Genomic DNA, 125,308 nt, shown 5'->3' with positions numbered 1-125,308 from the left:
ATGTTGTTCCAGGAACATGTCCAGTGTTGTGTAAGTTATTTCCAAACTGTAATACATTACAGATTACTTGTTACTGTTATTTAAAAGTAATTCCTTACCTTACAATTTTACTGTCTCAGAATTGTAATGCGTTACATGACTCCTGTATTACTTTTTGAGTTACTTTCACCTAAATATCTACAGAAGTAGAACTTAAGGTTCTAAAATGACAAAATGTACTAGAGCCCTGCCCTAATGGCAAAGTGTTTATATTTCGTTCTGGCTTTTTATTAAGTTCATTTAGAAAAAAAACGTTTGGAGCATTTTTTGTTAATTAAATAAGTTTTTTTCTTTCGTAAAGTAACGACCGAGCGGCCAGCGGCAGACCGGCAGGCTGATCATAGCTTATGTTTGATCAATTTAGCCTTCTCAAATCATCATGACTTGCCTAAAATAAAATCTATAGCTATACTAAAACAGTTCAAGCATATAACAATGTTTAAATGTTAAATCTAGATAAATGTGCGCTGCATCCAGTAGTTTGTGCGGAGAGTGGAAGCTAAAGCGCAGGACATGGAGGCACCAGCACAATCAATTGCATTTTTTTTTTTTCAATGGAAACAACTTACGCTGTAATTTTTTATCATAAATGTAAGAGTAATACATCATTCTTAACTGTAAAGGGTCTACTTTTATTTGTGTGCACTCACAATGTCTACAAAACGTTGTGCTTTTATCTTGAACAGGAGCGCTTCACAAAAATGAACCGAAAGTCAGCCAATACATGCCACACAGACATGATAAATATATCTATAGAAAGCTTTAAATTACTACTTAACAAAATAAATAAAAATGAAAACAAAAACTCTCTAATATAATCATTATCCGTGAAGATGCACTTCTCTCTAAAGGCACGTCTAATGAGGAGATAGCGAATCCTTACTATTTCCCCCGGACACATTCATGGTAATTACTTTTGCTGGGGCTTTTGTTTTATTGCCTGTATTTGAACGCAGAACTCTTCAGCTGTGCTGATGGCTCGCTGCTGCTGCGGGACACTAAACACCGTCGAGCCGCTCTTGACAGTCAGGCACGGACTAGTGTTGTTTCCACCAGCGCGGCAATTTTTTTATCAATAATTGATGGATGTCTAAAATATAAAGATAAGGAGAAGCCTAAAACAGGCCCGAGGACTGGCCCGCATATTGGCCCGATGCTAAATTATTGATTAGTAATGCCTTACAACTACTGCGTTACAAAAGTAATATGTTACTGTAATGCATTACTTTTGTAACGCGTTACTCCCAACACTGAACATGTCACACTTGGTAAAATCAGGTTCTGCATTTCTGCCACAATAGGTGCATCCCAAATTGCGTACTGATGCACTATTCGATGACGTTTTGTAGTATAAATAATGGGAGTAGTGCATTCACCCTGAAAATTCCAAAAAGAAAAAGTGCCCTTTAAAAAAAACTAAAAAATGAAGTCAAGTCACCTTTATTTATATAGCGCTTTTAACAATACAGATTGTGTCAAAGCACTTAACAGGATCAAATTGGAGGATAGAGTTTCAGTAATGTATAAAAATAAGATTAAACACTCAATTTTCAGTTAAGGCATTTCATTATTGAGTTCAGAGATGTTATTGTCTAGATCAGTTTAGTTTAAATAGTATCTGTGAAATCAAACTGACGATAATCATTAGAAATTAAGTGTCCCCAACTGAGCAAGCCAGAGGTGACAGCGGCAAGGAACCAAAACTCCCTCTGTGACAGAATGGAGAAAAAAAAAAACTTGGCTCTGTTGGGGGGCCAGTTCTGGCCAGGAGATAATTGTTTATTTATTGTTTATTGATCCACCATCTGATCCGGACACGAACTGAGAAACAGAATAAAAAAGAAACAGACAAATATTAGCGTAGATGCCATTCTTCTTAAGGTGTAACGAGTACATCGTGTGTTATAGGGAGTGTTCTCGGTTCCGGTTGATCTAATTAATGCAGCCTAACATGGATTTGAATAATAGAAGTGTATTAGTGGGTTGTGTAAGCCAGGTTAAAGAAATGTGTCTTTAATCTAGATTTAAACTGACAGAGTGTGTCTGCCTCCCGAACAGCGTTAGGTAGATTGTTCCAGAGTTTGGTCGCTAAATAGGAAAAGGATCTGCCGCCCACAGTCGATTTTGATATTCTAGGTATTATCAAACGGCCAGAGTTTTGAGAACGCAGCAGACGTGGAGGACTATGACGTGAAAAGAGCTCGCTCAGGTACTGAGGAGCTAAGCCATTCAGGGCTTTATAAGTAGTTAACAAGATTTTAAAATCTATACAATGTTTGATAGGGAGACAGTGCAGTGTTGACAGAACCGGGCTAATATGGTCATACTTCTTGGTTCTAGTAAGAGCTCTAGCTGCTGCATTTTGGACCAGCTGTAGTTTGTTGATCAAGCGTGCAGAACAACCACCCAATAAAGCATTACAATAGTCTAACCTTGAGGTCATAAACGCATGAATTAGCATTTCTGCATTTGACGTTGAGAGCATAGGTCGCAATTTAGATATGTTTTTGAGATGGAAAAACGCAGTTTTACAGATGCTAGAAACATGGCTTTCAAATGAAAGATTGCTATCAAACAGCACACCTAGGTTCATAACTGATGACGAAGAATCGACAGAGCAGCCGTCTATTGTTAGATAGTGTTCTAGGTTATTACATGTGGGGTTTTTAGGTCCGATAATTAACACTTCTGTTTTTCTCAGAATTTAGCAGTAAGAAATTACTCGTCATCCAGTTTTTTATATCGACTATGCATTCCGTTAGTTTCTCAATTTGGTGTGTTTCACCGGGCCACAAAGAAATATAGAGCTGAGTATCATCAGCATAACAGTGAAAGCTAACACCATGTCTCCTGATAATATCTCCCAAGGGTAACATTTACAGCGTGAACAGTAACGGCCCTAGTACTGAGCCTTGAGGTACTCCGTACTGCACTTGTGATCGATATGATATCTGTTCATTCACTGCTACGAATGGATGGCGGTCAGATAAGTACGATTTGAACCATGCTAAGGCACTTCCACTAATGCCAACAAAGTGTTCTAATCTATTCAAAAACATTTTGTGGTCGATAGTGTCGAACGCAGTGCTAAGATCCAGTAGCACTAATAAAGAGATACAACCACGATCAGATGATAAGAGCAGGTCATTTGTAACTCTAATGAGAGCAGTCTCAGTACTATGATATGGTCTAAATCCTGACTGGAATTCCTCACAGATAGCATTTTTCTCTAAGAAGGAATATAATTGTGAGGATACTACCTTTTCTAGTATCCTTGACAGAAAATGGAGATTTGAGATCGGTCTGTAATTAACTAGATGTTTGGGGTCAAGTTGTGGTTTTTTAATGAGAGGCTTAATTACAGCCAATTTGACATATCCTAATGACAATGACGAATTAATAATAGCCAAAAGAGAATCTATGACTTCTGGAAGCAGCTCTTTTAATAGTTTAGATGGAATAGGGTCTAACATACATGTTGTTGGTTTAGATGATTTAACAAGTTTATACAATTCTTCCTCTCCTATAGTAGAGAATGAGTGGAATTGTTCCTCAGGGGATCTATAGTGCACTATCTGATGCGATACTGTAGCTGACGGCTCCATGATTACAATTTTATCTCTGATAGAATCGATCTTGGAAGTAAAGTAGTTCATAAAGTCATTACTGCTGTGCTCTTGGGGAATGCCAACACCTGTTGATGCTTTATTTTGCATTAATTTAGTCCCTATATTGAATAAATACCGGGGGTTATGTTTGTTTTCTTCTAGAAGAGACGAAAAGTAATCAGATCTAGCAGTTTTTAATACTTTTCTGTAGGATAGGATATTTTACCGCCAAGCTATACGAAATACCTCTAGTTTTGTTTTCCTCCAGCTGCGCTCCATTTTCCGGGCTGCTCTCTTTAGGGTGCGAGTGTGCTCATTATACCACGGAGTCAGACTGTTTTCTTTGATCGTCTTAAGCGTAAAGGAGCAACTGTATCTAAAGTGCTAGAAAAGAGAGAGTCCATAGTTTCTGTTACATCATCAAGTTGTTCTGAGCTATTGGATATGCTATATGTCTTTTGTGGTAGAAGTGATGGTTGTACCATACTTGTAACGAGGAGTAGAATTTACAGTTTTAGCTATATGGAGTTTACACAAGACTAGATAATGATCTGAGATATCATCGCTTTGCTGCAGAATTTCAACACCACTAACATCAATTCCATGTGACAGTATTAAATCTAGAGTATGATTTCGACAATGAGTAGGTCCTGAAACATGTTGTCTAACCCCAATAGAGTTCAGAATGTCCATGAATGCTGATCCTAATGCATATTTTTCATTATTGACATGGATATTAAAATCGCCAACAAATAAGACTTTATCTACAGCCAGTACTAACTCAGATAGAAAATCAGCAAATTATTTAATAAAATCTGTATGGTGCCCTTGTGGCCTGTATACAGTAGCCAGTACAAACATCATAGGGGATTTATCACTAACACGTGTTTCTTTAGATAATGTTATATGCAGCACCATAACTTCAAACGAGTTATACTTAAAGGCTGCCCTCTGAGAAATACTGAGAATATTGCTATAAATTGTAGCAACACCTCCCCCTTTACCTTTTGGACGTTGCTCATTTTTATAGCAGTAATCTTGGGGGCTAGACTCATTTAAAGTAATGTATTCATCTGGTTTTAGCCAGGTTTCTGTCAAACACAGCAAATCTAGGTTATTATCATTGATCAAATCATTTACAAAAAGTGCTTTTGTGGAAAGGGACCTGATATTCAGTAAGCCAAGTTTTATAAATTGTTTCTCTTTATTGTAAACATTTTTTATTTGTTGAACATCAATTAGATTGATAGTCTTAATTTGGATATTTTTTGTATTTTCTAGTTCGGGGAACAGACACAGTCTCTATAGTGTGATATCTAGGTGAAGGAGTCTCTATGTGCTGAGAATGAACTGATTTCTGTGACATAAGGCGGCTAGCAGACGGTCGGTTTAGCCAGTCTGTCTGACAGAAATGCCCAGAAACTCTTATAATTTGAACTTGTTTTTTTTTTTCAAATTACTGTATTAACACTAATAACTTGTGTGTAGATGTTGAAATGTGCCGTTAAAGTTTGTATTTGAATTATATGCCTTAATAAAATTAATAATAAATAATAATAATTAATAAATAAACAAATAAATAAACTTCTTGCTGTCAGGATCCTGGACTGTTTTGTTGCTCCTCATGTGTTCACTGTGACCCAGTTTCTCCCCAGTCTGATTGTGTTAATTTGCTCCAGGTGTGTCTCATCGTTTTCCAATTACCCTGTGTTTATAGTTAGTGTTTGTCGGTTCTTGGACGTCTTTCCTGATGTTTCCTGTGTCTCCTACATGTGTGGACTATTAAAGACCGTACTCCTCGCTCCCTCGTTCCTTGCTCCCTGGTAAAGTGTAACAGAAGACATGACCACACATCTACAATGCACCGCGACTGAGGGTGAGCTGAAGATAGATCTGGGACTGCTGGACAGAGAGGGGGCGTCCGATCCTCCAGTGCCTGCTCCTCGAATGTGCCCCCCAGTGCCCGCTCCTCAAAAGTATTCTCCAGTACCCGCTCCTCGAAAATGCCCTCCTGTGCCCGCTCTACGAAAATGCCCGCCCTCCCACCCTCTCCTGACTCCTCCACCGCTGTCGTCTGGCAGCCACCCCGCTCGCCCTCAGCCCCCTATCTGTACGGTGCAAGCCCCGTGGGTCTGCCATCCTCCAGCGTCGCCGGGACTGGATTTATCCCTCATCTCCGCCTCCAGCCTCCGAGGCCCGGACTCTGCCTCGGCCCGTAGACCCAGTGGCTCCACCTCGGCTCCTAGCTCCCTCACCTCCACCGTCACCCCTCGATCCACCAGCTCCACCGGGCTCCCTCGTCCCTCCGGCTCCACCTTGGTTGGGCGTCGACCCGCCATCGCCTCAGGACTCCTCTCCTCTGGCTGCGCCTCGTCTCCACCCTGGCACCCCGGATCCTCAGTATCCCCCTGGCTCGTTTGCTCTCCGTCTCCACCTCGGGCTCCTCCACCACCTGCTCCGCTGCAGTTGGTCGGCTCCCTGGAGTCGGTGGCCATCCCTCCTCCATGGCTTCTCCCTCCGTCGGCTCCACAGTGGGCCATCTTCACGGCTGTGGCCTGGGTCCAGCTGTGCGCCTCCTGCTCTGGGTCCCTCCTATCTCTTCCCTGGCTCCTCCCTCCTTCGTCGCCTCCTTGGTCTCTGTCTGTCGGCCCCCTCCCGGGTGTCCGTGTGTCTCGATGTCTTCCCCAATTACCCTGTGTTTATAAGCCCCAGTCCTTTCACTTAGTGTTTGTCGGTTCTTGAACGTCTTTCCTGGTGTTTCCTGTGTCTCCTATGTGTGTGGACTATTAAAGACCGTGTTTTAAAGTACTCCTCGCTCCCTCGTTCCTTGCTCCCTGGTATAGTGTGACACATACACTCAACTGTCGCAGGTTTAATTACGTTGTGAAGGGGGAGGGGCTATCAGACTCCGATTATTAAAGGCAATATAACTTTATAAAATTCATACAACTACATGGTTGAGTACATAGTGTGTAAGTACATACGTGCACAGTGTATAGTGCATCATTTTGGACGTAGTTAATGTCTTAGAGTTAAACCAAATTTAATTCTATCCTATTTAATTTCTGTGTGTAAATGATATGATGCTAGTTTTACTCAAATGCAACAGTAAAATGCTCCTGAAGTGACTCTCAGAGCAGTTCTGGAGATGTTGTTCATGTATGTATGTCCTACTGAGACTGTAGTTGCTAAAATCACCGCGAGCTTCACGCATAAAGTTAATAACAAAACCATGCATCTGCACCATTCATTTAGACAGAGACACGCAGAACATACTGGATTCATATTTAAATAATCTTTTTGCAGCTTAATATTTACCAATACTAGTTTATATCACAATTTTGATTTAAGTGTAATGACCTGTTTAAGTGTTAAACTGTAAATTCTGTTTTTATAACTGGATTCCGTGATTCCGTCCATGTTTTCCGCATTGCATAAATCATAGGGGCCTACTACTCTGGGTCCTAAAGATGGTGCTTTTATGTAATTTATTCTCAAACTATCATCAAACTACACTGCAACATCTCTATAATGTCAGCGCCTTCTGGAAATTGACAGTGCATGTATATCATACCTCGCCGATGACAACTGAGGAGCAACAAGGACTTTGTTTATTGCAGAAGCCATACCCTGAGACCTCAGCCTTGGTCACTAATGCTACCTGCTCAAGGAGACACCACAAAAGGTGTGAGGGGTACATAAACGTTGAGGCATACAAGCTAGGCTAAAGGCAAACCCCACAAGACCATATGGTTTGCCGATGCGGTTTGTGTTGCTATATCAACATGGTGAAACAATGCTGTCATAGTCTCCAAACACTGTTTGTCACTGGTAGAGTTCATGTTTGTAAAGTGTCGACACTCCTATCTGCTGTGGGAGTTCTCAGCCATTGTTATTGTCATCGTGTATATACCCCATGTGCTAACACTTCACATACTGTATAGCTCTATCAGCAAGCAACAAACCAACAACCATCATGGCTTTTTCATTGTAACTGGTGACGTCAACCAAGTAAAGACGTTAACTCATTGGACCTGGTGTACACAACCAAAAAATAAAGGCAAAATACTGCATACAAAGCTCTCCCCCGCCCCCACCTAAGGTACTCGGATCACATCTTTGTCATGCTAATTCCAGCATACAGACCTCTTCTAAAACTCGCCAAACCAGTTCAAAAGCATATCAGTATGGCCAGATGATGCTGCTTCAGCATTACAGGACTGCTTCCAGGACACAAACTGGAACGTTTAAAGACACAACCTACAACCATCACACAAACCTGCAAAAGTACACTGAATCAGTGACTGCTTACATCAAAAAGTGTATTGATGATGTGACAGTCACCAAGACCATCACCATATGTGCCAACCAGAAGCCATGGATGACAGCAGATGCTCATTGGCTGCTGAAGACCTGGGATGATGCATTCACATCAGGATATAAAGCTGCCCTCAAAACAGCAAGAACCAATCTGAGACACATGGAGCCTTTGGCAGGCAATTCAGACCATCACCTACTATGACGATGACACATCCCTCCCATATGCACTCAACCAGTTCTATTCACGGTTTTAAGTTCATTGACAAACTAAACTTGTGGGCCTCGTCACGTCCCTCTGTAATTAGATCCTAGAAGACCCCAGCCAAAAAGGATTCAAGATTCAACGCTCCCCTTCAACGCATGCTAGCCATATTATTATGGCTAGTGGCATTTTACATAGTATTTGCAAAGCTCGCAATGTTCCGCTCCTTGGTGATGATGGTGATCATGATTACTTTTTATGAGAATGATGAAGATGCATCCGACCACAGATTATTGAGTGTTTCTGGGAAAGCATCAATATGGGACTGCTTTGCTAGCTTACATTTTTTAAACTTGTTGACAATATGTAACAATACATCAAATTTGTTATCATATTTTATTTACTCAAAAGTACAATCATTGCGTGTTTAATCTCATCAGTTTTAAAATGTAATATCAATATTCATATTGAATTTCCAGAAACTTTATTTGCAATTTGAGACTTATAAGAGATGTTTGCCTACTAAACAACAACTGGCTCTGCACCTCTTTACCTAAGTTCACTTCAGACTTATGTGCCTTCCAGAAGCTTGTGCTCTGCAATGAACAGCACATTATTGTGCCATCCCAAAGAAGCACAAAATCACTTTAACAGACTTTTACCTTAACTGTTCCCTGCTGATGGAATTACCATGGAAGCAATCAAAATCAACAAAAGAGCAATAATATGCAAGTGCTATGACAAGTCTTAGTTTGCCTGATGCAGTACACATAGCAGGTTTTTTTTTATTATATAATAAATAAAAATAAAACAGATAGAACAGAAAAAAGAGCAAGCTAGTGTTAGATGCCTTTTTTGCTTTTTGTTAATTGCATAATAAATAAAAATAAATCAAATAGTTAGAATACAAAAATAATACAGAAGCTAGTGTTTTTTTAAGAAAACAAGCAGTTTGTAAATGAATAGAGTAAAAGTCTTTACGAAGTTTTATTTTTATTTATTATAAAAACTTGACCCTCTAACACTAATACTCTTTATTCTATTTCTATTGTATATACTCGTTTTCATTTATTAAAAAAAAAAAAAACTTGACTTTTTATTTTTATTAACCTTGCTACATATATTATAAACCTCGATACATACTGATTTAGACTAACGAGGACTTGTCACAGCATTTACATATTGTTTCTCTTTTGTTGGCTTGATTACTTATATTGTCCTCATATGTGTTATTTTGGATAAAAGCATCTGCTAAATGATTAAATGTACGTGTAATACAAATGTAGAATACACCTGTTATCCACATCAATAATTTGATGTAATCAAATTATTCAGTAACCGTGCTGATTAACAAATGGTGGGAAAACAGAGAAACAAAAGTGACCAACTAATTGTTACAGCGCTCTGTGCAACCCCTGTATCTTGTGAGGCAGAAGGCACATTTGGAAGACACAGGGAGACATCTAGTGATGATACAGGAGATGCATCAGATGGACTGCCTCCATCATCATCCACCACATTCACATGCAGACAACATTAAACAGTGAAAACAAGTTTATTCAATCCCAGTGTGTCATGATTTTTTTTTTCCTTGTTTTTATTCTTCTTAGTATTATATATATACCGTCAAACCAAAAATTATTCAGACACCGGATATAATTTTCAATACTTTTTTTAGAGGGTGCAGGACACTATAGTTAATTTATGTAAGTGAGGATAGCAAAATAAAGTGAACTGTGTCATAATATACCCAAAAATTATTCATGCAGTGGAGTACCAGTAAAATTGAAAAGAAAAAATATATATTCAAACTTTGACCTGACCATGTTTTGCTTAAGTGTTTTTTCTTATGCTAATGCAACCTTTTTACACCACAGACTGAACAAAACTAAGCATTGCTCGGTAATTGTTTGACCTAAATTGGTATTATCTAATTACGTACTTAAATTTAACAGCTGAATAATTTTTGGTGGATTGTAATCCATTACATACCTTTCTTTGAGTTCTTGTCATATTTTATTACCAATTTCTAGCGAATAAACGTGAGAAATGTTGAAGGTGTCTGAATAAATTTAGGTTTGACCATGTATACACACACATACACGTATATAAATATGACAGAATATTTCTGTGCAATTACAATGACATATTGAATATGCTAATTAGCACATACATTAATTAGTGAAGTATAGTGACTTGTTTTTAGTAGGCTTTTGCTACTTTACACTATGCCCTAAAAGCATGTACACTGTTTGTATGTAAAGAATAGATACTTTTGAGTAGATTAGACCTAGGCAAGCTATTAGCTATGTCATGAAATTGCGTTGTCACATAGATACTTGTATTCTGTCACTGTAAATTTCTCTTACCTTAATGCAGACAAAACAAGTAGCATGTTGATTTGCCAGTTGTGGGTTTTTCTTCCAGAACTTTTCTTGCCTTCAATTAAAAAAATGCTGTTAAATAATAATAATGAGAACTGTCCCTTGCTGTAACCCGTTTTATCACAAGCTTTTTTCCCCTCTCTATTATTCAACACCAAATTGAGTTTTTTCTTGCCACAGTTGCCCTTTGGCCTGTATAATAGGGAACTCAAGATATTTTGTATTATGCATCTTGTACAAGTATTATGGAATGACAATTAAACTGCTTAGATGTAGGTGATACCAGTTTTAAACTCCATAGTTTGGATGCCTCATATAACTGTAGAAGTGATACACAATTGTTCATCACACCAAATTGTTATAAATTTCTAAAAACCTTACAGATTTCCATATCACCGCACACTGAATTAACTCCAACTTGCAAATGGAAATATATCCAGCTTCATCTGAATACAATCAGTATACTCACATAAAGCAATATACTGTATACGATATAACAAATAGTCACTGCTTAACTGTTTAGATCCTCACCATATGTAAACATTCCTATCACCCATTTCTCAACTGCCAAATGTGGACATTTAGTCATAAAAGGTATAACATTAACATTATGAATTTCTGTAAAACTGCTTTGATACAATGTGTATTGTGAAAAGCGCTATACAAATAAAACAGATATGACAACACCCACACATTGAAAATGTGTTCTATTTTTAATACATTAAATTGTAATAGCCTGCCATTAACAGTATCATACATACAAAAACAGCATTAGTCGTTACACAACTACATAATTGCTGAAATTATGCAAGTACACATTTAATCTCTCTCCCCACAGGACTGAAATACATTTTCATAAATCCAGAAGGATAGATTCGTAGTGCGTCTCCTCTGCAAGAAATTTCAGTTTTGAGTCCAAACACACGTTTTAACTGCTACTGTGCAGTTAGTAGGGCTTCCTTCCAAGGGCTGTGAAGATCTGCTCTCGCTCCTCAGCGGTTGGCATATCAGGCTTTACTCCATCACGCCTACGCTGCAGCATCACACCATGCTGAGAATGTGAAATACAGGGGGTGGGGGGTATGTTCTTTAGCACTTTTCACAAGACAGCATTTTAGAGCAGCATTACAGAAAATGTTTATATAAACGAGCCCCCAGTGAAGCCAAAGTGACTGTGGTAAGGGGAAAAATGGAGATGAGCCAAACTCAGCTAAGGGAGCCCATACTCCTCAAAATAACAAAAGAGTTTGGTAGATATCAGTTTAAACTGTGGTCTTTCACTTTTGGTTAAGTGGATCAAAATATGATATCATGTCCTGCGATTTTATTATATTATTTTTTAATTCACGCTGGTAGTGGCCATAACAACAACAACATAAGGCAGAAAAAGAACATGGTCACCATTGACAAGGGGTTGATTGTAAGGATTAAAAGCTGGATTGATTTCAATACCTTTAAATGTACGTAAAGTGTGCACCTAACACTAGGAAAATACAAGTATTGGATTGGGACCAGGGGGCTGTTCCATAAACCAAGATTAGAGTATAAGCCAGGCTTATTTCGGTTAGTCAGGTTTATTTTTGGTAGATTCGGTTTCATAAATCAAACTTAAAAAAGTTCAAACTCAGTTACCCCGGCAATTTATGCTGGCAAACTAACCTGGTCCGGAGCAGGCTAACTGTCAGGCTAAGCTGAGCTCCTCTAACTTATTTTTACTTATTTTCATTTTTATCTTACTTACCGTATTGTGCCCAAAATGTAGGTGAATGACATTTTAACAGTTAAATCAGAAGTTGATCAGAAGTTTCTAGCCATGCAGCCTTTCTCTCTGAATTTATGACAGCTGTATGGTTATTAGAACATTACAATCTAAAATGGCTCTTTAAAGCATTAAAGCATAAAAACACAATCAAAAGTTAAAATCACTGAATTAAAAATGTAAATTTATAATAGAAATCAGAGTACATTTTAACTGATAAGAGTAGACACATTTAACTCATTTGAGCTAGTGATTAACAGTTGCTGCTATCATAAAAATACACTTATATGTAGTAAAATTCTATGTGTCACATTTAATGTCCAACAACAAATATTTTAGCAGAATGTATATTTTATTCAGAATTCTTGCGCTAGTATTCTATTCTGCTCTGTCTGTGTAGCGCGCATGCGCACCGCAGCGCTCGTTCTCTCGCATAAGCCCCGCCCACTCCTGACAGCTAAATGGATATATTTGCCTGGCTTTCTGACATTTACAGATGTAAAAAATATACCTGTGACGTATCAGTTATGCACTGAGGAAAACACAATGTTTCAAATGCGTTAAACAGCACAAATATTCGCTGTTTGCTATGGTGGATCGATTTGATCCATGATCGACATTAAGGGCTGCTTCAGAATAAGCGTGTTCGTCACATTATCCTGACTCACTGAACCTGGATAGCATTAGTCAGATTGCGTGAACTTGAATTGTCGTTTATGGAACCGCTTTAGTCCCGATTGATTTGTTAGGTTATTTCAAGTCAGGTTTTGGACTTTAATCCCCGCTTTTCTTAGCGTCTTTTATGGAACAGCCCCCAGGTCTCAGCAGGATGGATCAGATGGGGATCGGGGTAGTCTTGAACAGTATGACCAAAATCATTATCTTGATACATTTTTCATATCGCTCAATATGAAAATTCGGATCTTGTTGTTGACTCTGTTGCGGTGTCCAAAATTGCTCAATTGTTCACCAGTTCTGTTATCCTTAATATAAGTGCATGGCAGTTGATTGCACTATATAAGTACATTAACTGTTTTGTATTGCAAGCAATAAAATTTCATTTTCATTATTTTGTTATTTTTATTATTATTATTGTTACTTTTGCCTTCTGTGAGACTTAACTACAAACTGAGCCTAAAATAATAATAATTGGAAGAACAACCACGATTGTCTCTTCCATGTCATTTTAAAGAACTTTAACCTCTGCTCAGGTGAGTAATTCAACATTTAGGCAAGATTTGTCCATCCTTAAATTAGTGACACCCCCCCCCCCCCCAGAGTCTCTGTATACTTACCCAGTACTTCCTGCAGTTTTTATACTTCATGAAGTATGCAGAACACATGCTCTTATCATAGTTGTATGCATCCAAACATTTTTGAGAACCATCACTTTCCTATGCCAATGCAAACACAGAGGAAATAAAGTTTTAAAATACAAACCTCATTTTACAACATGTCATGATATAACTGGCAATGTAGATAATTAAAATAAAACTTATTACAATACTACAATTGCTACCTCTTAACTTACGGGGCACAGAGCGCAAAATTTCACATCAATTTTAAATATATTTAGACAAAAAAAAAAAAAAAAACATATACATACATACACATATATATATATATATATATATATATATATAAAACATTAAATTTAACATGTTATTTAGCCACACACTCCATTGACTGACCTCAATGCATGGGTTGATATCCACATTCCGAACTTTGCATGCACTTGATTTGCCAGCCATTCTCCAACTGCATCTGTGTCACAGCTGGAATGTAAGAGTGCTCCAGTTACATAAGAAATCAGGGATGAGCATTTCTTGTTTTTCTTTTTGAGGACATGACAGATCTGTAAAACCTTTACTTAACTATCAGGATGTGCAAGTCACAATGATAATGAAACCATTTGAATTAAAACATACTTTTGACAATTGTGGAGAGAAAAGTATCACTACTAGATTATTAAAAATGCTTTTTTTATATAAAAAATAAATACACATAAAAATTAATTTTAAATAAATCATGATTGTCCAATCCTGCTCCGGGAGGGCCAGCGTCCTGCCAAGTATAACTCCAACCAACTCCAACACACTAGCCTGGAAGTTCCTAGTCGCCCCTATACCCTTATTCACTATTTCCTTCATTAGTCCACTAATATAGTCCAGTTGAAAGAGTGAATGAAAACACAAGTGAGCGAATTCAGACACAGAGTTTGCCAGAAGGGCTGCTGCTTTTGCAGTTTGTTCTTGCGGTTTAATAATAATTTTAATCTTAGCAAACTGGTAGCTCCACTAGTAATGAAAATAGTTATCTTGAACTCTAGGATGTATTAACCTTAATTAAACTGTAAAATCAATTAAAAAGAAATGTATACCTGTATGACATTATGCTGTACCCACATTGGACAAGCAGGTTGGAAAATGGATGGAAGGATGATTCAGCTGCAGGCGCCATCTCCTGGCGAGACGTGGGAACTCATTCAGCACGACCCTCACAATGCATTATGGGTGCTATGGTTAACATTGGTTGTACACTCATCATCATGGTCCATTTGTGGGATTGAATGAGTGCACTTGATAATGTCCACTATGGTTTTAGACACCACTACACATTGCTTTCTCCTCAAATAGTGCCCTATTTAAGAGTATAGGGGGTGATTTCGGACACAGCCTGGAAATCCTGAACACCTTGATGATCTGGTTCAGGTATGTTTAATTAGGGTTGGAGCTAACCTCAGCAGGACAGTGGCCCTTCAGGAACAGTTTTGGACTCCCCTGAAATAAATCAATCATAATCAATGTTGTGCAATACCATTTGACACTGCATGAGTTGAAGTTAGTGAATGAACCCTGAAGTGAATGTAAACTGAAGTGCTTTACTAGCCTAGCAGGTTAATAAACTCAAACCTATTTGGGAGAAATCACATAGATAAAACTCCTTTAACCATCACCATGTTTCACCCCACGAGTGACAGCTCTGTGTCAAGAAAACATCTTGAATTCTCAAAACTACTTTTCAGAAAAAAATAAAATAAATTAGACATTATAGACAATGTGACATTAATATAAGGTTACCATATTCACGTGCCATGGTATTTACATGGTACATTTGCACTGTCTGTGGTACAATCCAAAAAAACAAGGTATAGAAATGATTAGAACAGTATTTTCACCAGCTAAAACATGGTTTTCAGTCAGTTATTTCTCTCTTTTGTTGTAGTGTGTAGATAGGAAATATCAGTTTACACTTCCCGACGCTAATTTTGCCATTAATTGTAATAATCCAGTGAAGTTTGCAAATAGTCTGACAACAGCCAGTGCTCCACACAGAGATCTGATCTCATCACCATCAGTCTGTCTGGAATGAGAAGAAACAGAACAAACTGAGACAGACTAAATCCAGAAGAACTGTGTGACCATTTCTGGAAAAGCATTCTTGGACTGCTGAAATTAAGATCAACCTGTACCAGAATGAGAGAAAGAAAAAAAGTATGATCCAAAGCATACAACATCATCTGTGAAACACGGTGTAACCCTGCATAGCTTCCAGCTGGATGAATTCTGAAGTGTATAGGGATACACCGTCAGCCCAGATTCAGCCAAATGCAGCAAAGCTGATTGGACGGCACTTCATAAACAAAACTAAAAAGGCAGAAAGACCCACAAACAGACAATAACTGAAGTCAGCTGAAGTAAAGGCCTGGCAAAGCATCAAAAAAGAGGAAACCCAATCTTTGGTGTCAATGAGTTTGAGACGTAAAAGCAGACATGGGGGGGGGGGGGGGGGGGGGGGGGGGGAGAGATATCTGAGGGTAATTTTAAGACTTTAAGACCAAGTGTAAATACATAAAATAATAAACTAAAGGGAACCCATATGCCAACATGTTTTCTCTAGATGTAATATATTAGGAGCACTTAAAAGTCAGTAAATACAACTTTCAACAGATCTCCATTATTATTGTATTGTGGAATAATTTTGTCAGGCCATTTATCAATGCACTGCGAGCAAGAACTTTTGCTAAAGTTTTGCTAAATATTTTTGCAGATTCATTGAATAAATCCAAAATACGGAACATATGATTGCTGACATGTTGATTGAGTGTTGATTAAAACAAACAACAACAACAACAGTGTAGTTGAAAATGTGATGGGGACAGCATGATTTTTTGTATGTGATGGTTTCGTTGGTTTCTGCTTAGGTGCATGCTTATAGGTTTTGTATGCAAATCTAAATTGTGCCTGCATATAAATTTATTTAAAAAAATAAAAATATTTGTATTATTCATTAAATAGGAGGTGTTATAGCTGATAGTGAAACAAAAATAGGCAAAGCATTCAACAGTACAGTATTAGGGGTCAATAAGGCTTAAACCCAGAATTTGATAGGATAGATTTGATTTTACAACCATACAACAAAAGTAATAAAAATTCAGTTCAATTAAAATACACAAATAAATACTAATTCGAAATATTTATACAAACTCTAATAGTAGCCTCTCTTATTGATGCTAAAATAACAAGGTCAAATGTATGTCATTCAGGAATTCTTGCATTTCTTGATATACATTTATTTATTTATGTTTTGCGCTATAATAAAACTCACTAAACAAAATATGAGATGACTTATAACTCTCTCAGTATTAATTTAAATGGCACTGATACTTCTAGTCATCCCTTACGAAAATTAACCATGGTTTTACTACAAATTAAACCAAAACAAAAAACATGGTTACTAGTTAAACCACAATAACAACAAATTAACCATGGTTTTGCTACACCAACCATAATTTAACCATGGCATTTGTAGTAAAACTGTGGTTATACAAATGGTAGGCTAATCAATACGCCACAAAACCATAGTTTCTACACTTTTACTACAATAAAACCATGGTTAATTTACGTAAGGGTATCTTAGCTAGTAGTATTGTCGCGTAATGCAAACGAAGTTAACGTTAGACCTTCGTCACACAACTGGTTCAGTTCATCAGAGGCTACTGCAAACTAAACGCCTCAAATACGACTTAACTCACTTTAAAACAAAGCACAATAGCATGGAAAACGACCAGAAATCTGTCGAGAGGACAGAAGACCGGTGACTGTAACCGAGCCGAGTGCACTGCGACGTACACTTCTACAAATTATATTGCCAAATTACAATAAAAAGGAACACGTTCGTTAGCAAAACACAAAAAAACTGTGCCCGCCACTGAACAATAAGTCTATTGTAGCAAGTACTTACAATTTACGTGTGAACACTCAACCTTCCCTCGTCAAGTCAAAACAGAGCGTGCTACAACGCAACACAACTTAACTTATTTGTAGGTGATTGACAGGCTTGAAGAGCCAATCAAACAGCAAGTTGAAAACCGTCACCAGTAACGGGTGCATGAATTGCCACTTCTTTCAGCCAATGATAACTGTTTTACCCTCCTATTGACTAAACGAAGTCGTTCCGATTGACAGAATTACCGACGAGTCCTAAATGTCAGGTTTTCTTAGAGGGAAGTCAGTGGCAGTAAAATCGGAAAATGACAGTTTATTACACAAATCACAGGAGCGAGGAAGGAGGGTTTGGTGGTGGGCGTGTCCAAATCTTGGTTCGGTTGCATCGCAGCGCATACACAATGGCTGCTGGAAAGAGGGGAAAGCAAACAATTTTTAGGCCCGCCGCGTCCAGCAAAAAATATGAGAAAAAAATTATTAAAAATCCGGAAAATAGTTGAAAGTCAAGAAAAATACCATAGAAAGGATGTTAACGCTCCCATGGTGAGTTTTATGCATATTTAGAAAATTGTTACGACGTTCTTTAATTAAAATATCGGGGTTATTCAAATTATGAGAGAGGGGTGAGCTAGAGAAAAAGTTTTGGGTTAATCAGCGCCTAGTTTGGGACCTGACAGAATAGCAACGAAAGACTGAATTATATAGAAAATCTAACATAATTCTGTTATTAGTTTCTGTCAAGTCAGGTTGCGCTCGAGCGAATGTCAATAAACAGAGAAACGCGTGAAGTTGTAAAAAGTTGAAAAAAGTTTTTGAAAAAAATGTTTTGAGATTTTCTCCAAATATACAGAGACAACATGGCTACAGTGATAGCCGTAGCAAACTCAGGAGTATTTAAATATTAAAAAAGCACGCTGCATACATGGTGCTATTTTTTTGACACAAACATGCACGCGAATCAAACGCAAACACGAGTTTGTGATAGAAGCACCTTTCCATGTTTGTAATCACATTTAAACGCAAAATGTAATAAATAAGCGGCATAATTCTGCTCAGTTTTGGCACAATTTACAAAGTTAGTTGTTTGGGAGTCACCGTCTGTGACTAGGCTGTATTAGGGGTGTCAATGAGTTATACAAAGTTGCACTATGGGTCATTATAGCAAGAGAAAGCTGCTTGTCAATATCAAAAACAACCAAAATGGTGGGAGAAGTAAGGGGGGACTAATTAGGAGATGCTGAGCAGAGCTCTTCAGTGTTCATCTGTCTAGATTCTACTCCGAGAGAAAGTCCCAAGGATGATTGATCTTAAATCTTAAATGGCAGAATCCTTTAGTAATAGTTAGATTTTTCTCTCGACACCGAGAAGTCAATAAGAACATCAGAGTTGTTGTTGCTACGACACGGGTGTGGGACGTTTCTGTAGAATGTCAGCTATATAGTTTCCAATCAGATTTCATATGAAACGTGCATGTGATGGCGCTGCGTGTGGTAACGCAAGAGCATCAGCGGCTGTTAAAATGTGCAGGGTACGCGCGCGCGTGTGTGTGTGTTTAATTAGAAATAGAAGGTTTAGCCTATAAACGTCGCCTACACGGCACAAGGTCAGATGCGGTGGAAGGTTGGAGGTTAAGATTCTCCATCTGGGCTATGAAGCACCTCTATACTTACTGCTCCTGGATGTTCTTAAAAAAAGTCTTTCAGCTGAATGGGGTCATCGGGTTTACCGCGCAGTTGTTGTGAATGTGAAGTTCGGAGTCCTTCAAAAACTCAAAACACATCAAACCCTCCAGTGCAGCCCACTGTACTGCAAACTGCATGGATCAGTTTCGCAGAAAAAAGCCAAAGATTTATAATTAAGGAAATGTCGTATTTGTAGCTATAGGCTATTAGATCATTTATTTCGGTAGTCAAAAAGCTGAAATAATTGTTGGACCGCGTAATGAAGTTGTAAGATTAGGTGCATGCAGCAAGCATTGTGAAATACGATTTGAAATATGAATAACTGAATAATTTAAACATTTTTCTGCTAAACTGGTCCATGCTGTTCGCCCTCCTAATAACCTATAAGAGGCTTCACGGGAAGTCTTTATGTTTTTGTAGACTTCCTGCAGCTCAAACAGAGCTAGCAACACAAAGGCCTTGGGTTTGATTCCTAGGGAAAGCTAGAGCCTTTACCTCCATAAAATGTGTGCCCTGAATGTAATATAAGTTGCTTTGGGTAAGCGTTTGCCAAATTAAATGCATTATGTAGCCTATTAAATTATCTGTGAATGAATTAATAAAGCTTATTTCATCAGAGTAGAATATTTTATGCCTTATTTTTGTTTGTTTAGGCTACATGTTTTATTTGTTTTCATAGTCTTGACTGTATTAAAACTGTCACAATTTAACCAATAATGAATTCTTAGATATAGATGGTGCTTTATGCTCTCTTGCATTAAAATATGTCTTACTGAACTACAATAAATATGTAATAAAGTATATATGTAGCCTAACTAATGAAACTGCAGACATTAGTAATTTGTCTTGCCAAGGAGACTACAATTACAATATTTATAATAATTTCCTTGTAAGATTTTGTTTAATATTAAACAATATTTGTTTAATGCCCTTCTCCTTCCTCTTCTTGTTATTTAAAAAAAACTGAACTTACTTGTGAGAACATAGCCTAGCATTTCAGTTTTGTGCGGGTAAAATTCTAAAAAGTTGATGTTTTGTATTTTGCCATTTAATTAGTAATTACTACAATGCTAGAAAAATCTTGATGACAAAAATGTTCATGCAATTCTAGTAACAAACCAGTTTGTTCTAAATAATAGCCTAATTGTAATATACATATTTTAATAAATCATAGAAGATGAGGCATAGAAGAATGTTAACTGGTTTAACTTTTTTTTTTGTTTGTTTTTTTTTTGTTAAGGAATATATTTGTTGTTGTTGTTTTAATGTTTAAAGAGTTGTTGGATTGTAGTCTTTAATTAATCCAGTATGGAAAGGACAATGTGAGAGAGAACATTTATAATTTTAACTTAATTGAAAAAAAAAAAAAAAAAAAAAAAAAAAAAACTTTTAGCTTTAATTTTTCACACCTCCTCTTCTTTGTCTTTCATTGCAAATATTCCACTGAAACAGTTTAGCAAAACACACATGGAATGCCATGAGGGGATTAAAGCACTGAAAAAAAACGTATATATAGTTGGTCAAACTTTTGGGAGATTGTGAAATAAATTAAAGAAAAATAAGTCAAAGAGAGGCAAGTGAAGAAGTGATGTTGGCAGGGTTACTACCTAGTCTTTGAAAATAGAAAGGCAAGTGGATACCAGTGCAAAACACAAAGTAGAGAAGAGCAGCTGAAGTTATTAAAGAGTTTTACTAAAGTTTAGAAAGTCTGGACTTCTGTGTTTGAAATATGTTTGGTGAACCTTGCCCTTTCACGCAATTCTTTATACAATCTGCATTTCCTTTAATTTTTGTATGCCAATAAGTATAGTTTGCTACTTTGTATTTATTGCATGTTTTCTATATTTCTATATGTATGCAGTGTGCCTTGTTTACACAGTTTTTACTGTTTCAACAGTATTTACACTTTACAATTAGCCTAAATCAATCTACAAGTGTGTTCTATGTGACACTGCATATGATGGCATGGACGTAGATGAAAGTATTTTATTAAAGGAGAGCAAGTATTTTGTTACTTAGTAAGGTTTTAGTAAGTTTTTCATTAAGTGTTCATCATTTTGCCTGGATACAGATTATTGTATCCTGCTATCATTGTCTAGTCTAGTGTTCTCAAAGTGTGGTATGAACACCATCAGTGTCCCCTGGTGATATTTAAAAAAATTGTGAAATTTTGAAAACAGTAATTTATTATTATTTATTTATTTATTTATTTGTTTGTTCGTACATTTTTTGAGCTTCAGAAATATTTCAACAGCTGTATTTTTTTACTGACACAGTACTACATAAAAAGTAGTCAGTTCATTAAACTAGTCAATTCCCTGTTTGCTGTATTTTTCTTAGGGCCTTGCGTCTCTGCTGTGTTGAAGATTTGGGCTGTCACACTCTCTCTGTGCTGGGACATATCACTCGTGTCCACCACATGGCTTGCTGTCGCTAAGTTGCCATGGCAACGGTATCTCCAAACGACTGTCCCACCGCGGCAGAACACTGTCGAGTGCGGAAGAGGAGAGTAGAGGGTAAAGTGAGGAAGAACTTCTCCTGTCAGTTGTGTGAGAAGGCGTTCAACAGCTTGGAGAAGCTGAAGGTACACTCGTACTCCCACACAGGGGAAAGGCCGTATCACTGCACACACACTGACTGCACCAAGGCCTTTGTCTCCAAGTATAAACTCTTACGGTAGGTACTTATACTTTCACAAACCATTCTATGGCCATCATATGTCTTTGATGCAAACCCACTGTTTTTGTCTCAGTCAAAATTTGCAAATAGGTGAGTGGTCTGAAATCAAATGGTAATTGTTATTTTGCTAAATAAGGTGTTCTTCAGTGGTCTTGGAACAACATTCTTACCTACATCTTAATCTTGACCATTAACCCCACAATAGTGACTGTAAAAAAGTTTTTCATTTATAAAGTTCTAAAAACCTTACTGATTGATGTTTTAGTGCACTTCCTGCAAATATGGAAAAAATAAAGGGTCTCAATTAAATATGTGCCATTTCACATGGTGCAAATTGTCACATGACCAGACCAGTTTTATTTCCAGTTTGCACCTTGAGAAGAGGATGGCTGCATCAAAGCTCCAAAATGAAAGGCTAGTAATGTATGTTAACATAAAGACATGACAAATATTTTTGGTACACATTATCTTTAAGGTGTCTAGTATTAATATATGAATTCACATATATTCAGTTTTGTTGAGTGTGGTCATAGAATGAGCAAGGCACCGAACCCCCAATTGCTCCCCGGGCGCCGCAGCATAAATGGCTGCCCACTGCTCCGGGTGTGTGTTAACGGTGTGTGTGTGTTCACTGCTGTGTGTGTGCACGTTGGATGGGTTAAATGCAGAGCACGAATTCTGAGTATGGGTCACCCTACTTGGCCGTATGTCACTTCACTTTAATTTGCTGCTTATTAATAGTTATTCAGGTAGTTGTTAAATTTAGGTATTGGATTAGGGATGTAGAATAAGGCATTAATATGTGCTTAATTACTACTAATAAATGGCCAATATTCTAGTTATATGCATGCAAATAAGCAACTAGTTAAGAGACCCTAAAATAAAGTGTTACCAAAAGTTCAAATGTTACAAATAAGTTACAATATTGATTATGTAATATTGGTAGCACTAACAAAAAAATGTAGTTGCATTTTACAAAAATATTTCAATTTTGAAATATGTTGATGGTTGTATTTTTTTTTTTTTTTTTTTGTCTTTTATCTCAATATTCCTATCAATGTTGTATAAGGTTTTATTATGCATAATAGTAACCCTAGAATGTGATCAAACAGTTTAAAATAGCTGGGCTAAGATATATATATATATATATATATATATATATACAATTTGACTGCCTAAATATGTTAATTCAGTGCTCACCTTATCCCACAATTGTAACCGACCATAAAACTAAATTTTTCACACACTTTTCCAAAACATTTTCAAAAATAATTATTGATTATTTCTAAGGGTTACTAAAGACACATCATTTGCATATTGTCATGTCTGGAAAAAATTTGGGATTAAACTGGTTAAAAAGATAGATCACTTAAAATTAAACAATCTCTCATCTACTCTCCTTCTTGTTGTTTCAAGTGGTATTTCTGAAACTAAATGGGGTCGAAACCACATCACCAAACTTGTGGATAAACTTTTTATCCTTTTATCCTTTTAACTACCACAAGATTCAGAGGCAAATAAGTTTATTATATTGTTGAAGCCCTAATTCCAATTTACACCTAATATCAGAAGGTAATAATTGATTAAAAGGAATGTTAAATCCCCAAACTGCGATCCTAACTCCACCTCCTAATCTAAAACCAAAAATCTGATTGACAGATTGATAAGAATGTTGGACCCGCAACTTGAAAGTCTTATTAAACAAGACCAGATATACTCAGGTTTGTTTAATGCCATTTGAACATTAATAGTTTCTAGTCTGGTCAATGTACCAACTGTCATCAATCATCCAACTGGATGCTGCACACTGGTGGTGGTTGAGGAGAGACCCCCCACATGATTGTAAAGCGCTTTGGGTGTACAGCAATACACAATAAGGCGCTATATAAATGCTTCATTCATTCATTCAATGTACGCTAATGCGTTTGTGTCCATAGGCACATGGCCACACACTCTCCAGAAAAGACACACAAGTGCAGCTACTGCGAGAAGATGTTCCACCGTAAAGATCACCTGAAGAACCACCTCCACACACATGACCCCAACAAGGAGGCTTTCAGCTGCACAGAATGCGGCAAGAGCTACAATACCAAATTAGGCTTTCGAAGGCACCAAGCCCTTCACGCCGCACACCGTGGAGACCTCACCTGCCAGGTGTGTCTGCAGTCATACCCAAGCACTCCCCTACTGCTGGAGCATCTACGTGGGCATGCAGGGAAAAGTGCTACTGCGACTAAGGAAAAGCGACATCAGTGTGAGCACTGTGAAAGGCGTTTCTACACCCGTAAGGACGTACGACGCCACTTGGTTGTGCATACAGGACGCAAGGACTTCCTTTGCCAGTACTGTGCACAACGATTTGGCCGTAAGGACCACCTTACCCGGCATGTTAAGAAAAGCCACGCTCATGAGCTGCTGAGGGTTAAGGCAGAGCCCGTAGATTTGATGGAGTCACAATCCTCGCCAACATCTGGGCCTCTCTCTCTAAGGTATCCAATAGGTCATGCTTCTTACTCGCCACCGCCGCCAATGAGGGCGGAGCTTGAAAGTTATCTCTTAGAGCTTCAGGCTGAAGATACACCCAAGCTGAGTGCTTCTGCAACGTTGACTGGAGAAACAACATCGTCCCTGGACTTTCTGTCTCCATTGTTTAATTTTCTGCCTTACAACCAAGGGGCAGGGCCTACTTTGGGAGTGACCTATAGCCAGGAGGAGGGGCTACTGACCACCCCCATGCAAGACACCCCAGAGCCTCTTAGCCTACTTCACACAATCACACATTCACACACACTGTCACAAACCAATTCACTCACTCCGAGTTATACACATCCACCATCTCTGAATACAACCACCACCCTGCCTCGCTTCCACCAAGCCTTCCAGTAACACAAATACATTCACACACTTACAATTTTTGTAGCACTTATTAAAACACTCTTATGTTTATTATCAACTTAGCCCTTATTCAGATTCATACAAGCATAGAGTCTCTGAAATCCCACCAAGGCAACAATCTGCTTCCTCAAGCCAGTACCACATTTTTAAGGAAAGTCTTGAGGACAGTATCGCATTTTTGGTCATTCAAGAAGTTGAAAATCCAATACACCTTTTATTTTCCGTCTAGAGGTGTTTGGGCAATAATTTTAACAATGGAGGATACCAATCACCTGACAAATATAACTGAACATTAAAAACATGGTTATGTGATTTGTAAGAGCAGAGTTCAGTTTGCAGTGACATTTCACTCTCAAAATGCTGAAAGATAAAGAGAAAGAGAGAGAGAGATTAAAACTTTTAACTTTTTAACACTTTAAACTTTAGCGGTGTTGAAGTTCCATCAAAGCTAAAAGATATTTTGTCCAATGTTGTTTCCATCTTGTTTTTTAATATATAGCTCATAAACTGTTGGGTACTGAACTACCACCATTTTAGTGACTATGTCACAACTATTTACAGCAAAAGGCAACCAAAACCTTCATATCTAAAAAATACATAAAAGGAAGGTTCATCTCTTTATTTTATTTTATTTTATTTTTTTGATGGCTATTTGCCATCATGCTGCTGCTTGTTGTAAGGGCCTCAAAGGATACCAGTGCAGGAATGCTTCACAATTCACATCAACAAAGGGAAAGAAAGACAAAGACTCTCTCTCACCCACAAACACGCTCAGATCCTTTTACTCTCTTACTTCATTCAACCTCATCCACCAGAATGCTGGCTATTGCACTGATCAAAGCTGTCAATGAAAGAAACATTCATATCAAGTTTTTGCTGTCTCGGTTTAAGATCACAGCTTATATAACTCCAAAAGACAAAATACAGTCTGTGACTGAGTGTGTCATTATTTTGACTTATCTACAGTTTACCTGAATATAAGCTGAGGATGTAGTTGATCTCTGTATCAAATCCATTGAAGTTTGCATTGAACATAAAGGTTATTCACATTGACAGTGATTTGCAAAGCAACCATTTGCCATTTATTTTTAATTAGAGTTGGCAATTTGAGGCAACACAAGTGACAGAGACCTCAACTTCATGCAAATGGCCAGTGAAGTAATGTGTTGGTTACTAAAGTAAGTCTGCACACATATGATGAGATCACTCATATGATCTGTCACCGAATAAAGAAGTTGAGTAGGAATACCTGCTAGTAACCCACAGTACAGCAAGTGGTTGATCTCCAGCAATGTAACGGCTGTCAGTGTGAATGCATCTTCCTCTATAAAGATGATCTGTGTGTGTGTTTATAGGTATTTGGACAGAGTGTTGGTTAAATGTCTGTTTGATGGGTTTTCATTTACTTAGAAGCTGAAGGTTGTTAAAAGCTTAAACATTCAGAGAACCTCCACTTGGGGCATATATTTAATCATAGCACTTTCAGAAAAAAATATTATGCCTTTTTTTGTGAAAGTAAATAGTATAGATGTCCTAAGTAGCTTTTAGAAGATTTTAAGCATAGATACACAATGTTATATGTGTGAGATTTTTACAGGTACACTTAATACAGTGTTTTTGTTATTGTTGTTTTGCTTTATTGCACAAAATATCTAATTGTCAGTGTCTCTCGATTGAGGCTTCAGCCAAACAAAGAAAAAAGGTCAATTCCAGCAAGACTCCGTTAGCAAGTACTTACGACATTTAAGGTTTCTGGTAGCTTCAGTATTGACAAAATTGTGTGGATCTAGGTGGCCCGCTACCATGAGGTCATCTGAATGAGTGATGTCATTCATTTATATTGCTGCTGAACCATGGACTTATATTGTTAATCTATAGGATTACTCAAAAAGAAAACTTTATCATTGGGAGCCACAGACTCTCCTGTTCATTGTCATTGGTACAATCACAACACAGAGTGTGTGAGCGACACTCCTGCAATAAATCTGAGGGATAATGCTGCTAATGGACAGTGTATAGCCCCTGGTGGTGCAAACGACTTTCTCTCCTTTCTTTTTACCCCCCAACATTTCAAACTGTGTTTTAAAATGTGTGTGTGTGTGTGTGTGTGTGTGTCATGGGTTGGGGGTTACGTGAGCCATATTGTTAATGTGTTTGTAATATGGTGCATATGACACAAACCATTTAGAGGATGGATGACACCACAGCATGGGGAAGGCCGTGGAGGTACTGACCTATGATCCAAGATAGATGATAGGGATAGATGAAAAGGACAGACTGCATTCCAGCCATAATTATGTGTGTCATTGTGTTCTTTTTGTTTTAATGCCATTCTGTGTTAATGGCCTGCTATTGCTAATCATGTATATTTTACTTTAATGTATTTTACAAACTACTGTTGTACATGTATAGCCTAAGACAGACAGAATCCTATATATCTATGTGTATGAATGTGCGTTATGCATTTGTCTCCGTCATGAAAGCCTGCTGCCACAGCTGACAATTAAGTTGTCTCCTAACTGATAACATCATCCAAAGAGAAAGTTATTTATTCACTGACTACCTGAGTCAGGTGTGTGTTAAGGAAGGCAGGCTGTTGGCAGTTGTGCATGTTTCTGATGAAAAGTGTGTGTTTCTGTGTATGTTCAGACGACCTTTGCTGCTATGTGAGGAGAGGAGAGATTTGGTCCAGTGTTAATGCTGTCCACAGTAATGAGTGATCAATAAACACAAGAAAGACTCACTCTACCAGGTGTTTGTGTAAATGCACATGTACACACACACTGGTTTCTATTTTTATTGTGACATTCCATAAACGCAATGATTTTTATACTTTACAATCTGTATTTTCTACTCCTTTACCCCATCCCTAAACCTATCCCTCACATGAACCATTTTTATATTAAAAAAAAAAAACAATAATAAAAAAAACACAGTCTGTATGATAAATAAGCTTCGTCATGAGGACCAAACAAATGTCTCCATAAAGTCAAAATTTACTGGTGTTACTGTAATTGTGGGGATATTTGGTGCTGTAATGTAGGGAACCAGGACATACACTCACTTTTTTTTTTTCAAACCCTTTACTTTACAGGACATACTGCTCACATTTTACGTTACTTAAAACAAAACAAAACAAAACAAAAAATGTACACACTGTGCCCCATAATGAAAAAAAAACAACAACAAAAAAACAGTTGTATGATATTTATAAATAATCTTTACTTGACCCTCTAACTCTAGCACTCTCTATTCTAATTTTATTTTATCTATATGTCTTTTTATTAAAAAAATTAATAAATAATAATAATAATAATAATCTGTACTGCCTTAGGCTAACCAAGACTGGTAATAGCACTTGCACGCTGTTGCGCTTTTGTTGGTTTTGATTGCTTCTTATGTCCTCATTTGTAAGTGGCTTTGGATAAAAGCGTCTGCTAAATGACTAAATAAATAAATAATTGTGATAACTTTGCAAATATAAGCACATAAATAAATAAATACAAATTTACATAAGAAAGTAATTATCAAAGATTTTCACACCATACCCAAAAAGTCCCAACGAAGTAATGAGTTAAGGGTCTGAATATTTTTTGTCAAAGAGTGTTTTTTTTCTTATTTTTTTTAAAACATAAAAATATATATATATGGAAATCTTGTATTATTTAGGCATTGTTCGTTGTTCAAATGTAAAACATTATTGTAGTTTTTTTTTTAATGAATGTTTATTTTTTATTTTTTTATTCATTTTCATTTTATTTGCAACATTTATTATATATATATATATTATTATATATATATATATATATATATCCATGTTTATTTATTTTTTTCGCTGTATTAGCCATTATCCCCAGTGATCGGCAAAAATTCTGCAAAATGCTTTTTGTTCCGGCGGAAATGTTGACACGGTTGTGGTTGTCACACAGTACCCGGATGAATCATATAAATGAGCGAGCAGGCCTTCAGACCTTCCTTTCCTGAAGGACCGGAGCGAGGTCGTGTTGTGCGCTTCCTGACTCACCGCTGTTCGCGTTTCAACCATTTCCACGAATAAGTCGGTCAGGAATTAGTAACCATGGTAATTTGAAGTTCTACTAATGTTGTATTAACACAGAGAAGTTGTCTTTATTGTCTTCTGTGTCTGTATTTAGGTGATGGCTGCTAAGCATCTCGTGTAAACATGTGCTGATCTATGTTTTGCAGGCTTTGAGTTTGAGCAGTTTGCGATCAGTGAAAATCATGTTATGCCAAGAGAATGCTTATGATCTTCTGTTAATAACTTGACACTGTTTGTGTTTTATATTGTAAATTGGTGTAACGTTATAGGTTTGTAAGCATAGATCTATACACCTGTAGTTATAAGAGTACACTTTTTTTTTTTTTTTTTTTTTTTTTTTTTTTAAATCTTCCATCTTTTTGAATGAGCAGTTGTGAATATTAAAGCGGAAAATAAATGTTGTATTCACTAGAACTCCCCCCATTGCTGTGTTCAAGGTTGTAAAAGTGAGGCGTTTGTATAGTTGGTCACATTAATAACAGCATTGCCGGAGTATTTTTTTTTTTTTTTTTAGCGGAAGCATAGACGTTTCATAGCAAGAGTTGCGTATTTCTGGCTTGTTTAATAATTACATGTTTTATGTGAATAATGTTTTACCGACCTCCTCACTTGGAGGAAAGACTAACAACATTTGGCATTCAGTGTAAAGATTTAGCAAGTTTAGGGATTGCCCTGTATTTTGTATTAATTGATATATTTGTACATAAAAGTCCAATTTCAGTGCATGCATGTATTGTGCACGGAGTATTTGAGACTTGCAGTTAAATGTGTGCCCCAGACTGCTTAAGTAAAATAATTTGATACAGGATTTGTTTTGAAATTTTGTTTGGGTTTGTTCTGAAATTTCACTTTATTTGTGCAGGTCTTAAATGAGATTTTTGTAGAAACTCTGCTGAGACCCTGACTTGCCTAGTTTGACCTGTTTAAGTTTAGTGGGTATGTCAGCCCTCTGGGTTATAACATAAGTGATTTAGGGAAAAAAAGAGCAAGTATTTAGTGAGTATCAGAATTGCAGTGTTTGCTCTTTAAAAGTTTATTAACGGCACATGTATGTTTTGCAGGCATTCAAAGACACTGGTAAGGCTCCTGTTGAGGCCGAGGTGGCAATTCACCGTATCCGCATCACTCTGACCAGCCGCAATGTCAAATCTCTGGAAAAAGGTGTGTTTGTGCCCCAGTGCTCAGGTGGTACTAAGCTGATGGCAGTGAGGATAATAATATATGAATGACATAAACATGAGCTATATTATACGCTATTCTGAGCCTTTTTTCTCAAAACTGATTTTTGTATCTGAATAGGTCAGGCATGTTGTAATTTAAACACTTGTTTTCACTTTAGTGTGTGCCGATTTGATCCGAGGTGCCAAGGAGAAGAGTCTGAAGGTGAAGGGACCTGTGCGTATGCCCACTAAGGTGAGTACCAGTTTTGACTTTTTAGACTTTGAGCATGCGAAATTCCTTGGGATGCTGCAACAGTCATGATATGACGTCATGCTCTGCAGCGTCTTTTTAAAAACTTAAATTCAACACATAACCAACAGTAATAACCACCAAGCTTGAACTTTGCTACGCAGTGAAATGCAAAGACTTTTTGCACAGGCTTGCGTTTTTGGTCTGACGCATTCGCATGCATATGAATGGAAGTCAATTGGACAAGAAGTGCAGTGTGACTATCCCTTTAGTCATAGACATTTGCCAAGAGAATGTCCCAGTTTTCAAGATGCTTGGTATCAGGCTGTCATTCTAAATTTGGTTCTATTTTCTTTTTCTCTCTCCCTGTCAATAAGACTCTTCGTATCACTACTCGCAAGACTCCATGTGGTGAAGGTTCTAAGACCTGGGACAGATTCCAGATGCGGATTCACAAGCGCCTCATTGATCTACACAGTCCATCTGAGATCGTCAAGCAGATTACCAGCATCAGCATTGAGCCTGGTGTTGAGGTGGAGGTCACCATTGCAGATGCATAATTGCTGTCTTCCCACTTAATCAGCTGCGTGTTTGCTGTCAGCTCAATAAAAGATTGAGATTTTTGGATTTCTGTGTGTTTTTATTTATTTTCCCCCACTGACCTCAGACTGGTTAGGTATCCCATAAAATTCATTTGTCTACTCATTCATGTTGCTAGACGCCTGTATGCATTTAATTGTTTGGAGCTTAGTGATGTTTAAAAAGGACAGTCAGTGCATTCCAATATTGTTTGGAATCCAGTGTTCTTAAATATTTGTGTTCTGCAGAAAAAAAAAAAAGCATACAGGCTTGCAACTACATGAGGGTGTGTCAGAAGAATGAGTACTCTGGGACGTTAAGATATGTGACGTTAAATTACTACAGATCTTTTGCAGTGCCATTGCTAAACTACCAACAAAAAAGAAATACTGAAGCAGTCTTTGTCATTAATAGGCAAGTATTTTTTACTGAAATGTGTACAGCTTTTTCTCATGAACTTGAAAAGTTAAATGTTTATTGAAATAAGTATGGAGCCCCTCACAGCAACTGAAATGTGAAATTATACAGAAATTACATTTTATGTTTTGGCACAACTTTGGTCTTTTTTTAATTAATATGTATATATAAAGCTTGTTTTGGTCAGGACTAATTAAAACCAAGAACAAGATTTCAGCCCAAATTGCACCTGCAATTTTTGATTGCACCACAGTGAGTATACATCCTGAAAAGAATTTACAGGTGTGCTGAATGTCTTTTGGACCTGATCGTTTACGTGCTGATTGGTGAGCAGGTGTGACAAATGCATTTTGGGTAAGATCTTTTCTTGCCCGTGCTATCAAAACAATTCTATGTTATTGTTTAAAGTAGTTTCAGTTGTTGCAAGTTATATCAGTTTGCTTTTGCTGTTTTGTCTAACTCTCACCCATACTAACGTCAAGTTGAAGACTTTAAAATTTAACTCCCATTGTTTTAAGTACTGAACTTTTTTATTACCGTATAATCATGGCAACAGCTATTGACAAATGAGGACGCCGTGTTAGTGGCTATGGAGTCAACTGCTTGTGAACCTCATCATGCAGCTCTACCTGAACTTTCTGGAGTTTATTCCAAAGACTGCAACTACTAATGTTATCATGAACTCCTTTAATAACGTAGTGTATTCTTGTTTTATGTATGTAGTATAGCACTTTGTATGGTATCTTTGCTATGTGCAGAGTGAGACTGCTGAAATCTCTGAAAAACAGCAATTTCGAGTTTACTTGAAGGTGCGCCCTTTCAGTGAAGAGGAGCTCAAAAGCAATGAAGATCAGGTATCACAAAATTTAGTGTAAGGCTGATGACGGGGCAACTTTTTTTTTGAGCAATGTTGCTTGAGTATTTTCCATCTGAGAATGGGTAACAAATTTCTATCTGGATACTTCAGATTGACTTTGGGCCCACCTGGTTTGTCTCACCTGTTGACGGCAGCATTAACCAAAGTTGCTCAGCAAAATTGCTCATAAAGTTGCCCTGTGTATCATCAGCCAAATGTTAATCAAGTTTTGTGTTTGCTTTAGGAAATGTTGGACCTATATGAACATTCTTTTTCTTCCAGGGTTGTGTTGTATTGGAAGACTCTGAGACCATTGCCCTTCATGCTCCTAAAGGTTGGCCACCATGAAAAGCAGCGAGAAAGGAATTGGTCAACAGGTTTATAGCTTTACCCAGGTAAAATACTATTTAAAAACACGTAATTTGGATGAATCTTAGCTCTACAGGTATTGATTTCTTTTTTTTTTATCAAAATGCAGATCTTTGGGCCAACATGCACTCAGGCAGAGTTTTTTGAAGGCACAATCAGTTCACAAGTGCATAACTTTGTTCATGGCAAAAATGCATTGGTGTTCAGTTATGGTGTGACCAATGCTGGAAAAACATACACCATACAAGGTGAATTTAACAGATATTCACACGGGATGCATCCTATGATATATCTTCTGTTGTTGGGTGTCTGTAATCGTTACATGTGAAATTGTCTATTTTAAGGTTCTCTGGAAGAACCTGGCATTTTGCCACGTGCTTTAGAGGTTGTGTTTAAGCACATTGCTGGCCGCCAGTATGAACATATGGACCTAAAGCCGTATTTGAGGTCAGATGTGCAAAAACTGGACTCCGAGCAGCTAAAAGTAGAGAAGAATGCCAAGGCAGCACTCTTCAGTTTGCTAAAAGAGGTAAGACTGGTCTGCACATTCTTTGATATAGCTGCCTGTAGTTTGCTGAAAACAGATTCCAGTGCCTTTATTCTCTCTCTCTCTCCGTGTGTACTGCTTATGAAAGTCATTGTCAAATCTTGTAAATCTCTCTTTTCAGGAGCCTGAACCCACAAAATCCAGTAGAAATGGCTCAACATCCTCAGTCAGTAGTTTGTCATTTTCCAGCGTTTCATATGACCACACCGGTAAAGCATTATGATCACTAAAATGTGTGATGTGTAAGGACCTGTTTTCAGATTTATGCCCATGTCTTTCAGCCTACCGTGTTGATTGGATGGTTGAAGGGCAATGTCTGTACTCCGTTTGGGTGGCGTTTTATGAAATCTACAATGAGCATGTGTATGACCTGCTTCAGTTAGCCCACACCAGCAAATCCAAAAGACGTCTTGCACTGCGGGTTTGTGAGGACAGCACAGGGAGCTCTTACATTAGAGGTATAGTTTCTTCTTTAAAAGAGAAGCAAATGAGATGTTTATTAGCTTTTTTTTTTGTAAAGGTAGTTGGTGTCTTTTGTAGATTTAAGATGGGTTGATGTGCAGAATGCAGAGGAGGCTAGTAAGATCCTACATGTGGGCAATAAGAACCGCAGTGCAGCAGCAACCAAGATGAACCAGTCATTCAGCAGAAGGTCATTTATCATGTTTACCCATTTAAAAAAAAAAAAGCTGCTTGTGTATTCCAAGTAAATGCTATATAAAGGTGCTTAATACAGTATATGCGTTGCAATTTAGTGCAGCCTGTACATTTAAAGCAAATGAAGCTGCCAAAAAAAGCACTTTGGTCTGTTTGCCGTCATAGCATCTTCACCATCAAACTGATACGCATGGAGGGAGGACATGTTCAGGGACTGTCGGAATAAGTGAAATGCATATTTGAAACGCATGTTGTTTTGAAAGTTTAACACCTTCTTTTCTTGCATAAGTCTCTCACTTTGTGACTTATCCGGCTCTGAAAGGTGTAACAAAACCAAAACATTTGGAGAGTGTCTGAAAGAAGCTGGTAATATAAACAATTCATTGCTGATTCTAGGCAAGTGTATTGCAGCACTCCGGAATAACCAAGGTTGGCGGTACATGCAAATACTAACTAGACTGTTAAGAGTGTCTGGTTTATGTGCTGTTTTCAAAACTGTGTTCCTGTTTGCTTCTCTAGGATGAAGATGAGTTGCATCCCATTTTGAGAAAGCAAACTGACGAGGCTCTTTCAGGGAATGTTTTGTGGGCGTGGCAGGGCTTCCATGATTGTGAATATTAATCAGTGTGCCTCAACTTATGATGAGACCCTCCATGTGATGAAGTTTTCTGCCGTTGCCAGACAGGTTTGTGAGGACTCTTTGTGTGGTCTTATTTTAATTTTTGTGTAACATGAGCTTTGCAATGGGCTGAATCAAACAAGATATTCTATAGTTATGGTTTTGATGGTTGCATAATGCATATGACCACACGGCTCACTCAAGTGTGCCATCTGAGGTCTGCTTCTATATTAGGTATTACAGGTTATACCTCAAAGATCTCTTGAGTCTCTGGCACCACGTCTTGTTTGTCTGGATGGTAAGCCATTGCTGAAAAATGGAGTTATTGATGAACAGGCTGTGGAGGACTACTTGTCAGAGGAAGAGCTGCTGGATGGAGATGAGGCAGATATGTCAATATTGCCTCAAGAGGTGACATTGCTTTTATTAAATACTTGCATCAGCTGTGACACTGCTTCTCTACTGTAATCAATAAGATGCTTGGTGCTCAAATAAGATTAACATTTTTACAGAAACTTTTGCAATGTGTTTACTGACTTGGCTATTTTTGTAATTATTTTGTAGGGGTTGGAAAGCTTGCGTGTAAAGCTGTTGGCTGAGCGCAGAAAAAAATCTGCTGCAGGAGATTCCGATACGAAAGGAGATGGGAGATGCAATGTTGTAACAAATCATGAAGGCAGAGGAACTGCACAGGTGTGTTCTTGTGAATGCAGAAGCAACAAAGGCAAGTGACCATAACATGGACTTGAAAAGCAGCGAGAAAGGAATTGGTCAACAGGTTTATAGCTTTACCCAGGTAAAATACTATTTAAAAACACGTAATTTGGATGAATCTTAGCTCTACAGGTATTGATTTCTTTTTTTTTTATCAAAATGCAGATCTTTGGGCCAACATGCACTCAGGCAGAGTTTTTTGAAGGCACAATCAGTTCACAAGTGCATAACTTTGTTCATGGCAAAAATGCATTGGTGTTCAGTTATGGTGTGACCAATGCTGGAAAAACATACACCATACAAGGTGAATTTAACAGATATTCACACGGGATGCATCCTATGATATATCTTCTGTTGTTGGGTGTCTGTAATCGTTACATGTGAAATTGTCTATTTTAAGGTTCTCTGGAAGAACCTGGCATTTTGCCACGTGCTTTAGAGGTTGTGTTTAAGCACATTGCTGGCCGCCAGTATGAACATATGGACCTAAAGCCGTATTTGAGGTCAGATGTGCAAAAACTGGACTCCGAGCAGCTAAAAGTAGAGAAGAATGCCAAGGCAGCACTCTTCAGTTTGCTAAAAGAGGTAAGACTGGTCTGCACATTCTTTGATATAGCTGCCTGTAGTTTGCTGAAAACAGATTCCAGTGCCTTTATTCTCTCTCTCTCTCCGTGTGTACTGCTTATGAAAGTCATTGTCAAATCTTGTAAATCTCTCTTTTCAGGAGCCTGAACCCACAAAATCCAGTAGAAATGGCTCAACATCCTCAGTCAGTAGTTTGTCATTTTCCAGCGTTTCATATGACCACACCGGTAAAGCATTATGATCACTAAAATGTGTGATGTGTAAGGACCTGTTTTCAGATTTATGCCCATGTCTTTCAGCCTACCGTGTTGATTGGATGGTTGAAGGGCAATGTCTGTACTCCGTTTGGGTGGCGTTTTATGAAATCTACAATGAGCATGTGTATGACCTGCTTCAGTTAGCCCACACCAGCAAATCCAAAAGACGTCTTGCACTGCGGGTTTGTGAGGACAGCACAGGGAGCTCTTACATTAGAGGTATAGTTTCTTCTTTAAAAGAGAAGCAAATGAGATGTTTATTAGCTTTTTTTTTTGTAAAGGTAGTTGGTGTCTTTTGTAGATTTAAGATGGGTTGATGTGCAGAATGCAGAGGAGGCTAGTAAGATCCTACATGTGGGCAATAAGAACCGCAGTGCAGCAGCAACCAAGATGAACCAGTCATTCAGCAGAAGGTCATTTATCATGTTTACCCATTTAAAAAAAAAAAAGCTGCTTGTGTATTCCAAGTAAATGCTATATAAAGGTGCTTAATACAGTATATGCGTTGCAATTTAGTGCAGCCTGTACATTTAAAGCAAATGAAGCTGCCAAAAAAAGCACTTTGGTCTGTTTGCCGTCATAGCATCTTCACCATCAAACTGATACGCATGGAGGGAGGACATGTTCAGGGACTGTCGGAATAAGTGAAATGCATATTTGAAACGCATGTTGTTTTGAAAGTTTAACACCTTCTTTTCTTGCATAAGTCTCTCACTTTGTGACTTATCCGGCTCTGAAAGGTGTAACAAAACCAAAACATTTGGAGAGTGTCTGAAAGAAGCTGGTAATATAAACAATTCATTGCTGATTCTAGGCAAGTGTATTGCAGCACTCCGGAATAACCAAGGTTGGCGGTACATGCAAATACTAACTAGACTGTTAAGAGTGTCTGGTTTATGTGCTGTTTTCAAAACTGTGTTCCTGTTTGCTTCTCTAGGATGAAGATGAGTTGCATCCCATTTTGAGAAAGCAAACTGACGAGGCTCTTTCAGGGAATGTTTTGTGGGCGTGGCAGGGCTTCCATGATTGTGAATATTAATCAGTGTGCCTCAACTTATGATGAGACCCTCCATGTGATGAAGTTTTCTGCCGTTGCCAGACAGGTTTGTGAGGACTCTTTGTGTGGTCTTATTTTAATTTTTGTGTAACATGAGCTTTGCAATGGGCTGAATCAAACAAGATATTCTATAGTTATGGTTTTGATGGTTGCATAATGCATATGACCACACGGCTCACTCAAGTGTGCCATCTGAGGTCTGCTTCTATATTAGGTATTACAGGTTATACCTCAAAGATCTCTTGAGTCTCTGGCACCACGTCTTGTTTGTCTGGATGGTAAGCCATTGCTGAAAAATGGAGTTATTGATGAACAGGCTGTGGAGGACTACTTGTCAGAGGAAGAGCTGCTGGATGGAGATGAGGCAGATATGTCAATATTGCCTCAAGAGGTGACATTGCTTTTATTAAATACTTGCATCAGCTGTGACACTGCTTCTCTACTGTAATCAATAAGATGCTTGGTGCTCAAATAAGATTAACATTTTTACAGAAACTTTTGCAATGTGTTTACTGACTTGGCTATTTTTGTAATTATTTTGTAGGGGTTGGAAAGCTTGCGTGTAAAGCTGTTGGCTGAGCGCAGAAAAAAATCTGCTGCAGGAGATTCCGATACGAAAGGAGATGGGAGATGCAATGTTGTAACAAATCATGAAGGCAGAGGAACTGCACAGGTGTGTTCTTGTGAATGCAGAAGCAACAAAGGCAAGTGACCATAACATGGACTTGTGAAAGCTTTTCCCTTTTGTTTTTTCCCCTTTTTTTTTTTTTCTCTTTAAAAGTCGTCAGATGGTGGACCTAAAGGACAGTTATGAAGAGAAGATGGACAGCACATTTGAGATGTATAAAGAGGCGTTGAAAGAGCATGCATATCAATGCGCTCTGGAGAGACTAGAAGAGGATTACATCACTATAGAGGAATACAATGCAAGTATTGACAAAGAGCAAGAGCGAGTTCACAATTGTTCAAGTGTAATTTACCCCCCAACTATTTATATATATATATATATTATTAGCGCCATATCTAGGTATGAGAATATACTAGGCATGAGAATATACTAGGCCAGCAGTCTAGCGTTGTAACTGCATTTTAACTGGCGTTTTGTGTAGTATGTTAGTCTAACATCTTTAATATAGGAGCTAGAGAAGCTTGTTCGACAGTTGGAACCGAAATGCCAGCGTTGCGGTCCTCCACTCATGCAGGACAACTCCATGCCAACAAATCCAGTTCCTGCCACAGAGTCAGGTATCATCCATTTAATGTGTGACTGGACATGTCTCTCTGTGAGCTGTGGTGGTGCTCACTCTTGTTTTTTGGACTGGAAAATATAAAAATACAGCAAGGTGTGTGTGGTGGGGATTAGTTTTTGTTAGGTTTGTACAATTGTGTGTACTCATCCATCGACTGAATTCTATCCATTGCAGAAAGGTTCAAAATGCTGTACAAGGAAAATTGTGCAGTGGAGAAACTGTGTTGAAGCAAGAGGTAAATGGACGGATTTTTTTTTGTCTCTCAAGCAGCGGATCAGTGAGTTGAATGAGACAGCAGGAAGCTGGGGAGAGCTACATGGAAAAACTTGCAGAGATCCAAAATCTACAAAACGGGCTCTCAAATCCGGTAAGAACACACACAGATGAAACCTACTTGAAAAGGAGTAAGAGGATGCTTAGGTAGCTAGCTTGAAGCCAATGGGGCTGTCAGTAAAAACAGGTCCAGTCACTCTGATGTTGAGGTCTTTATTTTCTTTCCAAATCAGGTATTGGATAGGTGTGTGTATGTAGGGGTGTATGTGTGCGCGTGTGGTTTCTACAAAGAACAGAAATACAATGTTTTAGTTTACAATAATCATAACATTGAATTCACAGGAAATAAACACATTTAAGACAAACTTAAGAAATACAGAATAATAGTCAAGTGTCAAACAAAAGCACTTACATGGTCAAATACGCACACGCAGGAAAAAAACAAAGGAAAAAGAACTCAGTCCTCTGCACAGTGCATCAATGTGCACCAGAATGAAGGTGCTGTGGGCACAGGTGCAATTTATAAAGCCTGATAGTGTCCTAATTGGCTTGAGATCAGGTGGGTGGAGCTAGAAGTTAATAGGAAAATTAACAAGCTAAGAAGGGTGTGGCACATGCTTAGCACCTTGAAGCTTAGGGACACACAACTTCTCAACAGCCGCCCCCAAATTTGTATAGCAAATTTGATCAATCAGGGGAGATCAGGCAGGGCCGGAAGAGGAATGAGGCGGGCAACGGGCCTTGTATACGTCCTGTCCTTGACTTGGACATCAGCAACCCTACAACGGCCATTTTTGCTGGGATGAAGGGAGATGACCTTACCCACTGACCATTGGGATCTGGGAAGTTGAGGATCTAGTATTAGAACAACAGTGTTAGGTTGTAGGTTAGGATGGTCTGTGCACCACTTCTGTCTGGACTGGAGAGAGGGACGATAATTTCTAAGGAAATGGGCCCAAAAATGATCAGAAAGGATCTGGCTGTGACGCCATTGACGGCGACTGTGCAGCTCAGAGTCTGGATATGTAACCAGAGGAAGGGAAGCATCATGCCGCCCCATCAGCAGCAAGTTAGGGGTCACCGGGTCAGGAATACTGGATGAATAGCATCAGGGGGTAGATCACTACTTCGCCGTAACCTTCCGCCAACTCGAATGAGTCCTGATGCTGGGTCTAACTCTGGGGCAAGGGAGAGTAAACGGCTCGAAGGTAGAAGGGGCTTTTGGGTTTGAAGGCAGGCTAAATCATCCCTGAAGGAATCCACCTGGGCTTGTCTTAGGATGGCTGTCTCTGAATCACGGTAGTTTTCTGCTGATGGAGGCTTTGCCGCTCCATGAAGGGATGCAGCCATGCAGTCAAGGAGATCTTGGAAGGTGACAAATTGACTGGGGTCAGGGATGAAGGGGTATGGACTGAGAGATACAGCACCACAGAAGCTAGGCTTACGGCACTCTTCAGCGTCATCCGATTGATCTATAACAGGGCTAGTGGGCCACAGTTCGGGGGATTGAAACATGAAGGCAGGTCCTTGATTCCACCTGCAGGGCCTACTAAGTTCAGTTAGTAGCTTTCCTCTAGTTAGGTCGTCCGCTGGGTTGTTTTCAGAATCCACATAACACCACTCCTGGCCTTTAGTGAGCTCCTGAATCTCAGCTACCCTGGTTCCAACGAAAACCTTGTAACGGCAAGAGTCAGAGGTAAGCCAATGGAGTACAGTGGTAGAGTCAGTCCACAGAATAGTCTTTCTGATATGGAGGGTGAGCTCTGTTTGGAGGAAACTGAATAATTGAGCTCCTATGAGGGCAGCACATAATTCAAGTCGTGGAATGGATAGTTGTTTTTTGGGAGCAACGCGGGACTTCGCCATGAGGAAGGACACATCCCCTTGCTGCTGACCATCTTCTGTGCGCATGTAGGCAACCGCACCATAGGACTTCTCTGATGCATCACAGAAGATGTGGAGGTCTTGAGTGGCTAAGGAGGTGTCTACTGAATGAGGTGTGAGGCAGCGAGGCAAAGTGATGGTGGAGAGGTTAGGGAGTTCATTTTCCCATGAAAGCCAAGCTTTTAAGAGATCATGAGTGAGATTAGGGTCATCCCACTCTCGTGCCTTTCCCCATAATTGCTGGACGATGATTTTGGCCCTTGTGATGTAAGGGAGGATATAACCAAGAGGATCATACTGGCTAGCAAGAACTCTGTAAATATGACGCATAGTTGGAGTGGTAGATTCAATGGCTCTGTGCCTGTATCTGAGGGTATCTGTATGACAGTTCCAGAGGAGGCCTAGAGTAGACTCTAAGGGATCGAGAGAAGGATGGTATGATAACCAGAGCTCTGTTTGTTCTGACCTGGCTTCAGGAGGTAGGTGACAGATGACCTGAGGATCATTACTGGCCCATTGTCTGATTTCGAAGCCACCAGAGGAGAGGATAGTGCACAGGCTATGAAGGAGATCTCTGGCTTCCTCTGGGGTAGGGAAACTCTGTAAACAGTTATCCACGTAAAAGTTACTGTGTATGGAATGGTGAATGCACTCATCTGCCTGAGCATCTTTGATGATCCTCTGGAGGATGTAAATGGCACAGCAAGGGCTTGAGTTTGTGCCAAAGGGAAGGACTTGCCATTCATACACAGTTGGAGGAGCTTTACAGTCCAGGTCACGCCAGAGGAGTCGCAGGAGAGGTTTATCCTGGGGCAATAGGCGCACCTGGTGAAACATTGATTTAATGTCTCCACTGATTGCAATCTTGTGCTGCCTAAAACGGAGCAAAACTCCAAGGAGGGAAGGCCCGAGGATTGGTCCAGGAAGTAACTGTGAGTTCAGACACTGATTTCGGTAGGAGAAGGCACAATCAAACACAATGCGATCTTTACCATTGTGATGCACATTGTGGTGGGGTATGAACCAGGACTCAGGAGTATCTTCTATTTCAGAGGATGACAACTTCTTGACATACCCAGCATCAACTAATTTCTGGATCTCACCAGTATAGGTCTCTGCCTGTTGTGGATTTTGAAGGAGTCGCCTTTCACAGCTGCGGAGACGGGACATTACTGCCTCCTTGGGGGCCTTCAGAGGGGGCCAGGGGTCTTACACGGAGGAGGGGTGCTGCATATCGTAGGACTCCGTCAACAGGTGTTCTGATAGTTTGGGTCTCAAGTTGTTGCATTGCCTCTCGATCCTGTTTGGACCGAACCACTGCATTCATGCTTCTCTGAGGTAACGCATCAATCTGCCATAGTTTCTGAACATTATGGTGGATGTCATCAGGTGGGCATTTAAAGGAGATATAATGAGAACAAGTAGAAGGTAAACTAGAAAGATCTCTTGCAGGACCCTGCAGTGTCCAGCCGAGCCGGGTCTTGATTGCTACAGGGGTTCCGGGCGGGCCCAATTTGACAGGTTGTGTTGGGATGATAAGGTGTGTATGATCAGCCCCTAGAAGGAGAAGTGGTCTTACTTTATTAAGCTGTTTGAGAGGGAACTGACGGAGGTGAGCGTAGCGCCTCTGGAGGAATTTGACCGGGTGAGAATGTTCTGACAAGGATAGCTGTTCAGCAGTGAAGGCTTGACTGATGACATAGGACTTATTAGGATGCACTTTAGGAATAAGGGTGAAGGATACAGAAGCTCCATTAAGAGTCTGAACATCCTGTCTCACAGTTCTCAGCTGTAGACTCTCAGATTTACCTTTTAGCTGAAGTGTTTGGGCAGCAGGGTGAAGGAGGATTGTTCTTTCGGACCCATCATCCAGTATGGCATAAGTGTCTAAGGATCTGTCTCCATTGCGCAGGGTCACTTCAACTACCTTCAGTAGTACTTTATTGCAGTCACTAGGGTGGTCAAGATATAGATTTTGCATTTGCCTCTGGTTAACGTTGCATAGGATGTGTAGGTGTTTCCCATTACACTGGCTGCAGCGTCCCTTGAGGTCACATTGGGTTGTAAAGTGATCTCGTAAACATCTCCAACAACGTCTCTGTTCCTTGATCCAGTTAGTTATCTGGTCTTTGGTGAACTGGAGGAAATCACCACACTTACTGACATGATGTTCGGTAGAATTGCAGTAAGCGCACACTGGATAGGATTCAGCCAAGTTGTTAGGGGGCTGAATAACTTTCGGTGAGGGAACTTGTGCTTTGGAGGAGGTCATGTGAGAAGAGGTTTTAATACCATGGAGTATGGTTGTACCTCTTAATGGATGAAGAGGTGGAGGCCTCTGCCGGATAGGCTGCAATGTCCTTTCTCTCCTAGGCTGGCAGCGAGCTTCTTGTTGTAGCCAGTTGGAAAAATCTAGGAGGTTATAGGAAAGGGAACCTGGTCTACTCCAACATATCCATCTCTTAAACTGGCAAAACTGCTCATGGGGAAGCTTCTCCAGAAGTCGCTCAACATGTGAGCCACAGGTAAGCTCAGAGAGACCTTCAGGGCCCATGGACTGAAGGAGGCCCACTAATGCCTGCACTCGAAGCGAAAATTGGTCTAAGCCTCTACCATCACCTGTACGAATAACAGGCATCTCCATGATGGTCCGGAGCTCCTTCAAAGCAAGCTGTCTAGGTTGACCATAACGCTCATCTAGGGCTCGTATAGCTTGAGTGTAAGGATCTGGGGCATAAACATAAGCCAAAGCAAGTCTCCTCGCCTGGTCTACCTTTAGATGATCCAACAGGATGTGATATTTATATTGCTCTGATTCTCTTGGATCTAACAAGTTGGATAGGGCCATCTTTAACATCATGTACTGGGATTCATCCTCCCTCGTGAGATCAGGGAAAGAAGGACCTTCTACCCTCCTATGGTTTAACTGCAGGGGGCCAATAGGAGGAACTAGCTGGTTTAGAGGGGCAGCCGATGTCAGGTGGTGGGGCTGCACATTGAGAGGCTGGTATGCCGGCTGGACAGAATAGGACAAAACACCAGGCAAAGGTTGATTTGGCAGTGTATAGGCTGGGTGTATGAGGTTATATGAGGCTGGTGCTTGATATGTGGCAGGAAACTGACCACAACCAGGAGGATGCGTGCTCTGCAATGACTGTGGCATAGGTTGGGTAAGAGGGGCACGACTTACAGGAGGCGGAGGAGATGGAAACTGTGGCTGAAGTAGCAGAGGAGGGGTCCTATGGTCCTCTGTATGGGCTTGTGGAGATGCTGCTGACTGAAGATTAAGATTATCAGAGCAAGGGGATGGCAAGCGAGACCGTGAGGAGTGAGTGCTGCTCCTAAGCATGCACTGCTGGATTAGTCTACCCTGATTTCTTAATTCTTCTACCAATTGCTGTAGGAGTGCAGTCTGAGTATCAGGAATGGGAGCTGTTAGAGAGGTATGTGGGTGTTCAACATCAGAGGTTTGCACTCTCTCTCAGATAGGACAGGTGAATAAGGGTGTGGAATGTCCTCCTGAATGTCTCCCTCCGTGGGCAATTCCAACTCCTCTGGCTCTTCCTCAGACTCATCCTGTTTCCAGGGTTGATAATGAGGACCAGTACCAGGAATATCTGCAGGATGGAGCAATTGTTCTTCTGGTGCTTCTGCTGTAGGTTGCGACCGCTGATGATGTTGCAGGATGAAATCATCATAACGTGCGGGGAGCTGAGCTTGACGACGTGGGCGCTCATGCGGAGACAATGAGGGCAGGGAGTGACTAGACATAACCACTGATCATCAATGAGTTCCGGCTCGAAGGACCATGAAAAGGAGTAAGAGGATGCTTAGGTAGCTAGCTTGAAGCCAATGGGGCTGTCAGTAAAAACAGGTCCAGTCTAGTCACTCTGATGTTGAGGTCTTTATTTTCTTTCCAAATCAGGTATTGGATAGGTGTGTGTATGTAGGGGTGTATGTGTGCGCGTGTGGTTTCTACAAAGAACAGAAATACAATGTTTTAGTTTACAATAATCATAACATTGAATTCACAGGAAATAAACATTTAAGACAAACTTAAGAAATACAGAATAATAGTCAAGTGTCAAACAAAAGCACTTACATGGTCAAATACGCACACGCAGGAAAAAACAAAGGAAAAAAAAAAGAACTCAGTCCTCTGCACAGTGCATCAATGTGCACCAGAATGAAGGTGCTGTGGGCACAGGTGCAATTTATAAAGCCTGATAGTGTCCTAATTGGCTTGAGATCAGGTGGTTGGAGCTAGAAGTTAATAGGAAAATTAACAAGCTAAGAAGGGTGTGGCACATGCTTAGCACCTTGAAGCTTAGGGACACACAACTTCCCAACACTACTGTATGGCCATGTGCACATTATGAAAGCTTTTTATTTGTTAACGGGAGCAAAAAATGGAGTGTCTACAAAGTGATGTTGTGGCCAAAGAGGAGGAGATAAACTGTTTGCGGCAGGAAATTGCAAAACTGGCTAATGATTCTGTAGGACAGCCTCATCAACATTAAAGAATCAATGACACCACAATCTACAGGAAGTCTGTCGCACCATTAAAAAGTCTGTAAGGGCAACAACTTCTCTAAGGAAAAAGCCGAGCTGATTACACGCTTTGAAGCGCTCTTGTAGCACTATTTCTTGAATGTTTCTTTGTAATAAAAGTCTATTTTAAACTCTGGAGTCTTTTGGAGTTCTATCAATGAATGTGATTAACATGCTTTGACCCTGATATAATGTTCACTGCCCAGATGGTTCCGAAAGTTGTAAAGTGTCTGTTTATTTCAAAAACCAGTTAATTGTCTTATAAATGGGTCATGGCATAATCAAATTTGCCTTGATGGGAGGTGTTTGTGCCATTTAAAATATCCTGCATGTTTCATATTAAAATCTTTTATAAATGAAGCATTATTTAACCAAGCTCCAGGCACTACATAATTGGACATTGTGGAATTGCTGACATGGGCAAATACATTTGCATATGAAGATCCTTATCAAATTGTCCCTTTTTGTAGACAAATGAGGGACCAAGCTAATAACATTTTTAAACCATTTTATACTTCTCTCATAATTTAAAATAAGTTTAGGTTGATTTAATTAAATTTTTATATCAAATTTGCAACCAAAATGGTTCAATCTATAATAGCATGCAGTTCCTGTTGCTCTAAAAGAGTTAGCAATTGTGGCTGATGCAGTGGCATGTTAAAATCTCTTTTTTCTTAATTTTGTCACTCAGTGGATCTTTGTAACCAAATGCTTCCCAGGTGAAAAAAAGTGCATTAAAATACACAATTTTACTACACTTTAATGCTGTACTTAATATACTAAACCTAGTTCTTTACTACATCTTAAAATAATCTTAACATCTAAGTATACTCAACCGTGCTGTTTTGGTACACCATGAATATGAACTAAAATGTGCTTTTAAAATACTTTCATACACTTAAATATAATCATGCATAGAAAATACACATTAAATATAAGATTAATATTAAATGACTATATACAAAATGTATTTATAGATATTTTTTGGATATTTTTATAGATTAAAAAATTTCAAATGTAATGTTGACATTCCCTTCATACGATATACTTTACATGTTTATGATGTATTTAAATAGTAGCCTACAATCAAGTACACTATTAAGGTGTCGTTAGTTGCACTTTTTTTCTCATTAAAAATATAGCACTTCAAGTAATTTATGGTAAAAGTATACTTACTGTTAAATAGTGAATTTTGATACACATCTAAACACATGAATGATTAACCCAATCATGTGCTAGTGCATTTATAGTACAAAATATGAGAAAGAGAAGTGCTTTTTCCCTCCTTTAACAACTAATAAACATGTTCTTTAACTCTAACACTAGACAATATATCCAGTAATGAAATGCCTTTAACTGAAAATCTTTTTTTTTATCTTTTCATTTTACATTATTGACACACTATTTTCCTTTTTTGATATTGTGCAGTTGCTTTGACACAATTTACATTGTTAAAAGCGCTATATAAATAAACGTGACTTGACTTGACTTGACTTGACATCAGGGGTAGGCAACGTCGGTAATGGAGTGCCGATGTCCTGCAGAGTTTAGCTCCAACCCTGAAAAAAAATTTATCAGTTCTGTGAAACTATTGTCATTGTACATGTCATTACATGTAAAGTAAGACATTTCAAAAGTTTTTTGTTTTAATTTTGATGATGTATCTCAAAATATTAGACTATTTCTTAAGATCAATAAAAAAAAAGGATTTGCAAAGCAGAAAAGTTCAAGTTCTTTAAAATATGTTCATTTATGTACTCAATGGCCATGGCACTTCTCGTAAAGAGTAGGGGTGTAACCCCGGTGTCCTGGCCAAATTCCCTCTACTGGCCCTTCATGGCCTTCTAATAATCCCCATACACTTGATTGGCTCAATGACTCTCTCTCCTCTCCACCTGTAGCTGGTGTGTGGTGAGCGCACTGGCGCCGTTGTATTGTGGCTGCCATTGCATCATCCAAGTGGATGCTGCACACTGGTGGTGGTTGAGGAGAGACATGATTACTTACTTACTTACTTTTTACTTTTGCCATTTAGCAGACGCTTTTGTCCAAAGCGACTTACAAATAAGAAAAAGTAACTAAAACTAAAAGTTACAACTCTATAAATACTATATACCCACATATGTAAGGAAATAAAGAAATTAAATAAAATTGGCACATGCATATAACAACATTTCAATAATAAACATATAAATTAAAAAACGATACTTCTATCCCTTGCCGGTGTCCCTGCCCGGTGGAGTAGCACGGTAGAGTTGATGGTCTTTACACTCTTCGGTCTTCACACTAAGAGGGCTTCACACGACGACTGCCGCAACCGCTGCCGCGGTATAATAACCTTTTTTATACCAATCCAACAAATCACCATTTCAATTCAGCTGGACCCACTTTCCTGTTTATCAACTAAAAATGGCCAAGCAAGTGCACACACTGACAAGATACGCGATACAGTACGAGACCAAACGCGATTTCATCACCTCTCAACACAGCAAACAAAAAGATTTTTACTTGATTGTACGCTGATTGTAAAGCGCTTTGGGTGTACAGCAATACACAATAAAGCGCTATATAAATGCATCATTCATTCATTCAGTCATTCATTCATTCAATACTTTGCCAGGCCTCCTTTAGCACAAACTCCAGCATTAGTGAGGAATGGTATGGAAGCGATCAGCCTGTGGCTCTGCTGAGGCACTATTGAGCCTGCAAAAATTGTCTGTATTGTTGGATCGTCTCTTTCTCTTGATAATATACCATAGATTCCATATGGGGTTCAGGTCAGGCATGTTGGTTGGCCAATCAAGCACAGTAATATAATGGTCAGCAAACCACTTGGAAGTGGTTTTGGCACTGTGGGCAGGTGCTAAAGTCCTGCTGGAAAAGCAAATCAGCCTCTCCATAAAGCTTGTCAGCAGATGGAAGCATAAAGTGCTCCAAAATCTCCTGGTAACAACTGCATTGACTCTGGACTTGATAAAACACAATGGACCAACACCAGCAGACGTCACGGCACCCCAAATCATCACTGACTGTGGAAACTTCAAACTGGACTTCAAGCAGCTTGGGTTGTGTGCCTCTCCAGTCTTCCTCCAGACTCCAGACATTGATTTCCAAATTAAATGCAAAATTTAAATTTATCTGAAAAGAGGACTTTGGACCACTGAGCAACAGTACAGTTATTTTTCTCCGTAGCCAAGGTAAGATGCTTCTGACGTTGTCTCTGTTTCAGAAGTGGCTTGGTAGCCCTTTTCCTGAAGACGTCTGAGCTTGGTGTCTCTTGATGCACTGACTCCAGCTTCAATCCACTCCTTGTGAAACTCTCCCAAGTGTTTGAATCAGCTTTGCTTGGCAGTATTCTCAACCTTGCAGTCATCCCTGTTGCTTGTGCACCTTTTCCTACCCAATTTCTTCCTTCCAGTCAACTTTGCATTTAATATGCTTTGATACAGCACTCTGTGAACAGCCACTCCTTTAAATAATGACCTTCTGTGACTTACCCTCTTTGTGTAGGGTGTCAATGATTGTCTTCTGGACCATTGCCAAGTCAGCAGTCTTCCCCATTATTGTGTTTTCAAAGAACAAGAGATACCCTGAATTTATACTGTAGAGATGGTTGTTTAATGAAACTCAGATATAAATATTCTAATATATTGAGATACTGGATTTTGACTTTCATGAGCTGTAAGCTCTAAAAAACTTTTGAAATGTCTTACTTTACATGTTATGAATGTAAAATATATATGAAAGTTTCACTTTTTGAAATAAGTTACAAAAAAGTAGTTTTTCATGATATTCAAATTTTTTGAGATGCACCTGTAGAGTTAAGAAACCCTTGTTATTAGCGACAGTGGTGACCGTTAAGTGAGTTGCGGCCAGCAACTTATTGCTCATGTTTTTGCACACACTCCATAATAATGCAAGCGAGCGATGACCAATGTGATTCACCATGTCAACAGAGGAGGTTCTTTAAAATAACACTGTTATGATAGTTTCCCTTGGATTTTTCCTTGGATTAATACTTTATTTCATAAAGACCTTTAAAATTTTCATTTTGTCCATAGAAAAAGTAGCTAATTTTAGCTAGCAAGCTAACGTCACTCAGCTAGCCAGCAAATTTCTAGATCAGTACGGCATTTTTCTGTCCTGTAATAACATTCAGCGAGCAATATCTGAAGATTCATATTTTAGTACATAATTTGCACTGAGCACCAAAACATCTTAAAAATTGTTTAGTTTTTTTTCCCAGTTGGAACCATGGACAAATTAAAGGGTTAGTTGTTCACCCTCATGTTGTTTCATACCTGTAAGACTTAACATTTTTCGTTCTACTTTAAAAGTTCTAGTCATTCATGCATATGTGTATATTTATTTTGTTTATGCTTGTTTGTTTAGTTTTAATGTATAATTTGTTTATATTTTATTTTGAATTCGTCTTCATACATACATTATCTATTCACCTTCATTATTTTCAAGCTCACTTGCACCACATTTTTTTAATTATTCATATTTTACATATGTACAGTCATGTGAAAAAGTTAGGACACCCTATTGAATTCCATGGTTTTCTGTATCGGGAAATAATAAAAAATGATCTGGTCCTTGGCAGGTCTTAAAATTTGGAAAACAAAACCTCAGATGAACAACATCACATGACATATCACACTGTGTCATTATTTATTTAGCAAAACTAAATCCAAGGTGGAAAAGCCATGTGTGACAAAGTTGGGACACCCTATGATTCAATTGCCTGTAGATCCACTTTTAGCAGCAATAATTTTAACTTTTTATTTTCTGTATGACATTATCAGTCTCTCACATTGTTCTGGAGGAATTTTGACCCACTCTTCTTTACAACATTGCTCCAGTTTATTGAGGTTCGTGGGCATATACAGTATATATTTAAAAAAATGCACAGCTCTCACCACATGATTTGATTTAGGATGATCTCAGGACTTTGACTGGACTGTTGCAACCCCTTGATTATTTTCAGTCCTTCTGTTGTAGATTTGCTTGTGTGCTTTGGGAGCATTGTCCTGTTGCATGACCCAATTTTAGTCCAACTATAGCTGTCGGATGGATGACCTCACATTAGACTCTAGAATACTTTGTATACAGAGTAGTTCATGGTTGATTCAATGACTGTGAGATGCCCAGGTCCTGTGCCCAAAATCATCACCCCTCCACCAGCATGTGTTACTTTTGGTATGAGGTGTTTGTGCTGATGTGCTCTTTAGGTTTTCACCAAACATGCCACTGTACATTATGGCCAAACATATCCACTTTGGTCTAATCAGTTCAAAGGACATTGTTCTAGAAGTCTTATGATTTGTTCAGATGCAACTTTGCAAACCTAAAACGTGCTGCCATTTTCTTTATAGAGAGAAGAGGCTTTCTTCTGACAACTCATCCATACATGCCATCCTTGTCCCATATTTTTCTAATTGTACTGTCATGTACTGCCATTTAACATATCTGAGGCCTGTAGAGTCTGTGGTGAAATTCTTGGGTTGTCTGCCATTTCTCTAAGCATTACACAGTCTGATCTTGGGGTGAATTTGCTGCGATGTCCACTCTGGGTCTGGGAGGATTGGTGTCTGTCTTGAATGTCTTCCACTTGTGAATACATTTCCTCACTGTAGAATGATTGACTTCAAATTATTTGGAAATGGCTATATTACCCCACCCAGATTGATGGCAGCAACAATTGCTTCTCTAAAATTATTGCTGATGTCTTACCTCTTTGTCATTGTATTAACACACACCTGAAGGCTCCAGACCAGCAAACTGCCAAAACTTCTGCTTTTATAGAGATGCTCAGACTTCAGTTAATCAAAGCTGTTTGATTAGCAGTGCCTAACTGCTACTTACCCTCTTAATTCCTATATTAACAATGAGGGTGTCCTAACTTTGTCACCCATGGCTTTTCCATTTTGGCTTTATTTTTGTTAAACAAATAATGACACGGTGCAATGTGTCGTGTTGTCTCTTCTGAGGTTTTATTTTCCAAATTTTAAGACCTGGCAAGTACCAGTTAATGTTTTATTATGTCCTGAAATGGAAAATCATGGAATTCAATAGGGTGTCCTAACTTTTTTTCACGACTGTATGTTGACTGTGTTAGACTTAATACAAATTTATACACTTCAAAAAATGAAATGGTTATTCTATGCACAATAGAAATTATACTCTCTTTAGTACTTATTTTGAATAAGTAATTACTTTGCGCCACCTATTGATGAAGTGTGGAGCATCAGTGTGGAGTAAATAAAAAAGGGGATAGATTCATTGCCTTTAAACAATCTAGTAAAACCTTAGAAACTTATAGGGAATTTCTTAGTAAATTCTTAAGTGACAAACCATTTATATTTATTTCTTATATTGACCTCACATTTTTATATCTGATACACTATCGTAAAACATGTTCCACTGTCTCTGGGTGTCTACATGTGCTACAGAATGTTTTCCAATGATACGTAATGACTGATTGACTGCTGTTTGTCCTATAGGGAGACAAGAAATAACCAAATCTTCCCTTCTATTATCACAAACAGCTCTTATATATCTTCCCATTAATAACATAATATTAATATTCCTATCATTTCTCCATTTTGTTTTTGTTTTTTAACGGGTTGCTTATTATATGACCTCCAGTCCAATAAGGTCAAATAAACCTCAGTTGCAATCTTTTTAACTCAAGTTGTATTTCCCCGATTTCTACTTGTAAAGATGCTACTGTATATAGACTAGATGCACCTATACAGTATCTCACAGAAGTGAGTACACCCCTCACATTTTTGTAAATATTTTATTATATCTTTTCATGTGACAACACTGAAGAAATGACACTTTGCTACAATGTAAAGTAGTGATTGTACAGCTTGTATAACAGTGTAAATTTGCTGTCCTCTCACACAGCCATTAATGTCTAAACCGCTGGTCACAAAAGTGAGTACACCCCTAAGTGAATGTGTCCAAATTGGGCACAAAGTGTCAATATTTTGTGTGGCCAACATTATTTCCAGCACTGCCTCAACCCTCTTGGGCATGGAGTTCACCAGAGCTTCACAGGTTTCCACTGGAGTTCTCTTCCACTCCTCCATGACGACATCACGGAGCTGGTGGATGTTAGAGACCTTGCGCTCCACCACCTTCCTTTTGAGGATGCCCCCACAGATGCTCAATAGGGTTTAGGTCTGGAGACATGCTTGGCCAGTCCATCACCTTTACCCTCAGCGTCTTTAGAAAGGCAGTGGTCGTCTTGGAGGTGTGTTTGGGGTCGTTATCATGTTGGAATACTGCCCTGCGGCCTAGTCTCTGCTTCAGGATGTCACAGTGTCACATTCATGGTTCCCTCAATGAACTGTAGCTCCCCAGTGCCGTCAGCACTCATTCAGCCCCAGACCATGACACTCCCACCACAATGCTTGACTGTAGGCAAGACATACTTGTCTTTGTTGTACTCACCTGGTTGCCACCGCACACGCTTGACACCATGTGAACCAAATAAGTTTATCTTGGTCTCATCAGACCACAGGACATGGTTCCAGTAATCCATGTCTTTAGTCTGCTTGTTTGCAAACTGTTTGCGGGCTTTCTTGTGCATCATCTTTAGAAGAGGCTTGCTTCTGGGATGATAGCCATGCAGACCAATTTGATGCAGTGTGTGGCGTATGGTCTGAGCACTGACAGGCTGACCCCCCACCCCTTCAAACTCTGCAGCAATGCTGGCAGCACTCATACGTCTATTTCCCAAACACAATCTCTGGATATGATGCTGTAACGTAATAAAAAAACTTAATATTAATATTTAAAGCAAATAGTTTAATTTAGCTCAAAGGGAATCATTTATGATTTTATAGGGAATTTGAACAGAATCGCTGTTTTACAGCTGATCACTGAGGCGGCAGCGATTCATTGACCAAGCCATATAACATCAACTCTGCACTGGATATTAAAATCCAAAATATAGTGAAAACACTATTTAATAGCACAGTAACAAGATCGGCAGATTAAGATATTAACTTGTAAGCACAAAACACAATATACTTCTCTTTTCAATATAAATAAGGCTTTATTTGATAAATCTAATACATGTAAACTAATCTAACACATGAACACAAGCATTCCCACATTCACATGTTGCAAAAAGAGAGAAAGTGAGGAAAGGATGAGTTTAAGAGAATGAAAATGTGATATCCCAAGTTTACAGCAATATGTGCTATTGCATAGACCTGAACAACCATCAGTCACTTATTTAACCCTCGCATTGAGTTTCTCAGTGAGGCTAAAATTTGTATTAAACTGCACTGACTCAGCAAAAGTCTGGAGGTTACTTGCTTGCTTTGCTAAGGGAATCCCTTTTGTCATTGCACGAAAGGGGGTTCCCCGAAGTGGCTGATTGGTCGAGAGTTCAGTAGTCATTGAAGTGAGGTCTTGGGAAGCCAATGGAGTTGTGGCTGGTAGAAGTTTTGAGGCGGTCACAGACTCGAGTTGAACTCGGAGACGAGGCGTGGTGGCAAAACTTAACTGAGTACACGAAACTCACAACGGAAAAGAAAATAAATTAAAGTGAAAGAATAAAAGGATGAAAAGAGACTAGGTGGTTTTTCTTCTCATTGTGGTGGCAGCTGGCACGTAGGCCAGAGCACGCTTAAAGAGCAGTGTCAAAACGCGGTGGCAAAAGAGAAGAAGAGGAGAAGGGTGACTAAGAGGACCAAGAGAGAGTTTGATGGTGTCCTGAGTTTTTGATCTAGGCTTCTGGACACATCCCTTCTGGTGTCTTGACCAATTAGATAGGCTTTTATCTTAGCTAGGGGTGTTCCTTCCATCATAAATCAGCATGTTATCAGTCACATGGTCCGAATTTTACACACTCTTGCAAAGTATAATTTTGGATGTGATTTCTATAAGCAGAATATGATACATTTGACAGAATCAATTGGAAGAAACATTTCAAACTCATACATACCAAACATGAATATGAATCCTTCAGCTATTAAATAATGATTAAAAAGACATGCATTATATTTGATTAAAACATGATAACCTTACAAATATAATATAGGTTATTTCTATGCAGAGAAATAATTCATAAGTCCTTTTAAGATGATTTTTAGATTTTCTCTAGTGTGTAGTTCTATGGAGAATAAGAGGCATGTTCTGTGATGACCAGAGAGAGGTTAAAAGTTATCCTAAGGAATTCCAGTCTAAGTCTTTGTCTTGTATGGGGGAAGACCTGCCCAAGAGAGTCTGTAGCTCGTGATTTTCTATTACAGGTTTACATGTGACCATCAATCTTGATTACTTGCCCCACATTTGACAGTCCTTCCTGAATTGGTATTATCAATAAGTGTTCTTTTGTCTCAAAGTTGTAAGTTGTTCTGTGAAAGAGGCTTGCTGGTTAGTTTGCTTGCTTCAGACTAGTTGGCGCTAGGATTTGGACAGATTTATGACTTTGTGGAATCTCAGCTTCTCATGTTTCGATGTTCTGATCGAATCTTAAATTTGTCTGATTCAGTCTCTGATATATATATATATATATATATATATATATATATAAATAAATAATAACTGATGTTTGAATAGTACAACATTTTCTTTACTCAGCAGGCTCGTCCAGGGCGGGCCAAGCCCTCCCATTGCCTGCCCATGGCGCCGGGACTGGCCTATGCCATCTTTATGTAGAGCAACAATTCTTTTTTTTCAGATCCTCAGAGAGTTCTTTGCCATGAGGTGCCATGTTGAACTTCCAGTGACCAGTATGAGAGAGTGAGAGCGATAACACCAAATTTAACACACCTGCTCCCCGTTCACACCTAAGACCTTGTAACATTAACGAGTCACATGACACCGGGGAGAGAAAATGGCTAATTGGGCCCAGTTTGGACATTTCCACTTAGGGGTGTAATCACTTTTGTGGCCAGCGGTTTAGACATTAATGGCTGTGTGTTGAGTTATTTTGAGGGGACAGCAAATTTACACTGTTATACAAGCTGTACACTCACTAATTTACATTGTAGAAAAGTGTAATTTCTTCAGTGTTGTCACATGAAAAGATAAAATATTTACAAAAATGTGAGGGGTGTACTCACTTCTGTGAGATACTGTATAAATAATTACAGTTAAGTACAATTATTTATATCAGCTGCCAGAATTGTGACAGAATAGCGAATGAGAATGGTGACACAAAGTCTCTCTCACAGAGAGCGAATCTGGGTGATAATATAATGATGTGTGTGGATCAGACCATTTTTAAAGCACCCTTAAGAGAAAAAAAAGAATGACAAGTTTTCAGAATTAAAACAAGCCAGAAAAGCAGAAAACAACTGATGTCGATGATATTGGCAATGACAGTGATTTCTCTGCTTCTAGTGCTACTACTTGTTCCCAGAATGAATAGACATTCATTTTTTTTATCAGATACGGTCAGAGGTCTCCTCTGTTCTCTGCTCCTTTATATTGTGTTCCCTTCCCCCCATATTGTCAGTTTGTCTCACTATAATTATAATATATATATCTATATACTATAATAAGATATCTTCTATGGTTTTCACTGTCTATTTTGTCTGTAGAGTTTAGTGTCTAGTAGTTGCTTGTAGTTCTTCCTTTTTATTCTATTCTTGTTGTGTCTTGTCTTGTGGTATCTCTATGGTTTTTATTCCGTTTTGTAGGCTGAGCTTGTTGTTCCCAGTTGTTCTCTGTGCCTGTCAAGTTGCAAGACCTGTGCAGTGCCTGAGAGGCCTGGGGAGTTTAAGCTTGTGCTCGGTGTTAGAGAGGCAAAGTCCGAGTCATTTCCGTAAACCGGTTCTTTTCGGATAGATCGGCTCATTGAACCGATTCAAAAAGCTGATTCATCGGTTCCTGACGTTATCAAGCAATAACGTCTCAACGCATTTATTTTCTAACAACTCAGTGCCATGTTGTATCAACAAAAAAATTTAATAAGTAATTTGTCAACATATTGAAAAATAAAAAAAATAAAGTTATTTGTGTGAAAGCATATAGCTGATTATTGCCATATAATTAACTTAAGTTAATGGTGTTTGTGGTCACAGTTTCATTCGCAAATCAATGTCAAATACGACTGACTGACCACTATTGACTAGCCTTCAACTTGGATAAGATTCCTAAAAGTTTCACACCTACAGCACACTTTACAGACATTGAAGCACAAACGCGGATATGTTCTATATTTCTACGGTATAAATAATGAATAAACTTATTTTAAAGTCTTATAAAAAATGTTTTGCTTAAGCAAGTTTAAATATAATATGCATGCACAAACTATTGTAAAACTAATTTACATCACTCGACAGCAAGGTTTTTGCAGATTTTAATAAAATGTAAATTAATAACAGTCAAAATAAGCATATTTCCAGTACGCACCTCAGGCTTGCACAGTATCGTCAACTCATTCATCAGAATCTTTGGTAATGATCGGCAAACTTCGCCACGGCTAATTCGGTTCTTGTTGAGTCCTCTGTAATCCTCTGCAAACTTTGACAGTTGGTTGAACCGGCTCATTAGGTTCTTTTTGAGTTGGAAGTGCCACTTCGGCTGTGCGTCCAGCGTCATCAACTCGGAACTAAAGATAGATTTAGTTCGGTTTGTTAACCGGCTCAAAAGAACGATTCGTTCAAGAACCGAAAATCACTACTCCGTGTTCCAGTCAGGCCATTGCTGTCCTCCACCAGTCTCGCTTTGCACTGCCTTTACTGCTCACTAGTCTACATTTATCCTGGGCTGACTCAACGGCCATTTCCTCTGCCTGCCTGTCTTCAAGTCTCATCCCTGCCCATCGTTTGGACTGTGTTCACTCCCCTCCTCACCTTCTCTTGTCCTGTCAGCTGTTTTGTTAATAAACCCGGGATCACTCATTCTGCGTTTGAGTCCTCTCTTATAGAATCCTTGACAGACCTTGACTTCATAGAGAAAAATGATACATGTGAGGATTTCCAGTTAGGTTTTAGACCACATCATAGTACTGAGACTGCTCTCATTATAGTTACAAACGATCTGCTTTTATCATCTGATCGTGGTTGTATTTCTCTATTAGTGCTAATGAATCTTAGTTTGACACTATCGACCACAACATTCTTTTAAATAGACTAGAAAATTTAGTTGGCATTAGAGGAAGTGCACTGGCATGGTTCAAATCGTACTTATCTGACCACCATCAATTCGTGGCAGTAAATGAAGAGCTATCATACCAATCACAAGTGCAGTATGGAGTGCCTCAAGGCTCAGTACTTGGCCCCTTACCCTTGGGAGATATCATTAGGAAACATGGTGCTAGCTTTCACTGTTATGCTGCTGATACTCAGCTCTGTATTTCTTTGCGACCCGATGAAACTTACCAATTTGCAAAACTAACGGAATGTATGGTTGATATCAAACACTAGATAACTAGCAATTTCTTACTGCTAAATTCTGAAAAAAACAGAGGTGTTAATTATTGGACCAAAACCTTTTGCATGTAATAATCTAGATCACTGTCTAATACTTGATGGCTGCTCTGTAAATTATTCGTCATCAGATAGGAACCTAGGCATACTTTTTGATAGCAATCTTTCCTTCGAAAAAACATGTTTCTAGCATTTGTAAAACTGCATTTTTCCATCTTAAAAATATATCTAAATTACGACCTATGCTCTCAATGTCAAATGCAGAAACATAAATTCATGTTCTAAAAACAACTTCATGACCTCAAGGCTAGATTATTGTAATGCTTTATTGGGTGGTTGCTCTGCATGTTTAATAAACAAACTCCAGCTGGTTCAAAATGCAGCAGCTAGAGTTCTTACTAGAACCAGGAAGTATGACCACATTAGCCCGGTTCGGTCAACACTACACTGGCTCCCTATTAAACATTGTATACATTTTAAGGTCTTGCTAATTACCTATAAAGCCCTGAATGGTTTGGCACCTCAGTATTTGAGTGAGCTCTTATCACACTATAGTCCTTCACGTCCGCTGCGATCTCAAAACTCTGGCCATTTGATAATACCAAGAATATCAAAATGATCAGCGGGCAGGAGATCATTTTCCTATCTAGCGCCCAAACTCTGGAACAATCTACCTAAAACTGTTCGGAAAGCAGACACACTCTGTCAGTTTCTAAATCAGTTTTTTAAATCTAGATTAAAGACCCATCTCTTTAACCCATCTTACACATAATACACTATCACATTTCTATAATTCAAATCCATTAAATGATTGTTAGGCTGCATTAATTAGGTTAACCGGAACCGGGAACACTTCCCAAAACACCCTATGTACTTGTTACATTGTTAGAAGAATGGCATCTACACTAATATTAGTCTGTTTCTTTCTTATTCTGAGGTCACCGTAGCCACCCAGATCCAGACTGTATCCAGATAAGATGGTCAATGCAGCCACCCGGATCCAGTCCGTATCCAGATCAGATGGTGGATCAGCACCTAGAGATGACCTCTACGCCCTGAATATCAGCGGAGACCAGGACAACTAGATGAGCCACAGAGACTGATCCCCAGTGAAGACCCTGTCTCCTAGACGACCATCGGGACAAGACCACAGGAAACAGATGAGTCCTTTGCACAATCTGACTCTGCTTTAGCCTAGATTTAAACTGCTGATTTTGTCTGGCCAGAGGAGAATGACACTAATCTAATCTTTTTTTTTTTGAAGAAGAAGAAATACAATGCAATATGGCACCTCTTATGGTTCTACATAGGACCATTTGACAAAGGTGCTGCATAGCACCTTTAAAGATTTGGTGCCATATAGCACCAAAAGTGGTTCCCCTATGATTACGAGCCAAGAACCACTTTTAGTGCTATATAGCACCTTTTTTTTTTTTTCGTGTATGATAGTGGTCAGTCTGACCTCTATTGGTAAAAACATGTTGAGAAATAAATAGTTCATTAAAAATAGGAAACAAACAATATGTTTAACTCCAATTATTACATTTTATTTCAGAAACATTAATAACACATCAGCTGCCATTGATAAAAGATATGCATTTTGACAAAACAGTAAATTTTTTGTGGTGTTCCACCCTCTTTTCTTTTCTTTTCTTTTCTTTTCTTTTCTTTTCGTTGCTAGGTCAAAAAAAAAAAAAGTTTGCTAGATTTGTTTTTCTGTTTTATTATATATTTTATTTGGCACCACTCTTACTTTATTTTGAATATTTTATGTATAACTGTTCTACTTCATATGTACCATCAGCTATTAGTTTACATTTAGCCATCGTAATTAAAACTCTGTCACACTGTAAACTATGCACAGTTATTAAAGGTATAGTTCACCCAAGAATGAAAATTCTGTCATTAATTACTCACCCGTACCCATGTCGTTCCAAACCTTTAAGACCTTTGTTCATTTTTGGAACACAAATTAAGATATTTTTGATGCATTCCGAGAGCTCTCTGACTCTCCCATAGATAGCAAGGATCCTTAAGGATCTTAATTTGTGTTCTGAACATGAACGAAGGTCTTACAAGTTTGGAACGACATGAGGGTGAATAATTAATTTTCATTTTTTTGGGGTGAACAATCCCTTTAAGTAAATAAGTCAGACAAAAATTCTCAAACGTTTTATAACCTGATGACTGCAAGTCCCACCTACCAGAAGAAACACTACAGTGTACAGTGTACAGTGATCTAACTACAGTACTACCACGGGTACTACATGGCTACATAGCTGTTGCCTTACGTTCTATTGCTTCTTTTAAATAGTTTTTCTATATATACATGTCCTATACAGATGCAATTGTGCCACAAATCACTGCTGCTCACTACACAGCAGGAATACAGTTCTTTAGATACATTTTAATAACACTGCACAGTGTTTTTAAAATGGTGTGCCGAGTTGTTCAATATTTAAAAATACATCTTGAGTCTTTTTCAAAAATAATTAATGGCATACACATGATTATTGACATACATGGTTGAGCAATTACTTTTCAGAATATTTATTAAAATGCTAAGCAAGTTTAAAGAATGGGGCAATGCTGTCCACAAAACATGTATAGAATCTCCAGTGCATCAGGTTCTACAGAGTGTCTTGCGACTTCTGCACTTTGTCCTTTGGTTGGCTGAGTAATTACAGGAGGTGTAGTTTCTTTAATTGGATGCACCTTATTAGCTGCTTTTTTTATGTCCATTGGTGTGAAGACAGTTACAATGCTGTGTTTCTCAGCCCAACATTTTGGAGGCTCTGTTAAAGGAGTCACTTTGTTTTCTGTTTTCCTTTTTGGAGTGTCAGTTTTTTGGTCACCTGGCTGTATCTCAGAATCATTGGCATTTGGAAGGTGAAAGTAGGTGATTGTCCTCCCTGGGCACTCTTCTTGTTCTGTGAAAGAAGTATCCTTGTCAGGCATCATAGATGAATGGCCAAATAAGGAATATGGAATATCCTCTTTTCCAGAATCCTGCTCTGACTCAGCCAACACATCCTTGTCTTCTATATTCTTGGATGTGTCTTCATTCTCCAAACAAGATTTCAGACTCATTTGATTTTCCCTAAGTAACCAGCAACCCTTATCAATTAAGACTGCATTCTTGGATCCCACCCTGGCATTCAGAGTGACTAAGTTCATTGTCTCATTTAAATCTACTGAGCTTGTAGCATTAAAGTATGACAAATCTGGAATGGCATTTGTGTGAACTTCATGGAGGGAGGGCAGACTTGAGGTATTTGTACATCTAAGACCTTCTCTCTTCTCAACTTTTTCAGTTGAAGGAGATCTCTTCTCATCGGAGCTACATCCTTTAGAGCCTTTTCCATAAAGCTGATCTATAGTTCTTTTTACATAACCCTTTGCAATGGACATCCTGTATGTGTTTTTGTCTTCTCTTGACATCTCTGAGGATGTTAATAATTGGTATTCTTTTCTGTGAGAATATTCAAGTTGGTAATTTGACAGTTCAGACCTTGGGCTGCTCAGCTGTGTCTGTCCATGCTGCATATCTGTATTGCTCTTGGCAAGAAACATGTCTCTGATGGATTTCACTCTGTTGGTCTGAATGTGTGCCTCTGAATCTTTTGCCAAATCACTGTTTTTGGAATCATAACTGAATGCTAATGATGATGAGACAGAATCCATTAATCCACTTTCTGTGGTTTTGATCATCTTTGATGCCTCTTGATTAGTTACACTGTGGTTCGTGAGCCTTTTGCCAGTTGTCTGTTCTGTATTATAAGGTCTCTTACCCACTGATTTTTCCTGGTCTTGTAGACTACCAATAGGCTTTGCAACAGTAATTGCTATTGCCTCCTTATTCTCATTTTCTTCATACTCAATGATTTCTTCAGGAATCTCCACACAGTTCTCCTGATAGATGGCGTAGCATTCTGGTGCTTCTAGGATTACATGCTCCTCCTCAGAATAAGTCCTACTTCCCATACAGAAGTCTTGGTGTGTTGTTGAATGTTGTATTTCATCCACTTCTATATTTGATTCAAGATGAGTATGAGGGATACCTTGCACCTCAGGTAATACAATATCCCTCTCTGTTCTTTTTGTTTTATTGTGTAACTGATCTTGAGTTTGAATGGCCTGAAACTCATTTTGCCAATGTCCTGACATTGTCTCCTTTGAACATATCTGTTCTGTTCCATCATTTGGGTCAGGACTTTTCACATTAATATTATTTTCTTTACTGAAATATTTATCTTTAGGAAATGTCTCATAACTATATCTTCCATTCTCCTCCTGTTGGTTGACCTCATCTTTTGCAGATACATTTAGTTTTCTTCCTATACAGGAAACAAGTGATTCTGATAATTTAGACCCTTCCTCTTCAACTGCGTCTCCGTCTTTTTCTATCTCATTTACCACTTTTCTTATCAACTCTTCTTTGGTTAATACTGTCTTAAGAGATTCAGAATTCTCCCATTTAGAACTGTTTTCTTTGCATGTGCCTCTTCCCTCAGTAATTTCCTTTTGCTTTTCTACTCTACACATATCTTCTACTTTTTCCTGATGTTTCTTGAAAGTTTCTCCTACTTTCTCCAACTCTCTGTACATTTCAGCCTCAAAGCTATATTCACCAGGTGGCACATCCTTGCAGATATCAGAAACAGGTATGGCATCCCCTGTAATTTTTTTCTTTTTGCAAACGTTGTCATTTCTCAAATCCTGTTGGTATCTATCTTCAATCACAAGATCCTTTTCAGGTCTTTCCAGTGAGCCTACCACGAAAACCTGTGAACTGTCACTATCTTTAAGGTGTGCAGTTATAGCTCTATCAATAACTGAATTAACATACATGTTCACATCTTCCAGCACAAAATCTGATAAACTTTCCATTTTCTCTTTAGAGTGGAGGTCTGAAAGTCCATTCATTTTCATCGCTGGGAATGAATCACATACTTTGTCAGTGTCTTCTATCTGATTGCATATGCTCTCATCTAAATGGTTAAGGGCTGCCAACTCCTCTCTGACTCTCTCTGGAACACCTAAATGTTCCATCAGCACTTGGATAGAATGTTCTTCCTCCTCTGAACTTGAACTTTGATTGGACTCACTCACAGTGATCTCTGGTTTGTCACTGCTACACATTGCTTTATTGATCAGTGCTTGGAAGCCCTTCCAGCTCTGTAACAGCTGGACAGATGCTGAGTTGTGAAGGTGGGATAGACTTATCCTAAGATGCTCTGCATCTTCTATTGCTGCCAATTCTTTTAGAGATTGCATCATGTGCATAGCCTCAGAACAGTTTAGGTTGGCATCAGGCTGACCATATGCATTTAAATGGCTTAAGCCATCCTTTAAAGTCATAACACAAAGAAAGGCAAGAAGTAACCTAGAGGAAGAACTAAATGTATATTCCACACATTTAGACATTTTTGAGCATGGCCATTTGTGTTGTTTGATCTCACGAAGGGACTCAATATAATAACAAAGCTGATCAAGTACTGGCTTCATATCTGGCCTTACAGACATTTTTACTGTGTAGAATGTTTGTGCTTGCAAATCTATCAGTTCTATTGGCGGCTTTGTTTGGATACCATGTGCTTTCCTCAACAAAGTATTTTCTGTGTCATATGAGTTGATCTCACTTATTAGCTTAAGTGTCTGTTGATTTTCCCTTGTTTTTAAGTGATCACTGTTTATTTGTTCAGGCTTTTTTGTCCTTGGTGAATATACACAAATCTCTTTTTCTTCAAAAGCTTCATTTGTTGATGGTTGTATTTTATTACAAGATTGATAATTGAACAGAGATGCTTTTACCATTGTGTTATTTTGGGGTATAGTTTCTAAAGAGGGCTGGTTAAGCAGTGGCGGTTTTACCTTTTTACTTCTCTGTAGCCAGAGTTCAACATATTCTGATGTTTTCTGTCTCAACGTGCCTTTGATGAGTGATGCTTTTTGCATTTTTGTCTCTGGCAACGTGTCAGCTTGCACTTGGATGTTGTTTTGATCTTTTTCAACTAAAAAAGAGCTTATGTCATCGGTTTTCAGTTGAACACACTCTAACTGCTCTGTTTGGGGTTTTAGAGGCACATTTCCATTATTATTTCTCCTTTTCAGTAGTTTTTGAGCAGCTTTTGTTGTGGAATTCTTGTTTAGTTTCATAGATCCTTTATGGCTTGAAATATCGATTTTCTTTTTCTTTATTTCTTTCAGAATGCCAGCTTTATTAGCCCTTTGTTTTCTTTTTGGAATAGCATACTTAAACAAGTGATTCTTCTTTACCACTACTCTAACTGTCTTCCTCTTTGTGGTTGTACCAAGAGTAAGAATTCTTTTAGATACTGAGGCTTTTGAAGGTGTCACTGTCACCTTCAAGTTCTCTTGACAAGTCTGCTTTTCATAAATGTGTAAAGGTGTCTCATACATCTTTTTCTGATTGTCCTGAAACTGGAGATTCTCTGAACATCTGTAGTTGCTCAATTGTAGCCGTGTTTCAGAGGCCAGGGTACATCGAGGCTTGGGTACAGGGTAGTTACAATGCTTTACCATACAGTATTCCTGCTTCACATCTCCACTGTCCAGCTCTTCCATGTCAGAGTAAGAAAGGTTCTTATGAAATTCTATATCACTTACTGTCTTGATGCAGTCAATGGATTCTTGTTTGTGTTGTACCTTGTGCAACCTTGGAAAGTGGGAAAGCGGTGAGGGTAGTTGCTCTAACTCCATGCTTGCAGCACCTCCAATTATCTGAGTCTCTTCATATACCTTACAGCCATCCTCAGGGCAGAAATGGTTGCTGTTATTAGGGTCACGCTCGCTTACCTCTACAGTAAGAGTATCACTTTGAGGAGGTAAGTTGTCAGGTAAATTAGCATCCAGGTCAGGACAGGAAATAGTGGCTGCTTTAAATTGATTGTACACACTGGCACGACTGACTGTGGTTGTCCAATGAATTGTTTCCTCTTCTTTAATAGTGAGGCGTACCTTCATTTCTACAGTCATACTTCCATCTTGATTGACTCTGAAAGCTTTCTCAATGTCATCATCAGAAGGCATGTGTGTGTCATCCTCTTTCTCACCATCCCGACTGGTAATTACTTCTGTTTCAGCAATTGACTCAAGATGTTGTCCAGGCTCTACTTCCACAGAGCCATTTGGGTTGCTTGGAAAATCATACATACTTCCTGACATACTGTTTTGAATTTGATTCACAAAGTAGTGTTCTGAGGATGGAGAGAAGGGACGGGATTTGGTGCTGCTGGACTTCTTTTTTCCTTTAGAATATTGGTGATATGTAGATAGGATTTCACAGTGTGGTGATAGATTTAGATGTTCATTAAGACCAGAAGTTGTGTGATTATAAGTCAGGACAGCAGAAAAGCATTGCAAGTGAGAAAAATAAAGAGCATAAAGAAACAGATTAGAGAGAGCATGCATGCTATAATCCATATTGAAGGAGGTAGGTCACTGTAGGTATTGCAGTAGATATGAATGTCTAAGCACTTGCTTAAAGCTAGTCTCTTATCTTGACATGTAGTGTAATATATAAAGCATTTTTAAATAGGAATCTATCAAGAATTTTTAACAAATGACTTACATTTGCAAACAATTATTGAATTTATATTATTTTGTCCTCATTATTATAGTAGTTGAGCTCAGTATTATAATAAAAGTAGAATTAATAAACTTACGGGCTATTGGATGTCGCCGTCCCAGTCTTTTAACTGGCAGCCACTTTGACGGAGATGACTTCTGAACATCATAGTTTCTTTTTTTGAAAGGTTCTCGGCCAGCAGCCACCAATACCCCAGGGCACAATATCAATGCAGGAAGCCCATCCACCTATGATAATGTGAAAACATCTTTATAGTGTAGCAACAAACTATCTATTCAACAAAGCAGGGATAAATTATTAGTATAGTCAGTAGTCATCCTAGATTACATTGCAATTCATTTCAATTAATCATTTGTCTATGATAATGCATTTATGTCAATGCTATGTCTAAAATGCCTGTTAAAGGTAATTTTAAATCTTCTTGTTAGTCTCAAGCTAGGCTACTTTGTTTACAAATTCCAGCAGAGTATTTTAATGTCAGTGGAGTCCAATATTGTTTTAGACCCAACTGACTTTCATTGTATGAAGAAAAACAGTTGAAACATTCTTCAAAATACTTATTTTATCTTGTCTTCTTCCATCTTTTGCACTCAGTGTTCACTCAATGTTATTAATCATTTTTGTCTTGGTCACTTATTAACATATTTCTGTTCTCTATTTTGAATATGTATAAATTGTATTTTGGTCTTTATTTGCTATAAGCTTGTGCAAGGTGGCATCTGCAGACTTTTGACATGTAAGTAGTTGCTGTAACAGACATTTTTGTGAGCGTAACAAGAGCATGCAAGGTTGGCAAACAGTGTAACACTGCGGTACACTGATGGGCAGACAAGAGGCTGGTTTTGTTGAATTGAGGTCAAGAGGCATCAGTATGAATAAACTGCTTTTGTGTAAACACTAATCTTATTCATCTTTGCCATTAAACATACATTTTAGATTTCTCTATTTTTGGATTTTACACTGCTCATGGCTTCTGGTTTTGGTGTCTTTTGGTGTTCTTGTAGCAAGATGCAGACACAGCATCTCGTTCTGTTCTCAGGGAACCATGATCGCAAAAATAACAGATAAACTGTCTGTAAGGATATAGATAATTTATATATGCAGTTCTATATAGAAAATTAAGTGAATTTGAGGTCACTAGATTGAATGTGCACTCTATACACAACCATAAATTACATCAATTACAAATATAGCAATATATGCACTAGTGGCAATAATTGTAGTTTTTTTTTCTCCTACCAAAAGATATATGAATAGATGATGTTTGGTGTATGTGGTCTAAAACATTAAAATTTACATGGAATTTGTGACATACAAGGTCTTGTCCATATGTACAAAGTTTTGAGAATTTTTAACTTATGCACACAACATATAGACATGTTAGTCATAATGAGCCATACAAGAAAAAAAATGCTAACACACTATAATTGATTCAGTTTGACCAATTTTCTAAATCATTCATACATTTCTCAAAACATAGTTTTGAAAAGAAATTATAGTTTCTTTTAAAACTATAAACACATTCCACCTGTTTTCGCACACATTACAATATACTCATTTTGCAGGACTTTCACTTTGTTTCTAGCCTTAGGGCTCCAGAGTTATGATCCAAAACACAAATATTCTTGTTAGAGCACCGACTAGTGTTGGACAGATACAGGTGCGTCTCAAAAATGTAAAATATTGTGAAAAAGTACATTTTTTGGTAACTAATTTGAAAAAGTGAAACTTTCATATATTCTAGATTCATTACATGTAAAGTAAAATATAAAGTTTTTCTTAGTTTTAATTTTGATGATTAGAGCTTACAGCTTATGAAAGTCAAAAATCCAGTATCTCAAAATATTAGAATATTTACATTTGAGATTCATTAAATGACCATCGCTACAGTATAAATTCCAGGAATCTCTTGTTCTTTGAAACCACAATAATGGAGAAGACTGCTGACTTGGCAATGATCCAGAAGACAATCATTGACACTCTCCACAAAGAGGGTAATTCAGAGAAGGCCATTACTGAAAGGGGTGGCTGTTCACAGAGTGCTGTATCAAAGCATATTAAATGCATAGTTGACTGCAAGGAAGAAATTGATTAGGAAAAGGTGCACAAGCAACAGGGATGACCGCAAGCTTGAGAATACTGTCAAGCAAAGCCAATTCAAACACTTGGGAGAGCTTCACAAGGAGTGGACTGAAGCTGGAGTCATCAAGAGTCACCACGCTCAGACGTCTTAAGGAAAAGGGCTACCAAGCAACTTCTGAAACAGAAACAATGTTAGAAGCATCGCACCTGGGCTAAGGAGAAAAAAGAACTGGACTGTTGCTCAGTGGTCCAAAATCCTGTTTTCAGATAAAAGTAAAATTTGCATTTAATTTGGAAATCAAGGTCTGAAGCCTGGAGAGGCACGGAATCCAAGCTGCTTGAAGTCCAGTGTGAAGTTTACAAAGTCAGTCATGATTTGGGCTGCCGTGATGTCTGCTGATGTTGGTCCATTGTGTTTTATCAAGTCCAAAGTCAATGCAGCCGTCTATTTTGGATTTTGGAGCACTTTATGCTTCCCTCTGCTGACAAGCTTTATGGAGATGCTGATTTATTTTTCCAGCAGGACTTTAGCACCTGCCCACAGTGCCACAAGTGGTTTGCTGACCATGATTTTACTGTGCTTGATTGGCCAGCCAACATGCCTGACCTGAACCCCATATAGAATTTATGGGATATTTTCAAGAGAAAGATGAGAAACAGTGTCTCTAACAATACAGACGAGCTGACAGCTCAATAGTGCCTCAGCAGTGCCACAGGCTGATCGCTTCCATGCCACACATCACTGATGCTGTCATTTGTGCTATAAAGGAGCCCCGACCAGTTATTGAGTGCATAAATGAACATACTTTAAATAACTTGAACTTTTCTTTATTGCAAATCCTTTTTTGATTGATCTTAGGAAATATTATAATATTTTGAGATACTGGATTTTTGACTTTCATGAGCTGTAAGCTCCTATCAAAATTAAAACAAAAAAAAAACTTTTGAAATATTTTACTTTACATGTAATGAATCTTGAATTTATGAAAGTTTGACTTTTTATAATGTTACCAAAAAAAAGAACTTTTCCATGATATTCAATTTTTTTTAGATGCACCTGTATGTGTCTGGAATCATCTTGCCAGATTTGAGGTCTAGGTGATTTACGGTCTCTGATACATCATGAAATTAACTTTGACAACGAGTTTATATAAAAACTGTTTGATGTATATCAATATATTGATGTATATACACTTGTATATCAACACAAAATCCATAACTTCTTTATGACATTGTCTGAAGATGATCTCAATCAGATTTGGTGAAAAACAGGCCAATAGTCTAGGAAGAGTTCAAATAATTGGTATCATTGTTCTCAGTCTGACTCAAGGAATCTATCAAGACCAGTTTCACTACAATAGGAAAACATTTATGAAAAGATATTAGTAATTTTTTATATTTCATTATAATTTGTGCCCCAAAACATTTTTAGTACCTTTAAAGGATGTTGGAAGGCATTGTGTTGTAAGGCATTGTGTTGAAGACATGTACCAAGTGTCAAAATGATAAGCCAGTGTGATTGTATTTATCATTTTACAACAAAATTTAAAATGACTCTTGCTTAAAATGCCCAACACAGGAAAACTGTTCACCCTGGAATGCTGCATTGAATATAAAGAGTCCAGTCTTGTGAGTTTTGGCCAAAATGTTCAGAAGTTAAAATTGCATATTTTCTGATCACTGAAAAGTAGGTTTTCCAAAAATGGTGCAATCGAATAGTCTTCTTGAGCCAAGGAATCAGACACGGAATCAAAGTTACTAGCATAAACATAACTGTAGACTTGACAGTTGATGTTGAAAGAAAGGTTGATTTAGAGACTCCAACTGTAATTAATGTTCCGACTGTTCTCTATCTGTGTGCCAAATTTAAAATTTGGCACACAGATAGAGAGATACCCCCCTCCAAGAGATACAGCCTCAGAGTTTTTTTGGCATCATGTCAGTAAATTGGTTGATAATGATGATACTCTAATCTAATTATTTATAAGAATAAATTAATAAAAATGGTTGTGTCTATCAACATGAAATTTATGGCTTTTTGCTGGCATGGTCTGAAGATTATCTGAGTCGAATTTGGTGAAAATAAGACTAAAGGTCTAGAACGAGTAAGTTTTCAAAGTAGGCTTTCAAAGAAAATCAAAATGAGGATTCCATAATTTATATTGATGTCATCAGCATTAAGCAATCAAGACCATTTTCATTACAATAGAGAAAATTAATCAAAAGCTTTTTTTTTTTCGTAAATTTCATTATAATTTTTGACCACAAGATGGCACTGTCCCAGAAAGTTCAGTGCCTTCAGGGGATGATGCCTAAAACATTACACAGATAACCCAATGTGTTCGTAAAATGCAGATATAGACATATATATGGAGATAATAGCATCACATCTACTTTGGCGTGCTAGTCACCAAAATTGGTTTGCATAAACTTAATTCAACTAGAACCTTTGGTGCTTGGCCCCTAATTATGCTTAACAGAACAGTTAATGTTAGCATTATTAATAAAGCTTGTTTGGTGGTCTAAATAACATGTCCCTGATTCCCATCTCTATGTCCTATCCCAGATTGCAGTGCAGTATAATAGGATGAAATAGTAAAGAGGCTTAGTGCCACTGGGCAGTATGTCTTCCTCAATCTGTAAATGCGATTTATGCTCACTCAAACACTGGGTCAGTTTGCTTACACCAGAGACACAACTGACATGGTCACAACTCTAATCTCTAAAAATAATACTCTGAAAATATTGTAATGGGTCATTTCCTTTTGGTTCTTGCTTGAAGTGAAGCTGGCATGTCAAAACAAGTGAGCATGTGTCTTTGAAGTTTGTTTCATCCTGTTGTATACCTGTAAATTGTGGTAAAGCGGAAAACGGAGTGTCTATTTACACTAAGTGCAAATAGCCAGCCTTGTTGGCAAACATTTACACTATTTACACTAACTCCGCCCACCAATGTGTGATTGGGATAGTCAACACTGAAAAAATACATTTGTTTTTCATCAGTTTCAGTGGTGTGGATGGTAAGGTGTGTGTACATTTTGACGCGATCGACCTTTTTTATTGAATCTTTACCTTACTTTCACTCTCTGTTGTTTAAAGTGATAATATATAACTTAATTCCCACCATATTTCTGGTATTATCTATCAAACTAATCTAACTAATTTGATCGTTTGCTTTTTAAAACTGCGAGTGCAGCGCATCAGCTGGTTAGCTTGTTACTCGCGTTCCATTCGCGTTTCTATTCGCGCCTATTATTGTTTTCTTTTTTCTCGCTCCGTTTTCATTTCTCTCTCGCTCGGTTTTTCACGAGTTCTAACTGGGGCCCAGGTCAGGAAGCAGACAGACTGACTAAACCAACCGTCTGCTAGCCACCTTACGTCACAGAAGTCAGTTAATTCTCAGCACATAGAGACTCCTTCACCCAGATATCACACTATAGAGACTGTGTCTGTTCCCTGAACTAGAAAATACAGAAAACGTCCAAACCAAATTAAGAGTAACAATTTAATGGAAGTTCAACAAATGAAAAATGCTTACAATAGAGAGAAACAATTAATAAAGCTTGGCTTACTGAATATCTGTCAGAGCCCACTCTGGAGCAGGGAAACGCGGATGCGAGGAACTTCACAAACTTCCGAACTTTATTGATAACACTGGGATCACAGGAGACATGGAGATGACGAGTCGAGATGACGATAATACCGGACACAGGGGCAGGGAAACACAGGGCTTAAGAACACAAGGAAATCACAGAGGAAGAAAATAAACAGGTGCGGAGAAATTAAACAGGGCTAGGGACTAATTAACTACTGATCACAGGAACGAGGAAGGTCAAATAGTCTGTGTCCAAATTCAGGGTCTGCATCCTTCGGAGTACTCATTTGAAGGATGTTACGTCACAGCGCCGCGACGAAGGCTGTCCAAATTCGTAGGATCCTTCAAATGCGGCCCACAAATACATCCTCCTTTTCCCCGAATTGGAAGGATGGGTGTGGTGGATCCTTTCCCGTCCTACCTATCCCATAATTCTTTTCGGCAGAGCGTAATGGCGGACGAAGCGAGCGGTAGCGGAGTGGGAGAGGAGTTTCTCTGACAAAACAAGCTAAAGTTTATGCTTCGGCTCAATGAATTTGTAGGAGAAATTAGTAGAATACTTAAAAACAAATAAAAATAGGCTATAATGGCTTACCTGGATGTGACTGTCTTGTAGTCTGAAATAAAAAACTCTCCGACAACGAGCAAAGAAAGTATTTAATTTATTTAATTGCTTTATTTCTTCCAAAATAATTAAAATGAGGAGAATAACTCTTTGTTTGTCCATTTTTCCGCTTCTTGCTTGGCGCTGTCACGGTTGCTAGGCGACAGAATATGAGCAAAGGGTAAGGGAGGGAACTGAAAGAAGGGTAGGCTGTCCAAATTCACAAACACCGACTTCCGGGTTTTGCGGACGTCGGAGGATCCCTCCTCCTTCAACCGGGTAGGAAGGATCCTAAGGAGGATGCAGACCCTGAATTTGGACACAGCCATAGAGACACGAGAGGAGGGGAAAACAAGACACAGGACTGACAATATCAGGTCTCTTTCTACAAAAGCACTTTTTGTAAATTATTTGATCAATGATAATAATCTAGATTTGCTCTGTTTGACAGAAACATGGCTAAAACCAGATGAATACATTACTTTAAATGAGTCCATGCCCCAAGATTACTACTATAAAAATGAGCCACGTCCGAAAGGTAAAGGGGGAGGTGTTGCTACAATTTATAACAATATTCTCAGTATTTCTCAGAGGGCAGGCTTTAAGTATAACTCGTTTGAAGTTATGGTGCTGCGTATAACATTATCTAGAGAAACACGTGTTAGTGATAAATCCCCTGTGATGTTTGTACTGGCTACTGTATACAGGCCACCAGGGCACCACACAGACTTTATTAAAGAATTTGCTGATTTTCTAGTTAGTACTGGCTGCAGATAAAATCTTAATTGTTGGCGATTTTAATATTCATGTTGGTAATGAAAAAGATGCATTAGGATCAGCATTCATAGACATTCTGAACTTTATTGGGGTTAGACAACACGTTTCTGGACCTACTCATTGTCGAAATCATACTCTAGATTGAATACTGTCACATGGAATTGATGTTAGTGGTGTTGAAATTCTGCAGCAAAGCGATGATATCTCAGATCATTATCTAGTCTTGTGGAAACTACATATAGCTAAAACTGTAAATTCTACTCCTTGTTACAAGTATGGTAGAACCATCACCTCTACCACAAAAGACTGCTTTGTAAGTAATCTTCCTGATTTATCTCAATTCCTCAGCATATCCAACAGCGCAGAAAAACTTGATGATGTAACAGAAACTATGGACTCTCTCTTTTCTAGCACTTTATATACAGTTGCTCCTTTACGCTTAAGGAAGATCAAAGAAAACAGTCCGACTCCGTGGTATAATGAGTACCCTCGCACCTTAAAGAGAGCAGCCTGGAAAATGGAGCGCAGCTTGAGGAAAACAAAACTAGAGGTATTTCGTATAGCCTGGTGGGAAAATACCCTATCCTACAGAAAAGCATTAAAAACTTTCTACCTCGCATTCCATCCTGATGATCTGACGATAGCTGCTCGCATCTCAGCATGTCTAACAGACATTTCTTGCTGGATGAAGGACTATCACCTTCAACTCAACCAAGCTAAGACAGAACTGCTTGTAGTTTCTGCAAACCCATCACTTCATCACAATTTCACCTTTCAGTTAGGCTCATCAACCAAATCTCCTTCAAAAACAGCCAGAAACCTTGGAGTTGTGATTTGATGATAAGCTGAATTTCTCAGACCACATTGTTAAAACTGCAACGGTCCTGCAGATTTGCTTTATACAATATTAGGAAGATCAGGCCCTTTCTTTCGGAACATGCAACACAACTCCTTGTTCAAGCTCTTGTTCTGTCCAGACTTGACTATTGCAATGCTCTCTTGGCAGGTCTTCCAACCAATTCCATCAAACCTCTACAATTAATCCAAAATGCAGCTGCAAGATTAATCTTTAATGAGCAGAAAAGAACGCACGTCACACCTCTGTTCATCAATTTACACTGGCTACCAATAGCTGCTCGCATAAAATTCAAGGTATTAATGTTTGCCTACAGAACCACCTCTGGCTCTGCACACCTTTACCTAAATTCAGTACTTCAGACCTATGTGCCCTCTAGAAGCTTGCGTTCTGCAATTGAACGCCGCATTATTGTGCCATCCCAAAGAGGCACAAAATCACTTTCACTGACTTTTTCCATTAACTGTTCCCACCTGGTGGAATGACCTGCCCAACTCAGTCCGAGCAGCTGAATCCTTAGCCATCTTCAAGAAACGGCTAAAAACACATCTCTTCCATCTTTGTTTGACCCTCTAACTCTAGCACTCTCTATTCTAATTCTGTTTTTATCTATCTATCTGTCTTCTTTTTATTTAAAAAAAACACACACACACATGACCCTCTATCAATTGCATATTTATTCTCTAACTGCTAGCTTTTCTTGAAAAACTAACACTTGCTTTCTTTTTTTCTATTCTATCTACTTGTTTTCTTTAAAAAAAAAAAAAAAAGGTTTCTTTTTGGGGGGGTTTGATTGCTTCTATTGTCCTCATTTGTAAGTCGCGTTTGCATACAAATGTCTGCTAAATGACTAAATGTAATGTAAATGTAAATATAAATAAAGCTGTCTAGACTTGACTAAAGCACAGGGAGAAAATGTGTGTGAGTATGGGCATGCAATGAAGTAATAGACTAAATTAAAATGAAATGTAATTAAGAGGCTTAAGCAGAATAATTAAATTAAAAATAAAATATTGTAACTGAAAATGAATGTGATTTGGGGACAAAATTCTTACCCTTCTTCCATCAGGTGTATGTAACCTGAGCACCGGGAAGTGCATAACCTCTGACATGCGATCTAACAGTGCTTCAAATGAGTATGTTGTTCTTCTCTGCAGCATCAGGGTGTGCTTCACTTCTGGCTCTCCATTACGAAACAGTACTAGCCGCTTTGATGTGTGCAACAAGATGGCATGCTCATTCCGTCTTGCACTGCAGGTTCCATGTTGAACAGAGTTATGTGTATACCAAGCCAAACACCGGGCGCTTACAGGACGAGCGTGATACCAGGGAGGTAGTTTCCGGCGTGCTCGTTCCAAGTCAATAGGCTTGACAGTTCGATGATCAGAGCAAATGTAGGAGTGACCATGATGTAACTGATCAAGAGACTGAACCGCCGTATGACCACGAGGAGTTGTAATAGTGCGCACACCAAATGGCAGTGGCACACGCTTGCTTAGGCTATCCAGGAGGGCCTCAAATGTTTTAAAGGTGCGGCTGTTGATAACCACAGGCAGACCGCTGAACTGAGAATCACCACTTTTATAAAAGCACACATGTTTGGAGGCAGTTGGCTCAGTGATGTGTAGTGGCCGTGATGTCATCTGAGTGTGACCACTAGCGGTAGACTGGGCCTTTGGAATAGACTTCGTCACTACTGGAGCTTCACTCATGATTACAATGTACCTGTATCGTACATGAAAGGCAGGCATGATGAGGGAGAAGGAAATAAATCAAACAATTCAATTTAACAAATAGATATGTCACTGATTATGGCCAACACAAAATATTAACAAACCATATCAATCTGCATATCCCTGAGGCTTCTAAATCATGCTTTTGACCAAAAACACACTCAAGTGAACCCATTCCATTTTTAATATGATCAATATTTCTGAAAACTCCAGCTTAAACATCATGAATGTCTTTTAGAAATGCTTATTATAAACACATACTGATTGACCACTAGTCTGAATATTGGAGAGGCAGTAGGTTACAGACACTACATCATTGTTAATGGCAGATGTTGTTTACTGTTTAACAGGCCTGGATTTAACAATCACTAGAACTGCTCCGAATCATCATTCAGCCACTTAATTTAGTTTAATACCACTATATTAATCTTTTTCAGACAACAAGCTTTAAAAATGGTAAAGAATGTCTCAATGTTTATTAAAATGTAATAATCTTTATTTAAGTCTTTTCAATAATCATTATAAATGGTTATACAATGATTGAACACAATTAACACACTTAATTTGATCTTTTTGACAGTCGGAAGGGCTAGTATGAGCAGCATTATATTCCATCATAAGGTTACAATAAAGAAATGTTGTTGTTTTTTTAATTATGAAAAGCATTACATTCCATCATAAGGTTACCATAAAGAAATTAATTTTTTTTCATACAAAAGAAAATAATTATTTTCATTTATTTTCATCCCTTTGTGCTCTAAGAATAGCTTCCTACAAAGAAGATTTGTTCGATGACAACTACAGACAATTTAAGCAAACACGTTACAAGGCTCAAAAACAACTTTAAATAAACTCAATGTACAGTCATAAAGTTTGAAAAATACTCACTGTGTTCCTCATTTTGAGCAGGATTTAAGTTAATGTAAACATTTTATCGCACCGAAGCACTGTCATATGCTGCACGGAGCAGCCCTACGATGGAGACTAGACGTTATTTTGGGCAACTGCCTCAGACTTCATTTGCTTAATCTTCACTCACTTGTAATCTCACCAATCAGGGACAGCATTACACATGCAGCCCAGCTTTAAGAGTATGTAAGCTGCGCTCGCCATTATCTACCCTGTTGATCTACAGCCTTCAGGTTTCTCTATTTTAGCACCATCACACAAGCCCACTAACTCAATGCCTTATGTAAGAATACATACTTTTAAGAAAATACGATCAGTGACAATGGAAAATAGATAAATAAATAAATGCTATTCATATAATTAAAATAAATAATTAATAGCCTATTAGTGTTATTCAGTTTCAGCACATTCAATCGCCATTTATGGATTCCATAGGAATGAATGAGAAGTTGCGTAAACTGAATCCCACCTGATGCAAAAAGTCAGTGACTTCTCTTATAAAACGGCATTTTTTTTGTGGTAAACTCTAAAAATAGTTCAATCCAAAAGTATTGTTGAGTGTAAAACATGTTGAAGATTAGCAGATAGGCTGTCAATTCATTAAATGATAAGCTGTTTCCTCTAAAAAAGCTGTTTATTCAGCGTAGTGGAGCCTCTCCTCCATTGACATCCATTAAAAAAAAAAAAAAAAACAGCCTCTGGTCTCCTTTCCCACGTACTGCCAGGTCGGAAGCGTTAGCTTTAGCCATTACGCATTTTTCGGCTAATGGTTGCAGGCCGGAATTGATCGGTTCTGCACAGATTTTGCTCATTTCAAACAAGCCTATTTTCTTTATGTACAAACTGATTAAAATAACCTTAAGCTTTTGGGTTTATTTTGCATCAAACAAGACAACTTTAAGCAAATAGTGTATAAATAGTGTCTACATTAATTCTAATTAAATTTTTATACAATAAAAATAAAACGTACTTCAATTAAAAAGCCTTGGACAAACCATGCAAAAAAAAAAAAAAAAATTGTAGCATTGTTTTCCGTCAAAGTGTCAAAAAGCACCTGATGGAGTTTGAAATTGACATTAAACTGCTTCTGTTTCACACAATTTGAGCTGCACGCAAAGTTACAAAAAATGCCGTGCACACAGCCACGTGAAATGACATCACGCGCACTCAAAGTGAACTTCTGCCAACACCACGATGACGGCATACTTGCCGTGCACACCCAAGTGAACACGTGGAGTATAAATCACCCCTTAGGCTACATAAAGTGAAACAAGACTACACTTTAAAATCTAAAAATGAATAACATTTCTGTCCCAAATAGCACAGGTATTTTATTTATTTATTTATTTAGTCATTTAGCAGACGCTTTTATCCAAAGCGACTTACAAATGAGGACATAAGAAGCAATCAAAACCAACAAGAGAGCAACAACGCGCAAGTGCTATTACAAGTCTTGGTTAGCCTAACGCAGTACAGATAATTATTATTATTATTGTTATTTTTTAATAAAAAGACAGATAAAATACAATTAGAATAGATAGTGCTAGAGTTAGAGGGTCAAGTAAAGATGGAACAGATGAGTTTTTAGCCGTTTCTTGAAGATGGGTAAGGATTCGGCTGCTCGGATCGAGTTGGGCAGGTCATTCCACCAGATGGGAACAGTTAATGAAAAAGTCCTTGAAAGTGTTTTTCTGTGTTTTTGGGATGGTACAATAATTCGTTGTTCACTTGAAGAACGCAAGCTTCTAGAGGGCACATAAGTCTGAAGTAAAGAATTTAGGTAAAGGGGAGCAGAGCCAGTGGTGGTTCTGTAGGCAAACATTAATGCCTTGAATTCAATGCGAGCAGCTATTGGTAGCCAGTGCAAATTGATGAACAGAGTCGTGACGTGCGTTCTTTTCGGCTCATTAAAGATTAATCTTGCAGCGGCATTTTGGATTAATAGTAGAGGTTTAACCTGTTAACGTTTACCAGAGCGACGTCGCACTGAACGCTCTTTGTTTGCATGTGTCATTGTTTTCTAATAGAATAAATGAAACGGGACAAAGTTAATCTTGACAAACTATATATCATTTTGAAGGTCTAAGCCTCAAGCATCGACGACAGATCGCTGTTTTTCGATGGAAAGCTTATAAGGAATGTATTTGCTACATTTGTGTAAGCAGTACACATCCAAACACGCAGAGTAAAAAAGCAGTACGTACCTTTATCATTGTAATAACGAGCCACAAACGCGTTCACTGCTGAAATCCCAGTTTAGTTAGCCTGTTAACCTTCACCCCCATTTGAGGCCTCGCAGGTGAAAATAACCTACCTCAATTAAAATGGTAACAGTTTGTGACAAAGTGTGCTTACACAAACAAATTAGGTATCTTTGGAAAGAAGAGACTATGGGCTTTACTATCTATCATCCAGAGTTGATAATGCTCAAAAATATAAAAAGTTATAGGCACTGACGTGCCTTGAAAAATATGTTTCCACACTGAATGTTTTTTTATTTCATATACAAATACATGAAATAAGTCCTGGAGCAATCCAGAAAAGTAATGGATCGAAAGCCATGTGTCTCATGAGTTCATATTTCAAATTTGAAGAAGATACCATGAAAAATGAGATTCCTGCAATATTTTTTCTGAAACTATTTATAGTCCCCCCACCCCCCTGTTTGAGGAAAAATAACCACCACATGGATTTCAGAATTATACAAACTATTTTAGTCATTATACATATTCCTGCATAGTTTTTCAATTATAAAATAATAGACAGATTTATTTGAGCACTAAAAAATACAAAAATAATTATTTGAGTAATAAAAAAGGAAAAAAAAATAGAAAAAAAATAGAAAAAAAATGCTTTGTATATAGTATGTATACTGAAGTATTCTGATTGCCAGACATGAAGTGATATTGGCAGACATGGTCATAGAGTCAGTAATCACACGCTGATGTGCTTCCATTCAGATGATAATCATACAGATGGGCCATATAATCAATAATAGCTGATCAATGAATCACAATGATAGCCGTCATAGAGTCGCTAATAAACACGCTGATGTCCGTCCATACAGATTATAATCATGCAGACACGGCCACATTCCCCACACAATACACACAAACACATATAAAAAATGTAGAAGAAAAAAAAAACAGTTTTTTATGGATAAAGCAGATCGCTAAGTTACGCCCCGCTCAGAAGACAGCGTCATAGCCCGCGTCATGGCTGACTGGAGGGAGCGCCAAATTCAAATAAACTATATTCCGCTTTTCTGAGACTTTTTTTTCCGTGGACGGTCTCAATCTGTTTGTAAAACTGTATGCTGCAACACAGTGTTGTTTTTTTACCACCAAGACGCTTAATTTATTCCATAACGGACGCGAACAATAACTCTCTGAAGAAATTAAACGTAAACAAAGGAATATTCATCCTTATTACAACGTTATTGTTTCGCTGGACTAAAAGTGCTCGCTGGATGTTGTTCTGTGGACCCTTACCTCTCTAATAGAATTGGCTGGAAGACCTGCCAAGAGAGCACTGCAATAATCAAGTCTGGACAGAACAAGAGCCTGAACAAGGAGTTGTGTTGCATGTTCCGAGAGAAAGGGCTTGATCTTCTTAATATTATATAATGCAAATCTGCAGGACCGGGCAGTTTTAACAATGTGGTCTGAGAAATTCAGCTTATCATCAATCACAACTCCAAGGTTTCTGGCTGTTTTTGAAGGAGTTATGGTAGATGAGCCTAACTGGAAGCTGAGATTGTGATGAAGCGATGGGTTAGCTGAAATTACAAGCAGTTCTGTCTTAGCTAGGTTAAGTTGAAGGTGATGGTCCATCATCCAGCAATAAATGTCTGTTAGACACGCAGAGATGCGAGTAGCTATCGTTGGATCATCAGGATGGAATGAGAGGTAGAGTTGAGTGTCATCAGCATAGCAGTGATATGAAAAGCCATGTTTCTGAATGACAGAACCTAGTGATGCCATGTAGACAGAAAAGAGAAGTGGCCCAAGAACTGAGCCCTGAGGCACCCCAGTAGCTAGATGTTGCGACTTGGATACCTCACCTCTCCAAGATACTTTGAAGGACCTATCAGAGAGGTAAGACTCAAACCACTGGAGTGCGGTTCCTGAGAAGTCCTTTCTCAATAGGGTTGACAAGAGGATCTGATGGTTGACTGTATCAAAAGCAGCAGACAAATCTAGCAAGATGAGTAATAAAGATTTGTCAGCCGCTCTTGCAAGTCTTAGGGCTTCAACAACAGAAAGCAAGGCAGTTTCGGTCGAATGTCCACTTCTGAAGCCAGATTGGTTACTGTCCAGGAGGTTGTTCTGTGTGAGAAAGACAGAGACTTGGTTGAACACAACTCGTTCAAGTGTTTTTGCAATGAAAGGAAGAAGGGAAACCGGTCTATAGTTCCCAAAAAGAGTTGGGTTAAGAGTGGGTTTTTTAAGAAGTGGAGTTATACGAGCCTGTTTAAATGCTGAGGGAAAAATTCCAGTGTGAAGGGATGTATTAACGATGTGAGTGAGTGCAGGTACAACTGCTGGAGAAATGGCTTGAAGGAGATGAGATGGAATAGGATCAAGCGACCGGTAGTAGGATGACTGGAAAGGATGAGTTTAGAGACTTCTGCCTCAGAGAGTGGAGAGAAGGATGTGAACGAGTGTATGTTTGCTGGTAAGATATGCTTGATAGATTGTGGTGTGGAAAATTGTGCAGTGAGGTTTGTAATTTTATTAATGAAGAATGTGGCAAAGTCATCAGCTGTTAGAGATGATGAAGGAGGGGGAGGAGGACAAAGGAGGGAGGAAAATGTTTTAAATAGCATGCGAGAGTTAGGTGAGTTGTTAATTTTGTCATGATAGTATGTCCTTTTAGCAGTGGAAACATTTGCAGAGAAGTCAGGGAGGAGTGATCCATATAAATTAAGGTCAGTAGGATTTTGTGATTTGCGCCATACCCTTTCTGCAGCCCTAAGTTTTGAACAATGTTTTTGGAGAACATCAGATAGTCAAGGGGCAGAAGGGGTACTACGGGCCGGCTTGGATGAAAAGGGGCAGAAAGTATCTAAACAAGACGTCAGAGTGGAACAGAAAGTATCAGTAGCACTGTTAGCATCAAGAGAGGATAACTGTTTAGGGGGAGTATGCGAAGATGAAAGCATAGCAGATAGCCGGGAGGGTGAGAGTGAACGCAAGTTACATCGAAAATTGACATGTGGAGGGATATTTAACAGTATTGCGGTGAAAGCTGACAATAATGAATAAAACTGAACAACATTCCAACTACCATACATTAAACAGCACACAGCAAAACCCAAAGCTGCCCCGTGTATGTGTCCAAACTGATCAAAGACAAGCAGAAATAGACAGATTTTGGCTCTCTCATTTAGCTCATAAACTGAATTTTAAAAAAAAGTTATGCGACCATTAAAGGAGGATTGTTATAACTGCTAGACTGATGCAGGTACAAGGGACTTAATCCTGTAATGAGCAATCAGCATATCCTGCTTAAAAATTAAAGATTAAGAATTTCAGTGGGCCCCTACATCTTGCCCAATTTTGTCCTCTAAACAACGTGAAAACTGGAGTCAAAGAAAACAAATATAGTGAATGTATTTATGTAGGCTGTGCTACACATTCGCAAAAAATGGGTTAAAATATAAACATCAGATTCTAAAACAAAAAACTCTTTGTCTGCCATTTGAAAAATCAACGAATAAAAGTCTGGCATGAAACCCATTACCCTCCAAGTGTTTAGCAAGCAAATTCAACAATGTAACTGTAGCATTTCTTCCCTTACCAGTTTTTCAAGGGTTTATTAAAATTGATGTAAGAGCAACTGGTCTAAAAACATTAAGGGATGTTGGGACTACTTGGGACTACTTGCAGCATTATAGTAATATCTTAATGAAGACATTAATGGGATCATTCAAATAAATAAATAAATGCACACATAATACATAAATAAATAAATAAAAAATAGCATCCTGTGTCTCTGATTTGTCAGTTTCATCATAACATGCTAATTAATCAATAATCACTGATGAAACTGAAAACATTTCAATTTGTTCAGACATATCTCACTCATATTCATGCTTCTTTTTCTCTCTTCTGCTTGTGTCTACAGCAGCTACATACACCACAAAGGCTCTTTTCAGAGCCATATCTCGAGAGCGTCTTTGGCTTTGTGAGTATATTTTGACTGACTCTCAGATACCTCTCAGTATTTGGGTTTAGGTCAATTAAAGCAACATCATCCAGCATGTTAGTGATGTCTAATGAATACATAAAAGGGTTCATTTAAAAAATAAATAAATACATAAATAAAAACTAGCATTCTGCATCTCTGATTTGCCAGATTCATCATAACATACTAATTGAATTATTGATATCATGAATTCACTTTTTTTTTAAGAGTATCAAAGTAATTATTGATATCAACAAAGGCAGTTGATATCAGAAATTGCCCATGCAACTAGTGAAAATAGAATTACTGATATCTTAAATAATATTTTAACTAAGAATAGCTATGGAAATGAGTTAATGAATATTAATGACATCTGCTTTTCCCATAATCTTCTTTTTAGCGTCAGTGTAGGTGAAAGATGGAGGAATAATATCCATGCACAGAAATGGCTCATCCTTTATTTATTTGTTTAGTCAATGAAACATAAAAATGATATGGCTAGATTTTTTTGTTGTTATTTTTATTTTTTTTAAGTTTCATCCTGTTTCTATTTACTGGTCACCAAGTCCACTTAAACCATCATATCTTGGTAGCAGAAACAAAAATCCCTGAAACTTATAAAATAATAATAATTAGTAGTAGTAATAATAATAATAATCCTTAGGAATAGAACTGGGCATACATAGGCCCTAAAAAGACTAAACAATTTTGTATAGATAACTGTAAAAGATTATTTTGTATTATTCTGGGTCCATCTTAAAAAAATATCCTTCAAAATTTGTTCTGATGACACTCACTGTCCCATGACATTAAATTTTGGGCAGATCATAAATATATTTTTACATTAAATATTGACATTTTGGCCATTCTTTCGAGTTTAGTCCCAATCATCAACTGATTAGAATTAGAGATAAATTCTTCAGGTATCGAACCCTTCAAAAAAAAAAAAAGGTTGACAGCTTCACCCTTAAATTTTAGTCACAACAAAGTAACTAGCTAAATTAAATGGATAAATGTTATCTAAAATAAGTGACCACACACATATTATTAAGCTTTTGTATGCTATTTCTAGGCACACATTTAGGTCCAATACTTTAAACAAAATGACAAAACTGACATTACCTGTTATATTGCTTCCCCAATTACAGAGAGTTCTTTACAGTCAACCACACTCAACGACGATATCCACAGTTCACACTCTGTCAAAAACAAGGTATGTGTATTTATTGTGATAGAATCATTAGACATTAAGCCAGTGATTCTGAATTCCAATCTTAGGGACCATAACACTACACATTCTGGATGTCTCTCTCATCTAACATGCTCTATTCAGTTTAAGGTGCTTCTATTATATGATGAGTTGAATCACATGTAAAAGACATCTAAAATGTGCAATGCAAGGGTCTTCCAATACTGGAGTTGAGAACCACTGCATTTGGCTTGGCAGGTTAGTGCAATGCATTTTGTGTGTGTGTGTGTGTGTGTTAATATCTTAGTACCATGGATAGCAAAGAACAATCTTACTGGACACTGCGGAGAAAAGCCAAGGCTAAGGTGGTCAAACAACTTCAGTGAATGGAAGCATTATCACCATCATCATGGAGGGAGGAGTATGGTGGCATGCACAGTGACACTAGCAGCACCGTTGATGACCATCTTTATGGACGGTTTGTCCCATATAGATGAGCCTGAATGTGTCACCATGGCAAGTGCTTCACATAGCAGTGAATCTGACACAGACTCAGACACAGATTCTGAACTGCATCCTTTACATCATTCTTTTCTTTTTCAGCTTCACCCAGTTCTATTGCTATTTTAACAGTTTGGACAGAAATACTATCATTACATTCATAACTTGAGGATTTACATACTAAGCATGATTTAATAATAAACATTTGATTGCTAATTAGAGGCAATAGCACTCTCAAGCTTTAGTAAGGCATTGTGTAGTATAACATCTTGTTTTGTGAGGCAAACATAACATATCTACATACCAATTCTTTCAACAGCATTTGTTAACTAGATAAAAAAGTTTGTCAAGACAAACTTTAGGTTGGCTTGAGAAAGCCTAGCCTTAAAGTTTAAAAGTTTAAAAGCAGTTGTAAAAGCTTGAAGTTTGAAAATGTAGATGGATGGATTACATAGATATTGTTGCTGGCATGTTTTTAGCATGATTAGCAAGTCACTAGCAAGATACTAGCATGTCACTAGCATGAGTAGCATGTTGCTAGCATGATAAACAAGTGACTAACATGTTGTTAGCATGACTAGCAAGTGACTAGCATGTTGCTAGCATGTTTCTAGCATGATTAACAAGTGACTAGCAGGTTGCTAGCATGATTAGCATGTTGCTAGCATGATTTGCAAGCATCTAGCATATTGTTAGTATGTTTCTAGCATGATTAGCATGTCGCTAGGATAGATAGATAGATAGATAGATAGATAGATAGATAGATAGATAGATAGATAGATAGATAGATAGATAGCTTAATTAGAAATAAGCATGTTATATGCATATGCAGGTTGGTAGCATGATTAGCAAGTGACTAGCATGTTGCTAGCATGTTTCGAGCATGATTAACAAGTGACTAGCATGTTGTTAGCATGACTAGCAAGTGACTAGCATGTCGCTGGCATGTTTCTAGCATGATTAGCAAGTCACTAGCATGTTTCTAGCATGATTAGCAAGTCACTAGCATGTTGCTAGCATGTTTCTAGCATGATTAGCAAGTTACTAGCATGTCGCTAGCATGTTTCTAGCATGATTCGCAAGTTACTAGCATGTTGCTAGCATGTTTCTAGCATGATTAGCAAGTGACTAGCAGGTTGCTAGCATGATTAGCATGTTGCTAGCATGATTTGCAAGCTTCTAGCATATTGTTAGTATGTTTCTAGCATGATTAGCATGTCGCTAGGATAGATAGATAGATAGATAGATAGATGATAGATAGATAGATAGATAGATAGATAGATAGATAGATAGATAGATAGAAATAAGCATGTTATATGCATATGCAGGTTGGTAGCATGATTAGCAAGTGACTAGCATGTTGCTAGCATGTTTCTAGCATGATTAACAAGTGACTAGCATGTTGTTAGCATGACTAGCAAGTGACTAGCATGTCACTGGCATGTTTCTAGCATGATTAGCAAGTCACTAGCATGTTTCTAGCATGATTAGCAAGTCACTAGCATGTCACTAGCATGTTTCTAGCATGATTAGCAAGTTACTAGCATGTCGCTAGCATGTTTCTAGCATGATTAGCAAGTTACTAGCATGTTGCTAGCATGTTTCTAGCATGATTAGCAAGTGACTAGCAGGTTGCTAGCATGATTAGCATGTTGCTAGCATGATTTGCAAGCTTCTAGCATATTGTTAGTATGTTTCTAGCATGATTAGCATGTCGCTAGGATAGATAGATAGATAGATAGATAGATAGATAGATAGATAGATAGATAGATAGATAGATAGATAGAAATAAGCATGTTATATGCATATGCAGGTTGGTAGCATGATTAGCAAGTGACTAGCATGTTGCTAGCATGTTTCGAGCATGATTAATAAGTGACTAGCATGTTGTTAGCATGACTAGCATGTGACTAGCATGTCGCTGGCATGTTTCTAGCATGATTAGCAAGTCACTAGCATGTTTCTAGCATGATTAGCAAGTCACTAGCATGTTGCTAGCATGTTTCTAGCATGATTAGCAAGTTACTAGCATGTCGCTAGCATGTTTCTAGCATGATTCGCAAGTTACTAGCATGTTGCTAGCATGTTTCTAGCATGATTAGCAAGTGACTAGCAGGTTGCTAGCATGATTAGCATGTTGCTAGCATGATTTGCAAGCTTCTAGCATATTGTTAGTATGTTTCTAGCATGATTAGCATGTCGCTAGGATAGATAGATAGATAGATAGATAGATAGATAGATAGATAGATAGATAGATAGATAGATAGATAGATAGAAATAAGCATGTTATATGCATATGCAGGTTGGTAGCATGATTAGCAAGTGACTAGCATGTTGCTAGCATGTTTCTAGCATGATTAACAAGTGACTAGCATGTTGTTAGCATGACTAGCAAGTGACTAGCATGTCACTGGCATGTTTCTAGCATGATTAGCAAGTCACTAGCAGGTTGCTAGCATGATTAGCAAGTCACTAGCATGTCACTAGCATGTTTCTAGCATGATTAGCAAGTGACTAGCAGGTTGCTAGCATGATTAGCATGTTGCTAGCATGATTTGCAAGCTTCTAGCATATTGTTAGTATGTTTCTAGCATGATTAGCATGTCGCTAGGATAGATAGATTAATTAGAAATATTAGATGAGTTTGAATGAGTTTGAATGGATTAGAAATAGTACATAGAAGGGAAGTCTGATTGAGTCTAATGGGCTTCAGTTTGTTTACGTTTGAATTTTGACAGTTGGAGTTTGAATATGAATGAGTTTGAATGGATTAGAAATAGTACATAGAAGGGAAGTCTGATTGAGTCTAATGGTCTTCAGTTTGAATTTTGACAGTTGGAGTTTGAATAGTCTTGGCTCATCTGAACATTCCATGAATGTAAGTCTATGGGATTTTTATGATTTTTAATATTCATTTTTATGAAAACTATAAGTCGGATCAGTTAGAAAAGATATAGCACACTAAGTGAGACCAGTCTGAAGAGCTGGGCTGAGTTTGGTGGTTCTAGCTTGAAAGCTCTAGGAGGAGATGCGTTCAGAAATTTGGCTAAGAAGAATAATAATAAGCTTAAGTAGAAGATCAGTAGGTTGGCTTTCTCAAGCCAACCTAATCACCACCAAAGGGCCATGGAAAAGCCACAGCAGGCCTCTCGTACCACTGTTTGAAGAATTTGTCTCCATAATCTGGCAGTAAGTTTCGGGAGTTCATTTTAAGTGGGAAAAAAATATGCACACTGTTATTCCCTTTATTCAATTTGTTTTTAAATAACATCGTTTCGGTCCAAAGACCTTCGTAGTTCATTTCAAGTCCATCTCTTACCCTGAAAGGTCCGTCTTCTTGCTCATTAGTTAGTAGCAGTAGTCATCTGACTTGAACTATCTATATCCAATCCATAAAACCGATCCATAAAACTTTTTAATAAAAACAGTCTTCATCTGTTTCATGACACTTCAGCTTGTGGTTATGTGATATGGTTTGTAATTGGTAAAATGTACTTGGAAATTTTTTTTATTAGATATATGGATGCGTAATGACTATGCACACACTGTAGATGTTTAGTCATGTGCTTATTCTGCCTAATGTCAGATGTTGCGAGACTCTTTAATGAATGAAAACCAGCCATTAAAAATGAAAATGTCATGTAAAAATACTTGATAAAAATACTAAATTTGCCAGTACCAACATTCTCAGCTCCAGATGTTCCCATGAGCTTCTCCCAGGCAGACGAGCCACAAGATGCTTGGGGTGAACACTCACCTAACATTCAAGGTAAAACAAGCATTAATTAGTATTTGGTAAAAGAAATCAAAAGGACAATTACTGCACACACAAGCCTCACATTAGGTATTTTCTGTGCTGAGACCTTCAAGTGCCAACCAAGACAGAACACCACGTAAGTTGTATGTCTCATAGGGCTGTGCAATTAATCGCATGCGATTATCATGCACATCTCGTCAGTAAAGCCAGTTCTGTGATTGGCACCAAATCACCATCACCTATTTTCAAATGGAGTGGCAGTTATTACACAGAGCCTTAATTCACTGACAAGCTAGGCAATATCGTGTTCATAATCAAATGCAATTCATCTTGCGATTAATTGCACAGCCCTAATATCTCACTTTTGGTAAATACTGTAGCATTTCATCTAAGGTTACTACAGAAAATGTGTTTGTAAGAATAGCAAGAATGTAAAACTAAAGCTAAAATACAAAGCAAGAGAGCACAATTCAGTTGCAGCAGTAGAATGATTACCTTTTGTAATGTCAATTAAGCTCATTTAAGAGAGAGCTTCTTTCTTGCAGACCACCAGCTGGAAACTTGGGAAGAACACACATCTACCACTAAAGGTAAAACGCATTAATTAGTATATGGAGGAAATCAAAAACACATTCAATGCAAATGAGTCACAGCCGAACACAAGCTAATACAACATTTTTTTCTGTATAATTAGAGAATTTTCTTAATTGATATTCTAATTTTCTGAGATACTGAATTTGGGACTTTCATTTGTTGTCAGTTATAATCATCAAAATTAAAGGAAATAAACATTTGAAATATATCAGTCTGTGTGTAATGAATGAATCTAATATACAAGTTTCACTTTTTGAATGGTATTACTGAAATAAATAAACTTTTTCATAATATTCAAATTTTATGACCAGCACCTATATATATATATATATATATATATATATATAAATTGTGATTTAAATCATTATTAGCTTTTCATTAAACTCATAAGCCTCCTGCAGTTCCTTCACAAACAACAGTTTGGGAAATCTTGATGTAATATAACGTTTAATGCACTTCATGCTGTTAATAACAACAGCTAAAATATATTTACTTAATCTTTGTATTTTTATGTCCATATGGTACTTAGATTATCCTATTTAAATCAATGTGATAGACAAGTTAGGTCAAAAATAATTTTAAAGAATTCTAAAAGTAGTTACATTACATGATTACATTATTTAAAATGTGTAATGTAATGGATTTCATTGCTAACTACCCAGCTCTGTCCCTGTCTGTGAAACAGGGCCATAATGTTTGTGCTTGTCTGTAATGTTTTGAAATTACCTTTTATTTTTTAGGTGAACAGGTTATCCATCAGCGGAGGACACACACTGAAGAAAACCATATGGAGAATATGTTCCAAGGTTTTTGGTCCTGTAGCCAAACAATTGAACTGGTGTGGAAGGGGAGAAAAGAGAGGGATCAGGAAAACAAACATAGGAGCACTCTTAATAGGTACGTCCAAAATGTGTTCCAATGTACAGTGTACGGGAAACACTTTACATTAAGGTTAATTAGTTAACATTATTTAACTACAACATTAACAATACTTCATTTATTGATCTTTGTTAATGTTAATTTCAGCATTTATTAATGCATTAAAATCACAAGTTGTTCGTCAACATTGGATAATGCACTGTGAATTAACACGACCAAACTATTTTTATTAACAAACAATAACTAAGATTAATAAATAGTGTAGCAAATGTGTCTTTCATTGTTCACTAATGCTAGTTAATGCATTAACTATAATGTTAACAAATGACACCATATTGTAAAGTGTTACCTGTGCATGCAAAAATTTTATGCAATTACTGTTGATACAGCTCTATAAAGCGTGATTACCCCTCGTGAGCTTTTCATACAGTCTTAAGCCTACAAAATATATTTTTATATTATGATGCATGTGCCTACCAGCAGATATATGCCGTTTAAACAGTGTAAAATGTTGTTTCATACACACAAAAGCATTTTAGAAATGGAAACTTTTGTTTTAACATTAACACAATTAGGTTAAGTGACCGAGAACTGTTGATGAACCACAAAATCTGCTGTTACCGCAACTTGATTAAACCACAGAAACACCTATTTGTCAAAATTAAGGTAATGCTTTATCTGTTCAATTTACTTTATATAAAATCAAATATATATTTGACTGACCACCACACAAATTAATGACAATGAATCAGGCTACATACCTCAGTTTTCCTGCGGCGATGTCTTCCACGTGCTATGTGATGATTTTGGAAGCACGTGCACAGTAGCGATGAGGAGTCGACTCCAAAAGAGTCGATTCCTTGAATCTGACCATCCCAGTTTTCGAAGTAGACTTAATATACAATTATTAATATTAATTAAATAATTAAATTATTAAATTAATATTCGACTCAGGCTGTTTCCCCACTAATGTTTTAGTGTTGAGAGTCACACTAACAGAACCTGAAACCGATTACATGAGAGACAATAGCATAGCGAAGTTTAAAGTTTTTATGACTGAAGCAGTATTTCAGCACCACTGGAAATGAACAGCGACCAGTCAATTTGAAACCACTTACATGAAGTTTGTTATATTAGATCCTAAAACGCTGACTGACATTAAAAACAGTTAAAAAACAAGCATTAGCTGCACATCAATTCTCTATATTAATTAGATTTTATTAGCATAGGCTGATCACTATCAGGTAGTAACTTGGCCCTTGGGATCATATGAACAATTAAATAGACGTATGAAACGAAATAAGTGTCTTATTTTACGTTATTTTGCGCAGTTAATGCATGGATTTGTTTGGGTCGGCGTGCACTTTATGTATACAAGCACGAAAAATATGACTAATTCGATATCCTTTCATTGATACTGGCACAGAGACATTATGGCTGTTTATGGCTATTGTGTTAATTTGTTAAACTTATTTTAGTTTTACCTTTTTAACATACAGGAGCAGCTCTGAAGAATCCCGTGCTTCCCTCGCCAACTGAAGCAGAGGCTGAAAAACATGTTAAGGCTTATCTCCGCTTGGCCCCAGGAAGAACGCCGTCTTAAATCAATTTGGTTTTTGTTGTTTGTTTGTTTCAGGATTAAAATAATAATTATTATATAACAAATGACTGCTTATTTTCATTCACTGTTAATAAGAATGATACAAATCATTCAACAGCTGTTGTGCTCTTTCATTCTGAGTGGAAAATACTCGGGTTTAGTTATCATACTTATCATATATGTGTAGACGCATGTATAATCAGTGTAAGCTGTTATCAATAGCAGTAAATATGAAGGAACGTCTAATTATGAACGACATCTATACTATGTAAATCAGATGTCTCATAGACGTAACATTCTAATATTTAACGTCTATAATACGTCCACCAGATGTCCTTAGAATGTCGGGAAAGGACGTCTATGCGACGTACTCCAGATGAGCAAACGCCCTTAAAAATACGTCTCCCAGATGCAAACGCACACATCGCACAGACGTCCCCACGACGTACCTGTGCTATCTGGGTGTAATCGTTGAACAATCATGTAATTTTTGCCATGGGACACAAAAGGCATTTTCTGTCATATGCTGTGACTGACAATAGAACCATATACACCAAAACACAACATAAAATCACAAAAGAAATCCAATCCAAATCTTCAGAATCAATACGAATGTGAGGAAAAGACCCCAATTAAAGCCTTTTTTCAGTTACCTTAATCTCCTTCCTCATGCAGCAGCCATCGTAAGCATCAAAACCTGCGCTGACATTCTGACGAATTCAAAACTTCTTCTTATGAGATTTGCGCTAGACTAGAAGCATCAAAGGAGTATTGCTAGTGCATCATTAGTGGAATCTGAACATATGGCTAGGTTCATACTGTCAGTTTTTGGGATTGACAACGGCATTTTCTTTACAGGTGTGAGTCTCGAAATGTCTCGTTCAAACAGCAACTTACAGTTGTGTTTAGATTACCGTCTGTGTGAACGTGCAACAGGAGTCAAGCCCGAATTCCATGGTAACCATAGCGATAGTGACCAAAGTAAAATCAAAGACGGTGACGTGCACAAAACTGTAAGTTTTATCACTTTCTGACACGACATGAGTCCAATCGAGCCGCAAGATCTTTTGTCAAATCTTCATTAACCAACAGCAGCTTTTATATTTGGGTGGATAGCAGAACATTTGAGTAGCGTGCAGAACACAAAACTGACGGGAGCGGCTCCGGTGGAAAACTGACTGGATCTAAAACTTTCAGATGACACGCAGCTCATTTCTCCATCACTGTAAGTTACCGAAAACACACACCACACGCTAGTCGCGCGTTTGTGCGGCAGAGTGTCTCTCTCACACTGTATGATGTGACAGACAACTTTGACCAGTCCTGTTTCGTTCACAGAGCACGTGTGTCCCGAGCAGTGCCGATCCTAGACTTCTGGGGGCCCTATGCAAAACTTTGTCGAGTATGTTTGGGATGAAAGAATGGAAAGAGTTTGTCCGTGTTTCACTCGGCCTCGAATCATGCTCGCGGAAAGCTCTCGAGAAAGAGTATCTCTTCTGCGGCTCGGTATGCATTCAACTCGTTTTTTAGTCTTGAGCAAGAGACTGTGCAACATTCACGTTACATGATTTGGCTGATTTTTACATAGAGAGGGTGACAGCGCACCACATTAAAAGAAATGACCATTAATGTTTTTATAACCGCTGGCCAAATTCAAAAATGAAACTAAAATTAAAACATCTTTGAGAACAAGGGGGCCCCCTGGTGTTTCAGGGGCCATATAGGGAGGATCGGCTCTGGTCCCGAGAATGTGGTTGTGAGTCCTGAAAATTTACAGGTGTGAGTTCAGTTACAGAATGCGGTTGTCACGCCCGTAAATAACCAAACTGTGTATGAACGTAACCATATTAAGGACTCAAATACAGGATTGACAACCTTATTTTGCTGCTGTGTGAACGTGGCCTATAACATTTCTCCCAGGTCTTTTTCCCTCCACACACGCACTCAAGGGAAGAAGAATTGCTACCAGCTCCGTAGTGAAGACTGACATGCTATCTGGTATTTGTAATCTCCAATGTAGTCTCCATTATTTCAATGAAAGTCCCCCTGTAGTGAAAATCAAGTTTGTTATGCTGTTTATTTGTCTATGTGGTGTTTTTAATTTGCTTTTAGACAAACCAAGTGCCAATCCATTAATCAACACCATTGCTGAGTATTTTCTCCTTAAAAGTAGTTTCCCAAAGGCTGTCACAGAAATGCGGTTTGAAACAGCCCTTTTTATGCTACGTCACAAAATTCAATAACGAATCACGTCAAGGGATAGATTCTAGTGAGAAGCCAGCAGGTTTATCAAGTATAAATTATAGAGATCACATGCAAAATGTACCAATAGGATTTCCAGCGATCCAAAAATAAAATATTATGTTTTATTAACAAAGTTCGGGAGGTGCACGTTCAGATAATTAACCTAATTAACACGAGAGGACCACAATCAGTAATCAACCCAGTTAACAAGATAAGAGGCATGTGTATATATACACAGCAGACTTACCTCTGTTCATTGACAGTTTTCCAGAATTTGGTTTGCACCTTTTGCCATTATATCACAAACTCAAATTTCCTATACTGGGGATTTTTTCAGATCTTCCGGCCAATCTGCCGGCCCCAGGATTGCTCCTTCTCTGCCAGACACTCTCCCAGACACGGCTTAATCGTGCCTCCACCAGAGTCACTTCCAAACTTCTTCCCCGGCATCCTCTTATCATTCGGCCGAGTCAACAATTCCTCCAATATTTCAACCAAAGCTCGTAAGGCCCAGAACTCACCTCGCTCGACACCACCATTAGACCCGGCTCTCCTTAAGCGCTGGGTCGCGGTGGCAGGCCTTCAACGAGCCTGGGCAACGCACCAGATCTCACTCAAAGATCTCTCTCAAAGCCTCACTCGCTTCACGCTTCGGCTCAACCTTTTCACCGCGGCTCTTCCGGCCACATTGTCGTGCCTCCAGCTCTTGTAGCAGCAGACGTTAGCACGAGGCTGCCTCCGCTAGTGGCGCAGGCAGCTTTGCAAATTAATTTTTAGATAAAATCGCAAAAAGGCGGGGTCGTTTGTTGCTAAAAGTTTTAAACGATGTCGTGACATTAAAGGATGTAAAATACATAACGAAATTACTCAGATTTTCTGACTTAATTGTCTCTAGCATTTTTGCCTGTACTTTTAAAATTAAATATTTAACTCAGATAAATGGATGAAAAAGATTGTTTTTGAGAAAATAAGTTCAACTATTTACCTATGATTGACAGGCACAAACTAACAAGTAAGGTGTATCATAAAGAAACAATTATTATTGAACAAGTGCAACTAGCAACCTAAGGCCACATTCACACAGCAGCAGAACACGGTTGTCAGTCCAGTATTTGAGTCCTTAATGCGGTTATGTTCACACACATTATTTACGGGTGTGACAACAGCATTCTGTTACCGAACTCACACCTGTAAATTTTCAGGACTCACAACCGCATTCTCGGAACACACAAAATCTGTGAATGGAACAGGACTGGACCACTAGCGTCTGTCACGTCATACACTGAGAGAGAGAGCCACTCTGCTGCACAAACACGTGTGTTGCATGTTTTCACGTATGGTTTCAGTCACTTACAGTGACGGAGAAATGAACTGTGTGTCATGTGAAAGTTTTAGATCCAGTCAGTTTTCCACCAGAGCCGCTCCCATCAGTTTTGTGTTCTGCGCGCGACTCAAATATGCTGCACTCTCTACCCAAATATATAAAGCTGCTATTGGTTAACCCTTTAGGCGCCAGGGATTTTTGGAAAAAATGCTGGATTTTGACATCAAGATTTTAATAGCTTGTGGCTTGAAAGGGCTCAAAGTTAGAGATCTACTGTAAGTTAGAAAAATGGGCATGACCGAAAGTTTATGTGGGGTGTAAATATACTCATCTAATTTTCATATTATGACATCATCACCCTCTTGAATTTCATATTATTCAGGAAATAGTAGATATTGAATTGATGTTTGAACTTATTTGCATGTTTTTTTTTTGTCTTTTTATCCTCATTCCAAAAGATCAGGGTTAGAGGAAATCAACAGTAAAATAGGAGAAAGTAGTAAATTAATTCTATATTACTGTGCCATAGTAAAATACAGTACGCGTGCCTATTTTTTTATAAGTTGACCAGCTATCTGCCCAATCAGGTATCTAGGTGACACAGTTTATAGTTGTTGAGAGTATGGTACCTATCATTGCATGGCACAGTGCGCAGACCTAGACCACACTGACTGCACCTGTACTTTGTCTGCTGACGGCCCTTAGAGCGCGCGTGATCTGAACAAAAGACGCAATCTGGCCGATCATCAGCAACGCGGAGCCGGTGGTGCTCAGAGAGCAACAGCTCTCCTATGGACACTACGACCACATCCACCCCTGCCACCCCCATCCCCGTTGGGCAAAGGGTCGACATGATTACTTGTTTCTGCTTCGTGAACACTCTCACCTTGCACGGCGGCACCATTGTGCTGCAGAGATGTACCGGGAGAAGCGCGATCATTAGACGACCAATCGTCATTTCCAAAAGGCAAATATTCCCCTTCAGAGTCAGAATCGGCGAATAACATTTGCAACACATTAGACACTATGAACTGAACTGCTTCGGCATCAATGACACGATAGCTCACTTGCTATGCTGTTTTCTCGAACAATTTTGGTCTAGAATCGAAGTACTACATGTCTGCCATTTAGTGGTAGGGAATACAAATGAGATATTACACCATATTAGGAACTACAGTCTAATTCATGAAGTATGACGTCTTGTCGCAATTTTGGCGCTTAGAGGGTTAATTAAGATTTGACGGAAGAACTTGCGGCTCGATTGGACTCTTATCATGTCAGAAGTAATAAAACTTTCAGTATTATGCACGTCGCCATCTTTGATTTTACGTTGGTCACTGTCACTATGGTCACTGGTAAGGAATACGGGCTTGACTCCTGTTGCATGTTCATACAGACAGTATTCCAAACACAACTGTAAGCTGCTGTGTGAACGGGACATTTCGAGACGTGGCTATGATGTGCGTATTGCAAAGGCACCTCTCTCCAAGTCTTTAGCTGATGCTGCTCAGCTAGCTTTTCAACACTTTCTTCTTTGTGTGGTTAAGAGGAAAATGTATGTCTTTTTAGCATTTTCTCACTCTTTAAAAACATGCTAAAAGTTGCTAAATACATTTTTAAAAGGCTAAATTAGTTGCAATGTGCTTTGGGGAACAAGTTGCTAAGTTTTGCAACACTGCAGGCTACTCAATCTAAAATGTAAAGACATACCATATATTCCACTTTCCAGTTTTAAATGTGTTCTTTTAATTCAGATAGGAGGTCATGATGTGACGTATCGATCTGCCGTTGGTCACACGGTATCATGCCATGTGAATTCGCAGGCCAGAGTTCACCAAGCTTTAACATTGGAATGCAGTGAAAAGTGAAACTTTTTGCGCAAGCTTGTGCTTCTTGTCTGACTTATTTGCATGCATATGAATGGATGTCAATGGAACGAAGCAGCTTAAGCAGCTGAAGCAAGAGTAAGGCTGCCTCCGCATGCAACACAAGCCCTTACATCTCAGTCTTTCCCACTGATACTTCAATTTTTTTTCTTTTTCAGTGGCCTCCAGCTCCCATAGCAGACGCTAGCGCGAGGTCGCCTCCACTAGCAGTGCATGCTACACAGGTTCTTCAGGACGTCACAAACCCCCACCCCCTTCCCATGGCCTACAGCAGTAGGCCACGACTTCCCCACAACTGTGCAAACTCTGTAGGGTCCAGCTGTCGCCTCATGCTACCAGTAGTGACACTGACCCTAGCCAAATACAAAACTAGTGAAAAATAGTCCGAAAAGATAAGTAGGAAAAAAAAATGTCAGTGTCCTCCACCTGTGACCTGACCACAGCCATATCACCCTGCAGCCCATGACTGGTTGCCCACTGAAGCCAAGCAGGGTTGAGCCTGGTCAGTACCTGGATGGGAGACTAGATTCCAAAACTAGGTTGCCATTGGAAGAGGTGTTAGTGAGGCCAGGGGGTGCTCACCCTGTGGTCTGTGCGGGTCCTAACACTCCAGTATAGTGACGGGGACACTATACTGTAAAAAGCACCATCTTTCGGATGAGACGTTAAACCGAGGTCCTGACTCTCTGTGGTCACTAAAAATCCCATGGCACTTCTCGTAAAGAGTAGGGATGTAACCCCGGTGTCCTGGCAAAATTCCCTCCACTGGCCCTTATTAGTCATGGCCTCCTAGTAATCCCCATCCACTTGATTGGCTCTTTCACTCTATCCTCTTCACCAGTAGCTGATGTGTGGTGAGTGTACTGGCACCGTTGTACTGTGGCTGCCGTCGCATCATCCAAGTGGATGCTGCACACTGGTGGAGGTTGAGGAGAGACCCCCACATGATTGTAAAGCTCTTTGAGTGTACAGCAATACAAAATAAAAGCACTATATAAACGCATCATTCATTCATTCTGTAAAACCATTCCTGTTTTGTGGGTAATTTCATTAACACCAAAGCAGCTGAAAATGATTAACAACCCCCACTGCTTCTTAATTGACCAGATCAATATCCCAGGAGTTTAATTGACTTGATGTCGAACTCGTAACCCAAAAGTTGAGTTCGAGTCTTAGGTCCGGCAGCAATTGAAGGTGGGGGGAGTGAATGTACAGCGCTCTCTTCCACCTTCAATACCACAACTGAGGTGCCCTTGAGCAAGGCTCCGAACCCCCAACTGCTCCCCGGTCGTCGCAGCATAAATGGCTGCCCACTGCTCCGGGTGTGTGTTCATGGTGTGTGTGTGTGCACTTAGGATGGGCTAAATGTATAGCTGTATGGCTCCGTTTGCGACACAGGCCCACACATCTCTTCCACTCCCCCCCCACCCATGCTACTAACAATCATTTTTGTTTTCAGTGGCCTCCAGCTCCTGTAGCAAACGCTAGCGTGAGGCTGCCTCCGCTAGCAGTGCTGGCTGTCAGGGATCTGGAAGGAGGACCCAGTTGCAGAGTGAGTGACAAAGGTTTATTGACAAAACAGGCTGATGCAGGAGGGTAGTGAGGTGCACATGTGATACAACATCAGGAACACCATAAAGCAAGAGACAGCTAGGGAAGGCCACTGGAACAGTCTCGGACAGCAACTGGCAGATTACAATAGAAGCAAAAGGAGCGGCAAGACCTGGCAGATAGAGAGGACCAAACAAGGCAACATAGAGCTAAGCTCAGATACTTGTTGGCTGCCAACTCTGAAGCAGACCAAGTGCCAGGCAGGGAGAACCAGTGGCAGGACTCACAGGAACAGGTCAGGACAGGAACTCTAACACAAAAATGCAAAACATGGAGCAAGGCAAGAAGAGGGAACTACAAAGGACAAGACAAGGACACAAGACCAACAAGGGAGATAGAAACACATACTCAGCCACATCCACAGGCAGAGACAAAGACAATGACAGAAGGGGTGAGAATGGCAACGAACTGGCAAAGACAACAGGGCAAGGGGCAAATAGGGAGGAAAGCACACAAGGAACAGGTGAAAGAAATTACACTAACTAGGACTCAAGCAAGGGCTAACAAGAGGGTGTGGTAAAGATGAAACAAGAGGAGGGGCTAGAGAAGCACATGGCTGATGGAAACAAAGCCATGGGCTAACACAAGACAACATAAACACAAGAACAAAACACAGACAAACAGAGTGTCAGGGCCGAACCCTGACAGCAGGCTACACAGGTTCTTCAGGACTCCATCCCGTGGCCTACAGCTACAGCAGGCGAAGCAACGGCTCCGCTTATAACACAGGGCCTTCTATTTCTTTTCCTCCATTTTTCCCTTATGCTTCTCTGTTTCCCATCTCAAGCCCTAGAGCCCAATATTAAGCGTGAGGCTGCCTCTGCTGACAATTATGGCCCCTGCTCCTCTCCTTCACAGCTCTCTACTTCATTTAAAATCACAATATTCTCTTTTCATTGCAACATCACTGCCCGTCCCACTAAATGCTGTTGCCTCGGAGCCACATCCAGTGGCTCACAACATCCGAACACAGATCCTGGCAGGTGCGGACATAGACCCCTTATCTAAGGTCGTCACTAATGATTAATTTGGTATCAGAGTTATCGGTTGATTGTTCTGATAATTAATCAGATAAACATAATTTATTTTTATGGTAGTAAAATTAGGCCTAATCAAACAATAGTCTTTAAAATGACCTAAAATACATATATAATAGCAATGAGGCCATAATAATTGTTTCAAATAAAGTACCAAAAGCAAGTAACAATATGGTTCTGTTGAACAAAACTTAATGTATTATAAACAATATAATGTACATTCAAGTCAAGTCACTATTATTTGTATAGCGCTTTTAACAATGCAAATTGTGTCAAAGCAGATTTACATCGGCTTGATATAAAGCTGGGTGGCTTTATATAAGCTTTACAGTATTTAGACGGGGAAATAGTTTGTCGAAATAGTGTCATTCTCCTCTGGCCAGACAAAATCAGCAGTTTAAATCTAGAATAAAGCAGAGTCAGATTGAGCAAAGGACTCATCTGGTTCCTGTGGTCTTGTCCCGATGCCGTCTAGGAGACAGGGTCTTCACTGGGGATCAGTCTCTGGAGCTCATCTAGTTGTCCTGGTCTCCGCTGACATTCAGGGCTGTAGAGGTGATCTCTAGGTGCTGATCCACCATCTGATCTGGATACGAACTGGATCCGGGTGGCATTATGCATTATATCAAAAGCCGACAGAGGTCGTTTTTACGTCACTGTGCGATTTAATCCTCGTTTGGGTAAACCACATTCAATTCACATATCTATTTAATCTTTAATATTTGGCCATTTCTTTACGAAAGACCACCAATTGTAAATCCTTAAATGTGGACATCAAAAGTTGCCATTTTTCTGAGTTTTTCATTACGTTCAGTCGTTTGACAGAAATAATCAGTTCAGCTTTTCCCCCAGCGTAAATTAAACGAGGGTTCATGATCAGCCCTTTCGATGCGCACCTTCTCAGTTTCGCATTAGCTCATTGGAGTGGCTACCAGAATTCTTAGGTAAGAAGTGTCTTCTAATTGATCTGTCAGCCCCGCATAACTCCCTGTTTTCAAGCATAAACTCCTCGATTCCTCTTGAAGAATTCTCTCTCAATAGTAGGACATTGATCATACAATCAATATAAAATCATGGGTCTTAGCACTTGGCTGGCAAAAGTCGACATCACCTCATCTTTCAAGCTATGCTTATCCATTCAGATTCATGGTACTTATTTTGGGTACGGTGGCACTGGAAATTCTATTTATTCGTACATTTAACTTTCGGATGCAAAGCAGCACCAAGATTTTCTGACGTATTATCAGAAGCAGCTCATTGGATTTGTCAAACAATTACGCAAGTAATCCTCATAGCATCTACCCCTTTTAGACAACTCAAATTGTTCTGAATATTGAACTCCCTGTCAGATGCTGCAAGAGTGCTCCCGTTGGAGCAAATATGTTTCTCTTTCGACTACCGATGCCGTGAGTATTGAACTCCTGTCAGAGACAGGGTTATTATAGTTTTGCATTTTTCATTAGTTTTTATTTTTATTTTGTTTTGACTTTTTGTTTTCAAATTCAGTTTAGTTTTAATTAGTTTTTAAAGTGAGTTTGCTAGTTTAGTTTAGTTTTTATTTTTTGAAAATGCTTAGTTTTAGTTTAGTTTTTATTAGTTTTAGTGTTAGTTTTAGTCTTTTTTTGTAATTTGGGTTATTTGTCAGGGGCAAGATTCAAAAAGGTCAGAAAAAGTATTGTGTAATAATAACTCAACAAAACCATCATACAATTTTAGAAAATATTTATTCAACAATAACACCAGTACATAAAATGTACATATGGGCACAAATATGTATGTAAACCGTCTCCGCAGTAAGTGCAAAATGTGTAAGTGACGTACGTGTGCCAAGAAAAAAACAAAATAGCCAACAGACTAAAGAAGACATACATGAACCACATGTATTCAACCCATTTTTGAGCCACACAAGACATTTCTGTCAAGATTGTCAGGGAGCTCAATCTGAGAAAAGAACATAACTAATAAAAATAAAAAATAAACTTGTGTCCCGACAAGTTCCAACATGGTAAACAAAATAATGTAAGTCCCTTGCATTATTAATGAAACAGCTGTTTAAAATACAGCTTTTCAATTTTTTTAGTGTGGGTGTGTGCCGTGGGTGTGTGCGTGAGTGAGTGTGCATGGGTGAGAAAGAGAGAGATGGCTTTACTTCAGTCAAGCAATAATTTCTTATTGATCTTGAGAAAAACTAGTTGCTCCAGAGATGTAGTTGTTCTGTTTCTCAGGCCAGATGACAGCAGTCCACACAAAGAGAAGATGCGCTCCACAAAGGCTTGTGAGGCAGGGGCACTAACGAGATCCAATGCCACAGGGGCAAGTTTTGGATACACAGCTTCTCTAGATCTCCAGAACTGCAATGGTGTCTCATTAAACACTCCCTGTTTGACTTCACAGAAATACTTCTCCATTTCGATCAACAGACTATCGGTCATATTAGGCTGATTTGTGGAGGACACATTGACCTCTATACGGGATGCAAGGAAGCGGTATTTCTGAAGAACAGCAAGAGGGGCTCCTGTTGGAGTTTGAGTGGCCCTTGCAGTAGCACCATCATACTGAGAAGCAACTGGTTGATACCTAGCTGCCAGGTTCTGCACAAAGGACTGTGCTGCCCTCTTCAGTGGCACTGTGTCTGGTGATTGAAGAACCAGCGAAACACTTGGATCCATTAGGCAGGCTCCTGCTGGTGTTGCATCAAACTGTATGGAATCCTGGCTAAGAATGCCAGCAAAACGTTCTCGCAAGGACTTCAGCAGTACTTGAGCTAATTGCTTTCCAACAGCAGTCGGAATTTCTGGTTTGGGGGGTGGCTGATCAAAATAATTCCTTTGTTAATAATTCGTTACACATAACTTTATTATATTAAATATGATTCACACCTTCACAAAATGCACATTTAACACCCTATACAAAATTCACACCGCTTTGAAATTCCTTCACTGGGTCTGTTGTTCAAATTCAAATTGGGAACAAATTCTTCCCAAACTAAGTTTTTGCCAAATCTTACTAAAGATGCGCGACTGTTTGAGAGTGTGTGTGGGTGCGATCGCGAGTGAGCGTGTGTGTGTGTGTGTGTGTGTGTGTGTGTGTGTGTGTGTGTGTGTGTGTGTGTGTGTGTGTGTGTGTGTGTGTGTGTGTGTGTGTGTGTGTGTGTGTGTGTGTGTGTGTGTGTGTGTGTGTGTGTGTGTGTGTGTATGTGTGTGTGTGTGCACGAGTGAGTGAGCATGTGTGAGTGTTTGCGCGTGGGATCGCGAGTGAGCAAGTGTGTGTGTGTGTGTGTGTGTGTGTGTGTGTGTGTGTGTGCGAGAGTGTGTGAGCATGTGTAAGAATACCTCTTACAAAATCCACACGCCCTACCAAAAATCTACACATGTTCTAGAATTCACACCCTACAAATACCACAGCTGTACAATTTTCACACCCTATACTAAATTTACCCTATAGCCTACAGTCATAGCCTACTCATCTGGATTGAAGCAGCAAACATTCAGTGTAAAAGTAAAAAAATTACATAACATTATTTTATATTTGAATCACAGCTTATATAGTGTTTTGACATCGACAACCACAACCAAAAAGTGCATTTTACCTCAAACTTGCGACTAGTTAACTTTCTAAAGAAGGCATAATCGCTTCTCGGGTCAACATTAACACACTGACAAAATTATATTCAGAATTTAAAATATTTTTGTATCACTTTTTAATGTTTGATTGAAGGTGTTCAAGAGATGGAGATACCAACCTTTCGCGAACTTTCAACGTCGAACCAAGTCGTTCTCATGGAGACGCGGTGTGCACGGAGGGGAGGGGCTGTGTGTGTGTGTGTGTGTGTGTGTGTGTGTGTGTGTGTGTGTGCGCGCGCGCGCATGTGAGAGACACATGAGTGACAGAGAGGCGGAGGGAGAGCAGGGAAAGGAAATGCAGCTGAAAGAAAAATTCAAAACCTTGACAAAGACGAAAACTAAGGACATTTACTCTATAATTTTATTTTATTTTAGTTAGTTTTGCCAAACACACATTACAGTTTTAGTTAGTTATCGTTTTTTGTAATGCCTCGTTTTTATTTTTATTTCAGTTAACGACAATGTTTTTTCCCACCTAGTTTTCGTTTTTTCGTTCGTTTTCGTTAACGATTATAACCTTGGTCAGAGACTGCAATAGACTTCCCGTTTTAGTGAATGTTTTCTTTCAGAATCAGAATGAGCTTTATGAGCTTTATTGGTCAAGTATGTTTACACATACAAGGAATTTGTTGTAGTGACAGAAGCTCCACAGTGCAACAGAAAGACAGCAACCGGACAGGACACAGATAATAAAAGAATAATAAACAAATGACCAACATTCAGTGTAAAAGTAAAAAAATTACATAACATTATTTTATATTTGAATCACAGCTTATATAGTGTTTTGACATCGACAACCACAACCAAAAAGTGCATTTTACCTCAAACTTGCGACTAGTTAACTTTCTAAAGAAGGCATAATCGCTTCTCGGGTCAACATTAACACACTGACAAAATTATATTCAGAATTTAAAATATTTTTGTATCACTTTTTAATGTTTGATTGAAGGTGTTCAAGAGATGGAGATACCAACCTTTCGCGAACTTTCAACAATGTACAAAGCAGCAAAAACACAATATATAATATAGACAACTATGTATGTACAGGTCAAGTATGTGCAAATTAGAAATGAGAAAATAAAAATAAAATAAGTGAGTGTGGTGAATGGATAATGTATTATAGTTGTGTGTTCCACATTTATTGTTCAGTGTTCATGAGATGGGTTGCCTGAGGGAAGAAACTGTTCCTATGTCTGGTCATTCTGGTGCTCAGAGCTCTGTAACGTCTGGAGTGTGCTGAGTGTGAGGGGTCCAGAGTGATTTTACCAGCCCTTTTGCTCACTCTGGATGAGTACAGTTCTTGGAGAGTGGGGAGGGTTGTACCAATGATTCCAGGGAGGTGCGGTCAGGGTAGGCAGGGTAGGCAGTGCCTCACCAATGTTGACATTACATTTATTAATTCCAAGAGCTTTATTAATTAACCTCAAACCACATTATTAATTGCATTTATTTTATTCCAAATATTATTTTTTGTAACAAAGTTTTTCAGGAATACACATAATATACTCATTTAGCCATTGTTTGCTCCTAAAAACCATTGTTTCATGCAGGAAATTCAAGGCCATGGCCATTGAGGCAGAGGTTAGCAGTGCCTCTTTTGGTCCATAGAACGTAGTTTACGTAGATTTGCGCATGCGCAATCAGTTCTCATGCTGTCTTGAATTATCAACATTGAGGCAGAGACCGAGCTTGCTTCATGTCACATGATCCACTCGCTCTCACTCAATCCGCGTTTCCCGATACTAGCATCTAGCGGCGCCTAGCGTTGGCTGTCAACTCATGAAATTGAGTAATACACCCAACAAAGAGGACATTTACAACAAAGTAATTGACAGCTTTGTCAAGAGGGATAGACGTATGGACTTTGTCTACAAATAAAAGTAAGCACCCCCTTTAAAATGTAAACTATTAATTTATTTATTATTTTTTTTTAAACCCGTATATTGGCTTTGTGTGTGTTGTCTGATGGTGGGCTATAGGCCTGCTGTGCGCTGACACCAAAATGTTCTCTCTTCCATCACCGCTGCCACATTTGTACTGTATGTCTATCTGTGCGATTATGGTGCATTTCGTAAGGGTTAAAATGCTGTTTTCTAGTTCTCTTTTTTTAATCCTGGTGCGCTGTCGCCAGATGCTCATTGCGTGTCGGTGTGTGCGCCTAGCGCAGTTTGTAGGAGCGAATAAGCTGTTTTTGTACTTTAAAGCTGTACTGCTGACACAATGTTTTCTGACTGTAGCCTATTCAAATCCTGGTGCGCCGTCACCAGACCAATAGCGTGTGTGTGGCTGTCTGTGCGAGTTTGCGCATTTTGAAGGAGTGACTAGGCTGCTAGTCGGTTCGCTGACACCGCGCCGCTTCCCTCTCTTACTGTGTCCCGCACAAAACATTTGTTTGTTGTATAAGTCATCATAAGATAGATGTGTCCATTAATTTGATTATTAGATTTGATTGTGCATTAGCCTCACATATGACTGACTTTGCTGTATGCAGGCAGCGATGTGATGATGCCTGATATGAACTTGGGTTGCTACATTAACTGAATGAATATATGAACATATATGCCACATTGATAGGTCACAGCCTACCCATGACAAGATTTCACCGCACGTTACTGAATGATTCGCTCAGCAGTCCGGACTACCCTCCGTAGTCTTCTGAGGTCAGATTTGGTAGCTGAGTTGAACCAGACAGTTACTGAGGTGCAGAGGATGGATTCAATGATGGCGGAGTAGAACTGTTTCAGTAAGTCCTGTGGCAGGTTGAACTTCCTCAGCTGGCGATGAAAGTACAACCTCTGCTGGGCCTTTCTGACAATGGAGTCTATGTGAATATCCCACTTCAGGTCCTGGGAGATGGTGGTGCCCAGGAATCTGAATGACTCCACTGCAGTCACAGTGCTGTTCATGATGGTGAGTGAGGGGAGAGCAGGGGGGTTTCTCCTGAAGTCAACAATCAGCTCCACAGTTTTGAGCGTGTTAAGCTCCAGGTTGTTAAGACTGCACCATACAGCCAGCTCCTTAACCTCCTGTCTGTAAGCAGACTCGTCACCGTCCTGGATGAGGCCGATCAGTGTTGTGTCGCCTGCAAACTTCATGAGCTTGTGAGCTTGAGAGAGGGGTCTTTAGATGTGCAGTCGTTGGTGTACAGGGAGAAGAGCAGTGGGGAGAGTACGCAGTCCTGAGGAGCTCCAGTGCTGATGGTTCGAGTGCTGGATGTGAATTTACCAAGCTTTACTAACTGCTGTCTGTCTGTCAGGAAGCTGTTGATCCACTGACATGAGGATGGGGATGGAGAGCTGGGTTAGTTTATTCTGAAGGGTGTCTGGGATGATGGTGTTAAAAGCGGAGCTGAAGTCCACAAACAGGATCCTCACATAAGTCCCTGGTCTGTCCAGATGCTGCAGGATGAAGTGCAGTCCCATGTTGACTGCATCATCCACAGACCTGTTTGCTCTGTAGGCAAACTGCAGGGGGTCCAGTGAGGGTCCAGTGATGTCCTTCAGATAAGCCAAAACCAGTCTTTCAAATGATTTCATGGCTACAGACGTTAGAGCCACAGGTCTGTAGTCATTAAGTCCAGTAATTTTGGGTTTCTTTGGGACGGGGATGATGGTGGAGCGTTTGAGTTAGAATTACCAAATGACCACTGGAACCAGTTGAGACCTTACAATCTGACTTTGCTGCAGTTGGAATTGAACTGCTGGTTCGTTTGGCCAGAGGAGAACTGGCCCCCGACTGAGCCTGGTTTCTCCCAAGGTTTTTTTCTCCATTCTGTCTCTGATGGAGTTTTGATTCCTTGCCGCTGTCGCCTCTGGCTTGCTTAGTTGGGGACAATTCATTTCCAGCGATATCGTCGACCTGATTGCAATTATTTTTTTTTTTTTTCATTTTACACTATTGACACACTATTTCCTTTTTTTTTTTTTTTTTTGGATATTGTGCAGTTGCTTTGACACATATTACATTGTTAAAAGCGCTATATAAATAAAGGTGACTTGACTTTGAAGCATGAGGGGACTTCACATAGCTCAAGTGATCTGTTGAAGATCTGTGTGAAGATGGGGGCCAGCTGATCAGCACAGGATTTCAGACAGGCTGGTGACACACCGTCTGGGCCTGGTACTTTCCTTCTTTTGTTCTTCCTGAAGACATGGCACACATCTTCTTCGCTGATTTGAATTGTAGGTGTGGGGGAGAGGAGGGTTGCTGGAGGTGTCAATGGTTGTGTGGAGAGGTGTTCAGAGCGGGTGTGGGGTGATTTTTCAAAACGACAATAAACTCGTTCAGGTTGTCTGCCAGGTGTTGATTCTCCACAGTACTGGGGGAAGGTGTCTTGTAACTGGTGGTATCCTTCAATCCTCTCCACACTGAAGCAGGATCACTGGAAGATAACTTTTTCCTGAGCTTGTCAGAATAATTCCTCTTTGCCACTCTGATCTCCTTTTCCAGTGTGTATTTGGCCTGTTTGTACAAGACTTTATCCCCTTTTCTGTAAGCATCTTCTTTGGCCTGATGGAGCCGAGTGTTCAACTACCTGTGATGCTTCCGTGCCGTGAGTATTGAACTCCCGTCGAATGCGGCAAGAGCCTTCTGAATATGTTTTTCTTTTCAACTACCAGTGATGCTTACCCACCCATGCCATGAGGATTGAACTCCTGTCGGTTGCTGCGAGAGCCTCCCAGTCAGGAAAACCTTGGCTTTTCCGTCCATCTACTAGTGAGGCTTTCCCGTCCGACTACCGTATTGCGCTCCCGTTGGATGCTACAAAGGCCTCCCAGTCGAACAACCTTGGCTTTTCTGTCTATCTACTAGCGAGGCTTTCCCGTCCGACAACCGTGAGTATTGAGCTCCCGGTCGAACAACCTTGGCTTGTCTGTCCGTCTACTGGCGAGGCTTACCCGTCCAATGACCATGAGTATTGAGCTCCCAACTGATGATGCAAGAGCCTTCCAGTCAGGAAAACCTGGGCTTTTCTGTCCATCTACTAGCGAGGCTTTCCTGTCCGACAACCATGAGTATTGAGCTCCCATCAGATGCTGCAAGATCCTCCTGGTCGAACAATCTTGGCTTGTCCCTCTGTCTACTGGCGAGGCTTACCTGTTCGATGCCATGAGTAATGTACTCCCATCGGACGCTGCAAGAGCCTCCCAGTCAGGAAAACCTTGGCTTTTCTGTCCGTCTACTAGCGAAGCTTACCCATCCTACGCCGTGAATATCGAACTTCCGTCAAATGCTGCGAGCGCCTCCTGGCCGCACAACATTGGCTTGTCCGTTCATCTAATGGCGAAGCTTAACCTTCCAATGACGTGAGCATTGAACTCCCGTTCGATGCTGCAAAGCTCTAGCAGCTGGCACTTAAAATTTAGTTCAACCCGTCCATCGGTTAGTAAAAGCCCAACTGTCTGATGCTGCGAGTCGCTCCCATCAAAGCTACGTGGACCTACCCGATCAGTCGATTCAAGCCTCATCCACACCTTCATCGACCAGTAGGTTTCACCCATCCATCGTTGCAAGCTTCTCCCTTCAAAAAGCGGAGTGAGCCCTTCTGGTCGGGCTTCCCAAATCACGCTGCTCCTCATCCATCGGCTAGTGGGGCCCATCTGACAGCCCAAACATGCTGCTCCTCCTTTTATCGGTCGGTAGGGCTCAATGATCTGACGCCACGAGCTGCTCCCGTCAAGAAGCGGCATGAGCCCTCCCAATCGAGTGCCCCAAATCATGCTGTTCCTCGTCCATCGGCAAGTAGGGCCCGTTCACCCGGTGCCGTGAGCTGCTCCCGTCGGAGTTTGTGTGGGCCCTCCAAAAGTCAAAAGTCCTGGTCAAAAACCTGACTCACATTTTAACTGTTTACTTTAATTGTAACAAACTGATTACTTTGACCTTATAATGCAGTTCACTGTTCACAACATAAGTGTAAACAATAAATGCTGATAAAGACTGCAAAGGAAACTGGTTACTGTGTGATCCATGATCGAAAACATGCCTCTTCCTGAAATATGATTGTTGACTTAAATCAAATTTTGTAGCTTTACATAAAGCATTATGGGAAGAAACTACATACATTATAAAAGCATAATATTGTAATATATATATATATATATATATATATATATATATATATATATATATATATATATATAAATACATACAGTATTTTCACTAACTGTAACCAATTACAATTTATGATGATAAAAGAGGTTATGCAAATCAACTGGCATTTCTATTAAAACTGCTTTTTTCACCATTTATTCTACAGTAAACATAATTACATAAATGATACGCCAACAAAAATGATGATGGCATAATAACAAAGGCAGATTGCTGATAAAAGTTTAGAATATATAGACATGTTGATGATATTTTAGGATCACACCTAATATATATTTTGTATGTGTGTCTATCTATAAAGGCACGTGCCATATTTACAAGTGACACAATTATACTAAATATAACTCCCTTTAATTACAGTAATTTGTAGCAGCAGCTGTTGTTTAACCAGCATTCTTAATCAACTCTACTGCCATCTCTGATCTTCGGTCCTCATCACTGTATGCTGAAATATCTGGCTGGAATGTGTGTCTCTATATTTAACCCTTTGCAGTAGTTTAGGCGCCTGCTTCAGATCACAGAGCGAGCATGCTTATGCTTGGAAACTATCCAAGACATGTTTGGGATAAACATAGAATGTGCACCCCTTTAATGAATGGCTAAGGTGAAAGTATGGAGGTATTTTTTTGGGCAAAACAACTGAGTGCTTGTGACAATGGAATTTGTAGTTGTAGAGAATAGCCACACATGTGTATCAGTAAATTTGAAGTCACAGACAAAAGTTGCAAACTTGTAGATTTTTTCTCTCTCCCATAAACACAACACAACAGTTAGCCTACACCTTCTCGAATCCTTCAATGCAGGGGCACAAATCCTACTCTATGAATCACAAATTAAGAAACTCATGCGCTCACATTTTGCTACTTTTGCTGCAGTAAATATAGTGCCAAACACATTCACACAACTGCATCAAAAATGCGAAGACGCGGAGGAATTTTGTACATTTGCAACTCAGTATGTGAATTCTTGCAATGAGAGTTGCACACATTTAGAATATATATATGAAGTGAAAAGTGAAAGTAAAAGTGACATGACATGTGGCCAAGTATGGATACCCATACTAGAAATTTGTACTCTGCATTTAACCCATCTTTAGGCTTAGTTCACACTGCAGGCTAAAGGGGCCCAAATCTGATTTTTTTTGCCCAAATGTGACCCATATTTGATTTTCTTATGACAGTCTGAACAGCACAAATCCGATTTTTTCAAATTAGGCCCAGGCCACTTTCATATGTGGTTCTAAATCGGATACATATCCGATGTTTTGCAATGCAACTTCAGTCTGAACAGCCATGTCGCATTTCATGTGATTTTTACATCATTGAAATGTGACAGACATCACAATTCTGCACTGGAGGAGGCGGGAAGATTAAAATCACAATGGCAGACAATATATAGACAAAAATATCACTTCGTTATTTAGGCTCCAATTGCACATTAACTTAAAAGTTGCTAAACACACGCTAACACGAGCAGCATCCATTTTTATTTCCGCAAACACAGTGCGCTGCGTCTGATGTTACGTCTTCTTCTGCGCATGCGGGTCACTTCAGGGCCGTATACGGTTCACACATGAGACTGATGGCAGTCGCATTTAGATGACAATGTGAACAAAAAAAGTTTTCAGCAAAAAATCCGATCTGAGCAATAAGACCTGCAGTGTGAACTAAGTCAAAGTACACACACACAGCAATGAACACACACACACGGTGAACATACAGTCAGGTCCATAAATATTGGGACATCGACACAATTCTAAAATTTTTGGCTCTATACACCACCACAATGGATTTCAAATGAAACGAACAAGATGTGCTTTAACTGCAGACTGTCAGCTTTAATTTGAGGGTATTTACATCCAAATCAGGTGAACGGTGTAGGAATTACAACAGTTTGCATATGTGCCTCCCACTTGTTAAGGGACCAAAAGTAATGGGACAATTGGCTTCTCAGCTGTTCCATGGCCAGGTGTGTGTTATTCCCTCATTATCCCAATTACAATGAGCAGATAAAAGGTCCAGAGTTCATTTCAAGTGTGCTATTTGCATTTGGAATCTGTTGCTGTCAACTGTCAAGATGAAATCCAAAGAGCTGTCACTATCAGTGAAGCAAGCCATCATTAGCCTGAAAAAACAAAACAAACTCATCAGAGAGATAGCAAAAACATTAGGCGTGGCTAAAACAACTGTTTGGAACATTCTTAAAAAGAAGGAACGCACCGGTGAGCTCAGCAACACCAAAAGACCTGGAAGACCACGGAAAACAACTGTGGTGGATGACCGAATAATTCTTTCCCTGGTGAAGAAAACACCCTTCACAACAGTTGGCCAGATCAAGAACACTCTCCAGGAGGTAGGTGTATGTGTGTCAAAGTCCACAATCAAGAGAAGACTTCACCAGAGTGAATACAGAGGGTTCACCACAAGATGTAAACCATTGGTGAGCCTCAAAAACAGGAAGGCCAGATTAGAGTTTGCCAAACGACATCTAAAAAAGCCTTCACAGTTCTGGAACAACATCCTATGGAAAGATGAGATCAAGATCAACTTGTACCAGAGTGATGGGAAGAGAAGAGTATGGAGAAGGAAAGGAACTGCTCATGATCCTAAGCATACCACCTCATCAGTGAAGCATGGTGGTGGTAGTGTCATGACGTGGACATGTATGGCTGCCAGTGGAACTGGTTCTCTTGTATTTATTGATGATGTGACTGCTGACAAAAGCAGCAGGATGAATTCTGAAGTGTTTTGGGCAATATTATCTGCTCATATTCAGCCAAATGCTTCAGAACTCACTGGACGGCGCTTCACAGTGCAAATGGACAATAAGTGATAAGTGATAAGTGACGTGACATAATGCCAAGTATGGTGACCCATACTCGGAATTTGTGCTCTGCATTTATCCCATCCAAAGTGCACACACACAGCAGTGAACACACACACCGTGAACACACACCCGGAGCAGTGGGCAGCCATTTATACTGCGGCGCCCAGGGAGCAGTTGGGGGTTCGGTGCCTTGCTCAAGGGCACCTCAGTCGTGGTATTGAGGGTGGAGAGAGCGCTGGACATTCACTCCTCCCACCTACAATCCCTGCCGGCCTGAGACTCGAACCCGCAACCTTTGGAATACGAGTCCGACTCTCTAACCATTAGGCCACAACTTCCCCACAATGACCCAAAGCATACTGCAAAAGCAACCAAAGAGTTTTTGAAGGGAAAGAAGTGGACTGTTATGCAATGGCCAAGTCAATCACCTGACCTGAATCCGATTGAGCATGCATTTCACTTGCTGAAGACAAAACTGAAGGGAAAATGCCCCAAGAACAAGCAGGAACTGAAGACGGTTGCAGTAGAGGCCTGGCAGAGCATCACCAGGGATGAAACCCAGCGTCTGGTGATGTCTATGCGTTCCAGACTTCAGGCTGTAATTGACTGCAAAGGATTTGCAACCAAGTATTAAAAAGTGAAAGTTTGATTTATGATTATTATTCTGTCCCATTACTTTTGGTCCCTTAACAAGTGGGAGGCACATATGCAAATTAAAGCTGACAGTCTGCAGTTAAAGCACATCTTGTTCGTTTCATTTAAAATCCATTGTGGTGGTGTATAGAGCCAAAAATGTTAGAATTGTGTCGATGTCCCAATATTTATGGACCTGACTGTACACCCGGAGCAGTGGGCAGCCATATATGCTCCCGGGGAGCAGTTGGGGGTTCGGTGCCTTGCTCAAGGGCACCTCAGTCGTGGTATTGAAGGTGAAAGAGAGCGCTGTACATTCACTCCCCCCACCCACAATTCCTGCCGGACCTGAAACTCGAATTCGCAACATTTGGGTTACGAGTCCAACTCTCTAACCATTAGCCACAACTTCCCACACATATATATATATATATATATATATATACATATATACTTCCCACTATATATATATATATATACACTGCTCAAAAAAATTAAAGGAACACTTTTTAATCAGAGTATAGCATCAAGTCAATTAAACTCCTGGGATATTGATCTGGTCAATTAAGAAGCAGTGGGGGTTGTTAATCAGTTTCAGCTGCTTTGGTGTTAATGAAATTAACTACTGGTGCACAAGATGGGCAACAATGAGACGACCCCCAAAACAGGAATGGTTTTACAGATGGAGGACACTAATATTTTTTTTCCCCTACTCATCTTTTCGGACTATTTTTCACTAGTTTTGCATTTGGCTAGGTTCAGTGTCACTACTGGTAGCATGAGGCGACAGCTGGACTCTACAGAGTCTGCACAGGCAGTCCAACTCTTTCAGGATGGCACATCGTTACGTGCCATTGCTACAAGGTTTGTATATATAAATGCATCATTCATTCATTCAAGAGCATGGAGGAGATTCCAGTGGCCTGTAGCACGAAGCATGTTTCAGTTTTTACCCAGGTAAGTTTGCATTTAGTTTGAGCAAACTCTTGAGTTTTTGGGCTCAAGAAGATGGGTTGGTATTGAGCAGGTTTTGTCACGATGGTAACTTATGCTACACAGCTACCCTGATCCAGAGCAGGTTTTATTCTGGTTTAGAGATCGCAAACTCAAACTGACATCTGATGCAATGAAGCCACTCCCCATAGCTCTAGCTCCAAATTAAAGCAGTTAGAATTTTAGAGACAAAATTGCCCGACTTTTGCAGCTACTTATTTATTATATTTATATTATATTAGATATAATTGTTTACAATTCATATAATATATACATATAATTATGTTATGAAGTGGCTATTCATTTTAAGCTTTGCATTTACATTAAATTAAAATGACTAAAGTTTTATGTTTTTCTTTTGAGCTCTGTGTGAAACTATATAATTCAATTCAGTAGATTCCTTTGCATAGTCATATATTTTCTTTCTGCTGCCTTCTCAAACTATTATTGCAGCAGAAGTGTTTGTTCCTGCCTTGTAAATGCATATAAATTTATTTTTAATAACAACATCTCTTAATCTTCAGCAGAAAAGTGAATTGTGCTGACTCTTGCAAGAAGTGAATCCAACTGATGCTTTGCTGATGCTCTCCACATTCCGTGTGATTGGCTGTTTTCTACACGTCACACTTTCAGCTGCACGTGCTCCAGAGTTAATCACAAAGTCTGATTCAAACTCTGAGTTGACAGAGAACGTTTATATCGAGCTTTGTTAGCCTGTTGACCCTGATTTAAACCAGGTTGGATTTGTTTGGTTTTGTTAACTCTAAACCTACTCTGAAACTCTGAGTTTGTTCATCTCGCTTTGTGCTACAGGTCACAGGAGACAGGCAGTTACTCTAGGACAGCTAGACAGAGCCGTAGAAGGTCCTTAACCCATCAGCAGGACCGGTATCTGTTCCTCTGTGCAAGAAGGAACAGGATGAGCACAGATGTGAAAGTGTCTGGAGAAGCCGTGGACAACATTATGCTACCTGTATCATTGTTCAGCATGACCGGTTTTGGTGGTGGATCAGTGATGGTCTGGGGAGGCATATCCATGGAGGGACGCACAGACCTCTACTGGCTAGACAGTGGCACCCTGACTGCCATTAGGTATAGGACAATACGCTGGTTCAGTGGGTCCTGGTTTCCTCCTGGTGCACGACAATGCCCAGCCTCATTTGGCGATAGTATGCAGGCAGTTCCTGGAGGATGAAGGATTTGATACTATTGAATGGACCTCGCACTCTCCTGACCTAAATCCAATATAACACCTCTGGGACATTGTGTTTCAGTCCATCCGACTCCGCCAGCTTGCACCTCAGACTGTCCAGGAGCTCAGTGATGCCCTGGATGCATCAGTGGTGCCCTGCTCAAACGCTGTTTTTCAGTTGCAAATGACAAGTTTCGCTCACTTTCCCTTTTTCAGACAGTATGTATGTCAAATATGGAGCAAAAGTGATTTGTGCATCTGTAGAGGCAACAGCGGGCACTTTTCATAGATCAGAGAATTTCGGCCAATCAGAAAAAGCTAGTTGGAAAAAAAAACTTTAGCGAGCTGGTAGCACCTTCCGGAGCTATATATATATATATATAAAGATACTTTAAATGTGAAATTAAAACCACCAGTAGGTGTCACCAAGTCACTGTTAATAAGTGAGTCATTGCGACTGAACCGAATCATTTAAACGGTTGATTCATTCAGGCACTCTGTCAGAGTGTTTTGTTTGGTATTTGGCTAAATATTGATAATGTCAAATCACACATCGTTAAAAGAACAATTACGATATTATCGCAGACTATATATATCGCACACCCTGCACTACATGTCATTTTGGCTAATTTGTGCAAAACCTTTTGCTAAACTGCCAAAGCTTCATTTTAACCACCAATGCAATGATGCAAGTATTTACCTTACCTCTACATGCTTGTGAAGGGCTGATGTCCAGATTTTACAAGCTGCTAGTTTGGTCTCCATAGGCAAACACAGCTTACACTGCATAATAGAGCATAAACATGGCCAGGGGTTCACTTCATTTACTTCGAATTCAACTTCAGCAGAATACGACAGGGTTTGGTTTTCAGCTGTGTCTGCACCACTAATGCCTGTCACTAATGCCTGTCACTCCGTAATTAATGTGTTTTAAAATGTAGCAAAGTACAATACTTCAAACAAAATATACTTAAGTAAAAGTAAAATTACAGAAAAGTAAATGTAATTTGTTACTTTCCACCTCTGTTTAATTACTTAAAGGGATCCCCGGGTATTAAGACATGTACAGTTTAATATTACGTAAATTATGTCTCTTATTTAAATATGTAGTAGACATCCCATGAAAATTTATTTTATTTAAAAAATCTACATCGCTTTTGGACTATGGGGGGCGCCATTTATTTTATGTGTACGGTACATTCTGCATCAGTGACGTCAAATGGTTTCACTTGGTGAGCTACTGGCGCTTTTTACCGCAACAACTCAGAATACACAGCTCGATACGATACGATACCACATTGTGTAGCTTTTGGTTGTAATTTTCAGTCGAAGGGCAACAAGAAAAGCAATGTAAGACTTAGACTTCACTGCTTTCCTAGCGATAAGAAGAGGAGAAAAGAATGGGAAAATGCCTGTGGACAAATAAAACTTCCTAAAGACCTGCTTCTTTTTTCTCTCCACTTTAGCCCTGATGCCTTTGAGTCTTTTTGTAGACCACAGCTACTGAAAGAGCCTACAAATGGCTGAGACCAGCAACACTAGATGCCATCTGTTAGGATGTAAACATGCCGATGCTAATCATGAGCTCATAATCATGAGGAGTTTCTCAGAGCTCATTTCCCTCGATATCAGGGGCGTTTAGACTCCTTGTGGGGAAAAATCGTTGGTACAGCATTTGGTTTAGACCTATACTTATATCCATCACCACCTATAAGCTCTTTCAGTAGCTGTGGTCATCATATCAGTATTTTATTTTTCCGAGTTGTCTATTCCGAGATGTGTTGTGGTAAAAATAGCAACAGGTAGCGCTAGTAGCTCACAGAGTGCAACCATTTTACGTCATCAGAATAATGGCACCCCCCCCCCCCCCCCAATAGTCCAAAATATGTAATATTTATGTTAAAATATGTTCAAAAAAAATAACATAAATCTTTATTGGGTTCTCTACTACATATTTCAGTAGGAGACATAATTTACATTATATTAAGCCATACAAGTCTTAATACCCAGGGATCGTGTGGTGAGTGGTGCGGGGCCGAGAGCCGTGGGAACGGAGCGAGGCCGGTGGAGTTAATGATAATGAGCGACACCTGCGACACTCACCGGTCTCGAGTCCCACGGAGGAGCTCCGGAAGGATAAAAGGAGGAGTGACGACAGTGGAAGACGAGAGAGGACCAGGCCTGGATATTAGTTTGTGTTTTGTGTGCGGCAGTCGTCCGTGAGGGGCTGCCGCTGTACTTTTACGTTGGTTTATTTTGATTATTAAATGTGTGAATGTTTGCCGGTTCCCGCCTCCTTCTTCCCGACCTACGAACTGCGTTACAGATCGTTTTAAAACTATTTTCTCACTAGAAATAGTTTCAGACGCAATCTTATTTTGTTAGACTGTTAGGCTGATCGTTACAAATGGTCAGTGTTGGGGGTAACGCATTACAAGTAACGCGAGTTACGTAATAATATTACTTTTTTCAAGTAACTAGTAAAGTAACGCATTACTTTTTAATTTTGAAGAAAATATCTGAGTTACTTTTTCAAAAAAGTAACGCCAGTTACTTTTGTCCCATTCATTGACTGACAGTGCGCTGTGTAAACATGTTACTGTAGTTCTAGACTAAATGTAAATGTGCATTAATTCATTCCACTCGCAAAAAACTGATTTAGTATTCATCAAAATGAATTAAAACAAATGCAGAGATTAATATAGAATATGATCCAGTTCAACCATACTAAGCAGCAAAAATGACTTTAGATAAACTAACAATTGTGCTTCGTTGTTTTTTTTTTTATTGCTGAAGAGTGTTGAACCTTCTTCTCCTGCATTCTACTGCACAGACGTGAATTTACTCTTCCTTCAGCCTGAGGTCTATTCATTACACTTTTTAGTGTGAAAGGGCTTTTACATTTGCTATGATTAGAACTTCTTGTATTAAAAACAAGCCCTGCTCATATTTAAAAAGTAACGCAAAAGTAACGTAACGCATTACTTTCAATAAAAAGTAACTAAGTAACGTAATTAGTTACTTTTTTAGGGAGTAACGCCATATTGTAACGCATTACTTTTAAAAGTAACTTTCCCCAACACTGCAAATGGTGGCCCGTACGGGGAACGTTTAAGATTTTAAAAGCTGTGTTGAGAAAGTGTTAAAAGATGACAACTCATTTTGAAAATGCTGCTCCTTTTAAAACGCTTCCTAATTTTAATGATGAATGGATTTTACACCAGTGTGATTTGTGAACAGCTTCGCACTGAAGTACTTTCTCTTAAAAATCTTATTCTAAAACTGGAGAAGGATTTTAAAGACTCTGTCGAAAGTCATTTTAACCGTGAAGTATATTTTAGAGAGGCTGTGGATGTAAAATTCAGTAAGATGTTGGAATATGTGAAAGAGGCTGTGTCAGCATTACAGAAAGAGGTTGTTGAATGCTTTCGGAGGCAGGACAAACAGTGGACGAAACAACTAAAGGAAAAGCAACTGTCCCAAACTGTCTCAACTCCTGCAGAAACATACAAACCTCTCACACAGAAAAATCTGACCCCATTTTAAATTTTGTAACCCAGTCTGTTAGGCTGATCATTACAACGTTAGTCAAGCTCGCATCAGCTGACTCTCACTTATCACAGCACTCATAAATAAGGCCCTTCAGTACTATTACCAGCTTCGCATCGCTCAATAGCTAATTACCCACCTCCATCCCCAACTCAAGTCTCAAGTCTACTTTATTTGTAAAGCCCTTTCCACTACAAAGTAGACCAAAGGACTGTACAGCAACACAACAAAACTACAATAGTAATCAACAATAACAGAAAAACAATTAAAAGTTACATCATCAAAAAATCAGCAATTAAAAGCCATAGAAAACAAGTATGTTTTCACGTGAGATTTTAAAAAATATAATATAATAATAATAAACTTTATTTTCTATAGCGCCTTTAAAAGTTACATCTCAAAGCGCTTTACCAAGGCATACAGAAAAAATACATTGAGACTGACAATCAGAGAAACATATCACATATATGCTAACTGGAAAAAAATACATTTTAAGAGAAGTTTTAAAACACTAAGGGATTCAGCCTGTCTAATTTCAGTAGGGAGAGAATTCCAGAGTTTTGGTGCCACAGAAGAGAAGGCCCGGTCACCCATAGAGCGTAAACGAGTTACAGGAATAGTTAAAAAGCCAGAATCAGATGAGTGAAGATTACGCCTTGGGGTGTAGACAGTTAAAAGTTCAGTCAGATATTCTGGAGCTAAACCATGCAGGGCCTTGTAGGTAAGCATAAGAATTTTAAAATCAACTCGAAACCTGACTGGAAGCCAGTGCAAGGACTCCAAGATTGGAGAGATGTGCTCACTTGTCCTGGAACTTGTCAGGATTCTGGCAGCTGCGTTTTGAACATACTGCAATTTGTTTAGAGTAGATTTAGAGAACCCCGCGAGCAGAGCATTACAGTAGTCAATTCGAGAAAAGACAAACGTATTGATCAGTTTTTCAGCCATGGAGAAAGATAACATGGGGCGCAGTCTTGCAATGTTTCTGAGGTGAAAAAATGATACTTTAACCGTGTTCTGAACATGAGGATCAAATGTTAAGTTTGAATCAAATATCACCCCCAGATTATTTTATTTTGTTTGAAACTCCATAACAGAACCATCCATCTTTAAGTTTAAAATGTCAGCTTTACGTATTTGATGGGGTGAACCAATCAGCATAACCTCAGTCTTGTCACTGTTGAGACAAAGAAAATTGAGATCCATATTTTTACCTCCAATATGCAATGTTCAAGAAAGGCAACAGCCGAATTATCACCAGATTTTGAGTGATGTAAATCTGAGTGTCATCTGCGTAAAAATGAAACTTAAGACCAAGGGATCTTAGAAATAGCCCAAGGGGAAAAATGTACATACTAAAAAGTAAGGGACTCAAAACTGAACCCTGGGGAACACCAAACTGCACTGAGCCAATACTGGACCTGCAACCACCCAGGGACACAAACTGCCTACGATCTGATAGATAAGACTTGAACCAATTTAAAGCAGTGTCAGTAACACCAAAAACTTTTTCCAATCGAGAGAGTAAAAGAGAATGGTCTGCAGTGTCAAAAGCTGCGCTGAGATCGAGTAAAATCTGGATTGACAGAGAGCCAGAGTCAGAGCAATTAACAGATCATTGGTGACTTCAACCAATGCTGTTTCAGTACTACGCAGTTTGCGAAAGCCAGATTGGAGGGGCTCAAAAAGATTTTTTAAAGTAAGGTGAGTATTTAACTGAGAGGCCACAATTCGCTCAAGCACTTTAGCCAAAAAGGGCAAATTGGAGATGGGACGAAAATGATTGATGTTTACCCAGTCTACGTTGGGCTTTTTGGTACAATTCTTACAGCAGTGATTTTGAGTGCAGCAGGTACAACACCTGTGTTCAGTGAGTCCTTTATTATACTCAAGACGACTGGGCATAGTGAGGCAAAACATGATTTAAACAGACAGGTGGGTATTGGATCAACTATGGAAGTGGCAGCTTTCATTTGTGAAACCACATTACCCAGAGAGACAGGATCAAGTAAGCTAAAATTTGAGAAAAAAGTGCCAGAGAAATTAGGGATACTAGGAGCAGATCGAAGCAGACGCAACAGAAGTAATGGGTGTGCGCGCATTGGCAATTTTGGAACTAAAATGATCAAGAAATCCATTACAAAGCTAATCTGAGGCAGGTACATTAGAGGAACTGTTACCTTTGAGCAGTTTGTTAATGGTATGAAAAAGTTTTTTAGACCGGGATTTCATAGGTGCAAATAAATCCAAACCAGACAAAAGAACAGTATTTAACAGAGAGATATTGACTTCCAGAGGGTCCGATAGAGAAAAGCCACTTAAGGAGGATTCAATAAAAGCAGAGAAGTCAGGGAGATCAATGGATTTCCAATTGCGATAATTTACAGTACGGAAAGGGTAAATGTTAGTATGCAACAATTCCATACTAAAAAGAATAGCAAAATGGTCAGACAATCCTAAATCCGTGACAGAAAACTGCGACAAGAATGATCCATTTGAAATAACCAGATCTAAGGTGTGTCCCTTAAAATGTGTGGAGCAATCCACATGTTGCTTCAAATCAAAACATTCCAATAAAGACACAAAGTCCTTAGTCATTACAGAGTCTTTTTTGTCCATGTGGATGTTAAAGTCCCCTAGGATAAGAGTTCTTTCAAACTTAAGAAACAACATAGACAGAAAATCAGCAAATTCAGTTAAAAAGTGTTCAGCAGTCTTAGGAGGTCTGTAGACTACGGCTATGGGCGCAGAGACACTCAGCACAAGACATTCAAATTAATTAAACTGAGGAGTGACCACAGGACTTATAGTAAATTGTTGATTATACAACACAATAAATCCCCCACCCCTACCAGAGGGTCGCGGGGAATCGAACAATCCATAGCCAGATGGAGTAAGTTCATTAAGCACAAGCCCATCAGACTGTCTGTGCCATGTTTCCGTCAAGCACACCGAGTCCAGTTTTTTTTCGATGATAATATCCAATAACAGCAGCGCCTTATTGTTAACAGAGCATGCGTTAAAGAGAGCCGATTTCACCAGACACGGGGGCATAGGGAGTGACGGAGAGAGCTCCGCGCGTTTAAGCGCTAACAGATTGTTAACATCCACCCCATTGCACCGAAGTCTGTTGGTTTTACGTTGAAATACCAGCACAGAAAAGCAGTCTGATGCTTCATGGATAAACTTGTGCCTTGACGCTTGATGTATGTAGTTGGTGGTCGGAGAAATTCCGACATTACGGCAAAGTTCATAGGTGTCCTTTGCTAAATAATAGTTCCTTTTTAGGTTCAGCAGATTGCAAGCAGCGTACCTTAAAGCCATGAGGGAAGGATCCACACCAACGGCAATCTTGAAAATCAACTGAGGATGCAGATCTGATGTCAGGTGGAAGACTATTTCACAGTCTTGGGCCAGAAACCGAAAATGCATGATCCCCTTTAGTTTTCAGACGAGTTTTCAGAATTGAGAGCAGTAAGCAGTTGAATGATCTTTGAGGTCTACAAGAGTTCATATGAATCAGGTCCTTAATATATTCTGGGGCCATATCATGGACAGCTTTAAAAACGCATTGCAACACCTTATACTGAATCCGATATTTAACCGGAAGCCAATGCAGCTTTTCCAAAACTGGAGTAATATGCTCCCTTTTCTTTGTGCTAGTAAGGAGCCTCGCAGCTGTGTTCTGGACCAACTGCAATTTTGAAATAAGAGATTGGCTTACTCCCAAATAAAGAGCATTACAGTAATCCAAACGGGAGGAGATGAATGCATTAATTACTATCTCAAGGTCAGGAACAGACAAAAAGGACTTCATTTTTGCAATAGTCCTCAACTGAAAAAAGCAACTTTTCACCACATATTTAATCTGGTGATTAAATGTTAGAGCTGAGTCAAAAATTAAACCCAGATGTCTTATTTTGGACTGCACATTTGTTGTCCATGTACCTAACACGTTGTTTTTGTCACTGTCAACCTTATTTGGCCCAAAAAAGATTACTTCAGACTTACTCGCATTTAGCTGTAGGTGATTTTGCTCTAACCAGCACTTAATTTCCTCAAGACATAATAACAAAGATGAATGAGAACTTGATCCTCTAGATCTAATAGGCAAGTAAATCTGAATATCATCAGCATAAAGTTAAGACATACTGTTTTTTTTTTTTAAATAAGGCCTAAAGGCAACAGAAAAAGTGAAAACAGAATAGGCCCCAAAATGGAGCCCTGAGGTACTCTACACTCGAAACTGAAGAGGATGAAAATTCCTCAACCCTCACTGAAAAAGATCGTCCCTTCAAATAAGATGAAAACCATTTTAAAACAGTCCCTCTCGGCTCCACTACATGTTCTAAATGATTAATAAGAATATTGTGATCTATTAGATCAAAAGCTGCACTAAGGTCGAGCATAATTAAATCTCCTCGACTACCCGAGTCTGCAATGAGTAACAAATCATTGGAAACTCGCAATAAAACTGATTCAGTGCTGTGTCCTGCCCTAAAACCAGACTGAAAAGCATCTAGCACATCATTATTAGCCAGCTGAGAGTTCAACTGAGATAAAACCACTTTCTCAAGTATTTTTGAAATGCAAGGCAGCTTTGAAATTGGCCGGTAATTTGTGAATTCCAAAGGGTCCAATGCAGACTTCTTAAGAAGGGGCTAAATGACCGCTTGCTTAAGACATGATAGAAAAATACCGGTAGCGAGACTACAGTTCACAATAGCTGTAATACTTGGTCCAATAAAATCAGCTGTTGCACCAAGCAAACCTGAAGGCAAAACATCCCAACTGGTTGCTGGGAATTTCAATTGAGCAATGATATGACTAATATCGGTAGATGCAACCAGATCAAATTCATCAGAAGTGTACTAGAGTCATCTGTTACCTTTCCATCCAAATCACGAAATTTGGACCTAATGTTTTTAGTTTTTCCAGAGAAAACGCTTAAAAACTTCTCACAATACTCTGTAGATGGAGGTATTGTGACAGGATTTGGATTAAAAAAAACCTATTAATAGATTGAAACAAAAATTTAGGTGAGTTTGAGTGCTGTCATATAATATTTGAAAAATAGGCTGCTTCAGCATCCTTTACAGCTTTCTGGTACCCAAAAAGTGAACCTTGTAAAATCTGGTGAGAAACCAGAAGTTTATTTTTCTTCCAAGCCTGTTCTGCCTTCCTACACTGCTGTCTCCTCTTGTCAGTCAGGATTCAGCCTTCTGATTCTCCTTGAATCCGACTAATTTTAAAAACTGGGGGGTTATTGCTGCTCTCCCTGCTCTTATCCATGCTTGACTGCATGGATGCGCAGGGAATTCTTGCCAATCCAAATTGTATGCTAATTGTCAGTCATCTTTGACGATAGTGGTCCTGACAGAAATAGCATTTGTAGGTTTTTGGCCTGACCCTCACTATGATTATTCTTTTTCAGTAGGACTTTTAGTTTTGCAAAATGAATGCAAGATGATATAAAAATTATTGCAGAGTCAATACTGTTACCATTTCTAAAAGTAAAGTAAAATCCTTTCAAAGCGTACAACATGTGCTTTTGTGAACTTGACTATTAGCTAGAAATGAGCAGATTAGTCTGAAATTGTCAAACCTGTTACTGTCATCCTTGTTACTTTTTGGAGTAACAGGTTTTGACAAGTGGGTAACAGGTATTACATAGATTAGGTGTCACCCTGTTTTTAAGATTGTCTGTGTAAAATGCAAACATTATTCAGTGGCATATGAGCATGAGTTACATTTTAGTTAGTATTTTTGGTATTGTTACTATTACTGTTGTTGTTAATGACAGGGTAGTCAAGTCAATATTATTTGTATAGCGCTTTTAACAATTGTGTCAAAGCAGCTTTACGTCGGCTTGATATAAAGCTGGGTGGCTTTATATCAGCTTTACAGTATTTAGACGGGGAAATAGTTTGTCGAAATAGTGTCATTCTCCTCTGGCCAGACAAAATCAGCAGTTTAAATCTAGGCTAAAGCAGAATCAGATTATGCAAAGGACTCATCTGGTTCCTGTGGACTTGTCCCGATGGCCATCTTGGAGACAGGGTCTTCACTTGGGAATCAGTCTCTGGGGCTCATCTAGGTGTCCTGGCAGTAGAGGTCATCTCTAGGAACTTATCCACCATCTTATCTGGATACAGTCTGGATCTGGGTGGCTACGGTGACCTTGGAATAAGAAAGAAACAGACTAATATTAGTGTAGATGCCATTCTTCTAACAATGTAACAAGTACATCAGGTGTTTTGGGAAGTGTTCCCAGTTCCGGTTCACCTAATTAATGCAGCCTAACAATCCTTTAACAGATTTGAATTATAGAAATGCGATAGTGTATTATGTGTAAGCCAGGTTAAAAAGATGGGTCTTTAATCTAGATTTAAACTAACAGAGTGTGTCTGCTTCCCGAACAGTGTTAGGTGGATTGTTCCAGAGTTTGGGCGCTAAATAGGAAAACGATCTCCCGCCCGCAGTTGATTTTGATGTTCTAGGTATTATCAAATGGCCAGAGTTTTGAGATCGCAGCGGACGTGGAGGACTATAATGCGATAAGCGCTAACTCAAATACTGAGGTGCCAAACCATTCAAGGCTTTATACGTAATTAGCAAGATCTTAAAATGTATACGATGTATACGATGTCTCCTCACAGGCATCTTCCCCACAGCATTCAAGCAGGCTCAGGTAACCCCACTGATCAAAAAACCTACATTAAACGCTTCTCTTTTAGATAACTACAGACCTGTCTCTCTCCTTCCATTCGAAGGGAAAACACTCGAACGAGTTGTCTTCAACCAGCTCTCGCGGTTTCTTTCACAGTACAACAAACTGGATGCTAAACAGTCAGGTTTCAGGAGTGGCCATTCAACAGAGACTGCGCTACTCTCAGTCACTGAAGCCCTGCGAACTGCAAAGGCTGATTCCAAATTGTCATTCCTCATTCTGCTGGATCTTTCTGCTGCTTTTGACACTGTCAATCATCAGATTCTCCTGTCTACACTCTTATCACTGGGCATCACTGGGATTCCACTTCGCTGGTTTGAATCCTATCTCACTGGTAGATCCTTCAGGGTGGCCTGGGGAGGGGAGGTATCCAAACCACATCAACTGGTCACTGGAGTTCCTCAGGGATCGGTTCTTGGACCCCTCCTCTTCTCCACATACACTACATCGCTGGGTCCCATCATACATGCACATGGCTTCTCCTATCACTGCTATGCCGATGATACACAGCTCTATCTCTCTTTTCAACCAGATGACCCAACGGTAGCTGCACGGATTTCAGGCTGCCTGGCGGACATCTCGGCATGGATGAAAGAACATCACCTACAGCTCAACCTGGCAAAGACGGAACTTCTGGTCTTCCCTGCCACTCCGACTCTACAGCATGACTTCACGATTCACGATATCAGCTCATCAATGATTACCCCATCAACTTCGGTCAGAAATCTTGGTGTAATCTTTGATGACCAGCTGACCTTCAAAGAGCACATTGCAAAGACTGCTCAATCCTGCAGGTTTGCACTACACAACATCAGAAAGATCAGGCCCTTTCTGACAGAGCATGCTGCGCAACTTCTTGTCCAGGCCCTTGTTGTTTCTAGACTGGACTATTACAATGCTCTTCTGGCTGGTCTGCCATCAAACACAATCAAACCTCTAAAAATGATTCAGAATGCAGCGGCACAACTGATCTTCAACGAGCCCAAAAGAGCGCATGTTACACCTCTCTTCATCTCCTTGCACTGGCTACCAGTGGCAGCTCGCATCCAGTTCAAGACACTGATGCTTGCGTACAGAACTACCACAGGCTCAGCACCCTCCTACTTCCACTCACTATTACGAACCTACATCCCCTCCAGAAGTTTGAGATCTGCTAGTGAGCGACGCCTTGTGGTACCATCACAGAGGCTCAAAATCACTATCCAGAACATTCTCGTTCACCATTTCTGGCTGGTGGAATAATCTTCCCACCCCTATCCGGAATGCCGGATCCCTGGCAATATTCAAGCAACAACTGAAAACTCATCTCTTTCGGCAGTACTTGACTTCATCCTAAACTAAAAAAAAAAAAAAAAACTTTCCCTCTATCTTTCTCTCCGCTTACTAGCTT

General features: G+C 39.1%; 4 protein-coding genes and 1 pseudogene across 10 annotated transcripts; 3 read left to right on the top strand and 2 right to left on the bottom strand.

Moving 5' to 3' along the window:
• Positions 1-9,777: 9,777 nt before the first annotated feature.
• On the bottom strand, positions 9,778-17,641 carry LOC306875606 (coiled-coil-helix-coiled-coil-helix domain-containing protein 7-like). 5 transcript variants are annotated; one of them, XM_079426292.1, is made up of 6 exons: positions 17,557-17,641; positions 15,393-15,675; positions 14,693-15,092; positions 14,004-14,087; positions 13,608-13,706; positions 11,234-11,604 (listed from the first exon to the last, which is right to left on the bottom strand). In XM_079426292.1, the coding sequence occupies exons 4-6, from the start codon at positions 14,061-14,063 to the stop codon at positions 11,500-11,502; spliced, it is 264 nt and encodes an 87-aa protein (XP_079282418.1). In that variant the 5' UTR covers positions 14,064-14,087; positions 14,693-15,092; positions 15,393-15,675; positions 17,557-17,641; the 3' UTR covers positions 11,234-11,499. The 5 variants fall into 5 exon arrangements, with proteins under 5 accessions (XP_079282417.1, XP_079282415.1, XP_079282418.1 ...); XM_079426289.1 differs by lacking the exon at positions 15,393-15,675 and having other exon boundaries at positions 10,829-11,604; XM_079426293.1 differs by lacking the exon at positions 14,693-15,092.
• A 272-nt stretch (positions 17,642-17,913) lies between these two features.
• On the top strand, positions 17,914-27,632 carry LOC306875570 (zinc finger protein PLAG1-like). Of its 2 annotated transcripts, none has more exons than XM_079426240.1 (3): positions 17,914-18,083; positions 21,563-21,898; positions 23,839-27,632. In XM_079426240.1, the coding sequence occupies exons 2-3, from the start codon at positions 21,666-21,668 to the stop codon at positions 24,785-24,787; spliced, it is 1,182 nt and encodes a 393-aa protein (XP_079282366.1). In that variant the 5' UTR covers positions 17,914-18,083; positions 21,563-21,665; the 3' UTR covers positions 24,788-27,632. The 2 variants fall into 2 exon arrangements, with proteins under 2 accessions (XP_079282366.1, XP_079282367.1); XM_079426241.1 differs by having other exon boundaries at positions 17,935-18,083; positions 21,563-22,324.
• A 1,089-nt stretch (positions 27,633-28,721) lies between these two features.
• LOC306875598 (small ribosomal subunit protein uS10) lies at positions 28,722-30,893 on the top strand. Its single transcript, XM_079426276.1, has 4 exons — positions 28,722-28,877; positions 29,918-30,017; positions 30,196-30,269; positions 30,644-30,893. Exons 1-4 carry the CDS (start codon positions 28,875-28,877, stop codon positions 30,824-30,826), a joined length of 360 nt encoding a protein of 119 aa, XP_079282402.1. The 5' UTR covers positions 28,722-28,874; the 3' UTR covers positions 30,827-30,893.
• Positions 30,894-31,879: 986 nt separating this feature from the next.
• LOC306870288 (kinesin-like protein KIF20A) lies at positions 31,880-39,275 on the top strand (annotated as a pseudogene). Its single transcript has 16 exons — positions 31,880-31,957; positions 32,021-32,116; positions 32,401-32,513; positions 32,597-32,735; positions 32,832-33,016; positions 33,156-33,243; positions 33,316-33,492; positions 33,575-33,686; positions 33,857-33,913; positions 33,981-34,127; positions 34,211-34,376; positions 34,545-34,721; positions 37,468-37,596; positions 37,705-37,876; positions 38,060-38,168; positions 39,142-39,275. The product of its transcript is annotated as a kinesin-like protein KIF20A (transcript).
• Positions 39,276-58,819: 19,544 nt separating this feature from the next.
• Positions 58,820-75,555, bottom strand: LOC306843945 (uncharacterized protein). The gene is made up of 4 exons (XM_079375693.1): positions 75,433-75,555; positions 73,867-74,536; positions 64,974-65,124; positions 58,820-64,556 (listed from the first exon to the last, which is right to left on the bottom strand). Exons 2-4 carry the CDS (start codon positions 74,521-74,523, stop codon positions 59,857-59,859), a joined length of 5,508 nt encoding a protein of 1,835 aa, XP_079231819.1. The 5' UTR covers positions 74,524-74,536; positions 75,433-75,555; the 3' UTR covers positions 58,820-59,856.
• Positions 75,556-125,308: the final 49,753 nt, after the last annotated feature.

This window comes from Barbus barbus (genome assembly GCF_936440315.1).
Source record: "Barbus barbus genome assembly, chromosome: 1".
NCBI classification, from domain to species: Eukaryota; Metazoa; Chordata; class Actinopteri; order Cypriniformes; family Cyprinidae; genus Barbus; species Barbus barbus.
This window is presented reverse-complemented; position numbering and strand designations above follow the sequence as displayed.

What these genes read in the sequence shown, in the direction of transcription:
- LOC306875606 (XM_079426291.1), bottom strand. Translation starts at nt 14,063, where the DNA reads ATGGCTGGCAAATCAAGTGCATGCAAAGTTCGGAATGTGGATATCAAC. An exon ending in ATATCAACCCATGCATTGAG is followed by an intron (nt 13,707 to 14,003) that starts GTCAGTCAATGG and finishes GCATTGGCATAG; the next exon opens with GAAAGTGATGGTTCTCAAAA. An exon ending in AAAACTGCAGGAAGTACTGG is followed by an intron (nt 11,605 to 13,607) that starts GTAAGTATACAG and finishes TCACATTCTCAG; the next exon opens with CATGGTGTGATGCTGCAGCG.
- LOC306875570 (XM_079426240.1), top strand. Translation starts at nt 21,666, where the DNA reads ATGGCAACGGTATCTCCAAACGACTGTCCCACCGCGGCAGAACACTGT. An exon ending in TCCAAGTATAAACTCTTACG is followed by an intron (nt 21,899 to 23,838) that starts GTAGGTACTTAT and finishes TTGTGTCCATAG; the next exon opens with GCACATGGCCACACACTCTC.
- LOC306875598 (XM_079426276.1), top strand. An exon ending in TGTCAAATCTCTGGAAAAAG is followed by an intron (nt 30,018 to 30,195) that starts GTGTGTTTGTGC and finishes TTTTCACTTTAG; the next exon opens with TGTGTGCCGATTTGATCCGA. An exon ending in CTGTGCGTATGCCCACTAAG is followed by an intron (nt 30,270 to 30,643) that starts GTGAGTACCAGT and finishes CCTGTCAATAAG; the next exon opens with ACTCTTCGTATCACTACTCG.
- LOC306843945 (XM_079375693.1), bottom strand. Translation starts at nt 74,523, where the DNA reads ATGAGTGAAGCTCCAGTAGTGACGAAGTCTATTCCAAAGGCCCAGTCT. An exon ending in ATACACCTGATGGAAGAAGG is followed by an intron (nt 65,125 to 73,866) that starts GTAAGAATTTTG and finishes ACATTATCATAG; the next exon opens with GTGGATGGGCTTCCTGCATT. An exon ending in ACGGCGACATCCAATAGCCC is followed by an intron (nt 64,557 to 64,973) that starts GTAAGTTTATTA and finishes AATATTCTAAAG; the next exon opens with GAAAAAAGAAGTCCAGCAGC.